Source organism: Sycon ciliatum, chromosome 9 (genome assembly GCF_964019385.1).
Source record: "Sycon ciliatum chromosome 9, ocSycCili1.1, whole genome shotgun sequence".
Classification (NCBI taxonomy): Eukaryota; Metazoa; Porifera; class Calcarea; order Leucosolenida; family Sycettidae; genus Sycon; species Sycon ciliatum.
Genome location: NC_088651.1, coordinates 26,175,485 through 26,319,663, shown reverse-complemented (window position 1 = coordinate 26,319,663; position 144,179 = coordinate 26,175,485). Strand labels below are relative to the sequence as shown.

Below are 144,179 nucleotides of genomic sequence, written 5' to 3'. Positions count from 1 at the left end.
CACTAGCCTCGGGGAGAGTGGGTGCTGTCACAAGTAGTGCTGTATCATCAGCATATAGTGATGTGTGATCCATTTCTGCCAGATCGTTTACATACATAAGGAAGAGGAGAGGCCCCAGGATTGATCGCTGAGGAACTCCAGACCGTACATGCCCTTTGGCAGACAGAGCAGAGCCGACACGCACCCTTTGCTGTCTGCCCGTCAGGTAAGTACTGAGCCACGTGAAGCAAGTACCATGGATTCCATGGCGCGACAGCTTGTATAGGAGCCCGCGTGTCCAAACGGTGTCGAAGACCTTGCTTAGATCAAAGAAACATAGCATGCTGTAATGGCCGTTCTCACGAACAGAAGATATCGATTTAACAAGTCTGAGAAGCTGCCAGGACGTAGAGTCACCTTTTCGGAATCCAGACTGGGCGGATGTAGAACAGGAGACAGGTAAGTGTATAAGTGGTTGTACATAATACGTTCACACAGCTTGGAGATTGTTGACAATAACGACCGTGCCATGATACAGACGCCGCCATATGCATGGGTGGCATCGGTAGCTGACCTGTTTTCATCTGGCGGACGATCTCGGCGAAAACAGTAATATCCAGGGACCGTGAAAGACGACTGTGGAGAGAGCCATGTTTCCGTTATGCAAACAATGAGGGGTTTAACTGTGGAACAAATGTGAGCCAGCTCGGCAGTCTTGTTCTTAATGGACCTGGCATTGATGCACATTGTAGGCTGTGATCCTGCGGTTGGCTGTGAAAGTGGGTACAAATGCTGAGCTAATGGATTAAGTGTGCTGTTAGTAGTAATGTTTGGGGAACAGTGAGGAAGTATCGGGGGGTTGAGGTTCATTATTGTGCAGACTGATCGACGGTTGTGTTGTCAGCTGTACTTATTCTGTCAGCCTTGAATCGCCATTCTCGAGCTGTCACTCCGTCAGGCCAAAAGTCAGTGTTTTGCACAGCTTCCCAGTCATCTTCTGTGACGACTACGTGCGCATACGCAAGGCAAAAGTACTTTGTCTCAGAGACGGAGCATTTCAGTACAGTCACTTGCTTGTTTTCGCACCATTTTGCGATGGAGGAAGCAGAGCAACCAGGGTGAATTCTTCCAACATGAACAGCTTTGCATTTGGTACGATGGGCACTGCGCAGTTGCTCATGTTTGCGGGGTGGGCGCTCATAGTATGAAATGACGTTTGTCTGGAGGGCTTGATCAGTATGTGTCCCCGTATTGGAGGTAGCTGACTGTGTCATGGGAGAATGCGATGGGAAATGAGCTTTGGGACGTGCAGATACTACTTTTGCACTGTACGAGTACGGGTTGACTGCAGAGTGCGTATTCCGTGCCTGTGCTGCTGCATCCAGCTCAGGAGAGACTTCTGCTACGGGTACGCTAAGTACGGGTGCGTCAGGTGCGGGTGTAACCTTTTTGAATTCCGAACTGCCAATTTCTCTCTTCAGAACTGCAATTTCGGCGTGGAGGGCTGAAATTTCGGCTTTTTGGCCAACCTTCAGTGCCACTATTTCAATGCTCAGGTTTTCAATACAGGTCGTCAAAGATAATAATGCATTCTCTAGCCTGGATACATACGTTCTGGCTCGTGCATCCACACCAAATGCCCGGAGGCTCTCCACCAGCTCAGCACGGGACAGCTTACTCACGCCCTCTGTGCTGTGTTTTGTAGCCAGTTTCCGCAGGTCGTCGAATCCCAGCAAAGCTAAGTCCTGGGTCCCCTGGGCCTCCGACGCGTCAGAGTCCATGCCTACCAACTACTACTACCCGCTACTAGGCTCCAGACCGGCCTGGTGCCGGCTGGGCTACTGGAAATCTACAAAGACTACGGAGCTCTAAAAACTCAACCTGACCTCAAATGACTTGTAGCTAAGTGTGTTGTGTAGATTCATCGGTGTTCCCTGTTCATCACACACAGAGCTGCAGCAGTCTTTAGTAGCCCGTAACGTCATGTACCTGGCATGCATTATAAATGTATGACCACCGTCAGCCCTTGTACAATATTAACAGGGAAGCCATGCAAGCATTTGGGTGCCATCTTGGCCTTGGGTCAGTCGTAGTTCAACTACTTCAGTACAATAATGCTTTAGTCTGGTTCATTTGGAACCGTGATGCAATAGCCTGTACTTGACAGCATCTGTGATTTCGTCAATAGCACATCTTTGGTAGGCCGTGTGAGGGATGTCAAGTGTAGTTGCTCTGCACGTTTCACGATGGCATGCAGGTTGTATGAAGGCATGCTGCTGACAAGTGACAGAACTCTCTTGGCTTTCCTCCTGTACATGAAGGTATGCAGCAGAGCACTAAGACGTATACAGTCATTGAAGAAACTTAGAATATCAGCTGATTCTACCCTAAACTGGTGTAGGTGGGCCTTGAGAACAGCACTTGGAGCACTTTGCGAGTATTGGTAGCAGCGGCGTGCTGCTTGTTGCATGAATACGACAGGTATATTGTGTCGTGCAATCTGGTTAGAGATAGATATGATGACCGCATGACATTTTAGATAACGAATGTGATGTTAAACCTTTCTATAGCAGGTCTCTTGCCGACCACCTGTAAGCCATTCCTCATGTATATTACACGCCCGTCTTCTTTTCACACATGATCCATTGCCGCACTTGCATTGTTACACCTGAGCACAGTAGTCTTATGTGAGTAATTTTGGCGTAGTCGAAATAGAACAAGCACGCGTACGCTGATGCAGCAGCCAGCGCGCTGAAGGGTGCTTAGGCCAGTCAGGGCCAGGCCCAGGGGGCACTGGATTACACAGTGGGTGCAAATTCAGAACCAACAGTGATTACAAGCCAGTCAGCAAGAAGTACAGCTTCAGCACCTGAAACTGGGACACCTCAAGTTTCTTCACCTAGTCAGGAGTCAGCCAAACCAGACCAGCCTAACAAGGAGCTGGGAACTGCTCACTGCCCTCCAGATGACAAGGGAGGCTTTATGGTGGCCAAAGGACGGAAAACCTTCAGAGTGCCAAAAAAACTTGTTGACTTTTCAGGAAATGAGCTAGTGACCGAATCGGACATGGAACAGGAGGACATGGGTAACAACGAGAGCAACGATTGGCATATGACAGTTGGCGAACTCACCATATCGTATTATATCATGACCAGTGTAGCTTTCTTAAATGTCTGTAGCCTTAGGAGAAAAGTAGCAGAAATTGAAGACTTTATCTCGACCCGTGGAGTACACATCCTAGGCGTTGCGGAAACTTGGCTGTCAGCCGATGTAACAGACAGAGAAGTAAACATTCCTCATTTCAATGTGTTCCGCAAAGATCGGGAAGGCAGGCAAGGAGGCGGTGTTGCCTTCTACTGTCAAACGTTCTTGCAAGTCCGTGGACGACGTGACCTCAAGTGTGAGCTGGATATTCTAGTCCCAGGTCGACCAGGCAATGAGACGGTCTTACTGGGCTGCTGCTATCGACCACCTAGTGAATCTGCGGGCTACTGGGATTGGCTGGAGTCAAACCTAGAGATTGCCTGCAGTGGACCGCAGACCACAACCGTGCTAGTAGGAGACTTCAACGTAAACTTTAATGATGCCCATGCTGTGACTCCTTTGCATCATGTACTCAACCAGTTTAACCTTCGCAACCACGTCACATCTCCTGCCCCAGTGACCAGCAGTACTGCCACACCTCTGGATCTATTCTTGTCTACCACCCCGATCCAGGGTGTTTGCGAGACTATTTTTATATTATTTTATTTTTTATATTTTTCTATTTCACTCAACTCGTGGTTCATGATCAATTGGCACGCAAAGTGCTAGAGAGGGGTGATAGGCAACCACGGCAAGAAAAGGAAAGAAAGGAATATAAAAAAGAGAGGAAAGAAGGATAGACAAGAATCCAGCAATGAGATCCTATCGTACTACATTATGCGATCGGAGTGCATTTTTAAAGCTGGAAAGACATTTTGATGTCTTAACATGCTGGGGAAGTTGCAGCCAAAGGCTGTAGGACAAAAACAGAGGAGAGTTGGTAAATGGGGCTGAATTAGCACGGGAAAGTGAGAGACTATTACGAGTGGACCGGGACAGAGAAAACCAATTGAATACGGAGAAATGAATGGGAATTTTACCCAGGCGAATTCTGTGGGTCAAAACGAAAAGCTGCTGTTTGCGATTATCTTGCAGTGGCTGAGTATTGCTGATACAATAGAGCTCAAGACTAGGAAATAAACGCTGCTTGTTGAACAATATTTTAAGAAGAGATTTATGTTGGATTTCAAGTTTGTTCACAAGATGGTGACTTAGACTACACCAAGACTGACATGCATACTGGAAAATAGGTAATAGATACGAGTGATAAAACATAGAACGGCATGTATTTGGCAAATGAGAACGATGAGGATATAGTATGCCGAGAACACTACTAGTTTTCTTGCAAATATAGTCTACATGAGGAGCCCATGTTAGAAAGTCGTCAATAAATGTACCACGGTGCTTATGTTCATGGACAATTTCTATGGTCGATGAGCTGCCAGGACATGATAAAGACACATTACAGAACTGATCACTAGCACCGCTACAGAAGAACATCACTTTGGTCTTACTCGTGTTCGGTCTCAGCTTCCAAGTCGACATCCAAGAAATGGTGGAGTTTATCTTTTTCTGGAGGTCATTGACTAGCAATTGCTTGCAACTACTTGAAGCGGAAACTGTGGTGTCATCGGCGAACAGTGAAACATTAGGGACAGACAGCGGTAGATCAGTGACGTAGACTAAAAAGAATAGTGGCCCCAGGATTGACCCCTGTGGCACACCAGAATTAATTGCCTGGGGAGACGAGAGGGTGTTGCCGACGCGTACAGCCTGTAACCTGTCAGTTAGGTAGCTTTCAAAGAAACAAAGCAGGTTGCCACCAATGCTATAGGCACCCAACTTGGCAATCAGGCCTCTATGCCAAACAGTGTCAAAAGCTTTCGCCAGGTCAAAGAAGCACATACCAGTATGTTCTTTCAAATGTCGGGACTGCATGATGTTTTGGATTAGGTGGACTAGGTGCAGAGCTGTGGAGTCCCCTCGCCGGAAACCAGACTGCATGGTATGCAAGTACGGGGACAAGGGTCAATATAGCCGATCGTACACAATGCGCTCAAACAGCTTTGAAATACAGCACAGTAGGGAGATGGGTCTGTAGTTCGTTGCATCCGACCGGCAGCCTTTGCGCTTATAAATTGGGACCACTTATGCGTATTTCCATGCGGCAGGAAAGATTCTAGACGACAGAGAGCAGCGATAACGGATATGCTAGGCTGTCTTGGAGGTGTTTCAGGATTTCGTTTGGTATACCATCGTAACCAGGAGACTTCTTATTGGGGAGACTGCGTATGTATCTGGTTACAGTACGGGATGAAATCGCCAGCGATGTAAACGTTGACTCTACAGGTATTTCGTGGATAGGAGGAACTAACCATTCAGGTCTATCCTTAACGCAGAAGCTGGTAAACTGCTCATTCAGAGCAGCCGCAATATCAAGAGGCGCAGTGGCGGAACTTTGGTCAGACCGTGTGATTGCTGTTGGACTAGAGCCCAATGACGATGCTGATTTACGAAGAGTTCTTATAAATGAGTGAAGTGATGGACGCTGGCTGTCGGTGAGAGAAGTAGTAATGGACTGGATGTATTCTTTATGGGCTACACGTGATAACGCTTTTGCTATATTCCGCTGACGTTTGTACTGCGTTGCATTGGACGGGGTACGGTAATTTTTATAGATGCTGTAGAGGTCATGCTTTATCTTAATGCCTGCCCTGAGCACTGGTATCATCCATGGTGGATCCTGGCGTGAAGGGCGGCTTCGATTTCTGGTGGTTGACTGGTGATCGCGGTGAGAAGAGCAGAGTGAGAGAGACAATTTGAGGACAGACGAGAAGTTAGAAACGGCTGTATCAATATCAAGGCCGCATAAAAGGTCACTCCAGTGAGTTGCGGCAATTTCAGCATTGACGCCTTCCCATTGCGATTGAGTGAGCAAGTGATGGCTGAAACGAGGCGGTGCAGTGTCAGATGTGGACTCTCGAGACTATGCTATGTCTTTAGCTATGGAGAGCCTGCCGAGGACTATTAAGTGATCGGAGGCACCCAGGGGGCTCAGGGATTCAATGGATGTGAACCTCTCGGGAATGTTTGTGGCGACCAGGTCCAGGCAGCCACGGGGCCCATTGGATGTAAGATGGGTGGGCAACGTAACAAGTTGAGACAGTGCTATGGAGCAAAAAAGGTTACACAAGGCAGAGCCTGTAGCAGATGTTGAGTCGGAGGCACACCGCTCTGGCAATGGGCATGAAAATCACCAGTTACAATGGTAGATGATGGAGCAGGTAGCTTAATGAGAGCAGTCCGCAGAGTGTCTACAAAATATTGTAGGTCAGCAGCGTGCTGGTTAGGGGGTCTATACAAGCAGGCAAACGACAGTGGTTGGGATGAACCTATGGGGGTAGCTTCAACAGCAATTGCTTCAAAGTTCTGTTGGCGAAATAAGTGAATCTCTCTCACTTTGCTGAAGGCGGTAGTGAGCACCAGGATGGCAACACCCCCATAGCCTCTGAATGGGTCAGGGTTAGAGGGAGTTTGCGGTCGGTCACGGCGGAATACTGCATAGTTCGGCAAGTGTAAGGTATGGTTGGTGGTGAGCCAAGTTTCGGTGATGCAGATAATGTCAGGCTTCTTGGAATTACAAAGGATGGAGAGTTCCCCGAGTTTGTTGTTTAGTGAGCGTGCATTTATCACCGCAACAGACACGTGGGAAGAAGATTGAGTAGAATGGTTAGAGGAACTGGAGATAGAATAGAATGGCTGTGCAAAAACATTAAGTGTAGAGTCCAGGCTCGATGAAACGTTTGAAGTAGTTGGAGGGTGTGGGTTGAAGGGGAGAGCGTTGGGATTTAGGATGCATGTACTGCTCATTTTCCTACACTGTCAGAGGAGAAGCGCCATTCGCGAACACGTACGGAGGCAGGTCAGAAATCATCACGTTGGACCGTGGTGAAGTGCTCTTCAGGAATCACAACATGGGCATAAGCCAGTCCAAAATAGCGTGTTTCAGCCACGGAGCATTTGATGATGTGAACATCTTTGTTTACGCACCACTTAGCTATTGCCTCAGCATGGCAGCCGCTGTCTATGTTGCTGACGTGGAGCGCTGTGCACCTTACACGGGAACCACCGCGTAGGAGACCCTGTGTTGACTTCGTTGTCTTGCGGAAGTATGATGTGACTGAACTGTGCGTGTACGGTGTGGGTGTTTGGTCAGCTGGACGTTGGAATGATGGCGGTGGAGTACTACGGTGTGGCAGGCTCATCAGTTGGGCGCTGTAGAGCGGACGAGTGTTTGTGAGCCTCTGTTCAAACTGTACGGGTGCGTTGGGATTCAAATGCTGCTGCTGTGAACGTGGGGCTGGTGCTACGGTGGAATTCAAATGCTGTGGACCGGATGGGGAACTACTCGTACATGTAGGTTCATGGTGATCGAAAGGCATACCGATAGGTTGGGTGGGCGGGATAGGTGCGTGGGTTTGTGATTTTAAACTAACGTCTGCTAGCTGGCAACGGAGAGATTCAACTTCCGCTTTCAGGTCTACAATGGCGGACATCTGGCGAACTAGTTCCTGCACTGTCTTGGCCAACTCATCAATGCCAGCACTTGCTTCACTATTACTACTAGTATGTACATATTTTGTGGACAGATGCGTTAGCCCCATGGGTGATCTCACCTATGGGGTACATGCGAGCAGTTATTAGTATTATTACAAAAAATGTATTATCTACGCATGCATCTACGCAAGAGTCACCACCAGCCAATTAGGACATGTGTCAAAGTATTGAACGTTTTCGTTTCCTTCTTGTCAAAATACTACAGGGAATGATGGAAATAAGCTAAAAGACTACAACTATAAGGAAAAGAAGTTCAGAAATATATCACTCCAATTATGTGTGGAAGTGACACGAAAAAATAGATGTGAAGAATCAAGAAAACAGCATGCAAATCCAATAAGTGACAAAAACGTAGTGACAAGAAAAAGAGAGAAATATCAAGAGATCTATTTCGCACCTTCACGACGAACAGTGCCAAACAACTGCAAAGACAACACATTCTCCTTCTGAACACAATGCTCAGGGTCTAACTTACGTATGTACAAAGCTTCCAACACGGCAAGATGTAACAAAGACCTACCACGCGACAAAACAGAGAATACATCATCGGAATACCACTCACGACAACTAGCACTGCCCGACAGGTGACACTTGATCGCCGAGGTACCGTTTCCCTGACCCGACGATTTGGCTGTTGTCATCTCCGATATTGCTGCTTGCGAATCTCTCCCATTACGCCCTACGTTCCTGCCACTCCGATTGCCTCGGTCGAGATCAGTGTGCTGCTCCACGTCCAGTCTGTCCTGCTTCCGTGGTCTACCTCGTTTCTTCACATTAACCGTTGTTGTCACTTCCAGTATTGGTTCTTTTGATTCGTCATCAATTCGTCTCCTCACTTGACTTCTGGTGACTCGTCCGGGGCTCGATTGTCCAGAGGTCAGTTTCGGTGGTTTCTGTATCGGTCTCTTCCTCTTGTTGACTGTTGTTTGGGTTGGCTCCAGCCCTCCGCCCGACGAATAGGAGGAGGCGTCGGCAAGCGTATCCACAGCGGACTTGGACAAGTCCACCTCAGACACTGACTGCACTGGACACTTCGGTGGACGAGCACGCCGAGGTCGAGAACCACGTGCAGGTACAGGGTCAAGATTCAACGGTACATGTTGACGAATCCGTGCGCCCAGGTGCTGAAAGGTTCTACCTACGTACCGATTTTCACAATTTCGGCACTGAAAGAAATAGATTAAATTACTTTTGCTTAGGGTAGGTAGAACGTCCTTCTACACGCTGAACGCACGGGTCGTCCCAAAGATGACATACAATTTGACACACGGATAAGAGGAACAAACAATATTCCGCACCTCCTTCTCGACGCGCGAAGAACCGGCACCAACCCATGGCAAACGTAGTACCACAGGGCATCTCTCTGGTCCAAAAGTAATCGTCTTTTCCAAGGTCGGTTTCTGGTTGATGAGTTTCATTAAAAGTGTCTTTGGATAGCCATTCTTTGTCATTATGGTTAAGAGTCGTTCTAGTTCCTCGTCCAGCAGCAACGGTACCCTTTCTTTCCTGGATGTTAGTATTTCTCGTAACATGGATACGCACAACATGGACACGACCATTTATAGAAAGCCCACTTTCACAGGCTTGTATATCCCACGGTCAAGTTTTACTCCAACTAAGTCCAAAACACACCTCGTCAAGGCCCTTGTCTACCGTGCACATAGGATATGTTCCCCTCATCTGTGACTGACCTGCATTACCGATTCCGTGTTGGCGTAGCAGGCGGACCATGGCAGCACGGTTCATTTTGCTGGTGACCGAGATTTCATTTTTCTTGCCCAATTCACGAAGTTCGGCATTCGGCAAGGTGGGCATTAAATAGATCCTCAGACATACTATGTCCACTACTTCAGAATTACCATACGTGGAAACTAGTGGAAAACAACAGCTTAGTCATGCTGTGAAAGTCCGATTAATGCGGAGCAACGGAATTTGCATCCATGCAGTTTGGAACTACTACTGTTTCGCGAACGGCTGTGATTGGCTGATAGAACCAGAACACGGCTGTTTTGATTGGATTTCTGACAAGAACATGCACTTCGATCTTCCTGCCGCGCTTCAAAGCACGACTCTAAACCTTCTCGAGCACGAGCCGAGTCTATAGTCTATACATTTGGATATCAGTGACCACTCTGCAATACTTGCCAGGCTGCCAAGTTCAGCAAGTCACCACTTGAAGGGACAGCATCTGCACAAGACTCGCTGTTTGCACAAAGTGGATTGGAATATGTTTGCAAGTGACCTGGAGAAGACGCTAACTACCTGTGACTCTGTCTGTGTGGATGTGCTTGCGTCGTCACTCACTGCGGGAATCCAGACCACTCTAGACAAACATGCTCCACTTCGGAAACGGCGCCGCAAATCTCGACGTCCTTGCCCCTGGATTACAGATAAGTTAGTGGCAAGTGTTAGTGAACGGAACCGGGCGCATCGTCTCTGGCTCCGAGACAAAACCGATCAGAACCTTCAAGAAGCACACCGATCAGCTCGCTCCAAAGCACGGAAGTTGGACAGGAGTCTGCGCAACTTGTACTTCACTAAGAGATGTGATACATCAGATCAACTGCAACTTTGGGCCGTCATGAACGACAGAAGACACGGAAAGAACCTGAAGCGCCGCTTGAGTCCCTCAGTAAATTGTTTGGAGACATTGTGCATGCCCCTTAAGTAGTATAAGTAGTAGTAGTATTAATTATTAGACTAGGGGAGTCTCAACAGGCATGGCCTTGTTACAGGGAACCCTAGGTGAATCTTTGTGTGGTGAGCAAAGGTACCAGCATATTGTGCCTGACAACAGTTTGGAGGAAGATTGTTCCACCGACCTGCCGCCAGAAAAGAAACTGAGCGCATTCCATATCCAATATGTACAGTAGGTAATACTAAGGCAGCTGTATCCTGGCCACGAGTACGAGCATTTGTGTGCGGGCCAACTGAACGCAGGAGAAACAGTGACTGAAGGAGGGGGCTAACAATTGATGACAAGCAGCGATAGACCAAAACGTATAGTTTCAATTTCACTCTTTGCTCAAACGAATACAGATGACACCGTTGTAAAACTAATGCAGTTGGGGTCATTTTATCTAAACCAAATGCCTTCTTTATCGCGATATGGCTGACCGTTACAAGCCTGTTATATAGGGTAGTTTTCAAACAGTGCACATACGCATTACTTGCATATTCTAGAGTAGACTGTATAATTGACAAGTAGAAAGTTCTCCGAGCTGTAGCTGATAAATTGCGACGGCCATGAGCCACACAGGTTAGTTTAGCGAAGACCGCTGAACACACCTTTTTTACTTGTGGGCGGAACGTTAGATGCTCATCGATTAGTATACCGAGGTATTTCACAGTAGAGACAGGGGAAATGACAATACCTTAATAGGTCAGGTACAGGGCTGGGCTCAGTGCAGACAGGGCCGGACGCCTTATCAACATGAACTGTGTTTCAGTGGAGTTGAGCAGAAGGCCTTTCTCATCAAGGTATTGCTCTAGCAACCGGATACTATCCTGCAAGCGTAGCATAATTGTAGCCACATCAGAGCCGAATACGTAGAACGCAATATCATCAGCGTACAGCTGCACGACACTCTGGTGAAATATATCGGGTACCCGGCGAATGTAGACGCAAAGACTACTCTGCATTGGTCACCGTTGTCAAGTGCTCTGTTCCATCTGTCTATGCAAAGTGTCAGGGCATCCTCACAGCTGTCGTGTGTGAGCGGTACGCAAATTGTTCAGCTGGTATGGCTGACAGGTCTGGATTCTGGGTGAAATACGAAGTGACTTGCTTGTGGACAACCTTCTCTAGGATCTTGGCAGCGATAGGCAACTGTGAGATTGGCCTGTAGTTGGTGGCTGAGGTCTTATCACCAGATTTGTAAACAGGGCAGACATGGGCATGTTTGTAGGCAGCAGGAAAGATGCCAGAGCGAAGGGACTGGTTGACGATAACAGTTAGCGGATACTTGTTTGTTTGTTTGTATACTTTATTTAGAGTGAGAAGTCCAAAACAGGCCCTAGCCTTATAACAATGGTCCCACTAGTGCGGGGATGCTGTATATCTGTGTACAAGGATCAGTGAGTGTAACAGCAACTAGTAGGGAAAGAAAAATAAAGACGAAAAACAACTCAAAACAGGAGTTGCGACTTGCATAGGGAGAAAATAACGTAAAGAGCAGTGCATACAGCATTTGTAAAAAGGCTTAATTATCTGGTAAGAGCCATTGACTTAAAGCGATTGCGTTTTCTTTCTTGCCTGACCGCAGCGGGGAGCCGGTTCCATAAGATGGTCCCAGCATAGGTAACACGTTTGGCAAGATATGCAGTTGGGCTGGCTGGGACAATCAGTAAATTGCTGTGCCCACCACCAGTTTGAGTGGAATTACTGCGGCTGAAAAAGTTAGCGAACAACATGCTGATGTTAGAGGAGTCATGGAGACAACGCCAGATAAAAACCAGAAGGTGCATATTGGCGTATGTGGTCAATGTTTGGATGTTCATGCGTGTAAGAATATTGCTCGTGGGCGTCCCGGGAGGTACCCGACAGACTTTGCGTACAGCACGCTTGAAGAGCCCATTAAGCCGTCTACTTTGATACGCCGTGAGAAATGGTAAGTAAGCAGAAGCGGCATACATAAAGTGTGATAAAATGAAAGAACGAAAATAGGCTATGCGACATTGAAAAGGCAGGAACGTAGCGTATCGCCTGAGCACGCCAACTTTCGACGCGACGCCCCATGCGACGTGGTCGACCATGGTGTTCCAGCTCATGTCCGCATAAAAGTGGAGACCTAAATATTTCGCGAACAGTTGGCAGAGGCAGTCCATTACATTGCACTTGCAAGTCAAATGTTTGAGATCGTACTGGCGATATCGACATGATCTGTGTCTTCGTTTCATTCAAGATGAGACCGAGGTTCCTAAGCCAATCGGCGAGGTGCTGGACAGCACTTGAGAGATTTTGGGACACCTCATCCGTGCTCATGCTGCTGGATCTAATTGAGATATCGTCCGCAAACTGCAGGGTCGCAACGTTGTAAGGGAACAGCTCTTTCGCAATGTCACGGACGTAGAGAACAAACAATAGGGGCCCGAGAACTGACCCCTGTGGTACTCCGGAGAAGCTAGCGTATGGTGAGCTCTGTACCTGACCGACTTTGACATACTGTGTCCGATCTGAGAGGTAGTCTGCAAGCCATTGCAGCACCGTTCCACCAATTCCGACCTCGAATAGGTCCTGAATAAGGGTTTGGTACTTCACCTTATCAAATGCTTTTGACATATCTACGAAAGCAATCCCCGTGAAGTACTTTTTTGTCTGGGCTTGGCATATGCCCTCAACGGCTAATACAAGGGCATCACATGTGGAATGATGTGAACGATAGCTGAACTGAGTTGTTAGACCATGTCTGCACAAACGGGTCTGTGATTCTTTGCTATGCTGGGATCACCACCTTTAAACAGAGGTGAAATGCTGGCCACCTTCATAGGAGCTGGGAAATGTCCCTCCCTCATGGATTTGGTGAACAGTAAGGCCAATGACGGCGCAAGAACATCTGCATGAGCTCGAAGAAGGGCTGCAGGAATGCCGTCACTGCCAGTTGCCTTCGTCGGATTCTGTTGCTCTAAAAGCTTCCGGACTTTTGCAATCGATACAGGAACAAAGTCCTCAAAACTAGTTGCCGTTCGTGGCCCTTGGGGTAGGTGAAGATGAACTCGGCGGCTGGGATCTTCCACGATCTTGGCGAAAGCACTTCGAATCGCCTCAGCTGAGCACTGAAGCGGTGCCGATTTTCTTTGTTTCCCCGTCAACTGGTTGATAAACTGTGGGTGAGATATCAGTCATTCCCAACAACCTGGAGAAATTCATCTCTATCACATGGAGACAGTTCCGGTTCATCGACAGCTGCCAGTTTCTCAATGCGTCACTCGATAGACTTGTGAAAACGACACCAGATGAGTCATTCACTCACACCAAGACGTTGTCAAACCATCAGCTGTTGATGAGGAAAGGGGTATACCCCTATGAATACATGAACAGTTTCTCCAGGTTCGATGAGACTCAGCTACCAGCACAGAGTAAGTTCTATTCTTCACTGTCTGATGAGGGGGTGAGTGACGATGACTACAAACATGTTGAGACAATGTGGATGAAATTCGACTGTCAGACTCTTGGTGATTATCACGACTTGTATCTCAAGACTGACGTGTTTCTCTTGGCTGACATCTTTGAGAATTTCAGAGTAGAAGCTGTCAGAACGTATCAGCTGGATCCAGCAAATTACTACACTCTGCCTGGATTTGCCTGGGATGCTCTGTTAATGTACTCAGGTGTGTCCTTGGAATTACTAACAGACTATGACCAGCACTTTTTTGTAGAATCAGGAATGAGAGGTGGTGTGCCGATGGTCTCACAACGATATGCTGCTGCTAATAATCACTATCAGGAGAAATTTGATGTTGATCAGCCATCGTCATTTATCAAGTATCTCGATGCCAACAATCTCTATGGTTGGGCAATGTCACAGCATCTCCCAGTGTCTGATTTTCAGTGGGAGAAACCATCAGAGAAACTCCTGTACAAGATCCTGAATACTCAAGATGATTCCTCATCGGGCTATATCGTCGAGTGTGATCTGGAATATCCATACGAACTTCATGAGGAGCACAACGATTATCCAGTTGCTCCGGAACGTCTTTCCGTCAATGAGGACATGCTATCTCCATATCAGCAGGAGCTTGTTGATAGACTCAATTCTTCCGGAGTAGATGCTCTCAAACTTGTACCAAACTTGAGGGACAAGACAAAGTACGTTCTCCATTACCGAAACTTGAAACTCTACACTCAGCTCGGACTACTTTGTGTCAAAATTCATCGTGCTCTGAAATTTACTCAGAAACCGTGGATGAGAAACTACATCGAGAAGAATATAGACCTCCGGAAGAAGGCAAAGGATGATTTCTCCAAAGACTTCTATAAACTGATGAACAATGCGGTGTTTGGGTAAACTATGGAGAACGTTCGGAGGAGAGTCAAAATAAAATTGCTGAGAAGTCGTGAGGAGAAAAAAATCAAACAGCTTGTTGCCAAACCAACGTACAACCGCCATGTGATCTTCAACGATGACCTGGTCGGGGTACAAAGCAACAGGACAAAGGTCGTCCTCAACAAGCCCATATATGTTGGGATGTCGATTTTGGATCTCTCAAAGACACTCATGTATGACTTTTACTACAATCACCTGAAAGAGTTGTATGGCTCTGATGTGAAACTCTTGTACACCGATACAGACAGCTTGGTTCTTCATTTCTTTACTGATGATCTGTTTGATGACATGAGTGAGTTTCTTGAAAAGTATGATACAAGCAATTATGATCAATCCCATCCGTTATATTCCGAGAAAAACAAGAAAGTTGTTGGTCTGTTCAAAGATGAACTCGGTGGAAAACTGATCACTGAGTTTGCAGGACTTCGCTCCAAGATGTACAGTTACTCTGGTGAGGAAAATGGAAAAAGAGCAAAGGGGGTGAAAACAGCAGTGCTCAAGAAAACTATCACACATGATGATTTCCGAAATTGTCTCTTGGATCAATCCGTGTTCCATCGAGAAATGACAACACTCCGGAGTCATATACACGTCATTTTCGGAGAAACAGTCAATAAGATAGCCTTATCACCATTGGACACAAAACGATACATCACAGAAGATGGATGTAGTACGTTAGCGTTCGGACACCATGAAATACCAAGATATCTGGCTGAGGAGGGGTTTGATAGCAGCATTTCATTCATGAGTTATGCTCCGGATATGACGAAGTAGTTTGTCCAGTGATCATGAGAAAAAGAGAAAAAAAGATATATTTTTTTTATTTTACTTTTCTTACACATTCGATTCTCTATAGTTCTTCCATATGACATCAAGTCTTTGTTGTGATTTTTTACACTTTGGAATGAATGGTTTGATCTTGATCACATCATCTTCATCAGCAATGAGTTTCGAAAGTAGGAATGGGTAACTCACTTTGACTTTTTTCTCTTTGTTTGCTACTTCCTTGATCCTCTGAATTTCATTAACAAGATTGTTGAATGGGGTTTTGCTAAGATATTTTTGTAAACCAACCTTGTTCAGGGTTATCTCCAATCTTGTTTCGATTCCTGTTCTGGTATTGGATTTTTCTATTTCTTCGAAGTAAATTGCGGTATCATACAGATCATTTTTCTTCATCTCATACACCTCAAGATCCTCTGGAGTTACTTCATTTTCCAAAATCATCAATTCTATATCTGTAGGAAACCATACCTGGTTTCTATAGTCAATGTAGTCCGCTATCATCTTATCTTTCCTGGTGGAGTGTTCATCATCTATCCATGTATCCATGACTTCTTCTTCTTCTTCTTCTTTGTTTATAGAGCAGTCGTCATCAAACCACACATTCATGATTTCACTTGTAAAAAAATACATTTTACTTTTTTGTTTTTGTGAATTGTTTGACTATTTTTACAAATCGTTTGCTGAGAATTTCACTTCTTCTTTCTGGAAATGCTTTATAACGACAACAACAAGTTTGAGACTCAGAGTGTCATCAGTCTTGTCTTTGTAAACCCACTTCAGGTGAACGATACCATTGATACTGTCACCTTGCTTGATCTTGTTGGTTTTTGATGGTTTGTTGCCCTCATCAAAGATAGCACAATCAGGAGAAATTTGGAGAAACAGGATTGGGTGGTCACACTTTGCTGTGTTAATCCTGCTTCTAACCGTATTTCCTTCGGATTCGATCTTCTTCTCGATACAACGGATGGATTTACAAATGTCCCTGTCAGAAGAAAATTTCAGAGAGTCCTCTTGTCCTTTCTTCACAACATTCATGATATTTGTCTCATCAGTGAATTTTATGTATGGTTCCTTACCATTGATTGTCAGTGATCCACATTTATTCCCATCCTTGATTGTAATTCGACAATCAATGGAGTCAGTGAGAACATCAGCTGTGGTAAACGGGGTTGGCTTCTTGCTTGTCATCTTGGAAAGTTTGTGTAGAATCGTTTTTTATACCTATGGCAACCGTTCCTCTAATATAGAATAATTAGGATCATCATCCAAAGCTGGACCACCCGAATTTGGCTCAGAAACCGGCCCCACATCAGTCCTCGAAGTGAGCCAAGATGGGGTAAGTGAAAAAGCTCAAGTTGGCTCACTTCCGATTTTCTCGGAGACAGCAAGTTGACTCACTTTTCTGGGGCTGGGTTGAGCCAACATGGGATCAGTGGTTGGAGTGGTAAAATTAGTACTTGGAGGTGTAAAATTAGTACTTGGAGTGTTTATCCTTTAGTACAGTAGTATAGGATGAGGGGGAGACTTTGGAGAGCGGCCCTTCGGGCCGATCGAGAAAGTCGATTTTGGCTCACCTGGAAGGTGAGCCAGAACCCCCTCGTCCTATACTACTATCAAGAATGTGTTTGGCACGTTCAACAATGTCATGCTGTTCATCTAATGACATCTTGATGACAAGCAGTGATAAGCGGGTTTGCCGTAGGTGCAATGTAAAAGTCATGTGAGGCTGAGTTCAGCCGACTAAGTTTAGCCACTACTGTCTGTGTAGCAGCCTGCCATGTTCTCTGATTGGCGTCATATCGCGTCTTTCCCATGTATAGTAAGGAAATATTCCTGTGACATGTCACGTTATCGATAAGCTTGTGTGTTTGAGCTAATGACATGTCCAACATACATGCACAGTAGTATTTATTTATTTGTTTTTTAAGCCTCTTATACGGGCAATCACAGAACATGATTTCACTGGCCTGACCGCGGCAACAACTGCAAAGCAAAACAAAACAAAAATGTAAAGAAAAAGAAAATGAAACTTTACAATCTGCACACAATGACAACTTCATTTTTAAGATCGTCTCTGTCGATCAGTCGGTATCCGTTACCCGTGTTAGCTAGTTGCCAACAAGGCGGGCTTCGGCAACAGGAACATCTGGAGAGGCGTCATCCACCCCCTCTGCAAGGGAAATGGCGAGCGAGCCCCCCGCAGACACATGATGTTAGCACGCAGCAAAGCAAAGGCCAGCCGGCTCCGGATAAGCGAGATATGGGTATGATACCCAACTGATCCACGCTCCTCCATAAGGACAGCCAGCCGCCGATAGAATGCAGGAGCAGCGCGGCCCATACCACCAGTTGTTGCCAGGACAAGTGGAGTGAAACTCCACATCTCCACCACATGTAATAAGGCAACACTGCCTGTTTGTAACTCGACGTTAAATAAACCAATCCAATCCAATCCAAAATCCACCTCTCGTACTCGTTCAGCATAATGGCGTCGCTTCTCAGCTTCGTGCTTGTTGAAGGCAGATTGGATGTGGGCCAAACCGTTCGAAGCTGCGTATGGGTTGAATGAAAATACATGTTCTTTTTTTTCAAACTTTGGAGCAGGGTGCAGGTTTTTGCGCTCTGAGGCTCCCACAGTTTCTCGCCAGGAAACCGGCATCAGGCCGGCCTGACATTAGGTATACATTAGGTATAGTAGTAGTAGTAGGAAACTAGGTAGACATCGGATAGCTTTGGCCTACCTCCGCCATGCCTCCAGCAAAAGCTGCCGTTCGCGGGCTGACGGATTCGGAGGTAAAATTGTTGTGCTCCCTCCCCGGGATCGAGTCTTCGATTTTAGACGTAGTAAAGACGCTGGCAACATTTGTGACGGAGTCCGCAGACCGCGAGACACGACTAAAGAATAGGATCGATGATTTATCGAGGCAAATTGCAGGCCTGAACGAGGAGGTTGTCGCCCTCAGGGAGTCCGCCATTGTCGCAGCAAGTGCTTCTCCCCTGACTCCTCCAGCAGTTGCCCACAACCAGCACAGCCAGCGTACGATGGAGAGTACAGCGGGAAGGACCAGCAAGCGTACCCGTACTCGCGCAGGCCAGGCTGCCACGTGTACCACTGATGCAGACGAACACCGTAGCACTTCCCGTAGCGTGGGTGACCCTGCCAGTGACCATGAAACGTCAACCGAGGATGAGGACAAGTCCCAGGCAATTGAGCGGCCCACTGTCAAGCCCAAGCCACTGAAGTTAGAGCCAATCACGGATGACACGTGGAAACTGGTATCAAACGAACCTCACAGAGTGAAGAAAGCCGTAATCTATGTGGGCAATTTGAACTCACATAGCAGTGAAGAAAGTGTCAAGGAATTCACTGAGCAACGCTCTGCAGCAGTAAACAAACCGGTGAAGGTTCACCAGTGCAGCATACACACCACAGAAGATGGGAAAGTGTCTGCCCTCTTGATGATCGATGCGACTGACCTTGAAATCGCCACTGCTCCAAACTTTTGGCCTCGCCCACTGTACGCGCGGGTTTGGCGCCACCGTGAACGTCCGAAGGGGGACACCTTGTCCGGCTCACACAGTGACACTCTCAGTGATGCTCTAAAGGGGGACACATTGTCCGGCTCACACAGTGACGCTCTCTCCGAGTCCTCCGACACTCAAGCTCAAAGCTCCAATTAGATCCTTTCGGATCCTGCTGACAAACACATTTGGACTACTGAGTAAACTTGGTGACTTTCACCATGCTGTACACGTTCACCAACCTGACATTGCCATTGTCACAGAGAGCAAGCTAACCCCTGAGAAGGCTACTGATTCCGAACTGTCCTTGCCTGGGTACTACTCCCCACTGCGGAAGGATCGAACAGCTCATGGAGGAGGAGTTGCGGTTTGGGTTAAAGCCAGTCTGGCCCTCCGAGAACTCGATGACATCCAGGTCGGTAATGAGGAGCTAATATGGCTGAGTGTCAGAACTGTGGATAAGAAGTCAGTGGCTGTGTGTGCTGCATATCGCTCTGGCTCCTGCCACGACAATGACATCAGTACCCTTGAAGCCATCAGTGCTGGCATTGACCTGGCCCGTAAATCTTGTCAATATGTGGTATTGGCTGGAGATTTTAACGTACACAACGTGGATTGGCTCGGCAGCACCAAGACAACTCATGCAGGTGTGTACACTGAAGACATGTGTGCTTTTCACTGCTTGGAGCAGCACGTGCATGAGCCCACCAGGGGCCTTAACCCACTCGACTTAATAATGACTGACCTACCGGTAGATGCGACCGTCAATACCTTAGCACCTCTGGGAAACTCTGACCATGCCTGTGTCCTAGCTGACTTTCATGTAAGCACAGCAGAGGAACCACCAGTGACCAGAACTGTCTGGCGTTACCAACGCGCAGACTGGGACAGACTCCGCCACTTCTTTAGAACAACAGATTGGCAGTCCACTGTCAGTGATGATCCTGATGCAATGTGTATGCACTTGACCCAGAATATTCTGGAAGGAATGCGCCGATACATACCGTCTAAGCAGTTGTGCATGAAACCATCTAACCCCTCTTGGTGGACACCGGAATGCACTGAGGCTGTAGCACAGAAACAAAGAGTATGGAGGAGACTCTGCGCCGACCGGTCAAGTGCCCAGCTGCAAGCCCGTTACAATGTCGCCAAGCACTCTGCTAACCATTGCCTGGCAACTGCCAAGCAGGCATTCACAGCAAGCCTGGCGCAGAAGTTAGCCTCTGGGTGTATGGCGTCTGGTGAATGGTGGCGAACCTTCAAGAAGGCCTCTGGCCACGGAAACAGCCCATCCATACCTACTCTCCGCAGCACCGATGGTACGGAGCACGACACCAACCGCAGCAAAGCAGAGTGCATGGCCGAACACTTCGCCAACAAATGCAGTCTAGGGGCAGACGACCTATCCGCTCCATTTCCTTACGTCCGACCACGTACTGACCGCAACCTCTGCACCGTCCGGTTTCGCGAAACCAAAGTCGAGCGAACTCTCCGCCAGCTCAACCCCACCAAGGCCACTGGTCCAGATGAGATACCTGCCCGCGTCTTGAAAGCTTGCTCTGCAGAATTGGCACGGCCGCTTTCAAAACTATTTACATGCTGTCTTCGCTCCGGTGTCCAGCCACAACAGTGGAAGGTTGCAAACATAGTTCCAGTCCACAAGCGCAAGTCTAAATCGTCGCCATCAAACTATCGACCAGTGTCGTTACTGAGCATCCTCTCCAAGGTCATGGAGACCATAGTCAACAGAGCAATGAGCAACTTCATGGAGACGAATCACGTCCTGTCAGAACGGCAATTTGGATTCCGTCGCGGCCACAGTGCAGCAGACCTGCTGACTGCTCTCCACCACCAGTGGGTGCACACCGCCGGAGATAAAGGAGCTTCTCGAGTGCTGGCCATCGACATTGCTGGAGCATTTGACCGGGTGTCTCACACTGGTGTGTTGCACAAGGCTAGAGTGTATGGCATCTCGGGAGACCTGCATCGGTGGCTCCAAGACTACCTCTGCAACCGCACACTTCAAGTCCTCATCTCCGGCCAGACATCAGCCAGACGCCCAGTTAAGGCTGGGGTGCCACAGGGCAGTATCCTGGGGCCCACCTTATTCTTGGTCTACGTCAACGACCTTGAAGACCACCTCCCAATCGGCTCCAACCTTGCCTCATTCGCCGATGACACAACCCTATACGCCGAAATGGCAACGCTCGCTGCTGTTCCTGACAACGCTAGAGTACTCCAGGCTGCTGTCGACCTAGTATCCAGTTGGGGCTCGGATTGGAAAGTGCAGTTCGAGCCAGCCAAATCTCAGGCCCTTACAATTTCCCACCATCGTCGGGACTGGCCAATACCCCCATTGTCTTCAATGGAACTCCTGTGGAGGAGCAGCCCTCCATCAAAGTACTCGGCGTCACGTTTGACCATCAGCTAAAATTCAGCCAGCATATCCGAACTGTTGTAGTCCGAGCAACGCAGAGACTTGGAGCCTTGCGCAAGGCATTTCACTTGCTGACTATTCCTGCCCGGCTTCGAGCCTACAAAGCCTTTGTCCGGCCGGTTATGGAGTACTGCCCAATCGTCTGGATGGGGGCAGCTCCTTCCCACTTGAATCGGCTGGACTGGGTGCAGGAGCGAGCCATCAAGGCAATACATCCGCAATGCTGGCTTCCTAGCCTCATAATTCGCCGCACCATCGCTGCCCTCTGCCTCCTGTATAAAGCACTTTGCGATAATTCTCCCGCTCTTCTCTCGAGAATGGCTCCACCCCCGACACACCAACCCAGGACCACACGCCTCACCCGCCAGGCTGTACGACTGTCCACCGCGCATCCCCATCAGTTACAGAATGTTCTTCCTGCCAATTCCCGGAACAATGTGAGCCGAGCCTTTCCCCACTCCGTCATCCCAATTTGGAACCAGCTGCCTACCTCTATCATTCCCCACCCATTTCACCCAAAGAACATCCAAAAGTTCAAGACAGCAGCTTATCACCATCTCCTCAGAACGAACTGGAACTGGGCCACTCATAGCATACGCGAGTAAGAGGGTACAGTGTCCTACCCTGCTTGGACATACATGTAATCTCTCCTCACGGACAGTCTCCTCTTGAATTTAAAAGTCTAACAGCGTTCACATCAATATTCAACTTATTCTTTTGCTCACTGAGCAATACAATCTTTCCATTTTCTTTCTTCTGTTTTCTTCTTCAATTTAATCCTCCCCACCCAATATCCCTTTGGTGCGTCCATGGAGCTATGAAGCCGAGGCCTCTGGTCGGCGGAGCTTAATGGGCCCCACCACCACACTCCATCATTCACCCCAGTGTCTGGAGATATGTGGATTTTGTAGAGAAAAAAAAAAATACCCTTACATCAAAAAAGCAGCGTTCAAACCGTCCGCCCCACACCCCGCCTGCCACAATGTCAAGCCGTGCCTGGTCAGTTGCAGTAGCACTGGCATGTGACCAATGCGTGCCACTCATAGCCCTGGTATACATTAGCCATCTAGTTACGGTTGCATGTACATGTACATGTACATGTACGTGTAGCTCATTTTCTAGCAGCGGCGGATCCAGCGATCTCTACGTATATTATATTACCTGAAGCCGAGTGAATATGGGCGAATATTCACTAGTCGACAAACCGAGGCAAAGCCGCGGTTTGTATAACTAGTGAATATTCGCCCATATTCACGAGGCTGAAGGTAATATTAGACTTATACCTCTCCATATTTACCCTCTCGTCCCTAAAACCCAACAAACGAGTCCTGTTGGTCATACATGCACATGTAGTGATGTACGCAGAACTAACGTAAGTCGTTGTTGCTTCACTGAGCCTTCAGACCGACTGGCGTGTTCTTGCCTGAATCGGAGGGCGGCGTGTCCAGAATCCTGTTCAATCAAATCGTGTACACGCACTGGTGCATGTGGCATTGGAGGTGACGACCTTGGAGAACACGCTCGTGCCAATCACAATGGGGAACACGCTCGTGCAGCTTTGTGGCGGGAGCCAATCATTAGAGAGGTTTATTTTCACGCGAAGATTTGACCAATCAGAGAGAGGTTTCATTTCACGCGAAGATTTGACCAATCACAGAGAGGTTTCGTTTCACGCGAAGATTTGACCAATCAGAGTGAGGTTTCGTTTCACGCGAAGATTTGACCAATCCGCGATCATCGCGCCAATTCGGGAGTCGGTTTATAACAGCGAGCCAAGCGGTTCTACCCTCATTTCTTTCTTTTTAGGCAGCGTGTCGGAGCTGTTGTGTGCTCTAGGAAAATTCTACCCTAACGTCCTTGAACAGGGCTGTTCTGAGTACAAACGAAATAGTTCCTGGCTTGCCGCTTGATCCGCAATCATCGGGCCATTGACATGTTGAGCGTCCAAAACCTTGTTTGCTCGCTGGAACGCTATGTCTGTGAAGATGCTCACTGGCAGCACCTGGTCACACGTAGCCACCCGTGCACGCCAACGGCTTAGGGTCCTAAACAGAGCCGCCCACCTACTCACCCTCGCCGGCCGGGCGACCGTATACAAGGCGTTCGTACGACCAGTCATGGAGTATGCGCCAACACTCAACCCATTGGCTCCACCTTTCCGTCCTGCACCGACAACCACGCACACAACTTCACACGCAAATGCTGATCTATTCCCGGGTAGATTGCTAAATCCCGAAGCGAAAACATTCCAGCCCCTGCCATTACCGGCTACCAGTCACCCATTTGTCTGCTTTAACGCTAGATTAGCCCCATCCCTCACACAAACAAGTCAACAAAGAGGCATCTTTGGATTGAGGAGTGCTGGTTTCGAAACAACTGGTTTGAGGCTCAAAGTAGAGCTGCTGTTAGCTCAAAGTAGAGCTGCGGTTAGCTCAAAGTAGAGCTGCTGTTAGCTCAAAGTAGAGCTGCTGTTAGCTCAAAGTAGAGCTGCTGTTAGCTCAAGGTAGAGCTGCTGTTAGCTCAAAGTAGAGCTGCTGTTAGCTCAAAGTAGAGCTGCGGTTAGCTCAAAGTAGAGCTGCTGTTAGCTCAAAGTAGAGCTGCTGTTAGCTCAAAGTAGAGCTGCGGTTAGCTCAAAGTAGAGCTGCTGTTAGCTCAAAGTAGAGCTGCTGTTAGCTCAAAGTAGAGCTGCTGTTAGCTCAACGTAGAGCTGCAATGCTAAATGGATGTAATATAGCGCAAGGCAGAGCCGCAGCAAATAGCTAGATAACACCAGTTGTGAGAGTGGACCCGATTAGTGGGTACGATAATTATGATGGTGTGAATAAGTTGGATAGGGAGGGATGGTGGGAAAAGAAACACTGCTGAAGCACGATCCGTTGTCTGGAAGAGCACAACAGGGCAAGCAAGATTTGTTTTTCTTTTCCGCAAAATGGGCTGGTGCCATTTGTGATTACGCAGCAAAACAAAGCGCATGACGTCAGTCTTGAATGCAGTACAAAGCAATGCAGTGCAGTGTGTGCGCTAGTTCGGATTGTTGCTAACAAGTACTAGCACAGCTAGTACACCATTAGCCCCATCCCTCACACAAACAAGTCAACAAAGAGGCATCTTTGGATTGAGGAGTGCTGGTTTCGAAACAACTGGTTTGAAGCTCAAAGTAGAGCTGCTGTTAGCTCAAAGTAGAGCTGCGGTTAGCTCAAAGTAGAGCTGCTGTTAGCTCAAAGTAGAGCTGCTGTTAGCTCAAAGTAGAGCTGCTGTTAGCTCAAGGTAGAGCTGCTGTTAGCTCAAAGTAGAGCTGCTGTTAGCTCAAAGTAGAGCTGCGGTTAGCTCAAAGTAGAGCTGCTGTTAGCTCAAAGTAGAGCTGCTGTTAGCTCAAAGTAGAGCTGCGGTTAGCTCAAAGTAGAGCTGCTGTTAGCTCAAAGTAGAGCTGCTGTTAGCTCAAAGTAGAGCTGCTGTTAGCTCAACGTAGAGCTGCAATGCTAAATGGATGTAATATAGCGCAAGGCAGAGCCGCAGCAAATAGCTAGATAACACCAGTTGTGAGAGTGGACCCATGAAACCAGCACTCCGTTAGCTAAGCACTATTGACGCACAGCAAGGGTCAATTTATGTCAGCACAGGCAAGCATTGCGCAGCTAGAGTTCAGTAGCTCATTACTCACCCGAGTTGGGGATCATGGCATCCATGGCACGGCAGCAAGCCGGGACGATAGCTGGCGTTTAGCGCTTGTTGTAGTCCGGATGTAGCATAGACACGCATCGCTCTTTCCACTGACCTGCCACTCGGAAGAAGGAGTCGGGGCACTAGCCATAGCAGCGGTGGTGGCTGCACCAATGTGGACCGAATGCCCGGAGTAGTTCGACTGGGATGGTACACCGGCCGCAGCGACAAGAGACCATACTGTTACTGTGAATGACTGCCTGGTCAGCTGCTGTCTGTTCGAGAGTACGAACAAGAGTTGCTCTGGTCCCTCGCGACGAGTGGCAAATGGGTAGCTAACAATGGCACGGACCGGGCAGTACGGCGGTACAGACGGGCCAATGTCACTAGTAACGCCTTTACCGAATGGGTCCGTCTTGGATGAAAGCAGGAAGAGTTGCATGCGTCCGTCACCAGGGGAGCTAGTACAGCCCCGTGTGATGCCATTAGTGAATTCAGCACACCGAAGAAATCCAAAGAAGCAGCATGGCGGCTTGGTAGAGCAGCTTGTCATGGCCATTCAGGATACTACTTTTCCGGCGTGCATCCGTCAGGTGTCGTTGGATTGGCATAGTTATAGGAAGGCGAGGGGTGAGTGCAGCCGTACCATGGCATCGCTGGATGCCCTTCAACACCCTCTCCAGAAGCCACGCATCTACTAAGGGGCCGGCAAACCCATTCTCAAGGTGGGCTTTATGCACCGCACTCGCATACACAGATACAGTTCAGGGCACGCTGATCATAGTTCACGCATGAATGTGTGTCCAGGAACGATGACTCGGGCAGCAAAAGTGAGCTTCCCCAGGAGGGACTCGAGTTGACGCTGGCCGATGCTGCGCTCGCTGATAGTAGCCATGAGTGGCGCACGGATCTCGGACAGCTTGTCCTCTGGTAGCCGCAGTCTAGGAAAATACCAAGGAAGGTCAATGATGATGATGGCCCTCGAGCTGGGATGGAGCAAAGAGGAGTGCCGAGATACGTGAATGCCCGGAGGGGGGTGGTGAGTTGCTGGTTGGCTGCAGCCAAACCAGTGGAGATATCGAGAAAGTCATCGAGGTAATGAAGCCGGTGATCTATAGCAAACTCGTGCTGCATGATCCAGTTGACTGCTGTTGCTACTGAGTCAAAGACGGCTGGGCTGGAGCGGAGGCCGAAAGGCAGAAAGCGCTCGTAGTAGTAGGAGCCTTCCCAGCGAAGTCCTGACGGCGGACTGGGATCTGCCGAAATGCACTGCGTACATCGAGCTTGGACAAATACACACGCTGTGGGCATGACATGATGATGTTGATCGCGTTGTCAATGCTCGCGTAGTGCAGAGAGAGCGGCTCGGCAGGAATGCTGTCGTTCGCGCCGGTGCCTTCCGGACTAGACAGATGGTGGATCATTCGCAGCTTGCCGTTCTTTTCGGGGATGGCACCAATACCAGAGCGGCGCATGAACTGAAATGAAGGTGACGGAAATGGGCCTGTGGTCTCGCTGCGGGCGCAGGAAGCAGCTAATTGCTCGGATATAAATGCCGAGTGAGTGAAAGCCAAGGGTAGATTATTAGAGAAAACCGAAATGTCGTGTTGGCCGGCAGATCCAAGAGTAAAGCCACGGCGCAGCCCATGGAGAACATACGCAACGCATTATTGATATGAGTGGTTACGTAACAGGCGGGCAAAGTGGTCAGCTACCAGTGTGGTGTCTGCAGAGTGTATAGGAAAGAAGCTACGTACCGAGTCAAGCTATTCAGTAGCCATTCTGCTAGGAGCGGCGGGGTGGCCGATTGGCTCCGCGCTGCTGCTGGTTGCACATGATGCATGGGTGGTCCTTGCCACACTGGCTGCAGGTGTGGGAGAAGCGGCACGACGACGAAGAACAGCGACCTCCATTGAAGTTGCGGCAGATTTCTTGGCTGTCGCTGGTATGGTTGCGACCACTGGAGGTAAATGCTGCTGGCTTGGGGACGAAAAGGACACAAACCGCCCCTGGATGGGCCGTCTTACATTGAGCGCATTTTGGGTGTGCATGGCCTGTGACAGCTATCTGCCATAGGTTCACGTCGATGGTGTCCAACCTCTTCGTGCCTGGTTACTGGGCCACGAGCAGCCGCAGCTGGCGGTCGTACTCTAGCCACGCGCTTGGGAAGAACTGGCGGTTAGCAGTCAGGATCAACTGCTGGTACGCAATCAGTTCAGCAGTTCAGCAGTGCGGTGTAGGGCAGCAACCGTGATAACAGACTTGTATGTGGTCCATGCCTCGAGCCGGGTAGTTACATGTATAATTATCGTGAACCTTGCGACGCACCTGCTTCGCGTACGGTCATCCGACTCAACGATATTTAGCTGGCTATCGTTATTCGGGCTGTGCACCAGCCGGAATGTTGGGCCGGAAGTGTGCAAGAATTTCAGGCAACCAACTTGAAAAATCTACGAACTCCCCTCGCAAGATACGTTCTTGCACAGCCTTGGGCACAGCTGGTGCAGGTGGCTGATCGGGTGGGTTACAAGGGCTTGGCCTGGCGTAGTGGCGGCAGCAGCCGCATTGCCTTGGCCTTGGGTGAGGAGAGGCACAATGCTCTCCGATAATAATAAAATGGCGGCCGACAAAGCCGACTACACCTCGTCACGTAGATCTACGGGAGCGCAGAGATCCGTTGAGCCCGCGTCACCTGAGCTGGCGGAGGAGGCATTGGTGCAAGTCGGGCTTCTGGGCTCGCGAGCCGTGTCCGCACTGTCATGTTGCTGGTTCTCCTGGCCGGAGCAGACTTCACTACCAAGGGCTAGTTGTGCCAGCAAACGGTCCTGTAAAATACTTTTACTAAGTTTCCTTTCGGATTCAAGCCGCGCTGAGAAGGCTCGCCGCGGGGGCTTGGCAAGGCATTGCCTTGACAGTGTCGACAGTTAGGTCAGACATACTGAAGAAATACAGTGTCGAGGTGACACTCGGGCTGGCAGCAAAGCTACGAAAGGAAAAGAAACACTGCTGAAGCACGATCCGTTGTCTGGAAGAGCACAACAGGGCAAGCAAGATTTGTTTTTCTTTTCCGCAAAATGGGCTGGTGCCATTTGTGATTACGCAGCAAAACAAAGCGCATGACGTCAGTCTTGAATGCAGTACAAAGCAATGCAGTGCAGTGTGTGCGCTAGTTCGGATTGTTGCTAACAAGTACTAGCACAGCTAGTACACCATCAATACGGAACAAGGTCGCGGAATTAACTGACTTCTGCTCGACGTGGGACCCGCTGTTCGTTTCTATTACTGAAACATGGCTGCACGGAGCTCAAATTTTCTCTATCCCAGGATACGACTCTTATCGAAGAGACAGACCTACAACCGAAAACAAAACAAACAGCTCCGAACTTTTGGCGTATGGTGGAGTTGCTCTTCTGGTGAAGTCTGGTGTATTTCCTTCTGTTGTACATCGTTCGGACCTTCACGCTCCAAATTTCGAAGCTACGTTTGTAGAGATTGAGTTTCCGCCGAAGGGTACCGGAACACAGACATTTGTATCCGGGAAGTCCTTATGCACATTGTACAGATGCACGAAGTTCTGTACTATGGCCGTAGGTGTGTACATACCCGGTTGGGTGTTCATTGTGTGCTATACATGCGCGTTTGACCCATTTAGCCTCACAATTCATGGCAAACGATCACTTTTCAAGCCTTCTTCACTTTGGGATTGATCTAACGACTAGCTAGATCTCTGCCGGAAAAAGATTTCGTATGAAATGCCTTCATGGCCCATTTCATAGTGGAAATAGCAGTACACACAATAGGGTCCTGCACATTCAACACCCAACCGGGTCTAGGGGATTCTACAAGACTATAATTATAGGATTTCGTGCATCTGTACAGTGTGCATAAGGCCTATTGGTAAACTTCCCCACTCACGAGTCTGCCTCGGGCCCTGCAGCGGCTCTGGATCTTGGAATAACGGATATTCCCCACGCCATTGACGACCTCCATGCTGAAGCAACTATGGGCCAATCTGACCACTGTATTGTTGTTGGTAAAATTAAAATGTCACAGTCCTCGCGGTCTTCTGTCTCTGAGCAGAAACAGCTTCCACATCGAAGTAACCTTGCTTCATTGAATATCTCATCCGTGCCGAATGAAACTGCAGTTGCGCTCAATGAGCGTCTATTCCATATTGACTGGGAGGCTGTGCTCCAACTACATCGGGGTGATCCATCCCTATCTGCAGATATGCTGTACGACACTTTGGAGGAGATACTGCACTCCTATCTAGAGCGACGCAAATCGACAATCCGATGCACACCCTCGAAATCTGCGCGACCACCTTGGCTAACACCTGCATAAAGAGAACAAATCAAACGGAAGCGTGACTCGTACAGTGTGTACAGGAAGTATCAAACCCCTAAACATCAAGCTGTGTATAAGGCGGAACGGATTAAGACCCGAAACCTCTCGCGGCTGGAGCACCGCAGATTTCCCCGCACTCTCAATTCATTCTCCCAAAAGGCCCAAACAACATCACCGAATCTACACAATTTTATCCGAAGTTTGCGGTCGGACTCCACCGGAAAACCCACTGTATCACGCCTCACCGTCCGAGGAGCTGACATCAAATCACCTGACGACATTGCAAATGCCCTAAATAAGCAGTTCATTGCATTTGGTACTCCGGATAACCCTCAGTGGACGTTCCCGCCTTTGCAGGACGCCTCGACTGCCGTCGCTCACCTTTATCTTCACCATGCCCTATTCCGTGCATAAATGCATCAAGCGTCTAAAGCTCCGGAAAGCTGCGGGACCTGATGGAGTTACACACGAGCTGCTGAAATTGATCGGCCCGTCGATATCGCTTCCTTTGAGTCTGCTATTCAATCTGTCTTTCTCCACCGGTATTTTTCCAACTGCCTGGAAAGCTGCTGTCGTCATCCCGCTGTACAAAAACTAAGGCGCAAGAACGGATCCGACGAACTATCGTCCCATATCCCTTCTCTCAACGATATCAAAGCTGTGTGAGCGAACAATGTATGACAAGTTATATGCATATGTAAATCCATATCTCCATCAATCACAGTCCGGAGTCCGTCGAGGTGATTCAACAGCCTGGCAGCTACTTCGAGTTGTTCAATCCCTGCATGACAATCGCCATCGTAGCGAGTACAACCTAGTCTGCTTCTTCGATTTATCTAAAGCCTTTGATACTGTGTGGCACCATGGGCTGATGGCTGAGATAGCATCATTCTCGATTCAAGGACGCATACTGCGGTGGCTGGAGAGTCACCTGTGTGGTCGCTCACAGCAAGTTAATATCTCGGGTCAATTGTCCCACCCTGAACGCGTGTGCTCTGGTGTCCCCCAGGGATCAATTCTGGGGCCCCTGCTTTTTCTAATGTATGTGAATGATATAGGTGCAATTCCCAACACCTCGCTATATGCGGACGACACCACTCTGCTGGCTAGTCACCGGTCGCTCCCCGTCGCGTGTCAAGACCTGCAGGTAGGAATAGACTGTGTGGTCAAGTGGATGCGAAAGTGGAAACTCCGGCCGAACTCCGCCCAGACCGAGATCATGTGTGTCGTCCCCAACGCGTCATCAGATGTTGCACATCTTCAAACTTTTATTTTCCATTTCCCCGATGATTCTACCCCGATAACCTCTCGTCACAAGCACCTTGGCGTTACACTTGATAGCAAATTGGACTGGTCCCACCATTTCCAGATTCTGGAAAAGCGGGCAAGCTCAGTCGTCGGTATTCTTTATGGCCATCTCCCCCACATTTCACCAGAATGCCGAAAGACCTTTTATCATAAATACTTTTTGCCTATTTTCTTGTATTGCTGTGTGGTGTGGATTCTCCGGGCAATACTTCGTTTGCCGCCCGAGACCAACATAGCCGTTCTCTATGAAAATTGCTGTACATTTCCTCTGAAATATTACATTGACCGATCCTCCTGCGTATACATTCACAAAATCAAACTAATCACTGCCCCTCAGCATGTGCAGCATTCCTTAAACTGGTTCAATGAATCCTCAACAAGCCGGAACTCGCTTCGTTTCCCGATTGCAAGAAACAATTCCATGAGCAAATCGCCTGTTTTCCTAGCATACCAATTATGGGATTCTCTTCCTCAGCAATTAAAGTCCAGCAACACCCTCAATGCGTTTTTAAGCTTGATAAATATACACGTACGTCGATCTTCATTTACTAATCATTGTTTTTCATTCTTTTTGTGTATTACTTCAAGCTCCAAAGTAAATCACACACGCTACCTGTACAATTCATTTTGGTTTTGGATTGATTTTGATAATTGATTTTGGTTTTGGATTGATTTACTTTTTATTTCTTTTTCATTTTCATTTAACTTGCCATATTTTGCGTGTGCATTTTTGCCTTTTCTTGTTCTTTTATTCCATGGCTGATAGCCCTCATTCATAATATTGGTTGACACCATGTCATCCATGAATTGAGAATAATAATAATAATAATATACAAATAATCTACGTGGAGATAAAAGTTTAATAATAGCAATGAAAAGTATGAATGCCGCAGACATCACCACGCAACATGACAATTTGTTCAAGGTTTGGTTTTGTGTGTTTCCAAAATCGATTTTCACGTTCCGATCATCAGTGGAAATACGGAACTAAAGAGATCAAGGGAAAAACAAAGGTTAAAAATCCAAAGAAGTGTGACACATGACGGGTAACTTGTGGTAAGTTTTACAAAAAGTGAGAACTAAAATAAAGAGTAAGTGTGACAAACGGGCATGAACAGTGCAGAAACAACTCATGAACACGGGGTGCAAACTCACGAAAATAACCTAAGTGCTAAAACATGTTCTTTTTGCTTACACAAATCGGGCTTATGCGTACGAATACAAACAGCTTCAAGGACCTTCAACTGCTGGACATAACGGGCACGACACAGTACAGAGAAGTGGGAATCATCATACACACTCAAACAATCGGGACGAGATAACAAATGCAAATACACAGCTGACTTCTTACGAATTTCACCCTCATCAGCTCCATCACCTTCCCTGCCACCTGACTCCTCCTCGTCCGTTTTATCACCATCACCACCAGCCGTCTCACCGTCATCCGCCTCGTCTTCATCCGCCGCCTCGTCATCACCCGCCTCGTCGTCATCTGTATCCTCGCCGTCATCCGCCTCGTCGTCATCTGTATTCTCGTCATCCGCCGCATCATCACCCAACTCATATTCACCACCAGTCAGTCGTCTGATACCATCCATGTTCTCCTTCCTACGTCTGTCCCGTGTCACTGTCTTTACCTCATCTACGTCCCGAGATTGTGTTCCGTTTTGCCCCCGGCTTCCGGTCTCCTTCGATGCTCCGCGTGGGCCTTGGCCATTCCTAGCATATATTTCGGTTGAATAATTGGCGGTCGACCTCCGTGGTCTCTGGACCCACGGATCAAGCGCCGGAGGGTGCTGCGGTGTCCGCACAGCCGGATACTGTGTCAAAGAAATGGGCTCAATGTCTGTGATTGGCGGTACTGTTGTTGTTGCCGACTCCTCCCAAACCCCAGCCACCAACGGCACTGGTGGTGGCTCCGGTGGCGGCAAGGGCAACGGTGGAGAAGGCACATTCGGTTGGCTTAGTGATCCACCACTCTTCCTCTGCACCGTGTGTTCGACTTGCTCTGGTTGTGTCGGTGGTAGAGGGAGCGGGTTCTTGCGTGGTCTTCCCCGTTTGTCACACTTACTCTTTATTTTAGTTCTCACTTTTTGTAAAACTTACCACAAGTTACCCGTCATGTGTCACACTTCTTTGGATTTTTAACCTTTGTTTTTCCCTTGATCTCTTTAGTTCCGTATTTCCACTGATGATCGGAACGTGAAAATCGATTTTGGAAACACACAAAACCAAACCTTGAACAAATTGTCATGTTGCGTGGTGATGTCTGCGGCATTCATACTTTTCATTGCTATTAATAATAATAATAATAATAATAATAATAATACAAATAATCTACGTGGAGATAAAAGTTTAATAAAAGCTATGAAAAGTATGAATGCCGCAGACATCACCACGCCACATGACAATTTGTTCAAGGTTTGGTTTTGTGTGTTTCCAAAATCGATTTTCACGCTCCGATTCCCGACACTGTTTAAGAAAAACCTTGAACAAATTTTCATGTTGCGTGGTGATGTCTGCGGCATTCATACTTTTCATAGCTATTATTAAACTTTTATCTCCACGTAGATTATTTGTATATTTTAAGCGGAGATTCTCTAGAGAACAGATAGATACTCTGAATAACGCCCTGCGGAAACGCCATGTTTGTCGTTGCATTTCATTGAATATTTCTTTTCTTAAACAGTGTCGGGAATCGGAGCGTGAAAATCGATTTTGGAAACACACAAAACCAAACCTTGAACTAATTGTCATGTTGCGTGGTGATGTCTGCGGCATTCATACTTTTCATAGCTATTAATAATAATAATAATAATAATAATAATACGAAGTAGTGGTGTCTCACCGTCCAGGAGCGACACTGACTCACGCTGCGATCTGGTGTTCACGAGGTGTTTATCGCGCTGGAAGCGGAGCGTCTCTGTAAGTTTGTATCCCTGGTGATGTTTGTGCCTGGAGAGCACTATATAAGTGGTGCTCTTCAGGCACAATCTTCCTCAGCCTACTCAAGCTCAACTGATGAGGGGTGAATTCCCCGAAACACTGTGTATTGAGCAGGGAGTGGTGCTTTCTTGCAGGTTTGCCGAGTCGAAGGTTCGATGGACTTCTCGTGTGCTCTGGATGGCAGTCGTGAGTCAGTCAAGTGTCAAGTAAAGTCGGCGGAATAGCGCGAGCTCCGGTGTGGGGAGCAAACCTTTCTTACAAATAATAATAATAATAATAATAATAATGAATTTTCCTAACGATGTGAACGTTTGCACTTTCTGAGCTCTGATGAGCAGAGCTTCCTTAGCGTGGCTCAATGGCTCGTCCGCTCAGAAAATTGAACCTTTTGTTCATTGTAATACTTCTTTCAATAATGGATGGAAATGGGGGGGCAGGGGGCCCGGAGAAAGCGCTGGTCGGAGGAAGAAGTGAGAGTGTTGGCTGAGTGCTACGCAATTGCGACGCCTGGAGGTGTCCAGCCTCGTGGGTACATGAGACGGATGCCCGATGCTTGGTGTGGCAGGGGCCTGGAGAGACAGGTAAGCGAGGTGAATTTGGCCAACCAGTTGCGAGAAATTCGGAAGAGCGGACGACTCTCCTCCGCCGATGTCGAGGTCATTCGTCAGCAGTGCACGGCAGAAGAACCGGCAAGGACGGAGACCAGTCCAGAGGCGTCTCGGGATGCGCTATGTGAGGAAGCCATGGTGACTGGAGCGCTAGGTGACCGTGGCCTGGCGGGGTGCAGTGGTGGTGCTGGTGCTTCTACTAGTAATAGTACTGTTACTACTAGTACTGGTACTACAGCTAGTACAGTTGCTGCTGCTGCTGCTGCTGACATGACACTGCGTGGCCAGGCTGTGCGCGCTTGTGCATGTGGAAGCAGTTCTACCCGCAGTACGTGTACATGTGAGTTACCTAGTACTAGTGATGACAGTGATGACAGTGATGATGTGGCGTGTGGTGTTGAACCCAATCTCCCGACTGTAGAAAACGCCACCAACACTGATGCTGAGCACTACAACCTGGAAGATGAGCTGCTGCCCAAGGATATTAGTAATGTAACGGAGGAGTTGGGGAAGAGGTATCATGCAGAGGTCGTGGTCGACATGGAACAGCGACAATGCCTCCCTAATCCAACAAAAAAGCATGTACAAAATCAATTATTATACAGTGTAACCGCCATGGTCAACTCTCAGCTCAAGCTTGTGTGTCGCCGGCTATTTCCTGATGGTGTGGCGTCGCTCCAATGGATCAATTGCCTCGTGTATGCTGGTGCTTGCGTTTGCATATCGACTATCCAAGACTGTCAGAATCATCCGACTGGCAATGCCAAGCAAAACGGAAGTGACAAGGACCTTCCGCTGCAGATCCGATTGACAAAGGAAATCGATCAACTCCGCTCGGATGTTTCCCGACTCACCAGCATGCTACGATATCCATCGGAGAAACATCGCGACTTCTGAAGGAGATATGAAGTTGAAGTCGGAAACACAGACGAGTTGGAAATGAAGCTACAGGGAAAGAAAGATCGACTTCTTGCGCTAGCAGCCAGGATGCGTCGATACCGAGAAAATGAAAAGGCCAAAAATGCCAACAAAATGTTCCAAATGAATGAGCGTGCTTTTTACCGGACGCTTCGGGAGCCTACACACTCTGTTAGTGGTGCTTCAAATCGATTGGAGACGCCGCAATTTCCAGAGGCGGGTGAAGCCACCGAATTCTGGAGTGATCTTTTGTCTACACCTGCGCCGTTCACCGCTGGTGAGTGGTATGTAAGGCAAGCAGAATATTATGAAGAACACGTCCCTGTGCAGAGTAGCGCAGTTATCACCCAGGACATCCTGGCTGACTGCCTGCGCAAACTAGCCTTGTGGAGGGCTCCAGGCCATGACGAGTTGCATGGGTACTGGTGAAAGAGGCTGACAAGCCTGCATTCTTACCTTCGGAGAGCCTTGCAGATGGTGATAGATGGCCACAGTGACATTCCGGGATGGTTGACGTCTGGCGCTACTGCTCTCCTTCCGAAGACTTCTCCACCTTCGGCAATGCCCAAAGATTATAGACCAATTACGTGTCTTCCGATACAGTACAAGCTCTTTACCGCCGCCATATCGAAGATTATGTGGCAGCACATCAATCAACATGAAATACTTGCAACGGAGCAGCGCGGTTGTGCAGCAGCTGGTCTTGGTTGCAAGGAGCACCTGATGGTGGATAAGATGATTCCCGTATGTCACATGACTGTCGCCTTGGAGTCGACCAATGACAGATCAAATTACGCGGGCTGGAAAGCGCGATCCTGCCTGATGAACGGTGATGGAACTAGTTCCACTGCCCGTCGTCAAGTGACGACGGGCAGTGGACGGAATCCACTGCCCGTCGTCACTTGACGACGGGCAGTGGACAGAATCCACTGCCCGTCGTCACTTGACGACGAGCAGTGGACAGAATCCACTCATGAGTCTACCATTTCAATGACAAGCTTCTGTGGTCTGAAAGTACATGCAAAAGTCGTGTACTGTAGTCCGTGTCCGGTTGTCGAAGTCACTCTCACTCACTGTGACTCAGCTGCAGATCAGCTCACACTGACACAGCCTCATACAGCCATACAGGACTCGAGTCAAGTCACAGAATGGTTCATGTAAACTCAAACGTCAAAGATTGTGAGTGATCTCCTTGGCTTGGGTGCATACGGGAAACACGTTCCAGTCACTCATACTCCGTCAGCACCGCTGCTCATCCAGCCCTTGCCGCTATCGCGTCGCGGGCTGGATTCCGCGGTACTGCCCTCATACTCGTGCAGGAACCTGTACTTCTGGAGGATGCCCATACGAAAGGGCGAAATTTGGTCATGGCATACCTGGACTTCAAAAAGGCGCTTGATAGTGTGTCGCATGAATGGATTCTACATGCTTTGACGATGTATCGTTTCCACCCGTCTTTGGTAACAACTATTGTTGGTAGCATGCAGAACTGGAGAACGACAATGCACATATGCGACCAGGGACGATGCAGGGTCACTACCGGCAACATTTCTATAAGAAGAGGCATATTTCAAGGTGACACATTACCCCTGTTACTGTTTTGCCTGGCGCTAAACCCAATCAGTTTTGAGCTCAACCAATTGCCTTTGGGATACAGAGTCAGCTGCAGAGACGCCAAGCTGACTATGAATCACTCTTGGTACATGGACGACATTAAACTCTACCGGAAAACTACAAAGGATGTGACTACCCTCGTGTCTACCGTGTGTGGCGTTGGTGATGACATCGGCATGAATCTCAACCCGGCCAAGTGTGCCGTGCTGCACGTCAGGAGAGGAAAACCAGATGAAGGATGCTCTATCCAGGTTGGCGATGAGACCATTGCAGAGTCGGTTCGACTCAATGAAACATACCAGTACCTTGGAGTAGTGCAAGCAGCCATGATACCTCACCCGCAGCTCAAGACGCAACTCACTGCAGAACACAAAAAGAGATTGTATTTGCTTCTTAACAGTGGATTGAATGCGCGAAACATGATCAAGGCCATCAATACGTATGTTCTGCCGGTTGTGACATATAGTTATGGAATCGTAAATTGGACGGAGGCTGAAATCAAGACCACAGATCGAGCGACAAGATCAGCTTTGACTGCGTCTGGATTTCACCACCCCAAAGCCTCAGTCAACAGGCTCTACATGAAGAGGGGAGATGGAGGCCGGGGCTTGGTCTCTTGTGAGGATATGCACAGCCTGAGCATGTGTGGCCTGGCCCGCTACATGAGTACCAGCCCAATAGACAGAATAAGCCTGCTTTATCAGTATCATCAACAAAAACCTACAACAAAAAGCCACTCAATAACTGCAAAGGCCGCTAAGTTCCTGTCGAGTTTGGATCTGCCAGCAGCTGGATCAGCTTTACCCAATAAGCATACCATTAAACAAGCGTGCGCTGAGCGAAAATCCAAAACACGTTCCACTATGCCGCTGCATGGGAGACATTGGAGCCGATTGGAGGAGAATCGCCTAGATAAGGAGCTAACCTTCATGTGGTTGAATCAAGGACACTGAAACCTTCAACTGAAGGCATGATTATGGCAGCACAAGACCAATCCCTCAAAACGAAAAATTACGAATACGCCATAATGAAGTCAATTGCTCGAACTGATGCCGATTGCAGGCTTTGCAAGGGCAGCTTAGAAACAATTGACCACATTGTCAGTGCCTGCCCAGTTCTTGCTCGGACCAGTTACATTGAACGACATAAACGGATAGTAAAGTATGTGCACTTCGAAATGTGTAGAGCACGAGATCTACCTACTGGTGCTTCACGATTCGACCTCCAGCTCAAGGCATTGGTCAAGAGTGATCGGTATCGCCTCTATAGGGAGTATTCGGTCCCAACTGACCTGAAACTATCAGCAAACAGGCCCGATCTGCTCCTTGTTGATGACAAGGAGCGCATCGCCTACATTATAGACATCAGCGTTCCTGGTGAGAACAACATCAATAAGAAAATGGCTGAAAAGCGCTCGAAATATTATGATTTGAAGCGGGAGATTTCCAGGATATGGTCCCTCGCCCAGGTTGACGTGGTCCCTGTGGTTGTCGGAGCCCTGGGAGGCTTGGTGGGGGAGACTCATCAATGCCTTCGGACTGTGCAGGGAGGAGACCTGGCTATTGTGCAACAGGAGGCTATCCAAGGTTCGATTAAAATACTAAGAACTATCATTAACATGTAGATGCACCTCTGCTGCGTTTGCATGTTCAATAGCTAAGAGACTTGAATAACGACTGATATTTCCTTTGTTACTCTCTTCATTAGTTAATGTACTTTGCCTGTCGCTGCAAATTCTTTATTATTGTTTTGATGTTGGAGTTCGGATTGAGTTTCTTTCCTTTCTTCCTCTTCCTTCAACTATTTCTTGTCCCTTTGGTTTTTATTTTTTTATTTTTTCACTTTCTTTTTGCTGTTCCACCCATGGAAATATTTCCCTGTGGGTCTGGCTTATCGCCTTCGAAAGCAGTGAATAAAGGAGACTTAATAATATCGGCCCCAGGGCACACCTACCCAGCCTGGCCATCCGCCGCACTGTTGCCTCGCTTGCCTGCCTCATCTCTACCAACCCCAGAACTCGCAGGGAGCAGGGTGCTGTCGGTGGCCATGACCACCAGCTCCAACACCAGCTGCCTGCATATGCCCCGCTGGCACTGAAGCGCTCGTTCCCACACTGCAGCATCAACGATTGGAATTCCCTCCCTGCCGCTCTCTTATCCCAGCCCCCCCCCCCCCCCACAGCAAAAGAATGCCATCACTCAAAACGAATGTTTACCGCCATCTTCGCACCACAAACTGGCTCTGGGCAGTCGATTCCCTTTTTTTCTTCTTTCCCTATGAATAGTATGATGCTAAGACAGTTTCTCCGCCACAATTGCTCGTGTTAAGCCTTGGGTTTTTGCATCTTTCTTACCTGTAAAGCTCTATCTTCTTTTTTTCATTGTTTTTGGAGCGTGTTTTTGGCCGTGACGCCGATACCTCAGGTCGGCAGAGTCATCAATGCCCCACCATCACTGCTGCGTCTCGGTGCAGCGCCTGCTCATTAGTTGTCACGTTTGTCCTAGTCTCGGTACCATTGTCTTTCCTTATTCTTTTCGAGCTGGTTATGTGAAAAAAGTAAAAAACAAAAACAAAAAAACATGCGGATCCAGCGGCAATGGCAAGCAAGGAATTTCGTTTGTACTCAGAAAAGTCCTGTCTACGGAAGTTAGCGTAGACATTTTCTAGGGCATTCGACAGCTCCGGTGCGCTGACTGAAGAGAAATCAAGCCCAGCACCGAGTACTGCTCTCTTTACAGTACAATGTAAGTATGGAAAAGTGGTGAATATAAGTGGTGAATATAAGTGGTGAATATGAGGTAAGTGGTGAATATAAGCGGTGAATATTCATCATTAGCCCCATCCCTCACACAAACAAGTCTACAAAGAGGCATCTTTGGATTGAGGAGTGCTGGTTTCGAAACAACTGGTTTGAAGCTCAAAGTAGAGCTGCTGTTAGCTCAGAGCAGAGCTGCTGTTAGCTCAAAGCAGAGCTGCTGTTAGCTCAAAGTAGAGCTGCGGTTAGCTCAAAGTAGCGCTGCTGTTAGCTCAAAGTAGAGCTGCTGTCAGCTCAATGTAGAGCTGCTGTTAGCTCAAAGTAGAGCTGCTGTTAGGTCAAAATGGAGCTGCTGTTAGCTCACCGAAGAGCTGCAATGCTATATGGATGTAATATAGCGCAAGGCAGAGCCGCAGCAAATAGCTAAATAACACCAGTTGTGAAAGTGGACCCGATTAGTGGGTACGATAATTATGATGGTGTGAATAAGTTGGATAGGGAGGGATGGTGGGAAAAGAAACACTGCTGAAGCACGATCCGTTGCCTGGAAGAGCATAACAGGGCAAGCAAGATTTGTTTTTCTTTTCCGCAAAATGAGCTGGTGCCATTTGTGATAACGCAGCAAAACAAAGCGCATGACGTCAGTCTTGAATGCAGTACAAAGCAATGCAGTGCAGTGTGTGCGCTAGTTCGGATTGTTGCTAACAAGTACTAGCACAGCTAGTACACCATTAGCCCCATCCCTCACACAAACAAGTCAACAAAGAGGCATCTTTGGATTGAGGAGTGCTGGTTTCGAAACAACTGGTTTGAAGCTCAAAGTAGAGCTGGTGTTAGCTCAGAGCAGAGCTGCTGTTAGCTCAGAGCTGAGCTGCTGTTAGCTTAAAGTAGAGCTGCGGTTAGCTCAAAGTAGAGCTGCGGTTAGCTCAAAGTAGAGCTGCTGTTAGCTCAAAGTAGAGCTGCGATTAGCTCACAGTAGAGCTGCTGTTAGCTCAAAGTAGAGCTGCTGTTAGTTCAAGGTAGAGCTGCTGTTAGCTCAAAGTAGAGCTGCTTTTAGCTCAAAGTAGAGCTGCGGTTGGCTGAAAGTAGAGCTGCTGTTAGCTCAAAGTAGTGCAGCTGTTAGCTCAAAGTAGAGCTGCTGTTAGCTCAACGTAGAGCAGCAATGCTAAATGGATGTAATATAGCGCAAGGCAGAGCCGCAGCAAATAGCTAGATAACACCAGTTGGGAGAGTGGACCCATGAAACCAGCACTCCGTTAGCTAAGCACTATTGACGCACAGCAAGGGTCAATTAATGTCAGCTCAGGCAAGCATTGCGCAGCTAGAGTTCAGTAACTCATTACTCACTCGAGTTGGGGATCATGGCATCCATGGCACGGCAGCAAACCGGGACGATAGCTGGCGCTTAGGGCTTGTTGTAGTCCGGATGTAGCGAAGACACGCATCGCTCTTTCCACTGACCTGCCACTCGGAAGAAGGAGCTGGGGGGGGGGGGCACTAGCCATAGCAGCGGTGGTAGCTGCACCAGTGTGGACCGAATGCCCTGAGTAGTTCGACTGGGATGGTTCACCGGCCGCAGCGACAAGGGACCATACTGTTACTGTGAATGACTGCCTGGTCAGCTGCTGTCTGTTCGAGAGTACGAACAAGAGTTGCTCCGGTCCCTCGCGACGAGTGACAAATGGGTAGCTAAAAATGGCACGGACCGGGCAGTACGGTGGTACAGACGGGCCAATGTCAGTAATAACGCCTTTACCGAATGGGTCCGTCTTGGATGAAAGCAGGAAGAGTTGCAGGCTTCCGTCACCAGGGGAGCTAGTCCAGCCCCGTGTGATGCCATTACTGAATTCAGCACACCGAAGAAATCTAAAGAAGCAGCATGGCGGCTTGGTAGAGCAGCTTGTCATGGCCATTCACGATACTACTTTTCCGGCGTTCATCCGTCAGGTGTCGTAGGATTGGCATACTTGTAGGAAGGCGAGGGGTGAGTACAGCCGTACCATGGCATCGCTGGATGCCCTTCAACACCCTCTTCAGAAGCCACGCATCTACTAAGGGGCCGGCAAACCCATTATCAAAGTGGGCTTTATGCACCCCACTCGCATACACAGATACAGTTCGGGGCGCGCTGATCATAGTTCACGCATGAATGTGTGTCCAGGAACGATGACTCGGGCAGCAAAATTGAGCTTGCCAGGAGGGACTCGAGTTGACGCTGGCCGATGCTGCGCTCGCTGATAGTAGCCATGAGTGGCGCACGGATCTCGGACAGCTTGTCCTCTGGTAGCCGAGCTTCGTGGCGCTCGCAGTCTAGGACAATACCAAGGAAGGTCAATAATGGTGATGGCCGTTCGAGCTGGGATGGAGCAAAGAGGAGTGCCGAGATACGTGAATGCCCGGAGGGGGATGGTGAGTTGCTGGTTGGCTGCAGCCAACCTAGTGGAGATATCGAGAAAGTCATCGAGGTAATGAAGCCCGTGATCTATACCAAACTTCTGCTGCATGATCCAGTTGACTGCTGTGGCTACTGAGTCAAAGACGGCTTGGCTGGAGCGGAGGCCGAAAGGCAGAAAGCGCTCGTAGTAGTAGGAGCCTTCCCAGCGAAGTCCTGACGGCGGACTGGGATCTGCCGAATTGCACTGCGTACATCGAGCTTGGACAAATACACAGGCTGTGGGCATGACATGATGATGTTAATCGTGTTGTCAATGCTCGCGTAGTGCAGAGAGAGAGCGGCTCAGCAGGGTTGCTGTCGTTCGCGCCGGTGCCTTCAGGACTAGACAGATGGTGGATCGTTCGCAGCTTGCCGTTCTTTTTGGGGATGGCACCAATACCAGAGCGGCACATGAACTGAAATGGAGGGGACAGAAATGGGCCTGTGGTCTCGCTGCGGGCGCAGTAAGCAGCTAATAGCTCGGACATATATGCCGAGTGAGTGAAAGCCAAGGGTAGATTATTAAAGAAAACCGTAAAAGAGTTGGTGGACAAGCCGTTGATTATTCACTCTCATTGTAATATCAAAAAGTATTCTTTCTAGACCAAAGAGTGGTATATTTGGTAACATTTAATAACGATAGAAATTTTTACGATACTTCTCCAGACGTTTCGTTGTTCTGAACAACATCGTCAGTCTTTATCCACTGACGATGTTGTTCAGAACAACGAAACGTCTGGAGAAGTATCGTAAAAATTTCTATCGTTATTAAATGTTACCAAATATACCACTCTTTGGTCTAGAAAGAATACTTTTTGATAAAGAAAACCGTGTTGGCCGGCAGATCCAAGTGTAAAGCCACGGCGCAGGCCATGGAGAACATACCCAACACATGATTGATCTGAGTGGTTACGTAACAGGCGGGCAAAGTGGTCAGCTAGCAGTGTGGTGTCTGCAGAGTGTATAGGAAAGAAGCTACGTACCGAGTCAAGCGATTCAGTAGCCATTCTGCTAGGAGTGGCGGGGTGGCCGATTGGCTCCGCGCTGCTGCTGGTTGCACATGATGCATGGGTGGTCCTTGCCACACTGGCTGCAGGTGTGGGAGAAGCGGCACGACGACGAAGAACAGCGACCTCCATTGAAGTTGCGCCAGATTTCTTGGCCGTCGCTGGTATGGTTGCGACCACTGGAGGTAAATGCTGCTGGCGTGGGGACGAAAAGGACACAAACCGCCCCTGGATGGACCGTCTTTCATTGAGCGCATTTTGGGTGTGCATGGCCTGTGACAGCTATCTTCCATAGGTTCACGTCGATGGTGTCCAACCTCTTCGTGCCTGGTTACTGGGCCAGGAGCATCCGCAGCTGGCGGTCGTACTCTAGCCACGCGCTTGGGAAGAACTGGCGGTAAGCAGTCAGGATCAACTGCTGGTACGCAATCAGTTCAGCAGGTCAGCAGTGCAAAGCTGAAAAGCTGAAGAGGAAAGGGAAGCCTGCGCTCTGTGATGATGTGCTGATAAGGGATTACCGGGAGCTTGGAGCAATTGAGCTTCAGCCATGTGAGAGCGATGCCGGGTACTATGTACCGCATCAAGGTGTATTCCGCGAGCACGCTGCAACCACGAAGTTAAGAGTGGTGTTCAATGCCTCGGCAACGGCTCCAGATGGCAAGTCGTTGCACGACATGGTTGACTCTGGACCGTCGCTATCGCCGAGTCTCGCAGGTATGCTATTACGGTTCCGTGAATACAAGAGCGCGCTGCAAGCGGACATCCGCAAGGCTTTCTTCATGGTCGCGGTTAATCCCGAAGACCGTCCGTACCTGCGTTTCTTGTGGCCCGGTCGAAGCTACAGCGATGAACTGTTAACCTGGAGGCTAACGAAACTGCCATTTGGCGTAGACTGCTCGCCATACATGCTTACTGCGGTGATTCAGCATCACTTGAAGGAGCTACGGGAGTTGTCTGCACCCAAAGAGCGAGATCGTATTGATCTCTTGCTCACGAGTTTCTACGTTGACGATTTGGTCTCTAGTGTCTCAAATGACTCGGAAACCAAGGAGATGCAAGAGTTCAGCGTGTGTGTGCTTACGGATGCTGGCATGGAGTTACGCAAGTGGCGAGGCAACGAAATCCCGTGCGATCCATAGGCCGGAGATAAAGTCCTCCTCTGAAATGGAAAACCAGTGATAATTTGCTCAGCAAAGCAGCGCTAGGCGAGTCCGATAGGCCGTCTGTTTGGACCCGGCGATCCCTCCTCAAGTGTGTTGCGTCAGTGTTTGATCCGCTAGGTCTAGCAGCACCGGCAGTAGTGCCGGGAAAGATACTGCTACAGCGAGCCTGGAAAGTCGGAGGGGACTGGGATGATAAGTTGCCTGATTGCATCGCAGCCGCATGTGCGCAATGGTGGGTAGAGTTGGCCGAAGTGGTGAGCATTGCCATACCACGTTGGATTTGCTGCAATCTTGACACACCGATTGCGCTTCATGCCTTCGCCGATGCCAGTGAGAAAGCGTTTGGATGTTGTTTGTATGCAGTCGTCAATGGACAGTCGAACTTGGTATTTGCCAAGGCCAAAGTGGCACCCGTGTCTCCACCCACGTAAGCCCGTTAGAGTTACAAGCAGTATGTCTAGCGGCTCGCTACGCTGAGTTTGTGGTGAAGGAGCTGCGTGTGACCGCCACGCAAGTCTATGGCTGGACTGACAGTCTCACCACCGTTCATTGGATCAGTAATCCATCGTACAAATGGAAAACATTTGTGGCTAACCGCGTCAGTCAAGTCCAAGAGATATCGAAGAAGGTCGGCATTGTGTGGAACCATTGCCCGGGCCTTCACAACCCAGCAGATTTACCGTTGCGTGGGAGCAGTGCACAGCAGATCCGTAGTCCGTTCTGGAGCGGCGGACCAAACTGGACCACGGAGCCCAATGACTGGCCCACCGCATCCTCAACCGCAGCTACAGATGAGTCCAGTGTAGAAGTACGAGTGTCAGCCACCACCTGTGGTCGAGAATCTGATAAGGAATGGTGGCTCCTATTCAGTAAATGGTCGAGGGCACAGGGCATGGTGACTTGGATGTTGCAGTGGAAGCACACTAAGCCTCGTGCTGAACTCTATTTTGCAGCAGACAACGTATTGCACCGCATCGTTCAAGCTGCATGTTTCGCTGAGGATCTTGAGCTGATCAAGCAAGGAGTTGGTGGACAAGCCGTTGATTATTCACTCTCATTGTAATATCAAAAAGTATTCTTTCTAGACCGAAGAGTGGTATATTTGATAACATTTAATAACGATAGAATTTTTTTACGATACTTCTCCAGACGTTTCGTTGTTCTGAACAACATCGTCAGTGGATAAAGACTTTATCCACTGACGATGTTGTTCAGAACAACGAAACGTCTGGAGAAGTATCGTAAAAATTTCTATCGTTATTAAATTTTATCAAATATACCACTCTTCGGTCTAGAAAGAATACTTTTTGATATGATCAAGCAAGGTCAACCAGTGAAGCCTGGGTCGAAGGTGTATCAGCTTGCACCGTTTCTGGATGAGCATGGAGTGCTCAGAGCCGGGAGACGACTTCAGCACAGCGAGTTGGCGTATGGAGCCAAGCACCTAGTCCTGTTAGGCAAACATCATCTGACCGAGTTGCTGTTGGAGAAAATGCATGTTGAAAGGATGCACCAAGGTGTAGAAGGAGTCTTGTCGTTCATCCGTCAGAATTTCTGGATTATCAGTGGTCGACGGGCGCTACGCAACATTACTCAGCGATGTGTTACATGCCGCCGCTACAAGGCTAAGGCTGCCTCAGAAGTCTGCCCGCCGCTGCCAGAAGACCTAGTTGTGCACGAGAGGCCGTTCGCAACTACCGGCATCGACTATGCTGGTCCGTTGTACGTGCACAGTGGCGAGTCATCTCCGAAGGTATGGATAGCATTGTTTGTGTGTGCCACCACCAGAGCAGTTCACTTGGAGGTGGTCGATGGTTTAAGTACTGAGTCATTCTTGATAGCATTTTGGAAGTTTGTCGCGAGACGTAGTTTGCCGTCTCGGATCAGGTCTGACAACGCTACAACGTTCAAGGCGGCATCTGACAAACTGAGTTTGCCATGGATGTTTAATCCTCCAGCTGCACCATGTCATGGAGGCTTCTATGAGCGAATGGTTGGTACAGTGAAGAGTGCCTTGAAAAAGGTAATGGGAACAGCGTGTCTGAAGGTCCAGGAGCTTGAGACCCTCTTGGATGAGGTTGAAGCAGTGGTGAATAGTCGTCCGCTAACTTATGTGTCTGATAGCCTGGATGAGCCACCAGTAACCCCTGCAATGATGATCGGTAACATCTGGATGTCGTCAGAGAAGCCAGCAGGTACCCTGGACGCTGCGCAGATGTCATCGAGATTGCGCTACCTCAGGCGGACACTGAAGCATGTCAAGAATCGTTGGGAGGTGGAGTACCTAAGTCAGCTGAACAAGCACCAACAGACCATGTCGCGCCCTTTAGCTGTGGGTGATGTTGTCTTTGTTCTCGATGATACCAAGCGCAAACAGTTCTGGCGTTTGGGACGGATCATCGAGTTATTCCCTGGTCGAGATGGTAAGCGTCGTGTTGCCAAGGTTAGGTTGAGTACCAGTACCCTGTTGAGGCCGATCCAAAGGTTAGTGCCATTAGAAGTATCGTCACAGGACGTGGCTCCTGGGCTTGCCGATACCGCTCAACCTGCTATCGTCCCTCAGCAGCCAGCGTACGAACCGTCAGCACCGTTACCACCACAACGGCAGCAGGAGATGACGCGTTCTGGGCGCGAAGTCAGAGCCCCGGATCGCTTTTGACTTGTGTGCATTGTTGTACGGCGGTGAGAAGCCCTTTGGTGGAGAGAATGTTGCAAACCACCAGATCTCAATTGGGAAAGGCCTTCGCGCTTATGGCATTGTATTCGTTGCAATGATGTATTTTGACTCCGCCGTACCGCTGATGTTGCTGCATGGCATACGCTTAATTGTCAGGATCGTACGACCACACGGCACGAGGACAACTCTTTTCCTTTACACAGTATATTTCACTTCATCGTATAATTAATAATGAACACTAATAACACCAGCTATTTATAGCATGCAAAAACAGCGTACATGCAAAACATACGCATATAAAACTGGACATAACAGCGTATACAGCAAAACGCACACAGCGCATATAGCGTATGCCATGCAGCAACATTACAGGTACGGCGGAGTCGAAATACAACATTGCAACGAATACAATGCCATAAGCGCGAAGGCCTTTCCCAATTGAGATCTGTTGGTTTGCAACACTAATGTTTTAGCGTTGTTCTCTTGTAATTTAGTGGAACCTGTATTGAGTAACTGAGTTTTATGTTTCGTTACATTGTCGACAGATCTCCACAATGATTATGGCCATTATATTTTGTCGTCTTCATTCTTGTGCAATCATGCATTATGTAGGTTCGTTCTCTTTATGTTATTTTGACCTATTTGAGGCTATTTCATAGATGTTGGTTGCCTCGTTGCTTTCTCTCCCCTCTCCTCTCATCCAAGCCATTCTGCATAAGCGAAGCTGTGGACGCAGCATACTGCTGCTTCACTTCAACGCGGAAATGCATATACTAATAATAACCCGTTTGTCTCTTTCCCTCAAACTAGTGAAGATTTTATGACCTGGGGCTCCCCGCGTGCTAGAGTGTACGTGAAGTGTGTGGGAACAGTGAGGGCTGCGTCCCACCCGCATATGTGGATTCACAGGAAGTGTGAGCTACGAAGTCTGAAGAAAATGTTCAACAGTCTCTGCTGGGATGACGACTACACCATAGCGCAGTGGTTAGAGCATCGCTAGCTACAAGCAAGGGTCCCTGGTTCGAGTCTAGGTGGTGACAGTCAATTTTTTCTTCAGATTTTTCCCGTTTGTCTCTTTCCCTCAAACTAGTGAAGATTTTATGACTTGGGGCTCCCCGCGTGCTAGAGTGTACGTGAAGTGGGTGGGTACAGTGAGGGCTGCGTCCCACCAGCCTGTGTGGATTCACAGGAAGTGTGAGCTACGAAGTCTGAAGAAAATGTTGAACAGTCTCTGCTGGGATGACGACTACACCATAGCTCAGTGGTTAGAGCATCGCTGGCTACAAGCGAGGGTCCCTGGTTCGAGTCCTGGTGGTGACAGTCAATTTTTTCTTCAGACTTTTCCCGTTTGTCGTTTTCCCTCAAACTAGTGAAGATTTTATGACTTGGGGCTCCCCGCGTGCTAGAGTGTACGTGAAGTGTGTGGGTACAGTGAGGGCTGCGTCCCACCCGCCTGTGTGGATTCACAAGAGGTGTGAGCTACGAAGTCTGAAGAAAATGTTGAACAGTCTCTGCTGGGATGACGACTACACCATAGCTCAGTGGTTAGAGCATCGCTAGCTACAAGCGAGGGTCCCTGGTTCGAGTCCTGGTGGTGACAGTCAATTTTTTCTTCAGATTTTTCCCGTTTGTCTCTTTCCCTCAAACTAGTGAAAATAATAATAATAATAATTTCAGGCCAAAAACGAAGCTAGGTTTAAATAAAATAAACACCTCTGTCTTGTGTTTTTGGGAATATAAACACTGTCTAAAAAAACCTCGGCCACGCCTCGGTTTTTATAGCCGGGTTTATATTCCCATAAACACTACGACATCGGTGTTTATTCTATACATATTCACCACTTATGTAGACGGCCAATTATATGTGGGTTATTATGGAGTGAGGTATAAAGGGGGGGGGGGTCCAGTATAGTCAAAACTGAATAGCTGATACATGTACATGGACACGCATCTGGTTACCAGTTGTACAGTTACGAAATTCAGGGGTCCCGTGGAACCCCTCCTGGATCCGCCACTGCGACGATGGAAATTTTTCTCACCAACACCTTGGACTATGCTAGTATAGAACGTGGTGTTATTATACACGCATCTGGTTACCAGTTGTACATTTACAACATTTAGGGGATTCCGTGGAACCCCTGGAACCCCTGCTGGATCCGCCACTGCTTAGGCTTGTGTTAGTAAGTCAGCAAAGGATATCTACGTGCAGCAGCCAACTGAGCTTCTACGGAGTACCATAGACTGATATCACGGCACTCCTCGTGCGTGTGTTTTGCATATGCCTGCAGAGAGTCAAAGCAGAAAGCGAGCAAATAGTAATTTATTTGTTTCATTGAGGGCTTTGCTCCCAGAAGCAGCGCTCATTTTCGCAAGGCAAGCGAACCTTATCGTGATCCTTGTGCTACACCCGATTGATCTTGGAATATACACCAACAGCTGGTATGTGGAAACATTTGGTTAGTTTTGTTTGGTGAATGGTGATTGATTCAAGGTAACTCGATGGTTCCTATCCTTCTGTTGTCTCCGATAGGGTTTTGTTGGCCGGATTTGAATTTACCATTGTTATTGGGAACATTTCCCAGTGCTGGTTTTCAACAGTGTTGCAACCAGTAGAGACGAGCACTATGGTGCTTCAGTTTAAGGTAAGTGACGCTGTAATGTAGGTGTGACTCAACAATGTTTCTAAGTTAGCAGGGTTACGTCCACTATGCTCCCTATCAAATGCGGGTAGTGGTGGAGGGGCCGTGCTACTCAGGCCAGCTTGATATTGTTGGCGTCTGCACACACAAAGTACGCCAGGATCAGGATTCCTTGAAAGGAAAAGAAACGACATCAACAAAACCAAAAAGTACCACAGGCCAAGTTTTCCGAATTTCATTCCCCTTACACCTCTACTGCAGAGCGAGACCGTTTCACTTACCTTCTACGTTATCTACTCTTTCTAGACACTGCCGTGATGTCCTTTCTTTTCCTTTCAAAGGACCGTTAAAATACTGAATGAAACGTAGGCAATGAAAACATACAAGTACAAGTACATGTATATCGGATGGGGGAAGTGTGGTTCACCATAAAGTTATTTGGTAACTCATAGCCAGGCACAAGGAAAACATGGATGCAGCAAATGGGATTTTCGGTCATTGACTACTTGATGGTCGGTCTGATCTGCGGCTTGATCCTGGAGAGTTTTTGACACTCGTGTGGATGCGAAAACTCTGCCTGGCTGAGTCTCATGGAAAATCTTCATTATACACGAGAGGTTCGAAGTTCAGGGCTCTAAGTTTTTTTTTTGCCTTCGTGACCTAGGCAAAAGGAGCAGAGGAATGTTTTAAAATTTTCGTTTCTCCTATAACCTGGGATTCGAACCCGCACTATCGCCCTGCGTGTATCCCCCGATACACTTCGCATACAAACTAATTCCTCCCAGTTGCTTCACGTTATGATCTTGCATTTGAAAGCCCTACTTGAATATTGTGGCTTTGATGGTATGGTACGTTACGGGACAGATACGGGATAGAGCCAGGCATGACACAAACAAACAAACAAATACCAAATTAAAGCTGTGTGGACCCTGGGGGGGGGGGGTCATGCCCCACAGGTGGGTTCCCTTCCATCCGCCACAATGACGTGCGTGACATCACCGCAACTTTGTTGAAGAAGGTGGCGTACAATGTGGCAGTGGAGTCTCACCTCCACCCAGTAACCGGAGAGCAATTTCGCATTCGCTCCGCCAATGTTCAGGAATAGGTCCGCCTGGATATAGCTTCCAGTGTCCTTTGGGGTGGCCGATTTAAGCGCACGTTTATTGATGTCAGGGTGTTTAACCCGTGTGCGACCTCAAATCGAGCCACTCCACTGGCCTCCACCTACACTCGGCAGGAGAAGGAGAAGCGCTGGGATTATGAGCAAAGTGTGCGTGATATCGAACATGCATCGGCTGTTCCAGCAGTCTTTGCCACAACGGGTTGGATGAGTCGGCATTGCAATGCACTCTGCAAGAGGATTACCTTCCTGCTTGCTGATAAAACCAGCGAGCCTTACAGCACCGTCATGGCATGGGTCCACTGTAGACTCAGCTTTGCCCTCCTCCGTGCTAGTGTGATGTGCCTCCGTGGATCCCGCACTCTGCGCGCCCCTGTTGGCTCAAACTCCCCTGCTTCGCTTGTTGCAGCTGAGGCAGTGGTCATTTTGCATTTGCTTTTGGTATTATTATCAGGCTGTTTTCGGTTTGTTATGATTTCTCGGTTTTCCATATTAGACTGTATTCGCGTTCCAAACTGTAAAAAAGAAAAGAAAAAAGTGTGGATCCTGGCTAGCGCCCGACGTTACTGAAGTAACGTCCTCTGCATAGCTACGGGAATAAAACTCACGTTCCGTGTCTTGTTCTCCTGTGTCGCGTTTTTGGGTCTCCAGCAAACACTCCTCCTGCTTAGCTCAAAATGGATGTGATTTTCTTTCCAGTCTGTGACGACTCTCACTGCAGGGCCTTTACTAGAGTCACTCTTGCATTACGCAAGCTTCCACAGATAAATGTAGCGTGTACGAATGTGAAGGTTACACCATACATTAGTCAGATATGATTAATTTGAAGCTGTTCATTTTTTTCCGGTGCATCAGGTCCCTTGGCAGTCTCCTCACCTCACAAATCTTCATGACCCGAATTGATGCTTCCCCCACTACCTCCCAGACCAGAGGCAAAACATTCAGTAGTATCTTTCTCACCCTATTCATGTCCCGGCCAGGCCTCTACAGTCTCTCATTTCTTGGTGCTGACCGCTCTTCGTGCATTACCAGCGATCATACGATCTCAGCCTTCCTTGCCTGCTTTTCGCGCTAGCTGCTCACAATTTTTCCTTGGGCACTCTGTAAGAAGGCTATAGGCCTGTTGCCAGGCTGTTGGGTATACCCAAATAAAATACTACTACTACTAGTACTTCCACTTAAACGGCAAGGTGAAGATAACTCAGAAGTTGCGACGAACTCTGCCATTTGAAAATAAATTGAAATTCGTCACCTATCCGCACTGCGCTCTTGGTTCACATTCACCAAACCATAACGAGGTATTCCGTTCTTGGATAGATGTGTGGTGATTAATTACGCGGAGATGAAGTTTGAAAATGTTACTCGTATCTCTGGAGAGGAACCCTCCCTAACTTCGTGATATCCTATTTGTACTTTCGAGCAAAAATTGATAAAAAGGTTTTATGAATGGATTGTTACTTAATCTGCGGACAGAACTGTTTCGTCCTTTGTGGACTCATCGGTGCAGCACAGAGGAAATGAGCCCGAACCTGGTGACAATGAAAAAAAATAGTTTCCAAGCCAGATTTAAACCAAGCAGGAACGTAACTTGTCAGAGTGCTCAAACTGACACGTCAGGAAAGCAAACAGCAAAGGTACTACCCCACACAAGAATGCTTAACTGCTACTAGCAGGAGCGTAATAAACGAATGGGTTGTTTTCTTCTCGTGAACTTTCGATGAAAAACGAGAGAGCTTGGAAGCTCAGGGGCCTACGCTATGCTTTTTTGCCTTGATGATCTAGACAAAAAAAGCATAGGGATGTTATAAATTCTTATAAGTTTCTATTTTTTGTTTTAGACATAACCTGGGATTCGAACTAGGCCTTGACGGATTATGCTAATATTTTCGTGAAATTATGCTTTTCGCATTGCTCAAAAAATTGCAGAATTATGCTATTTTTATGCTAAAAGTAATCATATTATGCCGCATTATGCTCACATATGCTGCTAATGTACAATGATGGTTCTGTGCAAAAGAACAGGAGAATTTTTTTGAAGAGGGCGTTTTAGTGTAGTAGCAAAAGTTCAACGGCGTCCACGCACCGTCCGACCTACATGTACATGTACATGCAGCTAAGACCGTCACTGATTGTAATGGACTGGACATGTTATCAAGGGAGTCGTAAAACTACGACTTTCTGGTGGATCTACTTGTACTTGTACTTGTAGAACATGTACAACTGTAGGGAATTTGATGGGAACAGGCGGATTTGTCCAATTATGCGATTCGTATGCAATTTGCCTCGAATTATGCAACTATTCTATTTTGGTAGGAATTATGCAAAATATTATGCTGGGATAATCCGTCAAGGCCTAATTCGAACCAGCACTATCACCCTGCATTCATCCCCGATACACTTCGCATACTTACTGGCCACAGTATTCGTCATACTGGTATTAGTTTAGTCCCACAACCTGCGATCCCACCGTTAGGCGCTGCATCTGCCGCTAGGGTTTATCGGGTGTTAGCGGCCGTCGTGAGTTCCCTTCGGGAACGGATACGATAATTTACTTTTTTCTTTTTTTTTTACAACCTGCGATAAAATGATCAGCTGTAGCACCTACTCCACTTTTATGTTATTATTATTATTAGACACAATCTCATAGCACGTGAGAAGCATAGCTAATGCAGGGACAGAATCCCCTGAGACAAGGGCGTTGAGCCAGCCACAGCAATAGTAAGCTAGGAAAACAAAGCAAATATGAATTAAAGCAGAAAATGAATGGAAAATTACAAAGAAAAACGATTAACGGAAGTGAGCACTATCAAAATTCGTGCATCACCCAGGTATTCGAGAATGTTCTTCGATGATAATTATTGCGTCTAGTTCAGTTGTGATAGTAGATCTTTAAACTGACCAATAGAAGAACAAGTTTTCAGACCGTATGGTAATGATAACCAATGAGAGTAGCCGGAAAACAAAGGGGACTTTAGATACTGGGCTGACTTAACAAGAGGCAGGGTGAGCGCGTTACGGGTTGAGCTTGTCGAAAACCAATTGTACTTCATCATGTGTGAAGGGGTTTTATGAAGAAATATCTTATGAACCAGTGTACAGAGATGGTGCTTATGACGAACGGAGAGAGGAGAAGTGTGTGCAAGTCGATAAAGGGCATCCGAAGGAAAACATCGATCCTTGTTGTAAAGAATTTTAAGTATAAATCTATGGTGGACTTCTAATTGGCTCAGAGTTGTGTCAGAAAGGCCACACCAAGCGGTATCGCAATAGTCGAATATAGGGAGAATATAGCACTGATAAAATAATAGTTTACACTGGATGGGCAAATGAGTGCAATGTGGTTGTAGTACCCCTAAGGCTGAACTGGCTCGATTGCATACACAGTTGACATGTGCAGCCCAAGAGAGTTTGCAGTCAAACATCACACCTAGATGTTTGTGCTGAGTAACAACACGGATAGGCATAGTCGAGTCAGGGAAGAATAATGGTTGATCAGTAGGGGATGAAGAAGTATACATGGCTTCTGTCTTGCCTAAATTGGGCTGGGGTTTCCACGTTTGCATCCACATGACAGTGCTGTTGATGCGATGCTGCATGGTAAGGAGTAATTGTGCAGGGGAGGAATCAGAACAGATAAGGCCAGGGTCATCCGCATACAAACTAACATCGGGGACAATTGAAGGTAGGTCATTAACGTAAAGCAAGAATAACAAAGGACCCAGAATGGAACCTTGGGGCACTCCAGACGTTACAGGGAGGGGATCAGACAAGAAATAGAACAAGCGAACACACACAGCCTGAGAACGAGCAGACAGATACGAGGATATCCAACGCAAGGCAGCATCCTCCACCCGGAAGGTGACCTTCAACTTGGCAAGTAAGCCACGATGCCAAACGGTGTCGAATGCCTTAGCCAAGTCGAAAAACACCATTCCCACGTGCTCCCCACAGTTCCTCTTTGTCGCTATGTCTTGGACAAGTCGAGTCACCTGGTATTGAGTTGAGTCACCACGGCAGAATCCCGACTGAGCTGGTGAGAGAGCCGGAGCGATGTGCAGGTAGAGGGAATCGAATACAATACGCTCACATGTTTATGTATCTATGTCATTCGGATCTTCCCAAGTTGTACAATGTACTGTTGATATACCGAATTCAAATAAATCAATACCATACCAATACCATACTAATTCTTCCAGGTTGCTTCACGTTATGATCTTGTATTTGAATGCCCTATTTGAATATGCATTGTGGCCAGCCGTCTTTGAATGTACCGAACGGTACGGGATAGGTACTGGACAGGTAAGGGCGAGGGTAATACGACACCGTCTACCGCCTTGATTTATATTCATTTATTTATTTATTATTTCACCGTTCAATGGCAAAAGCCAATGCAAAGGAGGGGGCGTCAGCCAGCCATGGCAAGAGAAGAAAAAATGAAGGAAAGAAGATGATAAACGGAAGAAAATAATGCATCGGCGGGGTGAAATGTATCACTATGTTGACCATGGTGGAAAGCGGCGATGTAAGCTAGCAAAAGAGGCGAGCGAGCCTACAACGTGGCATGTTAACATGGTCTATGAACTGTCTAATATTGGATATTGTCTTCATTTCCATGGGCAGCTTGAGCCAATACGAGTATTCAGAGAAGATAGGAGATTTGGTAAACATAGTTGACAAAGCTTTGGGAATTACTATGCCATTGCGAGTGTCCCGTGCGAAAGTAAACCAATTATACTTGGTGAGATGTTCAGGGACAATGTTCAGATTAATACGATGGACCAGAACGCATGAATGTCTCTGCGACAGTATAGAGATGGGGCTGGTGGAGGCCAAACTATATAGTTCAGTAGAGGGGAAAAGAGAGGGTTAACGAAAAATAATTTTCAACACTAGTTTATGATATATTTCTAGTGTCTGTACAGCAGATTTACTAAGCAGGGAATGCCAAGCAGTGGCGCCGTACAGAAAGATAGGAAGGAGGTAGCATTTATAAAAGAGACGAATATATTCAGGGGAAAAGTGGGAGCAGTGAGACATCAGGCAACCTACAGATTTGCTAACTTTGTTGCATACAAAATCTACGTGAGAATTCCAGGACACTTGCGAGTCAAATACAACACCCAAATGCCTGTGCGTATCAACAATATTAATGCTAATAGTCGAATCAAGTCCGGGAAGGGTAAATGTCGGAGGGTGGTCTAGTTGAGTGAGAAAGACTATTTCTGTTTTCAAGATATTGGGTTTCAGACGCCATGACAACATCCATTTATGAACAACATTGATTCCATTCTGAAGCTTCGTACACAGGTTTGCAATGTCAGCGTCAAACTGAATGAGGGCTGTGTCATCAGCAAATAGCGACAAACCATCTATACAGTCAGGTAGATCGTTTATATACAACAAGAATAGTAGAGGCCCAAGTATAGATCCCTGGGGGACTCCCAAATTCACAGGCAGTGGGTCTGAGAGTACCCCATCGACTGACACTGATTGCGTTCTATCTGTTAGGTAGTCCGTAATCCATGCCAGAGACGCACCGGAAACATTGTACATCGCAGATAATTTAGCTAGGAGTCCACGGAACCATACCGTGTCAAACGCCTTTGCTAGGTCGAAAAAACAAATACCAACATGTTGGTGGTCATGACGAAGGGCCGAAATGTCCTGCACAAGGCGTGTCAGCTGCATGGTGGTTGAGTCTCCTCGTCGAAAACCAGATTGGACTGGGGCAAGGGCCGGCGACACATGAGCATAAAGCTTATCAAAGACTAATCGCTCACATAGTTTCGATACACAGGACAACAAGGAGATAGGACGGTAATTGTTGGCTTATGACTTGGAGCCTTTGCTCTTGTAAACCGGAACAACTTTCGCGAGTTTCCATGCTGCTGGAAATTTACCCGTTGAAAAGGACACATTAAAAACACGGCAGAAGGGGTACGATATCGACGGGGCAAGTTTCTTCAGGACATTCATAATGGTGTCCAAGCCAGGACTGCGGCGAGACTTTAGTCGGCCTTTCTAAAATCCGCAGTTGTGGTGATGATCTGAACAAATGTTTCTTGAAGTTGGCTGTGGGCACGAAGAGCTGGAAGTGATAACGACGGATCATCCGGCACAGCAACGGAGGCGCTCTGCTGGTTGAGGACTGTAGCCTTGTCGAAACTGCCAGAAACTGGATGACCGCCTTCATCAATGAGGTGAGGAAGGCCACGATCCTGCTGACGATTCCGCTGAGAACGAACAAACTGGTACATGTTAAGGTTTCCTGACGGCATGCTGGCCTGTATAGATGCCACATAGTCACGGTGAAGAGATCGAGATAAGTTTCGTACTCTGTTACGCTGAACTTTGAAGGCAGACTGGTTAGCTGGGGTTGGGAACTTCCTATATCGGCTGTAGAGTTCGTACTTTAACTTAATGGCAAGTACTAAATCTCGATTAACCCACGGAGGATATTTCCTAGATACAGCTCGCTGGGTGGAGGAAGAGATTTTCCGATAAGGCGACAGGTAGTGGGAAAATGCATCATTCAAGGAAGAGGAGAATCTGGCTAATGCGTCGCCGACATCTGGTGTGTCCATGAGATCATACCAGTTGAGCGAGGAAAGATACATATTTACTGCTACCCAGACAGAAGGTGGCACTTGCGCAAAATTGTATGGAGTGGCTGGGGAACTACGGGCAGGATAGCATGGTACTTCCTTTGCAGGCGTTCGGGTTACAGTTCTGTAGAAAAGGGTGGTAACTACCTGTGAATGGTCAGACGCACCAGGCGGGGCAGCATCGTCGACAGAGAATACTGATTGAGGACGATTGGTAGCGAGCAATTCTAGGCACGACAGGGTTCCGTTAGGTGAGGTGTGAGTGGGAAAATCTACCAGCTGGGAGAGACCGAAGCTGGAGAATATATTTTGAAGTATGCGAAAGTTCCTTTCCAGCGCGTGATGTAGCGTCACCACTCCACCAGTCAGAGTTGTGAGCATTGTAGTCACCAGAGAGGAATATATCAACGGATGAGAGGTCTACAGCCCGTAGGGTATCCGTCATCATGTCACAAAATGAGGTAAGTTCAGGCAAGGATTGCGAAGGAGGGCGATATTGACAGCCAATGAGTATAGGATTAGCACCCAGGTCTGCAGGAAGTCCAAGCTCAACCGATATGTTTTCGCATTGGGGAGAGTCAAGGTCTGAGCGCTGGGCTGCATGCGAAAATGTCCCATCTCGTACAAGGATGGCAACACCACCATAACCTCGGACCTGGGCCCTTTGGTTCGCTGGTATTGGCCTATCTCGGCGGAAGCATGTATAACCGGGTACACTGAGCATATGTATCGGGCAGAGCCAGGTTTCTGTCAGACATAGGATAGTCGGTGTGTTGGATCGACACAATGCATGGAGTTCAGAGATTATGTTCGACACGGAGCGACAATTAATCGTAACAATAGTGATATTATGTTGAGTCTTAGGAAAATATGGGAAGGCCTGGGCGCTCAGCGGTGCCGAAGCCATCATTCTGACGACGTGGAGGTTTTACCTGGTTTGTTCGCATTTGAATCTGCAAACCGCCACTTTCTTACGGTGTGCTGGATAGTTGCAGGCCAGAATCCGTCACCCAGTACCTTTTCCGTAGCTGAGGCTGGGAATGTCACTCTGGCGTAAGCTCTTCCGAAGGTGCGGGATTCCAAGATGGTGCAGTTGAGCACATCCACTGCACGCTCTTGGCACCAATCCTTGATGGAGTCGGCACTGCAGCCCATGTGGACGTTTTCTACATAGAATATCGCTTTGTCCACCTTTTCGACACCTGTCAGGACTACAGGGTTTTTTTCGACCGTGGGCATAGGCTTGACGTACCGAGATGTGACCCGACGTCATACAACATCTACCCAAGAGCTCTGTCCATCTGATTTGTTGCGGGAACTGCTGTCCGTAGTGACGTGACCGTTGCTAGCAGGTCTAGGTGCTGTACGAGTAGTGTCTCTGGACTGGGAAGCGGCGCGTGGTTGCGAGTGCATACCGGTAGTACGATCATTTGAACATGAGCGTGCATGCTGCGATGTGGAGGTGTGCTGTGATTGCGGTGCAGTGGTGGTGGATGTGTCAGTTTCATACAAAGAGGGCTCTACGGTAACTTCGTTAGCACTTGTTCGACGGTTGTGGGTGTCATTGGCAGTTTGAGAAAGTGCGCCTGTAGTGAAGTTCCTCAGCTCTAGTACTTCCAATTTTAGGCTGGAAACCTCATCCCGAAGTGAAGAAACAATGGCATTATCATGCTTCGCTTGCTCAAGTTGCTCTCTTAGCTCTATCACTACACATACAAGCTCGTTTAGAGACTTCAGACTACTACTAGTGTAGTATCCCTGCCCGACCAATACGGAAGTAGTACGGAACTAATACGGAGCTTTGCCTGATGTATAGTAAGTGTATCTCCGTATGTAAGCGTACGGCGTCTGCTGCATAAAAGCAGCTGCGCATTTCTGTTTTGAGGAAGATGAGAGATTTTGATAATAACGAGCTATTCAACCTCCAGGTGTGCACCGGAGAGAAAGTCAGTTATTTTGCCGTTTCTTCTTTCACTAATAATTATATCTCAGGTGTGTACCTGAAAGAAGTAGAATAAAAGTAATTCTTGTTGATTTCACCGCGCCTACCACTCGGCTACCCATTACATTGGTGGCAGCGGTGTGTTTAAAAAATAAATAAAACAACGTGATTCGACCCCAGACCCCCATGGCTCAACCCGCTGCAGCTCCCTGCGACGAATCAAGATGAGAATCATGTTTCTTGCCTTCCTGGGCTTGGCCATGCTTATTAGCCTGCAGCACAGTCAGGGTGCTAACGTGGATCACCATTCTTTCCGCACGGCACACACTGGAGACTCCGATGGCGATTCCAAGCGACCCGCTACCTACATGTATACTACCGGTGGTGATGGCGAAGCTGATGAGGACGACAACAGGCAGGCTTCTGCCCAAGACGAGGAGTGTATTCCCCAAGACCAGCAGCGTTTGATTTTCGCTGGCACGCAGTCGAAAGCAGGAGCTCACTTGGTACTTCGCCTCCGTGGTGGGAAGCAGATTTTCGTCAACACTCTTCCTGGCTAGACCATCACTCTTTACGTCGCGCAAAGCGATGCTATCGACAATGTGAAGACCACGATTCAAGACGAGGAGGGAGGTCATTTGCCTGACGCCGAGCTAGCCGCTCTGAGTGACCGGCTCAACCAAAATGAAGATAAAACCTGGCTTGCCCTCCGCCGTAGCTCCAGCCGCTAACGCTAACGCTGATTCTAGGTATGGCATTTTCTTTCCTCTCTTCCTTCAGTCTCCCTGTTCTTTTCAGTCTTCCTTTCTGCGAGTGTGTGAATCCAGTTTAGTTTGGTAGGCGTCTGATCATGGTGAGCCACGGCTTACCCAGCTAACGTGGGACAATGTGTGTGACAACGCCCCTTATAGGTACAGTGTATTCAGTTCGGTTTTTGACCTGCGATGTTCCTGGCGGGTTGTGCCAGCGTTGTGCAGCAAGAGTGCTGTGGTTTTTCAGGTCCTATTTGGAGGAAAGTTCTTTCCCCTTTTGACCCCGTGAGATCGTGTGAACCTGGTGTGCTTCTACTTTATGATTTGTTATCAGTTCATTTCTTCTGTCTACTCTAAACGTTATCATTTCCGATATAATTTGCCATCTTTCGGTTGACGCTGTGTTCATAACTCTTCACCAATTTTTGGAAAATCACGAGGGCGTGATTATCTGTAGGAAGGGAGGGTGTAGTATCCCTGCCCGACCAATACGGAAGTAATACGGAAGCAATACTGAGTTTTGCCTGATGTATAGTTAGTGTATCTCCGTATGTAAGCGTACGGCGTCTGCTGCATAAAAGCAGCTGCGCATTTCTGTTTTGAGGAAGATGAGAGATTTTGATAATAACGAGCTATTCAACCTCCAGGTGTGCACCGGAGAGAAAGTCAGTTATTTTGCCGTTTCTTCTTTCACCAATAATTATATCTCAGGTGTGTACCTGAAAGAAGTAGAATAAAAGTAATTCTTGTTGATTGCACCGCGCCTACCACTCGGCTACCCATTACACTAGTACTGACCTCATTGCCCTTGATCGGGGTTACACACACACCAGCTTGTCTTAGGGAAACCACAAGATCAACTCGGCTCTTTGACTCAGCTCCGTCAATAGGATGTTGTTTGGCAAGATGCCGCAGCTCTTCGAAAGTCAGCAAGGCGAGGTCGATGTCCATATTCAATGCCATATTCCTAGTGTGTCCAGATCAAGTTCTCTGCCACAGGTACCTAAAGTAAGCGGAGCTTAAAAACTTGCATGCGCACCTTACCCATGTAATCAAGAAATATAACAGACCTGCGATTTGCAGATGACATTGATCTTGATGACGGCAAAAAAAGAAAAAAGGATGTTATACATTTTTCAATTCTCCTTTTTTTAGGCATTACCTGGGATTCGAACCCGCACTATCGCCTCACATGCATTCCCCCATACACTTCGCATTCATACTCATTCTTCAAAGTTGCTTCACGTTATGATCTTGCGTTTGAAAGCCCTATTTGAATATTGCGGCCAGCTGTATGTGGCCAGCTGTGTTTGATGGTACGGTACGGTACGGGACAGATACGGGATAGCGCCAGGCGTGACACAAACACACAGCCTTGAAACCTTGAACTGCCACCTAAAGGTGATGCAGTGCCTCAAAGAGGCAAGGAGGGCAGAGTTACTTCTTGCATTTGTGTTGAGCCAGGTACTGAAGACGTGTAAACTTCCGAGAGCAGGTTGGGCATGGGATGGTGCGGCGCTCGGAGCCAGAGCTGCATGTTCTGCGGTTGCAGTTGCAGTTGTGCCGGCGGTGCCCAGCTTTGCTCCGGAAACAGCGGTCATAGGTGTGGCCGAGGTAATGACATTGGCTGCAATCAGGTGGGCGAGGTGCAACAATCTCTGGAACTGGAGCGTCACCAAGACTGGGAGAGCAGCTGTGCACAGCAAATCCACCTCGGCTAGCAAACCAACGATGGCACGTTTCGCACAACAGAGCACCGGCCTGTTCATGGGTTGGCTTCAGTCGCTCTTCCCTGCATTTGTGCCGCCGAAGTCCGCTTTCACTGGCGAAGAGACGCTCACAGATCGCACAACACACTGACTTGGCTGTCGTTTCAAGGCGTAAGCGCCGTGCATCCGAGATGGACTGGATCCACTCGCCACGTTCAGCTGCGAGGTCGTACCAACCGGTGTATAGACCGAACGCCTTGAGGTCATCGCGTACCACCTCACGCCATCGATGCCTGGGGCCATGAGCAGGGCGTGGAGTATGGAGCCACAAGAACAACACTGCTTTTGGAAGCCGGTGGTCGTCCATCCTGGCAATGTGGCCAAGCCACTGCAGCCGTCGATGGGCAACCATGTCAGCAACTGGCTCTGTAGCGCACATTCTATGCAGCGAGGCAGATGACAGGTGGTCCTCCCACTTTTTGGAACGCGACATGCCGAGAATGACACGAACAGAGCGGTTGTGGAATTGTTCAAGGCGACGTATGTCGGCACGCAACATTGTCCAGTTCTCAGCCCCGTACAACAGCACTGACAACACACAGCATGTGTACGTGTGTTGTTTCGTCTTAGATGTTAGTGAAGTGTTCCGAAAAACTGACGAGTAGAGGCTGCCAAAGGCCTTAGATGCAGCAGCTATGCGGTTGGACACATCGGTGTGGCATCGTCTGTCTGGTGTTACCACTGAGCCGAGATATGTGAACTGGCTGACATGCTGGATGGCTTTGCCTTGTACGCTTAGCGGGGTACGGTCACTGTCGTTGATCTGATGCCCAACAGCCATGAACACTGTTTTTGCCATGTTGAGAGACAGCCCGAATGCTCCACTGACCGGCCATACCGCACCCGGCCCAATTTCGCACTGCTGCTGTTCCACACAGCATGAACCCTTGAGGTCAGACGGATCACTATCGCCATATTTTCATTATATGCCTGCCTGTTGGCCTGCCTGCCCGTCTCTCTCCCTGTTCTCTGACAACTTGCTTGTTAATTCGTGCGGTTGTTTTCAGACGTAAAGCCCTGCTGTAGAGGTCTCAGCCCTCATTTGTTAGTCTCTCTCTCTCTGTCTCTCTCTCGCTCTCGGATCTCTCTCTCTCTCTCTCTCTCTGTTTTTGGTGGACAAAAATATCTCTGGCGTTGATTGCTTTCTTGCTTCGACTTCTGCCGGGCCTTTGTTCTCGTACTCCTCTTTATGCACAAGTGTTGTGCAGACCCTCCCTTAATACAGTCTGTCTCATTTTGTCCTGAGATGTTTTGATGCATAGTGATTATGACGCTCATCATTCGCTCCCTTGTCACTGGACAGTTCTGTCCGTTTGGTTTTAGCGAATTCAAATAAAGAAAACAACAACAACAACCTCCGCAAATATCTCAAGCATACGCTGAGCATCCGAGTGGCTGGGTGCAAACAAGGCTGCATCATCAGCTAACCCACCATCTGTGATGACCATAATATTATCATTACCACGCTTAGATCTCTTGATAAGCGGACCATCGGCACAGGTACGGAGTGGAAAACCAGACACTCCACGCTCTTGGACGCGTGCGCACCAACGTTCCACCACTGCACCAGCAAACAAGTTGAAAATGACTGGTGCCATTGTACACCCTTGGCGCAATCCGTTGCACACTGGGAAGCCTTCAGTGGGGAAACCATTATGGATGATCGTGGGAACACACAAACACACAAACAAACACCAAATTAAAGCTGTGTGGACCCTGGCTAGCGCCAGACGTTACTGAAGTAACGTCTTCTGCATAGCTACGGGAATTAAAACAGTCTCCTTTTAATATTCGACGTGGAGACAACAATTTTTAATATTGCAATCAGGAGGACGAGCTTAAGTGATATTTGAACTACGTTATTAAACAATGTTAAGTTCTGGAGACGGTGCGAAAAACGATCTAAAAGGTAAGGAGAAAAAGCGATGGAAAAAAGATGATTCGAACATGTTTTCGTCCAACACTTTTCAGGAATCACCGTTGTACTAAAGAAAAAATAAGAACAAAGGAAATAATGAAGATGAAGACACCACTGCAGCTGTACTTATGGTTGATAAATATGGTGGTAAAGACACACCTGGCAATATGGCGGTAAACACACGCCTGCCCACACACGCTCTCTAGGCTGCAAAGTTCTGGCACAGAGCTCTCCTTCTCACCACCACCCCCATCAGTTCGTGCCTGGCGCCTGGTCGATGCATGGCTGGCGGTATCCGGCATAGCAGGCTGGTACATCAAGTAGCGCACGGCACATAGATGATGACACAGCAACGACATAGCTCGATTGCGACGTACGTTTCGTCCCCGCTGGACTCATCAGGCAATCTTCTTCAATGTTCTTCTTGGAGCTATGTCGTTGCTGTGTCATCATCTATGTGCCATGCGCTACTTGATGTACCAGCCTGCTATGCAGGATACCGCCAGCCATGCATCGACCAGGCGCCAGGCGCGAACTGATGGTGGTGGTGGTGAGAAGGAGAGCTCTGTGCCAGAACTTTGCAGCCTAGAGAGCGTGTGTGGGCAGGCGTGTATTAACCGCCATATTGCCAGGTGTGTCTTTACCACCATATTTAGCAATAAAGGAAATAATAAAGCAATCATGTTAAAGTAGCAAGGCACAGTGACAGCACTAAAATATCAAAGTGTGATACTTCTCATAAAAGTGTGCACAAAACAAGGGTATGAGAATTATATGCGTTGCATGTGTGTATCACCAACAAAAGAAAACGAGAATGAATAATAAAAGCAAATATTGTGAAAAGAAGAAGGACAGAATGTTACGAGTTATGACAAACTGTCCACCAACGCAACCAGATATTATACAGTCTTTTCACAATGATTTAACCCTTTATTGGCTGGCCTATACATTGATCGAACACCGATGTTCGATGGGGTAGGCATTTTGAAATTATCGTAACTTGGTCCAATCTCGGTCTTTCGTAGAGATCGAAATATGTAGGTCGAAGAGAAAACTCTCAGCTGTCGCCTCAAACAATTTTCAAAGCGATACAAAGAGCGGTTCTTGAGTTATAGCACTCGTAATGTTGGTCCCGGGAAATTTGCGCTCAGAGCGCGATGCGTGGGTCAACGGCCGGGATTTTCCCTGCTTACGTCACCTGTTGACAAGACTACGCCGATTCAACTTCAAAAGTAGGTTCCCGGGAGTCTCACGAAAAATTTTGAGTTTGATACAAGCAACAGGAGTGAAATGGTGGATAGAGATAGATCTGGAGCGTGGGCCCAGCGTTGGTGGGCCTTCCCTGGCTTGCAGCGCTGGGCCAGTGCATCCCGTGGAGTCGAGTGTACGCTCATTGCGCTCCTCTCGCCAAGGCCTTTCCAGGATGCCCAAGATCGTGGAATTTGTCCAATGCAAACTAAAGTTACGTCCAATTTAGGTACAGGTTTGGCGATTGCGTGGGCTTGTTTGTATTTTAATCGGCCAATAAAGGGTTAATTGGCTTCCCATCCGAGTTAAAATAGCAAATATAAACGTCATAAAGTTTTAAGGAAGAGGACATATGAATAGGAGTTAAGAGAGCATGTCTGAGAATACCAAAGTATGTGTGCAAGTGGATCTCTCCGATTTCGCTCAAAATTTGCAGGTAGGTTCCCTTTGGGGTGTGGATCGATTGTGCAAAGCCCTTGAAAAAGGTTCTGAAGGGAACCTTTAAATTTGCATACCCCTCAGAAATGGCCGAAATATCACATTATTTATGGGTCTAGAAACGAGTCACGCCACAGCGTATACGAACAAGCTACGAACAAAACTTCATCAAGCCAACATTGCCTCACCTTAGACGAGTTCTTTGAGCAGTACCGCTTAGCCACGCCAGGATCCCAGAAGACGAGGTCCATCACCCCCTGACGCCACAAATGATCGTCTTGAAAATAGCCAATTTACAAGCGCTGGCAAAACAGCCAGCTACGTCCTCAATTGGCCTGAACTATACACCGGCAGATAGTAGAACACCTTTTCTAGCGCTGAGGAAATGTCCCCCTATTCCTTTTGGAGGTTTCTTGAAATAAACCTTTTCGAATTTTTCCACTCGACCATGCTGAAATACGGCCAAAGTCATACCTGCGCAGGAAAGCTCGCCCCTCCGCGACGTCTCCTCAGCAATTTCTACTCTAACACTACTCCCAAGGCCGCAGAAAAAAGTGTATTGTCAGTTTTGACAAGGAAAAGCAGCGGTGATCACTTGTCACTCCAACGGACAAGCTTCTCCTTGCGCCACCAATAATTTTTTGTGCGACTGTTGATGCAAAAGTGACTGAAGTCCTGAGCGCAGTTTTTGAATTTTATTGCAAGATGCACGATGAGATCGCGTGCTGTGACGTAGGATGACGCTTCCTGGATCACGACACGCGGCCATTGATCGCAAACGTGACTGGAACGCTACTCGGAACAGACCGTGATGGCAGAGGTAAGATGAGCTGTATTTCCTGCTTGATCTACTGAAAACCCTCACAAACTGTCGATGTCTAAGGTGTGTTGCAATGGCAGCAAGCCGTTGAAATATGCCCCCGTATAGCATGGATAGTTATTCATCTTTCACACTTACCTCCTGCAATCCGAATATAGTCCAACGGTAAAAGTCCATTGTTTTCATGTCGATGCTCGACAAAGCTGCTAGCTCGGTAGCTTTGTGTTGACTGGCACGCGAGCAGCACTGGCTGCACGAACTTGTCGCGTGAACTGCATGAGAGATTTCTTACGTCATAAAGAATGTGATTTCATCATCATTTCACTGGTCTTCGACATACATGGTCAGGGAAAGTCCCGGCTCGCAGGCCTACAACACGGTCAGCGTGCTCAGTCCGTGCGCCAAATTCAAAAAAGTCGTCTAGAAGTTGCACTTTTGATTGCAACCGCGGGAAATTTGAGGGGTCTGAAAAAGAAAATTCTCAATATGACTCAAAATTGACAAACAAGACGACGACCAGCGCTCGAGCATAGTAATTTTTCGCCATTCCTTCGTGCAGGATACCTATTCTAATTGATAAACACTACCCTCATGTTTCGTTCCATGCGCAACGGACGAAGCGAAGTGTCTTTTTTCGTCCACGAAAGAAAGGTAAGACAATTGTCGTCTTATTTAGTTGGGCATTGTGGGCCAAGGGTATTTTTTCTTTTTCTTTACAACTGTCCCCAGGTACTGAGACGGGGCTGATATCCTAGGAGTTCTGTTGGTGCAAAATGCCAGGTTACTGACTTATGGCGAGGTTTGTCCACCCAAAAATATGGGAAATTTCTTGGATAGCATACACACATAATACAGTGAATGGTATTGCAGTGGGCATCCAAAACGGTTGAACCAAACAAATATAGTATGATACCTAGAGGCTAGGCACACAAAAATCACTCAGGAATTGAACGCAAGTCTCGGGGCCTTGGTGCGTCATTACACCCAAACATTGAATGTTTGCCGGCGCACGGCTTTTGCTTCACCACATCATACAAGTTTACGCACTCACTCAATTCGAAAGACTGGAACCAGACCAAACCGAATGTGACAACTAAGAGCGAGTTGTGCATTTGTTGGAACAACGTTCGGGCATTGCGAGAAGGATATCAGCAGGGTCCAACAATGGCAGCAACAGCACCAGGGGATGATGGAGTACCAAGGAGCTTGTATCATGCACATTACAGTGAGCAACAAGAGAAACCGTACTGTGGTACGTGAAATCAGAGCCTGGGCAGGGTGATCGAGACTGTGCTACAACGCCTCAATTGGGCGAGAGAAAACAAACAGACCAGCAAGCACAGATCATGAACTGGTACACAACATTGACAGAGCACAAACCGCACAGCAAAGTTGCAGGGCCGCTATGATAGTCCAGCGTTTTGTTGCCAATGAATTGATTGAGAAGGGAGCAGTATTCCTTGTAACATTGCATGGAGTATACGAGAACGCAGAGTCAGAACCAGGCGTAGCAAGGCAAGACGGCTACTGTACAGGGGACCGGCTTGACGATCACTTGCATACTCGCAATTTGGTACCACCAGGAAACTAGGCATCACGTCATACCGAAGTGGCTTCGACACGCTGCATTGCATTCATAGCTGTACGGTGAACCTGTTACACGAGCTTCTGTGAAACAGACAGCATGCCAATGACCTGCAAGAACCAAGAAACGCGGCCGGCAAAACAAACGCTACATAACTGCCCAACATAAACTTGTACATGCTGATGAGAAGCAAGAATGTGCTTGATGTTGGAAGTATTATGCTCGCATATTCAAAAACATGCATGGAAAAACATCAATGACATTGTTCACGAATACAACAGATACATCATACAGGGAGAGTAAGTAATCCTTCCTCCGTTGTGTATACGCGCACGCGCACGCGTGGTAGATAAATCCGTTTGGCATGACTTTCGATCGAGGTTGCGTTTACCATAGAGATAGGTGAACTCGAAGCCAACACCTCTCATTTTCCCTCTACTGCCCCTTTCGGGCCGATGCGATCCTTGTGCCAAGTTGTGGTAGTGGCTCAACAGAACAGGTCAGGTGTGTGTGTGCGCGCATGTGTGTGTGTGTGTGTGTGTGTGTGTGTGTGTGTGTGTGTGTGTGTGCGTGTGTGTATGTGTAAGTATGGTTTCTGAACTATTCTCACAATCGTATAAGTTAAATGCTAGTGATAAATACAGGTACTTCGAAGTACTGTCTTTTTGATCTGTTAACACAAGATGGCTTTGTAGCTTCAGTCGTCCCGAATATTCATTTTTACTTCGCGATTGCCGCATAATTGACACGCAACTGTACTTGTGCAAGTCTCCAAGCGCTACGTAATTGGCCGACATTTACTTGTCCACGGTGATGAGAAGCACCGCTCTTAATTTTTAAATCATGAACGGATTACATACGCAGGTACATCCACACAATGTGCACTATCCTGAAGTCGTGCGCAAATATTCAAAATCATTCACCGAACACAGAGAGGCGCACATACCGTAAAGTACCGCGAGAGCGCCCCACCTTGATTTTGCCGCGATAGATTTTACCAAGAGTACATAACCCCCCAAGAGTGTGCAACTCCCACATACCCTGCTGTCCCGACAGAATTTCAAGTTGACGTCATTATTTATGACGCAATGCTCCTTGCACCAGTGATTTACAACATGTGTACGGGTGTCAACGCATCACACGTTTTTCTTTGCAATAATTTGTACAGGATCGATCGGCTTCGGTCAACCACAGGTTCCGGATTCGTCTGATAATCCGTGTACAGAGCGCATTGCATCATCCAAATGACGTCAACTTGAAATTCTGTCGGGACAGCACCCATAGTGGAGTTGCACACTCTGGGGGGTTATGTACTCTTGATTTTACAGCCAGGGAAAGGAAAATCGTATGGCAGAGTGCAATGAAGTTCGTACGGCGTGAGCAACTTAGTGTACTAAGGTCACACTAAGCAGATTTTTGTGTGAAGCTCGTGTCCGCTCCAAGGTACGGATTGTCTGCAGAATGTGCAATATGTGTACAAAGTTCGTGTCGTATATCCTACAGACAGGACACCAACTCCACAATACGACCCCGAAAGGACGAGATGGAGGGGCGCTCTGGCGGTACTTTATGGTACATGTAAATACGAAGGAACCACACGCGCAGCAAGGAGATTGGTCATTACTTTACTTAGGCCAAAACAAATAATGACCTTGTTTCCGGTCGCCCGGCAGGGCCACGTTTTCCCAAATTCTGAAACTTTTTTTGGTCCCAAATGTATACAAACGGTGGCAATGCCATGTGTGCAAATGCACTCAACGAGTCATAACTCAGTGAAATCTCAACCGAATTCCACAATCGAAACACCTACAAGGTAGCAGAGATTCTCAGCTGTTGGCTCGAAAACCTCCGGGGTCGATACGAGCTAGAATAACGGAGCTGGAAGGACTCGAACTGTTTGCTTGATTTATCAGGATGTACGAAAACAGTAATACACCACATGCTGTACAAGAACAGTGAGTCAGTCAACTTTGACATTGATCCTTGCCATGATATATGTACAATGTATATGTGTAGGTGCTCTTGTCCATCAATACCACAACGATTGAGGAACCAAAAAAAGTATCCAAAAAAAGTTTCATTCCGGCCGACCGAGTCTCCTTTTTGAGGAGTTGCCGACCGGAAACAAGCCTATTTTTTGTTTTGGCCTTATGAGTTGATGGATAGAAGTTTCCTTTCAGCTGACCATTACCACTCATGAAAGCAATTAGTCAGGGAGCCGACCTCCAAAAAAGTGGCGCTCCAGGTCGGGCGAGATGGAGTACAAGATCTCTTCAGCAATGGGTTATGGGTCTATCAGAGAAAGGCTTTCGAGTTCTTGGCCATCCCAAAGCTGTGCACGGACATCGCGAGGACGCATTTTGTTCGACGAGCAAATTCACAATTGTGAAGCATTTATGCGCAAATGTTTTTCGTTCTCAGCCGACTTCTCGGTTTGAGAAGTAGGTGCGCACGCTCAAAATTCTAAATCAGTGACTATGCGCCTGTCCAGAAGATGACGACGCTGCAAGCTTACTTTCTCAAAGCGTGACATACATTTTCATTACGATTTTGGCTTTGAAAGTGAGAATAGTATTGCCATCGTCAGGTCCACTAGTCACGAAGCATGGCGCTTCTGGACAAAAGCGCAACATAGAGTGTGTACCAGCAATAGTGCACAATAATACTCGTGCCTACTCCGGCAATTCTGCAACGCGTGCAAGCAAAGTTTCAAAAGTATATTTCCAGGTCTGACTGAGGTCGAGTCGAGCGAAGATTCCGGCAGAGTAGGCGAGATGTTGCTTGCTGACAAGTCGGCCTCCGCGTCCCTGAGTCCCGACTGCCAGTGCCACAGCCGTATGCACCAGTGACCAGTCACCGGACGTGCAAGATCATCATCACCCATGTCTGTACTCTGCCTGGCCTATTTATCTGCTGGTGATGTCAACTCCGTTGCAGTTTGCCAGCTTGTTTGTTCAGGTACTCGTTCTTCACTGGTTCAGGTGAGCCTAGCTGCTTTTGCACAAAACACTTTGTGGATCCTGTGAGAGATCATGTAACCAAAACGAGAGGTTGTTTGAAACAAAGGTTGAATGACAATCACTGCCAGTTCCACATGCACTTCTGACAGGAACTACGACAGACGTCTACGTGGCAGCACCAAAGGAGAGCATGGGATAGGCAACATAACAAGATAGAACATACATGCGCGCACGTGCATGTGTGCGAGCTTGTGTACACGCGCGCACGCCCACACACGCTTGCAAGCGTGTACACGCGCGCACGCCCACACATGCTTGCAAGCGTGTACTCACATGTGTGCATGAGTGCACACACACACACACACACACACACACACACACATGTGACTCTCTGTTCGCACACACACACACACACATACATGTGTGCGAACATGCGCGCATTTATCACACACGCGCGCACATACACACAGGTGGATGCGCACATGCCAATGCTCACACACACACACACACACGCATACACGTGTACATGTGCACACACACACGCGTGCGCGCTTGCACGCACATACACACAGGTGGATGCGCACATGCAAATGCTCACACACACACACACGCATACACATGTACATGTGCACGACACACGCGCACGCGCGCACACACACAGGTGGATGCGCACATGCAAATGCTCACACACACGTGCATACACGTGTACATGTGCACGACACACGCGCGCGCGCACACACACACACGTGGATGCGCACATGCAGATGCTCACACGCACACATACATATAAACACACACACTCCAGTGTCTGCTCTAGGATTGTAGGACAGCCGGGTACACTTGTACCTGGCGCAACCATTTCAACCGGGTCGGAGCTGGGTACACATGTACCTGGCGCTGTCTCACCAGCCGAGTCACATGCTTTAACTGGTTGGTTGGTTTATTTTAATTCGGACAATAAACGGGAACTAGGCCCAATGATATAAAGGAGGATGGATAAGCCGAATTTCGAAAAGAGAGGACAGGAATTAGAAAATTACGAAAGAAGAAGAAGTATCTGACACATACAAGCCATGTAGTCAGTCCTTTCAAAGTTCGAAAGTGTAAAGTACCAACCGGGTCACAGGTGACCCGGTACTATATTTTCAACCGGGTCCAAGCGCCGCCCAACCGGGTGGATTACCCGGCTCACCCGGCGCTGGAGCAGACACTGACTCATGCACGCGCGCGTCATTATCTACGAATCTCAGAAACATTCAACAAGCGGCCAGAAGTTAATCATCACCAGTGAACTTGCTGTGTTTGTGGTACCAACAACATGCTGTGCAAGAACGTCACCATCATCGGCTGCTCTGAGGTAGCATTCCAGAATGGCCATTTACAAAGCCGCTGTCTAGTGCCCTACTATCATCTCGGAGCAGCAGTCGGAACCCAGGAGATAACTGCTCGGCATAGCTGCAAACATAGCAAAGGTTACAGCACTGGATGCTTCTAGTGCAACGGGTCACCCCAACCCTGTACTATACTTGCTGGTGCATGTCCGAATGTGACATAGCAATCATTAGCGCCCCATGGACCGTCACTAACGCTTCCGCCCAGGGCCTTATTGCGGGCTTTTACGGTACTCGCCGATGCATGTCCGAATGTGGCAACCCGCTCAGCAGCACTACACATGTGAGGAACAAGTGGACGTCGTTGGCAGCACAGAGCAGAGGATCGCAAACCGGATGAAGAATGGGTGCTGTTCTCCATGATGAAGGGATCAAAAACCGTTCAACACAGATATTGCGCTACATCGTCTTGCCTGGATGTATGCGGTGGTGCCGATGCATATCGCGTCCATGACACTGTTTACATATCTGCATTCAGCCTTTGTTCACATAAATATGATGCACCGTAGCTAGCTGTAGTTTTAAAATGATGTTACCTCCACATTTACTGATTGCGTTTGCGGAAATTCCTACTTGTAAAATATACTACGTCTACTACTACTCAATTTACCACACAAAGGACTGAATGAAGTAGGGAAATAATCATCCCATGATCTTCTACAATGTGAATGCTTCCACGTACGCGCATGTCATTGTGCAGCATCCGAAACTTCAACAAAACAATGATTCAAAGAGACGTTATTCAAGATAAGTCATGCATTTCTACGTTCACTGGTATAATCAAAGATTCCGTTCAAGGCAGCTGCCATGGTGTGTACCTTACCACCTTTAACACACGTTGTCAGTCCGCTCATTGACTAGCATGAAATCGTTTGTAGCAGGAGTACTCTTGTTTGTAGTGAGGATCAATCTACAAAACACTATTGGTAAAAACAATCCAGAGTCACCTCGATGGAGACGGACAGTTCCTACGAGACCTGCCTGTCGACATCAGGGTCAAGTGGCAAGTCATTTAGCCGTTACGCACGACAATCTCAGGAACACCAGTCATGTCCTCCTCCGACGAACCAGCTACTGTATGTTACTTCAGAACTCAGAACGACACAATTATACAAACAGAATGAAAAATGCTTCATCGACGGTGTGACTTTGCGTTTCGCTTCGTGTTTCTTTGTGTTTCTCTTGAAAATCTAGCAAAATTGAGTCATTCGCATGAAAATGTCTGGTTACGTCAGCGAAACCCGCTGATTTTCCCCATTTTTCAAGCGCTGAATGGCGCAACTACTGTGAAATCACGGCAACGAAATAGTGTTCGACGAGCGAACAAACCTCCTTGCACCGGCATTGGGGCACAGCTTCGGGACGGCCAAGTTCTCAAATCGTCCTCTAGAGACCCTTACCTACCTCTGTGCGAAGTTTCAAGTCCTCCCTCTGAAGTGGCATACCCCGAAAATAACAAGCATCCTACAGATTTCAGCTCCCGGACTAAATAGTGAGTGCTGTTGTTCTGATTCACAGGTATATATTCGGCCCTAAGCGCAATGTGTTTTCGAAGCTAGGCACAAGATTTGCATGAAGAAACCATGCAAAGATGTGGCCTAAGGCCCTACAAACATGACCTAGGTAAAGGGATGCCATTATTTGCATTTGCAGTACTTTGGCATAGGATAATTTGTGGATGATTGTGTTGATCAATTTCACATAATTTCACGACAGGTCATAGTTTATTTAGTGGGGTGTTGTGGGCCAAGGATCTACGACCATGTTTTTTGCATTTCGAACAAGTAGACACTTTCAACAATTCATACAAAAAACGCCTTCAGTGCAAAACATACCGTTCGGACACACCAGGCAGTCCTTTCCAGCCTTGATTTTCAAGTGCAGCCGTATCAACGATGATCTTCGTATGAACTGCGGCTTGGAACACTTTGAATACGAACCACACCTTCAAACTAACTAGACCACCGCATAGCTAGTGTATTCACGGAGCCAAAGAAGTCTCCTTCTGCCCCCACAGGGTCTTGGTTAGTTCTCTAGAAGGGACGAGAGCCATACCTAAATTCAATAAATTCTCCAATTCTAAAACCCTCAAAGGAAGGCGTCTTGGTGACTTCGTTTCCCGCGGTTGCAAATAAAATCAGCCCTTGAGTACCCCTTGAGTACCCCTTGGCGCACGGACTGTGTTCTTGAGCGCAGTAACAACACAAGTGTGACCACTTCCAAACCAACGGGCGTTCAAGGTGAGTAACAAGCGCACTTGACGAAGGTGACTCTGAGTCTGAAATCTCAAGAGCCATGATCCACGCGACTTGGCATTCTTGCGTCACAAGGCACGTGATTTCACCGTGCCTCGTGTAGTAAAATTCAAGAATTGCGCTCATGCCTTCAGTCACTTTTGCATCAACAATCGCACAAAAATTATTGCTGGCGCAAGGAGAAGCTTGTCGTTTGGAGTGACAAGTCATCACCGCTGCTTTTCCTTGTCAGAGCCGACAATACACTTTGTTCTGCGGCCTTGTGAGTAGTGTTGGAGTAGAAATTGCTGAGGAGACATCGCGGAGGGGCGAGCTTTCCTGCGCAGGTATGACTTTGGCCGTATTTCAGCATGGTCGAGTGGAAAAATTCAAAAAAGTTTATTTCAAGAAAACCTCAAAAGGAAGATGGGGGACATGTCCTCAGAGCTAGAAGAGGTGTTCTACTATCTGCCGGTGTATAGTTCTGGCCAATTGAGGACGTAGCTGGCTGTTTTGCCAGCGCTTGTAAATTGGCTATTTTCAAGACGATCATTTGTGGCGTCAGGGGGTGATGGACCTCGTAATCTGGGATCCTGGCGTGGCTAAGCGGTACCGCTCCAGGAACTCTTCTAAGGTGAGGCAATGTTGGCTTGATGGAGTTTTGTTCATAGCTTGTTTGTATACGCTGTGGCGTGACTCGTTTCTAGACCCATAAATAATGTGATATTTCGGCCATTTCTGAGGGGTATCCAAATTTCAAGGTTCCCTTCAGAAACCTTTTCAAGGGCTTTGTACAATCGATCCACACCCCAAAGGGAACCTAGTTGCAAATTTTGAGCGACATTGGAGAGATCCACGTGCCCACATACTTTGGTATTCTCAGACATGCTCTCTTAAGAGTAACTCTCCATCACTGTAACCAGATACTCTACAGCCAGAAAATGTAACAACTAGGCACAAAGCTGACAAAGTACTGAGACATTCGACGTCCTTCCACCTAGCTTCAACACATCTCCGTAGCGCTAACTGACAGCCTTCCAATTGTGCCAAGTTGTTGCACTTTCTGACTGTATATAGTATCTGGTTACAGTGATGGAGAGTTTTAACTCGTATCCATATGTCCACCTCCTTTCTACATATATTATTGGCTCAACATCCGAGTTTCAATAAGTTTTGGAAGCTATTTGTCCTAAAGTAGTCCAAATGTCACAGTCTCCTTTGTTAGATCTAAAACTAATACACTAAACACTAATATCCTAAAGCTAGCACTATTAGAGGCGTGATTACCTGAGCAGCAAGCAGTGTGAAAGCAAATGTAGATTGGAGAAATGCAGGCGAGAAGAAAGGTACATGCATGTGAGTGTGGGTATGTGAGTGTGGATATGTGAGTGTGGGTATGTGAGTGTGGGTATGTGAGTGTGGGTATGTTATGTGAAGAGTGTGAACTAATATTATTTAGTATTTTTTCTTATGTTGTTAGGGGAATGCTGTAACGAATTCTTTCTGTTTGTATAAATCTGGATCACGAGTACGAATAAACATGGCGTCTAATACGGAGAGTAGACGAAAACTACTAGCTCAGCACACCACACTGAAGCAGAAAATCATCCTACAATTGCAAACACTGGGGGTTGGACACAAAATGCTTGAGTACAGCAAATCTACGAGTACTTACAAACATTGCACACTGCCGCTGGTTGCTGCTCATGTAATCACGCCTCCAATAGTGCTATCTTTAGAACATCAGTGTTTCTTGTATGAGCTTTAGATTCTTAAAATCTACACCTCATGATACCTGATGATACCATAAATATAATAGTCCAACATTTCAATCGATCGTAACTCAGTCAGTCCTGTTATTTATATTTAGCCCCATCCCTCACACAAACAAGTCAACAAAGAGGCATCTTTGGATTGAGGAGTGCTGGTTTCGAAACAACTGGTTTGAAGCTCAAAGTAGAGCTGGTGTTAGCTCAGAGCAGAGCTGCTGTTAGCTCAGAGCAGAGCTGCTGTTAGCTCAAAGTAGAGCTGCTGTTAGCTCAAAGTAGAGCTGCGGTTAGCTCAAAGTAGAGCTGCGGTTAGCTCAAAGTAGAGCTGCGGTTAGCTCAAAGTAGAGCTGCGGTTAGCTCAAAGTAGAGCTGCTGTTAGCTCAAAGTAGAGCTGCGATTAGCTCAAAGTAGAGCTGCTGTTAGCTCAAAGTAGAGCTGCTGTTAGCTCGAAGTAGAGCTGCTGTTAGCTCAAGGTAGAGCTGCTGTTAGCTCAAAGTAGAGCTGCTGTTAGCTCAAAGTAGAGCTGCGGTTAGCTCAAAGTAGAGCTGCTGTTAGCTCAAAGTAGAGCTGCTGTTAGCTCAAAGTAGAGCTGCGGTTAGCTCAAAGTAGAGCTGCTGTTAGCTCAAAGTAGAGCTGCTGTTAGCTCAAAGTAGAGCTGCTGTTAGCTCAACGTAGAGCTGCAATGCTAAATGGATGTAATATAGCGCAAGGCAGAGCCGCAGCAAATAGCTAGATAACACCAGTTGTGAGCGTGGACCCGGTTAGTGGGTACGATAATATTATGATGGTGTGAATAAGTTGGATAGGGAGGGATGGTGGGAAAAGAAACACTGCTGAAGCACGATCCGTTGTCTGGAAGAGCACAACAGGGCAAGCAAGATTTGTTTTTCTTTTCCGCAAAAACGGGCTGGTGCCATTTGTGATTACGCAGCAAAACAAAGCGCATGACGTCAGTCTTGAATGCAGTACAAAGCAATGCAGTGCAGTGTGTGCGCTAGTTCGGATTGTTGCTAACAAGTACTAGCACAGCTAGTACACCAATTTATTACAGCATCTCATAGCACAATGAGAACACCGGCCAATACAAAGAGAGACGGATTTAGCCAACCACGGCAAGGAAGTGAGAAGGGGAGGAGAAGAAAAAGGAACCGGCATGGATAAGCAGTGATTGCAACAAAATAAGAAACACAAAATCAAAGTCAAGGCGCCACGACGCTCTTAAAAAGGCGAAGGAAAGAAAGGTCCTTAGCTTCTTGGGGAAGTGCCAGCCACGCAGAGTACGCGGTGAAAAAGGGAGAGTGAAGTAGAAAGGAGGACTTAGGTTTCGGAAGTGAAAGGGAGTTTCTCGTGCTACGGGAAGAGAACCAGTTGAAACAATGGAGGTGAGGTGGACACAGATTGAGTTTGAGAGAATGGATAAGGGTGACAAGATGTGAATTACGTCTCTTAGACAAAAGGGTTGTGTCAGCAAGGGCATAAAGATTGGAAGATGGAAGCATGCGGGGTTTTGGAGGAGGATTTTGAGAACTTTTTTGTGTTGAATTTCGAGCTTGGCAGCACGGGTTGTGGAAATTCCAGCCCAAGCAGTATCTGCATAATCAAAAATGGGGCGTAGGTTAGCCGAGTAAAAGAGGAGTTTACAAGAGATTGGGATGGGTAACAGTGAGAAGAGAGGATTCCTAAAGCTGAACTTGATCGTTTACATATGTAAATAATGTGGGGTTCCCATAAAAGATTAGAGTCAATGAAAATGCCAAGATGCTTATGGCTGGAGACTATGTCTATAGGCTGGGGGAAAGTGGGATGGAGGAGGGGTGGAACATCGGGCTGAGAATGAAAGAGCATGATTTTAGTTTTAGACAGACTGGGCGATAACCGCCAAGACGACATCCAGGAAATTACTCTTTGAATCTCGATAGCTAGGTTACTCATCAGGCCAGTGATGTTAGGAGATGCCCGTAGGAGCGTTGTGTCGTCTGCGAACAGTGATGTGCTCGGGGCAGCTGCGGGCAGATCATTGACGTATAAAATATAAAGAAGGGGGCCGAGGATGGAACCCAGGGGAACTCCGGATAGTACTGTTGTGTCGGCCGAGGACGTCCCATGTACCGTGACGCACTGCGATCGCCCAGTTAGGTACGATGTCAGTCATAGCAGGGGATTGCCGTCTACAGTAAATGATCCACGAAGCTTGGCCAAAAGCCCCCGATGCCAGACGGTATCGAAGGCCTGTGCAAGGTCGAAAAAACAGATCCCGACTAGATCTCCAGCATCCCGATGTCGACACACTAATTGCACCAGGCGCGTCAGCTGAAGGGTGGTAGAATCGCCTCTGCGAAATCCGGACCGAGCTGAACTCAAACGTGACGAGACATGACAGTACAATTGGTCGTAGAAAACGCGCTCACAGAGTTTGGAAACACAGGACAGTAGAGATATCGGACGGTAGTTTGATACTACGTGGCGAGACCCTTTCTTGTAGATCGGAATAACATGTGCTGTTTTCCATGCAGAGGGAAAACGATCAGTGCGGAATCATAGGTTGAAAATCAGACATAAGGGGTATGCTATTGAGGGCGCAAGGGACTTTAATACCAGATTAGTGATGCCATCTGGGCCCGGCGTCTTGTGAGACGGGAGCTGTCGAATGTAACGTCCAATGGCAGCAGTCGTAGTAAAGACAGATGTGAGGCGGTCAACCTCACCCGACTCCTCGGCAATGGGGGGAATGGGTAGAGAAGGGTCATCAGGCACGGTCACTGAGGAGAACTGAGAGTTCAATGCAGTGGCTTTAGCTGAAGAGGTAGTAGCCTGCTGCGTAGAACTAATGGTGAGTGTCGGGATGTCACGAGATACTTCATGATTTTTTATATTTTTATATTTCCAAGAACTTAAATTCGTAAATGTGTAGTATCCCTGCCCGACCAATACGGAAGCAGTACGGAACTAATACGGAGCTTTGCCTGATGTATATTTAGTGTATCTCCGTATATAAGCGTACGGCGTCTGCTGCATAAAAGCAGCTGCGCATTTCTGTTTAATTAATTTAGATAAGTTTAGATAGCAATGAAAGCTAACTCGAAGAAGAAGGAGTCAACCTCTAGGTGAGCACCGGAGAGAAAGTTATTTATTTTGCCGCTTCTTCTTTCACTAATAATTATATCTCAGGTGTGTACCTGAAAGTAGAATAAAAGTAATTCTTGTTGATTTCACCGCGCCTACCACTCGGCTACCCATTACATTGGTGGCAGCGGTGTAGTTTTAAATAAAACAACGTGATTCGACCCCAGACCCCCATGGCTCAACCCGCTGCAGCTCCGTGTGACGAATTAGGATGAGGATCATGTTTCTTGCCTTCCTAGGCTTGCCCTGCTTATTAGCCTGCAGTACAGTCAGGGTGCTAGCGTGGATCACCCTTCTCTCCGCACGGCACTCACTGGAGACTCCGATGGCGATTCCAAGCGACCCGCTACGTACATGTATACTACCGGTGGTGATGGCGAAGCTGATGAGGACGACAACAGGCAGGCTGCTGCCCAAGACAAGGAGGGTATTTCCCAAGACCAGCAGCGTTTGATTTTCGCCGGAACGCAGTCGGAAGCAGGAGCCCACTCTTCACTTGGTACTTCGCCTCCGTGGTGGGATGCAGATTTTTGTCAACACTATTCCTGGCTAGACCATCACTCTTTACGTCGCGCAAAGCGATGCTATCCACAATGTGAAGACCTCGATTCAAGACGAGGGGGGAGGTTATTTATCTGACGCCGAGCTAGCCGCTCTGAGTGCCCGGCTCAACCAAGACGAAGATAAAACCTGGCTCGCCCTCCACCATAGCTCCAGCCGCCGCCGTGGTTACTAACGCTGATTCCAGGTATGGCATTTTCTTCCTTCAGTCTCCCTGTTCTCTTCAGTCTTCCTTTATGCGAGTGTGTGAATCCAGTTTAGTTTGGTGGGCGTCTGATCATGGTGAGCCACGGCTTACCCAGCTAACGTGGGACAATGTGTGTGACAACGCCCCTTATAGGTATAGTGTATTCAGTTCGGTTTTTGACCTGCGATGTTCCTGGCGGGTTGTGCCAGCTTTGTGCCGCAAGAGTGCTGTGGATTTTCAGTTCCTATTTGGAGAACAGTTCTTTCCCCTTTTGACCCCGTGAGATCGTGTGAACCTGGTGTGCTTCTACTTTATGATTTGTTTATCAGTTCATTTCTTCTGTCTACTCTAAACGTTATGATTTCCGATATAATTTGCCATCTTCCGGTTGACCCTGTTGTTAATAACTCTTCACTAATTTTAGAAAATCACGAGGGCGTGATTATCTGTAGAAAGGGAGGGTGTAGTATCCCTGCCCGACCAATACGGAAGCAGTACGGAATTAATACGGAGCTTTGCCTGATGTATATTAAATTTTTTGTTTTAGTGCATCTCCGTATATAAGCGTACGGCGTCTGCTGCATAAAAGCAGCTGCACGTTTCTGTTTAATTAATTTAGATTAGATTAGATAGCACTGAAAGCTAACTCGAAGAAGAAGGAGTCAACCTCTAGGTGAGCACCGGAGAGAAAGTTATTTATTTTGCCGCTTCTTCTTTCACTAATAACTATATCTCAGGTGTGTACCTGAAAGTAGAATAAAAGTATTTCTTGTTGATTTCACCGCGCCTACCACTCGGCTACCCATTACAAATGTAGGTCGAAAAGAATATTCACAGCTGTCCATTGAAACAATCGTGGAAGCGCCCCGATGTGTGGTTCCAGAGTTACAAAGCCTGGAAGTCGAATCGCGGCGAATGTCGCGCAATAGCAGCGTGCGCAGATTTAAATGAGGGACTTCCCCATCATTCTGGGCATGTAATGACGGTGAAACACGTTCAAAATGCCATACAGACTAGTCGCAGTTTGTGAACTTTCAGAATTAATAATTAGTTGTTACGAGCAAGGCTGAGAGCGAAATGGCAAGACGACTTTGTTTGAAGTTTTATTTTACATCGCAAACCAAACGGGCATTGATGCCCAATATTATGATGGCGATAGAATAAAAAGTGTGGCTCGATAAAGCTTCACTTGCGAAAATGAGAAAACAGTCAAAAGGAAGTATTTGTACCGGTAATTACAAGTCAAGTTCGAACGAAGTAACAATCAGGGAGAAATAGGAAGATGAGGCCCTATGCCAGAGGGAGGTGCTATTCGGCCATATTATCCGTAGAAAAACACTTTCAGCAATCTTTTAAACGGGGTTGGACGACAAGCGGACGTGAGTTCATGTGGCAGGGTGTTCCAAAGCTTCACGGCGGAAACCAATGGTCGGCCGTCGCCAGATGTTCGCCGAGTTAGCGGAACAACGTATTTGCAATTGTCATTGCCACGGGTGTTACTGGGAGGTTGGAGGGCTACTCTATCTTTCAGAAAAGGGCTGATGCTGCTGGTGTGGACACGGTGCATAAGGAAACGGAGTTTGCAATTGGCACGTTCAATTACAGGGGTCAGGGAAAGGCGAGTGTATTTCGGAGTGGTATGGGACGGGAAGGGCAGATTGGCTACGCAGCTAACACATCGCTTGTCGAGGACAGTGAGCTGGTGCCGCTGCTGAGCCGTGAGGGCAGAGAAGAACGCGTTTGATGCATAAAGCATGTCAGGAAGTATAAGGGCAGAATAGAAGAGGAGCGACTGGCGTTCAGATAGCGACGGGCGGATGGTTCTCAGGGTGGTTAGCTTCTGGGAAGTTTTACGTACTATGCTGGAGACCTGCGCGTCCCACCGAAGACAGGAATCGATCTGTAGGCCCAGAAAGCGAGCAGTGGATTTTGGATTGGATTTTGGATTTTTTTTATTTATAGTGGTGACTATAACAGACAATTGCCTACTAACAATAGACCCACTCGAGGGAAAGATGCAAAAAGATATGAATAATTAATATAATAGACTACCGGTATTGGATAGGTGATCATGTTCGCATTTTGCATAGCTGAAAGTCATAATTACTAGCGTGAAAAAGCAAGGCATTGGGGTAACAGTTTCTTAAAACGGGCGGAGTTATCCACACAGCGAGCTAGAGGGTGCAAATCATTCCACAGCTTAGCACATTGGAAGGAAGCGCCATGACGGGCAAAGGCAGTTCTGAGCATGGACAACTTAAGAGTGCGTGATACAAGGCTGCGCGTTGCAAGACCATTATTTTAACGCTCGAACATTTGACTTAATGTGACACTACAGCGGCCTTCCAAACAGCGCCACGTCAGATACAGTAATTTCTTGCAATACATGGTTGCCAAACGATCTAGACCAAGTCTCGCAAATAAAGGGCTTGATGGGCTACAAAAACCAGTATCGTACACAGAACGCAAAGATCGCTTTAGCATTCGTTCAAGCCTACCTAACTGGGTTAAGGAAAGGCCAGCAGAAAAACAATTTGATGCATATAGAAAATCTGGCAACACTAGGCACTTTACGAAGGTTTCTCGGCAAGTCAGCGGAATATTGTGTTGATTTCGGAACAGAATACCAATTTTACTGGCTAGTTTGGAGACCATAGAATCAACTTGAGTGCTCCAAGAAAGATCCTGGTCCAAATGTATTCCAAGGTACTTTGCACATGTCACTTGCTTTAGCTGCACTCCATGGCAGTAGACTGCAACTTGGTTGTCAGTAATATGTGGCGTAGACAGGAAGAGCACTTGTGTCTTCCGAGCATTTAGAATTAAATTGCGGTTTGACAGCCAGGTACTAATGGCTGAGACAGACGCAGACAGGGAGTTGCTAAGCGCATTCTTCTGCGTACCGCAAACATACAATAGAATATCGTCAGCAAATTGAATAACTTTCACACAAAACTCGGAGACAATGGACTGGATCGAACGAACATAGAGTATCAACAACTTTGGACATATCCACGAGCACAGCACCAGTAATTTGTCCGGCATCGCGAGCGCGAACAAACGTGTCCGTGACGAAAACTAGAGCGTCTTCCGTTGAATGTTGACGTCTAAAGCCAAAGTGACAGGGAGGGTACAAATTCTCCTTGTCCAGAAATGAGGATAGTTGTCTATGGACAATTCGTTCTAACAGCTTCGACACAATTGGCAGGAGAGACACATGGCGATAATTTCCCGGATCTTGAGGATTTCCAGCCCTGAATACCGGCGTGACATGTGCCAACTTCATGCCGTCCGGCACAGAACCAACAGCAAGAGATGCATTAAATATCAATGTTAACCCTTCACTGTCCGTACATACAAGCATCGATCCAATGGGATCGATGGGGTAGGCATTTTGAAATTATCGTAACTTGCTCAAATCTTTTGGAGAGATCGAAATATGTAGGTCGAAGAGAAAAGTCTCAGCTATCGCCTCGAACAATTCCCGAAGCGATACGAAGAGCGGTTGCTGAGTTATCGCACTCGTAATTCTGGTCCCGGGAAATGTGCGTTCAGAGCGCGACGCGCATATCGACGGCTGGGATTTTCCCTTTTTACGTCACCTGTTGGCAAGGCTACACCGATTCAAATTCAAAAGTAGGTTCCCGGGAGTCTCTACGAAAATATTTGAGCTCGATACGAGCAACAGGGATGACATGGTGGATTGAGATCGATCTCGAGCGTGAGCTCAGCGCTTTTGCGCGTTCCCTGGCTTGCAGCGCTGGATTAGTGCATCCTGTGGCGTCGAGTGTGGGCTCATTGCGTTCGTCTCGTCAAGACCTTTCCAGGATGCCCAAGATCGTGGAAATCGTCAAATTCAAACCAAAGTTACGTCTAATTTTAGTTTCAGATTTTGTGGTTGCGTGGGCTTGTATACATTTTAATCGGACAGTAAAGGGTTAAGGAGGGAGCTAGCAAATCAGCGCAGGACTTCAGAAGAAATGCGGGTATTCCATCACTGCCTGTCGCTTTGCTGGTGTCCAAGGAACCCAACAGTTTACGCACACAACCTATTGACACCGAACTGAAGGATGTAAAACCCTTAGGTCCCACTGGGCCCTGTGGAAGACAAAGTTCAGGTGCTCGTTGTTGATCACTGACAACATCAGCAAATACACACCCAATGTTGCTTGCAGAGCATTGTGGAACGGATTGAACACGTTGTCTTCCGGATAACTCGTTCAAAACCTTCCACGTTTTCCTGGGATTACCTTGAACACTGCTGAACTTAGACTGAAAAAAATTCGTCTTCAATTCACGGTTCATACGAGTCACGATACGCCTGGCTTCTTTAAACGCATCGTAATCAGTCCGGCACTTAGATTGCAGCCATTTCCGATGAGCGTGGTTACGTCGTTGTATCAACAGGAACAAATGTTCATTGACCCATGGTGAATGCTGTCTTGGTCGGGAAGACGCGTGGCGCAATGGAGCATGAGCATCAAGAATGGGCACAACCTTAGTCAGCCACTGTTGCCACATGTCATCGCAGGACCCACGAAGTTCACAGAGGTTGGCGCAAGAAATATCCATACGAAGTGATGCCAAGTCCATTCTCTTGAAGTTTCGATAAAGTCGCTGAGAAGGCGATGCTGTCGGCACTGGTTTAACACAAATCTTGGTTGCAATAGCACAGTGGTCGCTGAACGGAACTGGACACACATCAGTCGGAGATATGATTTGAGCTGTACTATAGACATGATCTAATAGAGTGCAGCTCCCTTGCAGCGTTATGCGTGTTGGAGATTTTACAAGTTGATGCAGGCCTAAGCTGGTTGTGATGTCATGCAAGGAGGCATGCTGGGATGTAGGAGATTGACTGACCAGATCAACATTAAAGTCACCACAAAGCAGAATATTCTTGGCTTCTCCCGATGCCTTGTGTAACATGGCCTCGGAAGTCTGCCAGTAAGCTAGTGACTGACTCGGTGGGCGGTAAATACACCCGACAAGAAGAGGTTGTGGGTGAGCTTTGATCTCTACCCAAATGCATTCAACGCCATCGGCTGTTAAGTCGGGACGTAGGTGACTAAACAGTGAGTTATTAACATACAAACATACACCACCTCCGGGTTTATCGCGCCTGTCAAGCCGAAATAAAGTATAGTTTGCGATTGACATCTCCATCGACGGAACGGAGTTGTTAAGCCACGTTTCACATACAGCAGCAATGTCAGTTTTTGTGTCCGATATCAATTGGGACAAGTCAGTAAGTTTATTACGTAGGCTGACAATATTCAGGGACAGTGTCCGTATACATCCAGGGTAGAACGGGGTTGCGCCTGGGTTCATTTTACTACTACTAGCCATGGTCAATCTTCAGTACTTTGTTCCTTCGTCGGCATGGACGCCTCGTCATGGAAGCGCCACTTTCTGACTGTGTGGCCGATGGTGGCAGGCCAAAACGCAGGCGTGAGTACGGTGTTGATGACATCAGCCGGAATGGTAACTTTTGCGTATGCTGTGCCGAAATAACGATTTGTGGCAATTGAACAGCGGATGATGTCAATGTTACGATCTGCACAGTACCTGACAATAGATTGCGCCTCACAGCAAACTTCAACATTTCCTACATGCAGCACTGCAAGGCGTTTGCGTTCTACTCCACTTAGAACACCTGGGGCTGCTGTTACAGTCACCTCCTTCACATACTTCGATGTGACAGATGAACGTACATGTAGTTCAGTACTGCCAGTCGCACTCGTGCCGGGATGTGAAGATGACCCACCTGATGCACGTGGGCGGTTTGGGCGTCGTGGACCTTGGGCTTGCCAGGACGAGTTCGAATCTTCAGTGCTGCCAGTACTCATTCGAGCGGGTTTGTCGGTTTGCTTGGTCTGCTGGGTGTCGGTGGCAGTTTGCATAGACTGATGCTGTACATGTTTGTGGGAGTACGGTTTGGGTTCACAGGCTTGGGCTGGAGCAGACTGCGCTACGGTAGCGTACTGACGGTTCCTAACGTTAGCTGTGCTTTGCGTCTTCGCGCCCTCCTGCTGCCCTTCGTTTTTCATCGTTGCAATTTCCTGCTGTATGTGCTCGATGGTGGACTTCATCTCCATGAAACCAGCTATCTTCATAACCATGCCTTCAAGGGCCTTTGTAAAGTTTGCTAGGGAGTCATGCAGTGAAATACAGCTAGCACAACTTACTGGGGCAGAGCTTGCGTTGGTCCCGATTCCTTTAGTCCGTAGGATCGCCACAAGTTCTTGTCGGCTCAGCTTCGATTGACCTTCTTGGAGCACCTTCTTGGATCTTGCAAGGTCACGGATATTGTCATATGACATTGTAGCAAGGTCTACTTCTTCATTCTCACTCATGGTCTCACTCATGGTATGCAAAACGACTGAAGATGATCTTGGAAAGCACCGGAAAGGCGGAGCTCAAAAACTTGCATCCGCACAGTTTTCAAAAAAAAGTGACATTCTCGCAGTGGTAGTCTGGGTGAGAGGCGTCCCGTTGCAGTTAACGTTGAGTTCCAGGGTACTACGGCGTGATGGCTCAATGCCATTGAGGCATTGAGACCTTCTGTTGGATTATTGGCGTGGCAACTAAGACACTGGGATATAGCGCCAGAGTTTTGACATTCGTGATGGCAAGTGTAGGCTCCTCTTGCAACGAGCTTTCCAGGAAGCCCAAGATTGAAAAAATCGTCAAAAGGAGACCAAAGTCATAGCCCGGAGAATTATGGAATTTGAGGTGAGTCGATATCAAATTCAGTCGGCGTACATTTTCCGTACATAAAGGGCTTCAGAGAGCATGATATCTTGCGCGACTGTTGACGTCATTGTTGATATGTTGCCGAGGATCAGTGCATGACTCGTATTTCTCGTCCCCTGGTGCTATCGCCAGCGTGTTGCGGATCCTGGCGATTTCACTACAAGAGAGGGCGAGGGCATGGATGTTTCAGTGCTGGTAGATTAGTGGAAAAGCATGTAGTCTGGATCTTTGTGTGACACATGACGCTGAATTATTTAACTTAGGACTAATACCCTCGCAGTCAGCATTATTGGCCTCATTGGTTTCCAGATGTTGTTAAAGATGATGTGACTAATCCAGCGGTGCTAAACATATTTGTTGTTTGTTTGTTGCCAAGAACCCAGTAACATGAGAGCGAATCTGATGATGACTACGGCAAACATCTTCGTGTCCTGTGTCTAACAGATGTCAATCCACACTGTACTGTCCTTGGTCATCTGCTACTATGTACTCACCGGTACTACAGTGATGAGTTGTCCAGCATCATGTACGTGTGTTGGTGTACCTAGTTACCTTGTAGATTGCTCCGCTCGCGGATTAACAATGGTGCCTGGTGGAATACCGAATACAACAACAACACTGTAAGTCACCCATCTTGGAACATGCCATGCAGCCATTCACACTTTCCATATCCGTTACACTGAATTGTCGGCATTTGCAATGTGATGAGATCATCTGCTCAAAGCTCCGTATGTGATGGATATTCATGATCCATTGTTCATTGGAAGGATCAGGACAAGAAGAAGCCATTGTAGCAAGTCGCATCCCAATTTTAACACTCTCACCACCAGTGTAACAGTCCAACTAACTTCAGTAGTCATTCTTGGAATAAGCAATGATCCTTGCCATAATGCATTCTTATATACATGAACAAGCAATGATGGACATAACACCTAACAGCAGCAGCGTGATAATAGCAGGTGATAAGTGTATCCTATTCCTAGTGTTAGTAGTAACAGTGAATCTGTTACACCATTCCCCCCTCTCAACTGTCAGAACAGTACCAATTCGAAGGAACAGTTATGGTAACTAATGATCATGCATGGATATGTGGAATGCATGGTAGCCGAAAACAACACTGATGAACTCAAGATCCAGTGCATGTCCTCTGAAAATAACGCCTGGCTGGCAGGGAAGCACTATCCTAATCATGCAGAATGCTACATTTCTATTGCAACACGTAGAAACTAGCAATACAACTGTGGCTGCCAATTAAATAGCAATTTTATGAAAAACGGTCCAGGTAGGTTTTCAGCGGAATAATAGCGTTTCCTGCTTCATCCATCAAGTATTCCTCCGGCTCCCAGGTGGCATCTCGGTAGCCCTTCCATTTCACTAGGTACTGCGTGCGCCGTCCTCTCTTCTTGTGCGACAACACCTTTTCGACAATGTACCGCGTATGGCCATCCGCATCGGTTAGGGGTGGAGGTGCCCGCTGAGTACGGCCCGGTATCTCATTGCCATGGTACAGCTTGAGGGCAGCAATATTGAACACTGGATGGGCCCGAATGATTCTTGGAAGAGCTAATCTGTACGCATTCGGGGCCACTTTCTTCTGCACCTTGAACGGCCCATACCACTTGAGCCTTAATTTGTGTGAAGGCCTGTCTCGTTCCTCGGGCGTCAGCAGGAAGTCCCTGAAGACCAACACCTCATCCCCCTCCTTCAGGGCGTCCTCCACCCGTCCTCGATCCGCATACAATGATTTCCGGGCCTGCGCCGTCACGATGGCATCCTGTGCCTCACGTAGTGCCTCTACGCGGCCATCCAGCCATGACAGCGGACCATTCGTGTCCATGCCAGCTCCAGCTTTCTGCTTCGTCAATAAGCTCGAGGGAGTAACTGGATGGCATCCATGGTTGAGGAAAAATGGCGTGTTACCTGTTGACGCTTGATCGGCATTGTTGATCGCAAACTCACATAGCGATAGGAGTTCATCCCAATTGTTTTGCCTATGGTTGACAAAAGCTCTTAGCGTATTCTCAATGACACGGTTCACACGCTCAGTCATGCCATCGGTCTGCGGGTGGTTGGCCGTGCTCATTTTTAGCTCCACGCCAAGAATACTGAAAACCTCCTTGAAGAACGCCGACGTGAATCGCGGATCTCGATCACAAACTATCGTTTTGCTCAAGCCATGGGCAGCAAACACATGATCCACGTACAATCGGGCTGCCTCCTTAGAGTCAACATGAACAGTCGTCGGGATCAGGTGCACATACTTCGTCAGACGGTCCACAAAGGTTAGAATGGCGCTATGTCCTCGGCAGGTCAGCGGCAGTGCCATGATGAAATCCACGCTGATGTCTGTTCAGGGCTGTTCGGGGACTGGAAGGGACTGCAACAGTCCTGCCTTGGTCTGGCTACCCTTTACGCGTTGGCACCGGTCGCAAGATTTAACGAAGTCCTTCACAGTACTTATCATGCCTGGCCAATAGAAGTATCTGCTCAGCTTCAGGTAGGTCCTGTCTCTCCCCGGATGGCCGGCCGTCAGCCAATCATGATTCTGTTTGAGCAGTTGCAGCCGTACCGGACCGCGAGGAATGCAGAGGCGAGCATCGCCCGATGTTACTAGGTACAGCCGCCGGTCCACACTGTTCCAGACGTATCGCTCATGCATGGCGTCTTCGCTGCAAGCCATCAAGCGCTTGATTACTGGCGAAAGCTCTGGGTCACTATCATACCCTGCTGAGATCTGATTCGCAATTCCTTGATTCACATCCAGAGAGAACTCGATTCCATTCAGTTCCAAGTCTGGTCGACGTGACAACGGGTCTGCTATGTTACACTTCCCTGGCTTGTGATGTACCGTGTAGTCATAGTCGGCCAGGAATTCAATCCATCGAGCCTCTCTCTTGGTTAAGTTTGGTTTGGTCCTGAGGTAGACAACTCCCATGTTGTCGGTGTAGAGTTTGAAAGTGGCAAAATAGGTAGACTCGCCAGCACTGCAAGGCGTACACTACAGCCAAAGTTTCTCGCTCGGCGGCCGTGTAATTCCGTTCGGCAGAAGACAGCTTTCGGCTCACGTAAGCCACAGGATGCCAGGACTGGTCCTCTGCTTGCTGCGTTAAGACTCCTGCCACAGCAAAGTCACTTGCGTCAGTCTCAACGCGGAAATCCTGACTGACGTTTGCTAGTCGCAACACTGGTGCATCCAGCAGAGCAGACTTCAATCGCTCAAATGCCTCCTGTCGAGTCTGATTCCACTCGAAGCGCACATGTTTCCCTGTCAGTTCCTCCAGGGGTTTGGAGATGGCCGAGAAATGGTTAATGAACCTTCGAAAGTAATTAGCGAATCCCAGAAACTGTCTTACGTGCGTGACCGTCGTCGGGACAGGCCAGTTATGCACGGCCTTGATCTTCTCTGGATCTGGAGAAATGCATTGGCCGTCTATCCGGTGCCCAAGAAACAGAACGTCTGTCCGGCCGAATTCACATTTAGACGGTTTGCAATATAGCTCATTCCTCCTGAGGGCGTTTAAGATGGTTCTGACATGATCGAGGTGCTCCTCCCATGATTTGCTGAATATGAGGATATCGTCTAGAAACACCACAACGAATTTACGCAGGTATGGCTGGAGGACACTGTTCATCAAGGTTTGGAATGTTGCCGGGGCATTTGTTAGGCCGAAACCCATCACTGTGAACTGAAAGTGACCGAATGGGGTATTTATTGCTGTCTTCGGAATATCTGTTTCTTCTATTCGAATCTGATTGTAACCGGACTTCAGATCTAGCTTGGTGAAATACGCACTGCCTTGGACGGTATCAAAGAGGTCGTCAATATTCGGTAGGCATGCCTTGTTCTTAATGGTTATGCGGTTTAGCTCACGCCAGTCGCATACCATTCGAAGTGTTCCATCCGCTTTCTTTACGAAGAACACAGGGGCTCCGTATGGGGATTTGCTGGGCTGGATGAATCCTCTACGGAGCAGCTCGGTGAGCTGAGCTTGAAGCTCATCCATCTCTGGTTTTGGTAAACGATATGCTGCACGAGATGGCGGTTTAGCTCCTTCTTCCGTTTTTATCTCGTGATCTGCGCCTCTTCTGGGTGGCAGCTTGTTTGGAAGCTCATCGGGAAAGACGTCCCCGAACTCCTTCAGCAGGTCCTTGAAATCCTTCTGATCCTCCCCACCCGGACTATCCACCGTCTGTGGCTCGTCCGGATCTGCTGTCACATACGCTAGGATTCCTTCTGCGCCACCTCTCATTGCATGCCTAGCCTGCTTCCCTGAGATGAGGAACGTCTCCATCGGTGGGTTGGATTTGTCCGTGCCATCACTTTCACTCGGTTGACAGATGATGGATCCACCCTCCAGCTTGATTTCATTGGTACGAAAATTGATCTGTGGGTTCGTCCGGGTCAGCCATGGTTTGCCGAGGATCACGTCATACCGCGTCATAGGGAATACTAGGAACTGTTGGTGCGCGCTAAAGTCGCCGACTACGGTCTTCAAGCTGTCCGTTTTCGTAATAGGCTGTGAGCGGACCGATCCATCAGCAAGTGTGACGTTCAGGACGTCGCTACCGGTTGTTGTGGAGATGTTGTGCTTCTTGACAAGGTCAGTTGAAATGAAGTCGTGGGTTGACCCAGAATCCAGTAGCATGGTAACGCGACGTCCATTTATCTTGCCCTGGACGCGCATTAGGTCGTGTTCGTTGAAATGCTCCCTGTGCTGGCGGTTACTTCATTAGGCCGGCCAACAGTATCAGGTGACGAATGCTTGACAGGCGAGGCTTGAATTTCGGTCTTGTCGAGGCGTGGTTCCTCATTTGCTAAGGGGCTGAATTTGTTCTGAACTTTGATTCGTGGCCTATTCCTGGGTGCTCTCGTGTTCGCCAGTAGTCGCACTCCCTTCCTTACTGGCGTCCATCGTTTAAAGAAGGCTTGCTTGTGGCGTTCCTCCCACCTTCGGGACAGAATCTGGCAATATGGCCGGGTTTCCTGCAGGTGAAACACAGCCTTGAACGACCCTCTGGCTCCCTGGTTTCTCTCCCACCGGATGGTGTTGGTTGGCTTGACCAGGGTCCAGGCTGGCGCCTCTGATGCCCTGGTGCGCGCACTGCCTTGGCGTAGGTTGCTTGGGCTAGCCGCATCGACTGGTCTGCTGAGACCGCAGCTCGTATGGCTTGGGCCAAATGTTGCGGATGCTCCCTAAGTACCTCACCGCTTAGGCCCTGAGCCAGCCCACGCGTGAACAAGATAGCTCTGGAGTGGTCATCAAGCTCGGGAACTTGTAAGCTAAGCCGCGAAAATTTGTTGATGTATTCGTCAAGAGTCTCATATTGGTGAAGAGCGAATAAGTCGATGCGCGCCTGTTCCCTGTCATAAACCGGGCCGTACACTTCTCCCAGCTTGCTCTTCAGGTCTGGCCAGTCGGAAAACAGCGTGTTTGCCTCCTGAGAGGCGATAAACCAAAGACGAGCGTTGCCCTCCAGAAAACTCGCCGCGTAGTTCAAGCGCTCCTCCGCGTTGTCCAGCTGCAGGGACTTCATGGCGAGTTCGATGGCGAAGGCCCACTCCTTGAACTCTCTTGTATCTCCACGAAACACAGGCGGAGACTTAACATGGCGCATGCGTGGCCTCTCTCCGCTGGGAGCTTGAGCACGTCTTGGCGTTTGATCTGATCCATCGCACTGACCGAGTGCGATAAGGTGATTCAGACGCTTCTGAATCTCGAATATACCGTAGGCGACTAATGCGGCCACTGCGCATAGCCCGAACATGAGGAAAAGAAAAACCATCCTCTTGCTACCAGTGTAACAGTCCAACTAACTTCAGTAGTCATTCTTGGAATAAGCAATGATCCTTGCCATAATGCATTCTTATATACATGAACAAGCAATGATGGACATAACACCTAACAGCAGCAGCGTGATAATAGCAGGTGATAAGTGTATCCTATTCCTAGTGTTAGTAGTAACAGTGAATCTGTTACAACCAGCATTACAGAAATCGACCCACGGCGGTCGTTATCATAAATAATTTGAACACAGTAAAATGTTTTCAGTTCATTACAAATTGTGGATCAACGTCGTTTGAAGACCTGGGTTTTCGAGCAAAAGCATCGCATTTTTTATTATTATTATTCCACAATCACGATGACATAGTGCCAATAAACATGTGATGCGGGCGATTTTAACCAGCCATGGTGGGGAAAACTTAGAAAAAGAAGGAGGAAAAAGAACAATGAAACCAAAACAAAAGGAGAACCAACTAACGTCATCAATCCAACTTAGGTAGGCGGGTGCAGAATGGAACAAAATGCAGCATAGGTGTCACGGGATTTTGCCTCCTGCGAAAGCCGAGACCAATGAGAATTATAGCAATAAAAACTGCTTTATGGCAGTTTTCTAAAAAAAGTTATTGTGTTCTAGTCCATGGACCCCGTCTAAAAAGTAAGAAATTAACGAAATGTGATAGCCGAAAATTAAAATTTCACACAAAACCTCACAATAATCACAACACTTGAAATGCTGCTTTCAACACTAAACTTGTACTGCACCAACAATTGGCAACATGCATGCATAGGAAAGAGGATCACGAGGGGAAAAGGTCTTCTACGAGTACATGTAGCTTTTCATTCTGTGTGTGATTATTGTACGTTTTGTGTGAAATTATAATTTTCGGCTATCACATTTCGTTAATTTCTTACTTTTTAGACGGGGTCCATGGACTAGAACACAATAACTTTTTTTAGAAAACTGCCATAAAGCAGTTTTTATTGCTATAATTTCTTTTGTTTTTTCTGTCACCATGTACCAATCAATGGAATGCCCTATATCAGTATGTAAATGATGGCCTTCACATCATATCAATACCGTATTATACGCATTGATGTGCAAGCCTTTTCTTGCAGAAAATGGCACTAGCATAATGCAATTGCACGTTCTTCTGCGGGGAAACATGACATGCGAGTAGTGGTCTGGTGGTGGTGATACTTTTTTTATACGGAGGTCATTCTGTGCATGTTGCAGCTTGCTGTTGCAGAATTTCATGACTGCCATAAAATTGTCTTGCTTTCAGATATTTCAGATTTCCCCACCCTCGATCAGATTTATTTGAGAAATGTAGCCAGGTGCGTGTCGCAGATGTTTTTGTTGATTCTGTGTTTATAATGGTTTATAATCATGGGTTATCGTGATAAGGTCATCCTGCATCATATTGCACTGAAATGATAATCCTGTTGATGTCGACACAACTTTTGGAAGTAGTTCAATGACTTTAAACTGTTAGTCCACGATTTTCTAGAACAACACAGCAAAGGAGGAACAATAAACATGTATTAAAATGTAAACAAATACATTGCTGAGTCCGACACCTCGTTCCAACAACTACACCGATCCTGAGAATAAAAGGGGCAAGGCTATGGTTGGAGGTACTGAGAGATAAACAAGGCACTCCACAATAATAAAATCTTACACATCTTTTGGTGAGTATGAATGATATCCAGTCGAACCTCTTTAGGACGAACACCAAGGGACCGGTGGTATTTATTCTGTGAGTTTGTTTTAACCTATTTTGTAACCAGTGAATACAATTATTTCTCCAATAGACATACAAAAAGATTTATTCTACAGCGAAAGATTCTAAGCCACACCGACTCATTGACTCATTTCGTATGAAATAAATGAGTCACTAGAGAGGTTCTGCAAAACGAAAATGCGTACAAACTTTCGCCTACGTCATGAAGTGCGAAACTTCGCACGAACTTTCGCAACTTTGGACGCGAAACTTGCAGGGAACGCGAAATGAACTGTCGTAGGAAATTTCGTGAGATCAGGTCATGGCGTACGTGCACTTGGCCCGCGCAAACTACGAAAATGTGCAGAACGCAAAGTTCGTGCAAAAATTCATACACACTTTCGCAAGGACTGTCGCGAAGCTTCGTTCGAATTTTCGTTTCGCAAGGACTGTCGCGAAGCTTCGTGCGAATTTTCGTTTCGCAGAACCTCTCTACTGAACCTTTCTTTAGCAACATGACGGCAACTGAAACAGCAACAGAGAAAGTACGGTACATGTACTCCACATTCTTGCAGGTACTACAAACAGATTGCAGATCGTAATTCTTGCTTTGGCGGCACGAAACTGTATTTGGGGCAGTGCAATCTCGGTGGTACTCACAAATCAAAACGCCCAGACTCTGGAGATTCTCCCCGACATGCGAATTTATTTTGCAAACTCGGTCAATGGGTCCTTGAACCTTTCCCTCCAGATTGGGAACTGCCAACGATAGTATGCCACTGACCAGCGCATTACTAGTACTTGTAACGTACTAATGTACAATGAATATGAGTATTTCGACAACACATCTAACATAAGCCTTACCGTCAAGAAGGTGAACTCGCGTTCTTCGCACACTGTAGACAAGGGCAAAGAGATAAAATGAATCTAAATCCGAATAAGATCAGTACACGTTTCCGTAAAATTTAGTGAAAGGGCTCACTGAGCATAATAAGCAAATGAATCGAAGGAAACTGGTCAACTCAGAGATCACCTGTCATCGAGTATTCCGTAAAAGGAGGCCTCGGCAGCGGAAAAGCTAAATTTAGAAAAGAGATCCTGTCAGCTTTTCAATTATTTTTTTGCATTCCGCCCAAAATCAGCACACTTTTCGTAAATGAAAGAGTAAACACAAGCAAATGAATCAAAGGGAACTGGTCAACTCACCTGTCATTGAGTAATATTCCGCGAAAGGAGGTCGCAGCAGCGCCGAAACGAAATAAGCCAGGCCAGGAGACGAAATATCCGAAACAGCTCATGCAAGAAGCAGTTCCAAAGAAGGAAGTTCCTCGTGCATGCACATCCGAAAAGGCACCAACAAAAAGTCTGCAATACACACGCATGCGGTCTGCCGGCGCGATGGTAGGAGCCATGGAGTAGCTCCCTAGTCCAGGGCCAGGTACCGAGCATCTTACGTAGAAACTTACGTAGCTACGTAGACAACGTGTCTGAATAGCGGTGTCGTTAGGTAGCGCCATGTGAACACAATAATAGAAAAGCTGACAGGATCGCTTTTCTAAATAATACTTAAATAGAGGGGATTTTAAACGGATCGATGATCTGGCCAGTGGGAACTGGAGAGAACATCTAGTAGGCGAGCTATTATTGAACCAGCTTTACCCCTTTAGCGCGAGCGTCGTACTAGTACGACGCACATGAGTTGCATGCCCCACGGCCGTCGTACTAGTACGACGCGCGCTGTACACTGTACAGTGAACCTGCATCTCATAGTCGTGGGGTCCGTGTTGAGTCCAAAGTGACTTGTTCAAACTATCGTAACTCACTGAATACTTGGTCGATTCTCACAATCGAAAAATGTATCTGCAAGAGAACACTCTCAGCGGGCGTGACAATCGCCGAAGCGATGGGACTACCGGTTGTTGAGATATGCGACTCGACACGGCAAATTTCAACTCGATTTTTTGCGCAGTCTGCAGAACGCGTGTTTTCCATCATACATCATTTTTGCGCTACATGCTACCATGGAAACAATGTTCAAATGATGCTAGTGGATCCCATGAGTCCTCACAAAACTTTGAGCTCGATACGAGGAAGGAGACCGAAATGGCAGCTGAATAATTGAGCTCGGTTAGTCTTGGCCGTGCTCAAGTCTGTCGAGCACGTGGATGAAGTTTACCAGACTGTAGCACGGGGTTTTGGTTTTGCTCCGAGCTGGGTTTGACACCAGTTTGTCCCTCGTCTCAAGACCTTTCCAGGAAGCTCAAGATCGTGGAATTCGTCCAGGGGAAGGTAAAGTTATCGATCCTTGAGCAGCTAGTACTTTCATGGGAAAATGCGACTCTTACAGGTGTTGACGTGGGGCGCACTCAGGTAGCGTCGTGATAAAGAGTGTTGTGAAACCACAAGTTCTCGAGAGTGTAATGCCTTCTCGCTTGTGACATTGTGTTCGTTCCAATGCAGCTGTATCCCGACTCCGCCGTACCGCTGAAGTTTACGTATATAATATAACCTAACCAGTTGATTATATTATTATTTATTACTTGCATGTACGCGTTGGAGTCAACCATGCAAGCATGATCCACAACTTCGCTTATGCTGAACATGATAAACAGGACTATGACAGGGAAAAAATGCTAGAACGATGATAATAATAATTATGATACTTATATCATATATATTATATACAATGTAGCTCATGGGTATTGAAGATATGTCATTTATGAATATGTCCATAATATGAATATTGCAGCCTGAGTGATAATGATAGTGCTATTTCCTGAGTTTGACTGTTTCAGGATCTGTCGGAATATCACAATGCACACACCCTCATGCATAGATCTCGCCATGCTGGTCTGTCATGGGCAATGGCTCCCAGGCTCTGCAGAGCGTCTACTATTGAACAATCCAGCATTGGCTTGGCGCAGATCTCCCACCATAAAAACTACAGCCGCGAACCACGTAGTGGAAAGCTACAAAAGATGGCCAACCCATTTTCACATGTACAGACAATTTGCAAAAACGTTCCGAACATTCAGGGAGAAGACATTACTTGCATGACACATTGGCAGAACGAACAAGGCAGACTCGAACATTCCAAGATTCTGCAGCCGTTGCGTTTCAGGTGTTGGGTGGCAGCTCCGTTACTGAGGCCGTATACAAGTCGTCGAGCTCGGCTAGCCGCCGCCAACCAGTCAGCGCAACCTCGGCCACGCGCTCGCATTAGCTCCATGCCCGCGTTGACGGAGCTCCGGGTGACTAACAAGCCGAACAGCTGCAAGTCGCGACTCCACAATGACACTGGCCGTCCGCGTGCTCTAACACTCCGCTCCACTCGTACTCCCTCTTTAGCCGTTTCGCTGCTCGTCAACATTAGTGACGGGACGATGCGACGGGAATCAATGGTACGAGCTGATGAACGAACGCTTTACGGAGGAAAAGAAAAATTTGCTGTCGGAATTCTCAATGTGCGGGGCCTCATGTCGGCCGTCAAGAGGAACTGGCTTGTGTCGGTACCTCTCTTTCTACGGCATAGACGTCTGTACCCTTCAAGAAATCAAGTTGATTATATGGGAAATATAAACCTGTATATTGGTTTATATTTCCCATATAATCAACTGAGTAGGTTATATTTTGCTTATACTGAGCTGATATACAAACTTCCCTCTCCCCCACAAAGGTAGAGATTGGAATTCCAACCCACAATCATGGCTCGACGAGTCTTCCTTTCACCAACCTGTGCTGAGCAAGTACATACAGGACTACCACTGACTCTGTGCAGTGCATGCAGTGCAGTACATGTACCATCATCCATCACACACTCTTTGTGACTTCAGTTTAGTACTAGTTACACCGGAAGTAACAGCTATGCGCCAAGTAAGTTAGTTTGAACCAGGGAGTAGTAAAATACACTACTCCCTGGTTTGAACCTCACAGTACTAGGTATCTAATATTGACTGAGTACGAGGTCAATATAGGAAATAAAAGCCGAGTAAAAGACCGAGGCGAAGCCGAGGTCTTTTACAAGGTTTTTATTTCCTATACTGACCAAGTACGAAGTCAATATTAGATTTATCACGACAAACAGTCCGTATTTCAAATTCCAGAACGATAACCTCATGAATTATGATTGCACAACCGTTGCACCACGGCCTACTCATGCAGTGAAACTGCTGCACTAGGCACCGTTCAACTGCGCAACCCCTAAGGAGTCAAATATAAGCGGTCAATATAGCCTTAAGGAGTGAAATATGCAGGAATATTTGACTGCTTAGGTATGGCAAAAATCTATGTGAGTCAATACTAAGGGAGTGGTAATGACCGTTACCGCGCGCAGATCTCACCGCGGGCTCTGTAAAAGAACCGTTTGCTCATTAGAGACATAGAGCTCGTCTCCTTTCCAAAGTAAGAGTAAAATGAATCAGCACGAGCCTGTTGAATCGACTCCCAAACGTTTCTTTGGTTCTTCTGAGGACGACCACGAATCACGATGCCATTATTCAAGCAGCAGTTTCCAAGAACACTGGCAGTGCCACGGATTATGGCTGCGCATGTTCCGTCCGCTTTGCGAGGGACGCGGAAAGGAGAACATCGATTGGAAAACCGTCTGTAGCGAAGTTCCGTCGCCCCTGCTATCTGCATTCTATGTCGATGCAAAAACGCAGGAGGGCTCGCCTTTCTCCAAGAATTGTCTCAAAGTAGCGGCACGCGGGGCTCTTCAGCCGCACATGTCGAGTGCTGCCCTTGACAGACGGAGTGCTGAAATAGCGAAAGAAGGACAGCCTCGAACCGTCAGGTGCAGCACAAGGCACCTGTTACACGATTATTTCAGCGACATCGACGACACCAATGGCAACGACGCAGTCAAACTTACCTATTACGAATGGTTCTATCTGATGTTGCGCTTTGTCCTCGTGGAGGCAAAATGTAAGCCTCCATCAAAAAGGACGACGTTGTATTCTTCATCGTTGACAGGAAAGAGATCCTGAAGTTGGGACCGTCGTGCACGTCGAAAAACCAACAAGGCGGACTGCGGGTCACTAGTGTGATCCTAAAAAAAGGAGTTTATATACCAGTTTATACACCAGTTTATACACCAGTTTATATACTAGTTTATATACCAGTTTATATTCTCGTCATCCAAGTACCTGTTATATGCAAAATACAAGTCTAGAGTGTTGTGTGGGGAGAGATGGGAGTTTGTATACATGCGCGATGTGCGGTTTGCTGTGTGCGCTGTAGATATATGTTGTATGTGTATGCTTTTCTCATATACGCTGTGATTTTCACGCTATAACTACCTGGTGGTTTTAGTGTTCATTCATTCATTCATTCATTGTTCATTGTTATTAGTCGATGGAAGTGAAATATACTGTCGAGAATAAATAGTTGTCCTCGTGCCGTGTGGGGTCGTTCGTTCCTGACACTTTAGAGAACCAGAGGGTTCACAACATTTGGCGACCACGCCAGGATACGAAGCGAGCATGGCACAGGAACTATGGATCATTGAAGCCAGCTTTATCGCCAACGGAATTCGGTATGGATTTGAAGGCGATAGGTTGATAGAATACGTGGAGAAGAGGCTGCGACAGAGCGAGGAGTTTGAAGAGTGCAATGCTAGACGGCAAGAGGGTGCGCTCCGCACATAGTTTAACGAAAAGCTCAAGAAGATGGACGAGCGCATCGTCGTCAGTACATATCATGAGGAAGCAAAGCGAGATTTGCTTGCCTCGCCCGGAAGGACGCCGGACAAGGCGTGTAAGACTTTCCTTACAGACAAGCAGCGGTCAGAAGAGTATTTGAAGCCAGTGGAGGATCGGATCCAAGGCCCACTGCGTCGGTACAGAGCATGGCGACATCGGTCGGAGACGCTCAGAAGCAGCTGGAGTCTCGGTCGAACGACGTAGAAGCGCAAGACGTGGAAGCGCAAGACGTAGCGGCGCAAGACCTGGAGGCGCAAGTGTTAAAGGCGCAAGACGTAGAGGCGCAAGAGTTAGAGGCGCGAGAGTTAGAGGCGCAAGAGTTAGAGGCGCAAGAGTTAGAGGCGCAAGACTTAGAGGCGCAAGAGTTAGAGGCGCAAGAGTTAGAGGCGCAAGAGTTAGAGGCGCAAGACGTAGAGGCGCAAGACGTAGAAGCGCAAGACGTACAGGAGCAAGACGTAGAAGCGCAAGACGTAGAAGCGCAAGGCGTAGAAGCTAAGGAAATGAGAAGGGCGATACTGGTTAGCACAGAAGAGGTCAACGGCGAAACTGTGTGCAACACAGAGATCGGATGTGTGTTCTCGGGTTCCGCGCCTCCCCGGGTCGAAGCAGTGTATCAGTGACCATGTCGTTTGTGACAGCCCACATCGTCGATCTTTATGACATTATCGGTTGTGTCTTGTCTGGTCCAGCGTGTGCCCCATGTGGAAGTGGATCGGTGACAGTGTGGTGTGCGACAGCCCACAGCGGCAAGCTTCACGAAATCGAGTTGGCCGAAGTGGTGGGCATTAGTGATATTCTACCATGCCACCACCGCAGCAGCAGATGACGCGTAGTAAGGCCCACATCGTTTGACTTGTGAGTTGTTGTACGGCGGTGAGAAGCCCTTTGGTGGGGAGAATGTTGTGAAACCACAAGTTCTCGAGAGTGAAAGGCCTTCTCGCTTGTGACATTGTGTTCGTTCCAATGCAGCTGTATCTCGACTCCGCCGTTACGCTGATGTTTACAACGTGGTATACACTACATGCGCTATTTGCGGTTTGCTGTGTGCGCTGTAGTTATATGTTGTATGTGTATGCTTTTCTCATATACGCTGTCATTTTCCCGCTATAACTACCTGGTGGTTTTAGTCTTCATTCATTCATTCATTGTTATTAGTCGATGGAAGTGAAATATACTGTTGAGAATTAATAGGTGTCCTCGTGCCGTGTGGGGTCGTTCGTTCCTGACACTTTAGAGAACCAGAGGGTTCACAACAAAGAGGTTAAATGCGCAAGTGCATGCGGAGGAGCAAGTTTAAGCTTAATACGGGGAATGAATTTACATGCCGAGTGGGGAAAGCGTTCTGAAAGACGGGAAGAGGAAGCCAAAATGTATAGCGTCTGAGAGGAGGTTAGAGGGGGCATGCGAAATATGAATCGAAGTAATTTACGGTGGGTGACTTCTAACCGATGCATAAGAGTAGAGGATAGACCAGAGGACCAAACGAGAGAGCAGTAATCAAACAAAGGAAGAATATAGGAGTTATAAATTTGTAATCGAAAACCATGGTGCAGATGGGAAATGTGAGAAGAAATGCAGCCTATAGCGGAGCAAACTCGCTTTTCAATATATGCGAGTCCCAGGACAAGTGTTCATCAAGAAATATACCAAGGTTTTTGTGATTTTTAACTATGTTGATACCAATGGGATCGTCAGGGAAAGTTAAAAGTCGAGTCGTGAGGAGGGTGAGGTCACTGGAGGGTCGTGGAGGATATAAAGGAGTGCCGTTTTCGACACGTGGGGGCGGAGTTTCCACTCCGACATCCAGCGCACAACTTGGTTAATGTGATACTGTAGCAAGTCACAGGCTTCTAATATGCCTGGCTCGATTATATGGAGCGCCGTGTCGTCCGCGTAGAGAGATGTATGGTCCAAAGTTGCCAAATCATTTACGTATAGATTGAACAACAGAGGCCCCAAGATAGAGCCCTGGGGCACTCTAGAGTGGACTGTTAGAGGGGCGGACAGGGCATGTCCAATTCGCACACTCTGTCAACGTTCAGTTAGATAGCTGGTGAGCCACTGCAGACTTACCCCGGTTACGCCAAACGTTGCTAGCTTATGGAGGAGACCCCTTTGTCCAGACAGTGTCGAATGCTTTGCTCAGGTCGAAAACACATAGGAGGCTAAATTGTTTTTGAACCTTTGCATTCAGATAGCTTCTGCACAAGCCTCAGCAACTGCCAGGCGGTCGAATCGCCTCGCCGATATACATACTATGAAGGGTCAAGGACCGGGTTCACATGTTGGTGTAAGTGACCGAATGCCACCCGCTCACAGAGCTTTGAAATGGTGGAAAGGAGTGAATTCGGCCGGTAATTGGACGCAGACAATTTACTGCCTTTGTTCTTGTAAAAAGGCACAACCACGGGCGCCTTCCAGACATCATGAAAGATTCCGATTGCGAAGGACTGATTGAAGACTAGGCTGAGGGGGATAGCTATACTAGGAGACAGGGCCTTTAGGAGTTCACGTGAGATGCCATCTGCACCTGCGGCTTTCTTTGGCTTTAGGCGACGGTTGTGTTGGGCAATGGCGGTAGGAGTAGTGTGAAAAGAGGGTAGTGCTGGGAGTTTGTGAGATGCGATACCAGAAAGAGACCATGCAGGATTATCCGGTTGTTGTTGTTGAAATTTTATTTTGTATCGCAGACCAAACGGGCCAAACGGGAAGTGGTGCCCAATATTATGATGGCGATAAAGTAACGGCCGAGAGCCAAGGATACAACAAGGTGGCAGGGACAACATACGCATTTGGATCGTTGATCCGAGTGACGCCTTCAGTCTGGCGACGTAGGCGCTTGGACAGGAGATTACTAGTACTGGCGGTGTGGATGCGAAGCATGAGGAGGCGGAGTTTACAGTGGGCGTTTTAGATAAAGGGGATGAGGCCTAGACGGGTGTAGATGGGATCTGTGTGGTAGAGGAATGGCTGGGTGGCAACGCAGCGGATACATCGCTTGTCAAGGACCGAAAGCTGATGCCGTTGGTGCGCAGAGAGAACCGAGAAGAAGGCATTAGATCCATATAACATGTCCGGTAGTATTAACGATCTGTAAAATAGCAGGGTTGCTCAGTTAAGCACGAGCAAATAGTTTGCAGCGCCGTTGTTGTTACTTTATTTTACTTCACCAGAATTACAGGCAGTTGAATGCCTTCTCACTAGACCAGGTCTAGTTCTCACAAATGATGAAGAATGTGAATGAACATGCTAAAGCTAATGAAAAACAAGAAATAGAAAAAGATGAGAAAATCTTGTGTTTTATATTTTATGACGGTATTTGTATGTGAGTGACAGTGATTAAATGACAAGGGAAAGAAAAGAAAAAGATAGAAAGAAAAGAGTAAGGAATAAACGAAGCAGATGTATGAAATAGAAATAGAGAAGTTGAGGTATTTGAGGGGAAAAGTCAGTTTGTCGATTACAGACCAAACCAAAAGATCAAAATGCACATGTCTGACGAATGAGCCAAGACAGAGAAAGCGTGTCAAGAACATCTGGGCACAGCAGGGCTTTGAAACCCAGAATATCTTCATGGCTACGAATATTTGCCGGAAGCCTGTTCCAATACACGCTGCCCACGAATTGCATGGACGCTCGAGATGCTGGTCCACGAACGAATGGAATTTGGAGAAGACGTGAGACCTGGCCACGTGTAACACAGCGTGTGCTTTGCTCAAGACCAGGTTCAGCGATCAACAGAAAGAAAGGCGAAAATAGCATGCTTGCATTGGAAGCAAGACATCTATGGACAAAAACAACAATCTTGAGCTTAAAATGGTGGATCAGTGGGGAAATATTTAATCTAGAAATAAGAGGTGCGGTCGGTGTTTGACGAGGGAGCTGAAACACAGCTCTGACTCCAGCCTTGCTGATCTTCCCCAAACGGTCGAGAAGCTGAGCTGTGAGGCTTGGGTAGAATGCTGCTGAAGCATAACACAGCTGGCTGTTTACCATACTGGTGTACCACGACCGTCGAGCTCTAAGCGTTAGTGAACGCCCGTGTCTCCACAATTGCCCTATGGTTTGTGCAGTTCTACGTGACACATAGTCGACATGTGGCCTCCATGACAATTGGTCGTCGACGATCACACCAAGGTATTTTGCGGTGGCCGTCACCTCCAGTTGCTCGTTGTTGCAGAAAACATCGGGTGTGGCAATGGCTGCGCCACGAGGCTGAACGAACATGACCTGAGTCTTGCTGGCATTCATTACGAGGCCGATGTCTTCAAGCCATCGGGAGATATCAGTTACTGCTCTCGTCAGAGTTCTGCCAACAAAATCTAAGTCAGGATGGGAGAAATCAAGGATTATATCGTCAGCAAATTCTTGGTGATTGACAGTTGCAGGAAGTGCTGTGTGCAGATTACGGGTGTACAACACAAAGAGAATGGGTCCAAGAACGATTCCTTGCGGAACACCACGCGTACAGCCAACAGAGCAAGACAAGCTGTCCAGCACCCTCACTTGCTGTGATCTGCCACTGAGGTAGTCACAGAACCAGTGTAGGGGTGCTCCTCCAATGCCTAGGGTGTACAGTTCATTAACCAGCCTCTCATGTTGTACACGATCAAACGCCTTCGACATATCAATCATAACCAAACCGGTGTACTTGCGCTCGGATTTCGCTAATAGCCAGCGATTCACTGCTAGTACCAATGCATCTTCTGTTGAATGGCGGGGTCGATATGCAAATTGAGTCATCGGGTATAAATCATTGCTGTACAGATATTCTGTCAGCTGTCTCTTCACAAACTGCTCTAGGATACGCGAAACGATAGGGAGTAAGGATACAGGTCTGTAGTTGCGGGCTGATGAGCGGTCTCCGGCTTTATGCAGGGGACTGATGTGGGAGTGCTTGAACGTGGTGGGCACAACACCACTCTGTAGTGAACTATTAATGATACAGGAAAGTGGTGGAGCAAGAACATTTGCACATTGCCGCAGGACAATTCCAGGTACAGAGTAACTGCCGGCAGCTTTGAACGGATCCACAGCTTTAAGACACTTTTCAACATCTGCAACACTTACAGGTTTGAAGACGTGAAGACTGTTGGCTGGCATTGGCCCAAGTGGCGGGTGCAGATTCTGTGGTCTGCTTGGGTCATTGACAATTTCACCGAAGACCTGGCCGAGATCCTCAACAGAAACCTGAGGTATTTGACGTTCCTTCCGTCGCCCTGTGACTGTGTTCATTGCTGACCAAAGTTTCCGCTGATCAGGTGTGTTGCACTGGTTTACGAAGTACAGGTTACGAAGCTTTCGGTCAAGCTTCCTGGCAAAGGTTCTGGCGAGCCGATGTTGCTCACGAAGCACCTCATTGGCTTGATCCTTCATGAGTCGATGGTGTAGCCTGTTGCGGTGCCGTACTGCAGATACCAACTCCTCAGTTAACCAAGGACAGATACGGCGACCACGCTTGCGCCTCGCCACCAAGGGGGCGTGCTCATCTAGTGTTTCCATAAAAGCAGACGTGAATGCACCTGTCATGTCATTTATCGTGCCGTTCCGAGGGAACTGCTGAAAGTGGACACACAGATCAGCCGTCAGTTTCTGGGAGGTCTTCCGTGTAATAATTGCAACTTGAGTCTCCCACCGGTGTTCCAAAGCTGATGAATTGGCGATTCAGAGCAATTGTAATCTGTGTAGGATCGTTGTGAACTTGGCTATTTTTATGGAGTTCAGTGATGACAGGGTTTCCGACAGAAGATAGCGCACGAAGCTGCTTAGAGGGGAACTGTCACCAAATATTTCTTTGCGTTAACTTGTAGTTCTTTGGCTCCTGATCACGATGGTGTTATTCGTTTTTCTCCGCGATGATTGGAAGTGGGTGAAAACTGGAAAAGAAGGTCCCCAAAATTGTCCCGAAGTACATTCATCGTCAAAAACGAAGTCCAGCCCGTGTGCTGTTCGATCGAGCCAACTGTTCGATGTACGGTGCACGCTTGCCTTCTGAACTCAGACACTGATGTGTACGTTGTACACAATGAGAACGCCAAAAAGGGACAAAACAAACAAAAGTCGACAGCAGTTTATCGCACTGGTACTTCCTCCACGAAGCTCCAGCTCTTTGTTTATTTGTGATTACGAAGGAGTGGAAGGATTTTTGTTTGCTGTTAGTGTGACACACATACCTCGTACTTGAAAATTATGTCGTTGTATCGAAGGTGGCGGTGTTGCCCACGCGGCTCTGAAATGAAAGACGTCGGAGTTTGTCATCTGCATCTTCAGCAACATCGCCAGATGAATCGCCTTCACGTAACTACATTGCGTTCCTTTGGGGCTCGGGTTGGTGGTGTTATCGCCGGCCGGAGGAGTACTGTTTTCTGCATACGCGCTCATCATCGTGTTGTTCCTCACACGAAAAGTAAGTTCAAAACAAAGACGTACTTCAGTGCTCACGAAATAAAACTAAGATCCTCGCGGAAGAAGTCAAAAAGGTGAAAGCTCAGCTGCTTTTTATTTTGATTTGGCTGTGTAACTGCACGTGGGTCTCTGCCTCTTTGGCATTCTCCTTCTATAAGACGTACCCATATGTGTTAGAGTTCAAAAGGCACACGTGCGCCGTACATCGGAACAGCTAGCTCGATCGACCAGCACACGGGCTGAATTTCGTTTTTGACAACGAATGTACGCGTGGAGGTCAAGTCCGGCGTGACGTCACTCCGTACTTCGGGACAACTTTGGGCACCTTCTTTTCAAGTTTTCACCCACTTCAAGCCATCGCAGAGAAAAACGGATAACACCATCATGATCAGGAGCCAAGGAACTACAAGATAGGTCAAAGAAAATTTTTGGTGACAGTTCCCCTTTAAGAGAGCATGTCTGAGAAAACCAGAACATATGTGCAAGTCGATCTATCAGATTTCGATCAAATTTTGCAGGTAGGTTTGCTTTAGGGTGTAGATGGACATTCCAAAGCCCGCACAAAATCTTTTGAAGGGAACCATGAAATTGGTATACCTCTCAATATCGGCCCAATATAGGCACGATTTATGGGTCTACAAACGAGCCACGGCACAGCGTACAAGAACAAGCTACGAACAAAACTCCATCAAGGCAACATTACCTCGCCTTAGAAGAGTTCTTGGGGCAGCACCACTTAGCCATATCAGCATCCCAGAAGACGAGGGCAATCATCCCTTGACGCCACAAATGATCGTCTTGAAAATAGCCAAATTACAAGCGCTGATAAAACAGCGAGCTACGTCCTCAATTAGCAAACACTATACACTGGCAGATAGTAGAACACCTCTTCTAGCACTGAGGACATGTCCCCCATCATCTTTTTTGGGTTTTCTTGAAATAAACAATTTTGAATTTTTCCACTCGACCATTCTGAAATACGTCCAAACTCATACCTGGGCAGGAAAGCTCGCCCCTCCGCGACGTCTCGTCAGCAATTTCTACTCCAACAGCACTCCGAACGCTGCAGAACAAAGTGTATTGTTGACTCTGACAAGGAAAAGCAGCGGTGATCACTTGTCACTCCAAACGACAAGCTTCTCCTTGCGCCACCAACATTTTTCGGTGCAGCAGTTGATGCAAGGTGACTGAATTTTTGCCTGTAGTTTTTGGATTTTACTGCAAGAGGAATGATGAAATCACGTGCATCGTGACGTAGAATAATGCTTTCTGGTCCACGACACAATGCACACGATCACGATCGTTCCTGAGGCGATATTCGAAACGGACCATGAGGGAGGAGGTAAGATGCAATGTTTCTGCATGCTCTGCTCAGAACATGCAGAAACTATCGTTATAGCGCTAGCAGTATTGCATTGGCAAGAATTCTTGGAGATATTTACTCTTGCAGTAAGAACAGTGATGCATGTTTTCACACTTACCTCGCTCATCCCGACCATGGTTCAACAGGAACTACGGCCAGTTTACATGATGATGATCCGCGTAGATCTGCAACAGCAAGGAATGAGCGTGGTCAATGGTGGTCCATACCATCAATGTCGCTTGGAGTTGACCAGCGTGCGGCCTACGCTGGTTGCATGGGGTATGTGGCGCGCCCACATGTCAGATTTCGTACGTCATGAACAACGTTTTTGACCCTACTCGTGTGCTGTCTCTGTGCTTCATGTCGAGGGAAAGTCCCGGCTGGAAGGCCTACAACACAACATGCGTGCTCTTGAGCTGGACATCGAGATGCACTTGATCCGATGTAAGTCCATGTGCGCTTGATCAAGGTGACTCGGAACAACTGCTGAACCGTGAACTACGAGACCTGGCATTCTTGTGTCACGAGGCACGTGATTTCATCATTCCTCTTGCAGTAAAATCCAAAATTAACACGCAAAAATTCAGTCACCTTTGCATCAACTGTTACACCGAAAAATGTTGGTGGCGCAAGGACAAGCTTGCCGTTTGGAGTGACAAGTGATCACCGCTGCTTTTCCTTGTCAGAGTGAACAATACACTTTGTTCCGCAGCGTTGGGAGTGCTGTTGGAGTAGAAATTGCTGACTAGACGTCGCGGAGGGACGAGCTTTCCTGCGCAGGTATGAGTTTGGACGTATTTCAGAATGGACGGTGTATAGTGTTTGCTAATAGACCGATCCCCTTATTATACTGGGTTCGAGCACGGGGGCAACCTCATTCGCGATCGAGCTAGTTTTTGAACGTGACAGCATCTTTGACAGTGTGTTTCAGGTTTGTTTTGGAATGTCTTCTGCTTAGTTCAAGTGGTTTGCGATGGCTTCGAGCGGTGCTGAACCTCCTGCTGGTAGGAGCAGAGTCTCCGAGAGAGACATGGACTGTGATGCAGCTGCAGGATTTTTTCAAGGCGCGGGAAGGAACGATCTCGGGCCACAAACAGGAGTTACTCCAGAGGTAAGTTTTTTTGTTGTTGAAATATTCGAATCGCGAATCGTGTTGTGAGATTTATTTTGTGCCTAAGCTTCAGCAGACCGTATTTCTTTCTCCTTGAGATCGGTGCTGAAGATAATAGTAAACTTTTTCTGGTCTGCCTTTTCCTCTCCAGAGCCATCTTCTATGAAGGTAACCGTGGTGCTGCGAAGTCACCAAGTCGCGATCGCGATCAGCAGCCCTGAAGTGGAAAAATCGATTTTCCAATGATCTGGTTGGACATCAGCCACTATGTAGTGACAACAGCAGCCATCCTTGGACACCTTGCAAAGACAAGAAAATCCACTGGTGGAAACGACTGCTATGAGGTGGCGATAGCAGTGGTGATCGCTGTTTTGTCAAGTCGAAGGGCTAGCCAACCCAGAGGAAGCATAAAAAAAAACGATGAGCAGTGCGTGGTATTTGTTGAGCGTGAAGAGCTAGAGGAGGACAGTGCAAACACATGGACGGAGTGGATGGTGTTTGAAGTGCTGTGTGCCGGCTGGTGGTGATGGTGGTCTTTGTCAGCATGTATTCGTGCTGCTTCTTGTGCTGGAACACTTCTCGCCCATGAAGGCAGATTGCGTGCTCCCTGGCCCTCAGTCGGCAATGGGGCATTTGTTCCAGGAACATTACCCCAGAGCCAGTGATGAGTCGTACCTTTGAAAGATCGAAGCTTGCTGTTAATCGCAAGCGTAGCGCAGTGGATTGCTCCCTCTTCGAAGTACGAGGGCTAAAGCTTGCCGCTGTCTGCAACAAAGTGCGTGTGCGGTTCTTTCGAACCTATGAGTATGAATATACCCCCCCCCCCCTCTCTCTCTCTCTCTCTCTCTCTCTCTCTCTCTCTCTCTCTCTCTCTCTCTCTCTCTTAGGAAGACTGCATGTTCAGAGTGAACTATTTTCTAGTATTTTTAATGTGAGACATTGTGACAGAGCTTTCGGTCATACTCCGCTGTACTACATCCTCAACCCGCAACCACCATGCGCTCTTGGCCGAACTAATGCACGAAGCATAAACACACCAGCACAGCAAGGACACTTCCGTTGACAAATATTGTTTACGCCTCTAGACAGCTGTTTCGTTTCTTCGAGCTCATCGTTAGAGGAGGATAGCAGCAGGATATTAATGATGATATAATATTAGATGATAGACAGTTTATGGTCCGATATTGATGATTGGAGATCTAAGAAAGCAATGACAGTGATTGCGAAATGGATAATATTATTATGATTATATGCCAGTCTGGTAATGCGTTGTACTGGTGGACAGTATTGAAATCATCACTGCATTCGATGCAAATATTGGTATACCTTGGTTTCAGTATTGGAAAAAAGAGCAAGAGAACCTGGTTGATTTGGTTGCATCTGCGACTGGCTACTGGGTGTTGTGATCAGCAATGTTACCATGGGAGAAAATACGAGCGCAAGGATCTGTTGGGTCGTGTTGTGCCGTGGGGGTGCGAGAACCCTAAGTGCATGGCAAAATAGAACTGTTTCATCCACAATGCAGAATGTCTTGCGGTACATGGCATTGATGATTGAACATCTCGCCTAAATGGGGATCATGCCCAAACGGAGGAACAAGACATCTTTCCAGCTCAGCTAGCTATATACCGTGAAACGGATGATTAACTTGTGCCACGCATGCCAGCTTCTGTTCCATTCGGCCCAGGCTTAGACACATCAATGCCAATAGCAGCTGATCCTCCATTACATGCTCATTGGCAATTTACGGCCACCTCCAACTGTATCCGCCATCCCTCAGCTTCGGTCTTCGCAGATCCGGCGCGGCGCAGTACATTTTCTCGGCTAGGCTCAAAGAAGTCCCACAGAGCGGTCCAAAGACCTGAAGGCAAACCAGTCAGAAACTGGAGGGGCTCAGAGTCTTTCTTTATGTTACTGTACGTAAGCTGTTTTTCGGCTTTCTTCACCCCAGTCCTCACATCGTCCAACTGCTCCACAGTAGTTAGTGCGGGGCGGGTTCTGGGCCACTTTTTGACCTTTGACCTTTGGGCCAAATAAGGCACACTGTGTCGGTCGTGCTTGGTCTGGCCCCGGGACTCCCCCAGGGTTTGACCTTTGACCTTTGGGTTAAATAAGGCACACTGTATCGGTCGTGCTTGGTCTGGCCCCGGGACCCCCAGAGTTTGACCTTTGACCCCTGGCATGCCATAAATGTGCCATAAAGGTTCTTTTCCGTGGCGAACGTGCACTTGTACATTTGTGCACGTTCGGTGCATTCGCACCGGGGAGTAGTAAAATACGTACTATTCCCTGATTTGCACATCGTAGATGTGCATTGCATGCAGTGACATATTGCGCATGCGTGCATACGCAGGCGGAGCGTGTGACCTTCAGTGGTCCTATGCGTGTGGAAAAGACGCAGTGCAACACAAGGTGTACTAGTACACGTGTCATTATACTACTCCCTGATTCGCACTTCGTAGATGTGCAGCAGACAAGTGAGTTCACGTGCCATGCACTCGTTGAGCTCCAAGATCAGAATTCGGCTCAACATAGTACTTGAAGTCACCGCTCCCATTACGTCATGTACATTAACATACACCCTGTTGAAGCACTGAAGCATCGGTTTTCGGGGAATTCAACATGCGAATTTTTGAAAATTCGGCGAAAAGATGGGTAATTTCTTCAAAACCACTGTTTTCGGCGAATTTTTCGCCCGGCCGATTAGGGAAATGCCTACTGTCCATGCAGGTCCATTAGATGCAAATTTCTATTTTGATCAGGATACAGTTAGAATCAACCGGCTACGCCCGGAGTATCATGCATTAAAACAATTATTGAAGGGGTGTCACAGTGAAGCAGTGTTGCTACGCACCGCAAATCCCCTCTGCACTGCACCGAATCTATACTGGAGAATCCAGAGTGACCAGCAAAGAGTCACAACCCGCGCGTATCCAGCCACACTAAGGCATATCCACCATTCCCCACATATTCACTGTAACAAAACACAATACTGTTTACTATAATGCACTTTTATTTAAATGGACTTGGATGAGTCTGTAGAAGAGAACACAATGCACGCACACGCACGCATGCGCGGGCACACACACACACACACACATCTAGGTTATAGTGCTATACACATATCTAGGGTTTAGGAAGCACGAGAATGTGTCGAAGCACCCACACATACCCCTTCATGCAGTGTACTTCAGTAGCCCAACACATTACGACTGCACAGGACCATCACAAAACACATTACGACTGCTATAGCACGGGACCATCACAAAACACTACACACTGTTACTACACTACACATACAGTTACTACACTACGCCTGTTACAAGTACTTACAAATAATTTTGAAACAAATGGCACATCCCGAAGACGGCAGCTAGCTCCAGACCTTCATACATACATCATCATCATCTGTAAAACCAAGCATGAGCGCACACAAACACTATTAGTGTCACGAATACGGAAGCAGGGTAAGACAAGAGGATACGAAACAAGTAAGTATCGCTATAACGAGGGGGATAAGTATACATGTAGACAGAGCAGTGCTTACTTACAGGGTCCTGATACGCTCCATGGCGTCCCGGTAGTCGGACTGCAACAGCAGCCCGACTTGCCGGCCCTCCCAGTAACGGGCTCGATGGGCCGCACCCGCCAGGTGTGCGGCCACGGCTTGGCCTCCCACCAGCCTTTCTCCACTGTAAAAACGAAAGAAACCGCGGAAAGCACAGTGTCATAGAGCTCTTTTGTTGGGGGAGAGAGCTAGGAGCACTGCACACTTACCATTTGTCACAATATATTATGAGAAAGAGGCGGCGCTTGACGCACCGCCTCAGATGCTGGAATAGGGGTATTACCCCTGACATTCGAACGCTACAGTGACAAGTGAAAGCCATTTGGACTGTAATGATACTGAAGTGAAGGTGTGAACCGCAAAGCAAGGCCTTTACCTTCTTCCTGTCGAATTCGCTCCCCAGCTGCATACCGACATCATCCGCTAAAACCCAATCATACCAAGTAACGCAAAGGTCATCAGTTGACCTTTTGGACTTTTCAACTCTTATCCAAAACCACCAAGAGGAAAAAACCAGGATGAAGAAGACGTCAGTTGTAGAAGCGTTTGTGGAGGAGTTGTTACATTATTCTCAGTAAATAGATATGGCTGATACATTCGGTGTAGACTTGGACGACCGGTCGTGGTCTCTCACCACGGGTCCTTTACTAATAGAAAGACGGACGCCAATAAGAACTGTTGTGGACTTGGCAGATCAAAACGCGCAGCAAGAAATTTGGCACGTCGATGGTAGACTCCATCGGGAGGACGGACCAGCTCTTGTTGATAGTAGGGGAGTGTCCGCCTGGTGCTATGGAGGTCGCCTTCATCGCGTTAATGAACCTGCTTGGATAGGACGGGGTAGCATCGAGTACTTCCTCAACGGTGTCCGTCATAGAGCCGGCGGTCCTGCAGTCAGTTATTGTGACGCCACATGCTGTATTCTACGGTGGTATCACCACGGAAGGCTCCACAGGGAGAATGCGCCAGCGGTGATACGCAGGGAAGGTAACAATCGTGTACGGGAGTGGTACCGATACAACCTTCGGCATAGGGAAGATGGACCTGCTTTCATCTCTCAGGAGGAGGAGGGTATCTATCAGTGGTACCTCAACGGGGTGTATTACGGTAGCCACCATCAAGACCAGGCAATACACCCCATGGAGCTGCAGTACATCAATGTAGTGCCTACTAAGGTAGACTCGTCAGCAATAAGTCATGAGCCCATCTGTGTGATTTGTCAGGATACCCTGGACCGTCCTCTATCCAAGTTGGAGCGCGGTCATGAATTTCACTTCCACTGTATCACGGAGTGGATCAGTTCTGCCCCTAAGCCCTACTTGCCCAACCTGCCGCTACTCCATGACTGCTGAGAACTTGGTTGAGTTCTTGTAGTAATACATGACACAGTTGCATGTAGGCGACTACGAATGACCAGTCATGTGCTACTGATGGACACGGACACGCCACCCTAAGTAGCCATGAGCGGCTATTTGGGCAAGGGCAACAAAGCACCTCGTGGGCGGCCAAGGTTGACACTAGCCACAAGTCTGGTCGCTCAGTTGAATAAGCTGGGTGTGCCCATGAAGACCATGGAAGCCCTTTCCAGGTGCCGGCAACAAGCAGAGGACAAGACAGACTGGAAGAAACTGTGCAGCTCGACACTCGAGGACAAATCAGTATCAACAGCTTCTACACCTTGCTGATGATGCTCACAAGACAGAAGTGGGAAAAACCACTGAATTTCTTTATTTAGTGCTCAACTACGCGAAATGTGTTATTATTATGATACATGTTCAATTGTACACAGTCTGGCTGACTGCCATTCTCTACCACACATTACCGGACACTGTTGTGGTTGTCGTCGCTATCGTCGTCGTTGTTGATGTTGTTGTTGGTTGTTGTCGTCGTTATCGTCGTCGTTGTTGATGTTGTTGTTGGCTGTTGCTGTCGGTTGTTGTCGTTTGCTGTTGGTTGTTGTTGGTTATTGTCGGTTGTTGTCGGTTGTTGTTGGTTGTTGTTGGTTGTTGTTGGTTGTTGTTGGTTGTTGTTGGTTGTTGTTGAGTGTTGTTGTTGGTTGTTGTTGATTGTTGTCGGTTGTTGGGTGTTGTTGTCGGTTGTTGGGTGTTGTTGTTGGCTGTTGGGTGTTGTTGTTGTCGGTTGTTGGGTGCTGTTGTTGGTTGTTGTTGGTTGTTGTTGGTTGTTGCCGGATGTTGTCGGTTGTTGTTGGTTGTTGTTGGTTGTTGTTGTCGGTTGTTGTCGGTTGTTGTTGGTTGTTGTTGGTTGTTGTTGGTTGTTGTTGGTTGTTGTTGAGTGTTGTTGTTGGTTGTTGTTGATTGTTGTCGGTTGTTGGGTGTTTTTTGTCGGTTGTTGGGTGTTGTTGTTGGTTGTTGGGTGTTGTTGTTGTCGGTTGTTGGGTGTTGTTGTTGGTTGTTGTTGGTTGTTGTTGGTTGTTGCCGGATGTTGTCGGTTGTTGTTGGTTGTTGTTGTCGGTTGTTGTCGGTTGTTGTCGGTTGTTGTTGGTTGTTGTTGGTTGTTGTTGGTTGTTGTTGGTTGTTGTTGGCTGTTGTTGGTTGTTGTTGTCGGTTGTTGTTGGTTGTTGTTGGTAGTTGTTGTCGGTTGCTGTCGGTTGTTGTCGGTTGTTGTCGGTTGTTGTTGGTTGTTGTTGGTTGTTGTTGGTTGTTGTTGGCTGTTGTTGTTTGTTGTTGGTTGTTGTTGTCGGTTGTTGTCGGTTGTTGTGTTTTGTTGTTGGTTATTGTCGGTTGTTGTCGGTTGTTGTCGGTTGTTGTGTTTTAACCCTTTGCGGTGCATCAGTCATTCACGACTGATATTGTGTACATACCGTAAAACTGTCGTAACTCCATCGATTTTGGTCCTGTTGCAAATATCGAAATATGTAGATTAATCGTTATTTTGTTCATTATCCAGGAGGATGTTGCTATGATTCAGTACCATTTTTTCGCATAATGAGACAAGTTTGTGTAACGTTAGTGTGACGTGGGTATGCTGATTGGATGCGAGGTGGTGAGAGTATGCTGATTGGCCGATAACAATTAGTGGAAGGGATAAAGTAATGCGCTGCTTGTGCAGCGTAACCAAACACATGGTCTGTGGGAAACACCCTAGTAAAATAAATAAAATAATAATAGCATGAATTGCCACCGGCACTTGAGAGACTCGAGCCCCGCCACCTTGTTCAAATCGGACTTGGTAGCTTCGTATTGGAACTTAATCTTCTTCTTTTTGAGGTATGACCGTACAAAACGCGCTTGGGGTTTTCATTTATTTTATTTTTTTTATTTTATTTTTTCATTGCAACTTTTTTAGCAGATGTCCACTCGTGAAACAACGGTGAATCTGGAACGAATAAATGGTCATGCCAAAGGCATGACGAGTGTCGAAGTCTTCACATTCATGATGGAACCTTGTCATGATTGACGCATTCCTTGATGGTGCGCACATGAAATCAACCTGGCTCATCTTTTCCAATTCCATTCTTTTCACATCCTGCAACCCATACCCTACTAGTATCAGTGGGGATGCTAGAATCAGAAGAGGCAAGGCAGCACTCTTCCGTGGATGTATTACTCGACACAACACCACCCATACTTGTTTTCTAGAAGTTTTGAATATAATGATATATTGCAGTAGGAAGTAGTATACAGTCAAATAGGATAGGATAAGAATGAATGATCAGCTGTCTGATAAAGAATGCAGTTCATTAAAGACTTATTGGAAGCTCTCTACCAGCTGATCGTCTTGTTGAACGGCGACACTGCATAATGATATGAAGCTCTCAGTTAGCTGTTTCAGTTCCGTGGTAGAAAGTGTCATGTGCGCGTCCAGAGCACGATGAAAACATCTGGGCTCCACGTGGATGCAGACGATTGGAGCAACAGTAAGACGTACCTTCAACGCCTGCTCGTCAATGTCGAGGGAGACTGCCCCGGGGTAGATGAAAACATCTTGTTCCACATCCAGTTCGAACGAGCTGGTCGGGACTAGCTTGCTTTCACCGTTGATGTACACCCGACATTGACCGTCGGACGAACGTGATGGGTAGAAGTTGGTCTTGATCTTCTCCACACGTCCTCTTCGGAGAGTGTCACGGAGCGATGGACAAGTCTTGATCAAGTTCGTAATGATGAACTCAGTGGACTCATTCAGTTCGATGTAAACCTGTCCTTGAGCATCTTTGCGAGCTGTTGCCGTACTACCACAGGCTGGTAGAGCTCCTGAAGGGAAGTACATCTTATAACCAGGCTTGTAGAAGGATCTACCTGATGACTTGTAGGACAGTTGCATGTCCTCCTGAAACCCATCCACCACAATCTCTTTGTGGAGCTTGGTAGGAGCAGGTGGCACATAGCGACGCTTAGCCGGTACTGCGTTCGAAGAGAGCACAACTTGAGGAGGGTCAGCAGGAAGAGCGGAATTCTTCCTCACCCGTCGCTCGTATAGGGAATCCATCTTCCAGGAAGCGAAGGCAGAACAACTCATCAGCACTGTATTCGATGAACGAATGACTCAACTACAGGACAACCATCTGTATTTATACAAGTCAGAGACGGGGGGCGGATTGAAATGTTAAAAATATGTGTCAGCTAGATCAACCAATCACCATCAAGCCCGACACAAACATTTGCCCAATTAGCATTGAGCCCGCCAAAAACATTTGACCAACCAGCATCAAACTCGCCAAAAACATTTTGTCCAGTCAGCGGCATGCCCACCAAATAATTATCTCATCTTAAAGATTCCTTACATGATACAGCCACTTTAGTGAACTGATACAGTATGGAAATAAGATCAAAGTCAAACGTGTGCAAGTTCTGAATCACGTGATCAAGTGAATAGGTTTCCCAACAATAGGCATCAATCAATGATGTCATAAGAGATGTATCAGATGGAGATAAAATCAGCAAATTCGTACGCAACGTGGACAGTTGAGATGATGACACCATCCTGGTCGACTCCATGAGATGCAGTACATATAGGAGTGGAAAATGCTGAGGAAGAGGTTTCATGATTCGACTGAACCTCAACCATGATACATTGCTACGAGGTAAGTAGGAACGCAGTTTACGTAGTACATCCACATTCGTATCGTATACTATGCAGGATAATGCTATAGCATAGTTTAAACTCTTGTACAAACAGGATTTTTTCATCGCAAGTAACTGCTCCCGAAGAGGGTGTACGCAAAGCTGATCGGATAAGAGTTCAGTTTTCGAAAGAAAATGCAAAAGATGACGATCCACACCGCATAACCGCTCATGTACAGCGTAACGCTTCTTCATCAAACTACATCTCCTATGCACATCATCTTCAGGGAAGTAAATCACCGCCATGACAAGTCCACACGAAGAACACACGTATCTTCCTTCATGTAAAACATGATCAAGATGTTGACACTGTTTTTCCTCCCCGTATTGCTCTTTTTCTTCTTCTTTCTTCTTAAATTCAGAATCCATCTTCACTCCTCACCAACATTCTCATTATGACACTATATCCAGCATGATATCTACTTTATATAACCAATCCTATCCGGGGCAATTATCAGGTACAACCATTGGGGTAGATGACCTCATACCCTCGCCAACACGTCGACGTGTTGGCGAGGGTATGAGGTCATCTACCCCAATGGTTGTACCTGATAATTGCCCCGGATAGGATTGGTTATATAAAGTAGATATCATGCTGGATATAGTGTCATAATGAGGATGTTGGTGAGGAGTGAAGATGGATTCTGAATTTAAGAAGAAAGAAGAAGAAAAAGAGCAATACGGGGAGGAAAAACAGTGTCAACATCTTGATCATGTTTTACATGAAGGAAGATACGTGTGTTCTTCGTGTGGACTTGTCATGGCGGTGATTTACTTCCCTGAAGATGATGTGCATAGGAGATGTAGTTTGATGAAGAAGCGTTACGCTGTACATGAGCGGTTATGCGGTGTGGATCGTCATCTTTTGCATTTTCTTTCGAAAACTGAACTCTTATCCGATCAGCTTTGCGTACACCCTCTTCGGGAGCAGTTACTTGCGATGAAAAAATCCTGTTTGTACAAGAGTTTAAACTATGCTATAGCATTATCCTGCATAGTATACGATACGAATGTGGATGTACTACGTAAACTGCGTTCCTACTTACCTCGTAGCAATGTATCATGGTTGAGGTTCAGTCGAATCATGAAACCTCTTCCTCAGCATTTTCCACTCCTATATGTACTGCATCTCATGGAGTCGACCAGGATGGTGTCATCATCTCAACTGTCCACGTTGCGTACGAATTTGCTGATTTTATCTCCATCTGATACATCTCTTATGACATCATTGATTGATGCCTATTGTTGGGAAACCTATTCACTTGATCACGTGATTCAGAACTTGCACACGTTTGACTTTGATCTTATTTCCATACTGTATCAGTTCACTAAAGTGGCTGTATCATGTAAGGAATCTTTAAGATGAGATAATTATTTGGTGGGCATGCCGCTGACTGGACAAAATGTTTTTGGCGAGTTTGATGCTGGTTGGTCAAATGTTTTTGGCGGGCTCAATGCTGATTGGGCAAATGTTTGTGTCGGGCTTGATGGTGATTGGTTGATCTAGCTGACACATATTTTTAACATTTCAATCCGCCCCCCGTCTCTGACTTGTATAAATACAGATGGTTGTCCTGTAGTTGAGTCATTCGTTCATCGAATACAGTGCTGATGAGTTGTTCTGCCTTCGCTTCCTGGAAGATGGATTCCCTATACGAGCGACGGGTGAGGAAGAATTCCGCTCTTCCTGCTGACCCTCCTCAAGTTGTGCTCTCTTCGAACGCAGTACCGGCTAAGCGTCGCTATGTGCCACCTGCTCCTACCAAGCTCCACAAAGAGATTGTGGTGGATGGGTTTCAGGAGGACATGCAACTGTCCTACAAGTCATCAGGTAGATCCTTCTACAAGCCTGGTTATAAGATGTACTTCCCTTCAGGAGCTCTACCAGCCTGTGGTAGTACGGCAACAGCTCGCAAAGATGCTCAAGGACAGGTTTACATCGAACTGAATGAGTCCACTGAGTTCATCATTACGAACTTGATCAAGACTTGTCCATCGCTCCGTGACACTCTCCGAAGAGGACGTGTGGAGAAGATCAAGACCAACTTCTACCCATCACGTTCGTCCGACGGTCAATGTCGGGTGTACATCAACGGTGAAAGCAAGCTAGTCCCGACCAGCTCGTTCGAACTGGATGTGGAACAAGATGTTTTCATCTACCCCGGGGCAGTCTCCCTCGACATTGACGAGCAGGCGTTGAAGGTACGTCTTACTGTTGCTCCAATCGTCTGCATCCACGTGGAGCCCAGATGTTTTCATCGTGCTCTGGACGCGCACATGACACTTTCTACCACGGAACTGAAACAGCTAACTGAGAGCTTCATATCATTATGCAGTGTCGCCGTTCAACAAGACGATCAGCTGGTATAGAGCTTCCAATAAGTCTTTAATGAACTGCATTCTTTATCAGACAGCTGATCATTCATTCTTATCCTATCCTATTTGACTGTATACTACTTCCTACTGCAATATATCATTATATTCAAAACTTCTAGAACACAAGTATGGGTGGTGTTGTGTCGAGTAATACATCCACGGAAGAGTGCTGCCTTGCCTCTTCTGATTCTAGCATCCCCACTGATACTAGTAGGGTATGGGTTGCAGGATGTGAAAAGAATGGAATTGGAAAAGACGAGCCAGGTTGATTTCTTGTGCGCACCATCAAGGAATGCGTCAATCATGACAAGGTTCCATCATGAATGTGAAGACTTCGAGACTCGTCATGCCTTTGGCATGGACCATTTATTCGTTCCAGATTCACCGTTGTTTCACGAGTGGACATCTGCTAAAAAAGTTGCAATGAAAAAATAAAATAAAAAAAATAAAATAAATGAAAACTCCAAGCGCGTTTTGTACGGTCATACCTCAAAAAGAAGAAGATTAAGTTCCAATACGAAGCTACCAAGTCCGATTTGAACAAGGTGGCGGGGCTCGAGTCTCTCAAGTGCCGGTGGCAATTCATGTTATTATTATTTTATTTATTTTACTAGGGTGTTTCCCACAGACCATGTGTTTGGTTACGCTGCACAAGCAGCGCATTACTTTATCCCTTCCACTAATTGTTATCGGCCAATCAGCATACTCTCACCACCTCGCATCCAATCAGCATACCCACGTCACACTAACGTTACACAAACTTGTCTCATTATGCGAAAAAATGGTACTGAATCATAGCAACATCCTCCTGGATAATGAACAAAATAACGATTAATCTACATATTTCGATATTTGCAACAGGACTAAAATCGATGGAGTTACGACAGTTTTACGGTATGTACACAATATCAGTCGTTAATGACTGATGCACCGCAAAGGGTTAAAACACAACAACCGACAACAACCGACAACAACCGACAATAACCAACAACAACACCCAACAACCGACAACAACCGACAACAACAACCAACAACAAACAACAACAGCCAACAACAACCAACAACAACCAACAACAACAAACAACAACCGACAATAACCGACAACAACCGACAGCAACCGACAACAACTACCAACAACAACCAACAACAACCGACAACAACAACCAACAACAGCCAACAACAACCAACAACAACCAACAACAACCAACAACAACCAACAACAACCGACAACAACCGACAACAACCGACAACAACAACCAACAACAACCGACAACATCCGGCAACAACCAACAACAACCAACAACAACCAACAACAACACCCAACAACCGACAACAACAACACCCAACAACCAACAACAACACCCAACAACCGACAAAAAACACCCAACAACCGACAACAATCAACAACAACAAACAACAACACTCAACAACAACCAACAACAACCAACAACAACCAACAACAACCAACAACAACCGACAACAACCGACAACAACAACTAACAACAACCAACAACAACCGACAGCATCCGGCAACAACCAACAACAACCAACAACAACCAAGAACAGCACCCAACAACCGACAACAACAACACCCAACAGCCAACAACAACACCCAACAACCGACAACAACACCCAACAACCGACAACAATCAACAACAACCAACAACAACACTCAACAACAACCAACAACAACCAACAACAACCAACAACAACCAACAACAACCAACAACAACCGACAACAACCGACAATAACCAACAACAACCAACAGCAAACGACAACAACCGACAGCAACAGCCAACAACAACATCAACAACGACGACGATAACGACGACAACAACCAACAACAACATCAACAACGACGACGATAGCGACGACAACCACAACAGTGTCCGGTAATGTGTGGTAGAGAATGGCAGTCAGCCAGACTGTGTACAATTGAACATGTATAATAATAATAACACATTTCGCGTAGTTGAGCACTAAATAAAGAAATTCAGTGGTTTTTCCCACTTCTGTCTTGTGAGCATCATCAGCAAGGTGTAGAAGCTGTTGATACTGATTTGTCCTCGAGTGTCGAGCTGCACAGTTTCTTCCAGTCTGTCTTGTCCTCTGCTTGTTGCCGGCACCTGGAAAGGGCTTCCATGGTCTTCATGGGCACACCCAGCTTATTCAACTGAGCGACCAGACTTGTGGCTAGTGTCAACCTTGGCCGCCCACGAGGTGCTTTGTTGCCCTTGCCCAAATAGCCGCTCATGGCTACTTAGGGTGGCGTGTCCGTGTCCATCAGTAGCACATGACTGGTCATTCGTAGTCGCCTACATGCAACTGTGTCATGTATTACTACAAGAACTCAACCAAGTTCTCAGCAGTCATGGAGTAGCGGCAGGTTGGGCAAGTAGGGCTTAGGGGCAGAACTGATCCACTCCTTGATACAGTGGAAGTGAAATTCATGACCGCGCTCCAACTTGGATAGAGGACGGTCCAGGGTATCCTGACAAATCACACAGATGGGCTCATGACTTATTGCTGACGAGTCTACCTTAGTAGGCACTACATTGATGTACTGCAGCTCCATGGGGTGTATTGCCTGGTCTTGATGGTGGCTACCGTAATACACCCCGTTTAGGTACCACTGATAGATACCCTCCTCCTCCTGAGAGATGAAAGCAGGTCCATCTTCCCTATGCCGAAGGTTGTATCGGTACCACTCCCGTACACGATTGTTACCTTCCCTGCGTATCACCGCTGGCGCATTCTCCCTGTGGAGCCTTCCGTGGTGATACCACCGTAGAATACAGCATGTGGCGTCACAATAACTGACTGCAGGACCGCCGGCTCTATGACGGACACCGTTGAGGAAGTACTCGATGCTACCCCGTCCTATCCAAGCAGGTTCATTAACGCGATGAAGGCGACCTCCATAGCACCAGGCGGACACTCCCCTACTATCAACAAGAGCTGGTCCGTCCTCCCGATGGAGTCTACCATCGACGTGCCAAATTTCTTGCTGCGCGTTTTGATCTGCCAAGTCCACAACAGTTCTTATTGGCGTCCGTCTTTCTATTAGTAAAGGACCCGTGGTGAGAGACCACGACGGGTCGTCCAAGTCTACACCGAATGTATCAGCCATATCTATTTACTGAGAATAATGTAACAACTCCTCCACAAACGCTTCTACAACTGACGTCTTCTTCATCCTGGTTTTTTCCTCTTGGTGGTTTTGGATAAGAGTTGAAAAGTCCAAAAGGTCAACTGATGACCTTTGCGTTACTTGGTATGATTGGGTTTTAGCGGATGATGTCGGTATGCAGCTGGGGAGCGAATTCGACAGGAAGAAGGTAAAGGCCTTGCTTTGCGGTTCACACCTTCACTTCAGTATCATTACAGTCCAAATGGCTTTCACTTGTCACTGTAGCGTTCGAATGTCAGGGGTAATACCCCTATTCCAGCATCTGAGGCGGTGCGTCAAGCGCCGCCTCTTTCTCATAATATATTGTGACAAATGGTAAGTGTGCAGTGCTCCTAGCTCTCTCCCCCAACAAAAGAGCTCTATGACACTGTGCTTTCTGCGGTTTCTTTCGTTTTTACAGTGGAGAAAGGCTGGTGGGAGGCCAAGCCGTGGCCGCACACCTGGCGGGTGCGGCCCATCGAGCCCGTTACTGGGAGGGCCGGCAAGTCGGGCTGCTGTTGCAGTCCGACTACCGGGACGCCATGGAGCGTATCAGGACCCTGTAAGTAAGCACTGCTCTGTCTACATGTATACTTATCCCCCTCGTTATAGCGATACTTACTTGTTTCGTATCCTCTTGTCTTACCCTGCTTCCGTATTCGTGACACTAATAGTGTTTGTGTGCGCTCATGCTTGGTTTTACAGATGATGATGATGTATGTATGAAGGTCTGGAGCTAGCTGCCGTCTTCGGGATGTGCCATTTGTTTCAAAATTATTTGTAAGTACTTGTAACAGGCGTAGTGTAGTAACTGTATGTGTAGTGTAGTAACAGTGTGTAGTGTTTTGTGATGATCCCGTGCTATAGCAGTCGTAATGTGTTTTGTGATGGTCCTGTGCAGTCGTAATGTGTTGGGCTACTGAAGTACACTGCATGAAGGGGTATGTGTGGGTGCTTCGACACATTCTCGTGCTTCCTAAACCCTAGATATGTGTATAGCACTATAACCTAGATGTGTGTGTGTGTGTGTGTGTGCCCGCGCATGCGTGCGTGTGCGTGCATTGTGTTCTCTTCTACAGACTCATCCAAGTCCATTTAAATAAAAGTGCATTATAGTAAACAGTATTGTGTTTTGTTACAGTGAATATGTGGGGAATGGTGGATATGCCTTAGTGTGGCTGGATACGCGCGGGTTGTGACTCTTTGCTGGTCACTCTGGATTCTCCAGTATAGATTCGGTGCAGTGCAGAGGGGATTTGCGGTGCGTAGCAACACTGCTTCACTGTGACACCCCTTCAATAATTGTTTTAATGCATGATACTCCGGGCGTAGCCGGTTGATTCTAACTGTATCCTGATCAAAATAGAAATTTGCATCTAATGGACCTGCATGGACAGTAGGCATTTCCCTAATCGGCCGGGCGAAAAATTCGCCGAAAACAGTGGTTTTGAAGAAATTACCCATCTTTTCGCCGAATTTTCAAAAATTCGCATGTTGAATTCCCCGAAAACCGATGCTTCAGTGCTTCAACAGGGTGTATGTTAATGTACATGACGTAATGGGAGCGGTGACTTCAAGTACTATGTTGAGCCGAATTCTGATCTTGGAGCTCAACGAGTGCATGGCACGTGAACTCACTTGTTTGCTGCACATCTACGAAGTGCGAATCAGGGAGTAGTATAATGACACGTGTACTAGTACACCTTGTGTTGCACTGCGTCTTTTCCACACGCATAGGACCACTGAAGGTCACACGCTCCGCCTGCGTATGCACGCATGCGCAATATGTCACTGCATGCAATGCACATCTACGATGTGCAAATCAGGGAATAGTACGTATTTTACTACTCCCCGGTGCGAATGCACCGAACGTGCACAAATGTACAAGTGCACGTTCGCCACGGAAAAGAACCTTTATGGCACATTTATGGCATGCCAGGGGTCAAAGGTCAAACTCTGGGGGTCCCGGGGCCAGACCAAGCACGACCGATACAGTGTGCCTTATTTAACCCAAAGGTCAAAGGTCAAACCCTGGGGGAGTCCCGGGGCCAGACCAAGCACGACCGACACAGTGTGCCTTATTTGGCCCAAAGGTCAAAGGTCAAAAAGTGGCCCAGAACCCGCCCCGCACTAACTACTCTCCACGAGACTCTGTACACGAGCTCTACTTGCTGCCAGCTCCTGATGCAGATGCTGCACTTCCATTACAGGACCAAACTGCACTAAGCCAGGTTCCTTTCCAACTCAAAGTACCGTTGCCTCTCAGCAAAATACTGGTTTGGGAGCATGGGGAGCTCCTGATGCAGACGCTGCACTTCCATGGCCGAACTGCACTAGGCTCAGCATATACTGTTTTGCGAGCATGGGGAGCAGGGCGTCCAGACTCCACTCTCTTGCGAAAAGCAAACCTGGTACCGTAGGACAGCTGTTCGGGTTCCTGGACTCATCCTGCTATTGTAGAGCTGGGCAAAACGATTTCGATTTCGGGATCGAAATGATCGCTGCAACTATTCCGAGTGACCCTAAAACTACGTCCTTCCTCACGGGGCATAGCCTGGATCCGCTTGCTCCAGGCCGCTGTGGCTCCACACGAGGAAAGGAGTGAAATGACTTGTTTGCGTCGTCCTCCTGTTCTGACAGTGAGGAACGCAGCAATGATCCTGAGAAGGCATCCTGAAGTCGTAAAAAGGAAGACGTCTAAACAAAAACAAAACAGCTCAAATCAAAAGTCCTTGTGACATTTTTTGTAGACAGGCTTGCACTGCATGTAGATTTCGCGTGCTCTGCACTTCGCATGCGAGAAGTCGCGCACAGCCGAGGTGAGGTTGGTCGCGTGTGTGCAGCAGGATCCCACGCGACTGCGGAGTTGCCCCCTTGCTCGAACCCAGACAATAATAAGGGGATCGGTCTTTTGAGGACGTAGCTCGCTGTTTTATCAGCGCTTGTAATTTGGCTATTTTCAAGACGATCATTTGTGGCGTCAAGGGATGATTGCCCTCGTCTTCTGGGTTGCTGGCGTGGCTAAGTGGTGCTGCCCCAAGAACTCTTCTAAGGTGAAGTAATGTTGGCTTCATGGAGTTTTGTTTGTAGCTTGTTCTTGTACGCTGTGTCGTGGCTCGTTTTTAGACCCATAAATCGTGCTAATATTGGGCCAATATTGAGGGGTATGCCAATTTCATGGTTCCCTTCAAAAGATTTTGCGCGGGCTTTGGAATGTCGATCTACACCCCAAAGCAAACCTACCTGCAAAATTTGAACGAAATCTGAGAGATCGACTTGCACTTATGTTCTGGTTTTCTGCAGACATGCTGTCTTAACGAACTTGAACAGACTAGGGGTTGATGCAATAATGGATGAGGGGTTAGTGCTAATGGAGGACACATACTGGCGGTGAGCCTCTCTAGATCGGATTCGTGCACTGTTACGTTCGGACTTGTAATAATAAAAAAAGTTTCTGGCAGTTTTGACAAGGCTACAGTCCTCAACCAGCAATTCGCCACTTGGACACTATTACGAATGATGTCCTGAAGAAACTTGCCCCGTCGATATCGTACCCCCTCGGCCGTATTTTTAATGTGCCCTTCTCGACGGGTAAATTTCCAGCAGCATGGAAACTTGCGAAGGTTGTTCCGGTTCACAAGAGCAAAGGCTCCAAGTCACAAGCCCGCAATTACCGTCTTATCTCCTTGTTGTCCTGTGTATCGAAACTATGCGAGCGATTATTCTTTGATAACTTGTATGCTCATGTGGCGCCGGACATTGCCCCAGTCCAATCTGGTTTTCAAAGAGGAGACTCAACCACCATGCAGCTGACACGCCTTGTACAGGACATTGTGGCCCTTCGTCATGGCCACCAACATGTTGGTATGTGTTTCTTCGACCTTGCAAAGGCGTTTGACACGGTATGGTTCCGTGGACTCCTAGCTAAATTATCTGCGATGTACAAGGTTTCCGGTGCGTCTCTGGCGTGGATTACAGACTACCTAACAAATAGTTTGTCACTATTGTCACTTTTGTCACTATGGTCACTATTGTCACGATGGTTTGTCGCTATTTTACTGATGACACAGCCCTCATTCAGTGTGACACTGACATTGCAAACCTGTGTATGAAGCTTCAGAATGGAATCAATGGTGTTTATAAATGGATGTTGTCATGGCGTCTGAAACCCAATATCTTGAAGACGGAAATAGTCTTTCTCCTTCACCTAGAACACCCTCCCACATTTACCCTTCCCGGACTTTATTAGGCTATTAATATTGTAGATACGCACAGGCATTTGGGTGTTGTATTTGACTCGCAATTGTCCTGGAATTCTCACGTAGATTTTGTTTGCAACAAAGTTAGCAGATCTGTAGATTGCCTGGTATTCCACTGCTCCCACTTGTCCCCCGAATGTATCCGTCTCTTTTATAAATGCTACCTTCTTCCTATCTTTCTGTACGGCGCCACTGCTTGGCATTCCCTGCTTAGTAAATCTGCTGTACCGGCGCTAGAAATACATCATAAACGTGGGTTGAAAATTATTTTACGTAAATCCTCTCTATTCCCCTCTAAACTATGTTTACCAAATCTCCTGTCTTTTCTGCATATTCGTATTGGCTCAAGCTACCCGTGGAAATGAAGATAATATCCAATATTATACAGTTCATAGACCATGGTAAATGTCATGCCACGTTGTAGGCTCGCTCACCTCTTTTGCTAGCTTATCTCGCCGCTCTCCACCATGGTCAACATAGTGATACATTTCACGCGGCCGATGCATTATTTTCTTCCGTTTATCATCTTCTTTCCTTCATTTTTTTCTTCTCTTGCCATGGCTGGCTAACGCCCCCTCCTTTGCATTGGCTTCTGCCATTGGACGCTGACATAAAATTAATATATAAAATAAAAATAATGCTCGTGATTGCTAGGAGTAGGACACTTTCTATACAAGCTGTAGACGTCTCGCTTCCTTTTTAACTGAGCTTTAACAGCATATGTCAGACATAGAGGACTTGGTGTATGCCGTCTTGGGGCTGAAGAGCGCGACTGGGTGGGTAGGAAAGCGGAGCATAGACCGTGAAGGATATCATAAAATGCTGGAGCAGTACGGTTTGGATCTCCAAGCTTCCACTGGAGAGCAGCATGCCAGTTGACATTTACAATGGATTCATTTAGAGCAACAAGGTGAGTGGGAAGAATGGAGGAGATGTCAAACTCACTGAAGTCATGTATCTGGAAAGAATGGGAGGGCAGTGTAGTGTTGGGTGCATGTGGTGATGCGATACATCTCGGGATGCACAAATGGCCGAGAACAATTGAGTGGTCCGACTGACCGAGAGGGGCTAAGGGGCGCGGATTGCAGATGCTAGCTGCGGTGTCAGTGATCAGCAGGTCCAGGGCAGTTTCACTGCCTTTGTGGGAGCGGTGGGTCGAGAATGTGAGGTGTTGCTGCAAGGAAAACATGTCAAGAAGACATAAAAGGTGGTGTCCTGCAGTGTCTGTTGCTGTTCCATACCAGGTGGGACATTTAGCATTGAAATCTCCCAAGATGAGGACTGGCAAGCCAGGGGTCCGGATTTTAGTCAAACAGCTTTGAAATGAGGCGTAAAAGGTATCTATCACGGACGGGTCGGTGGATGGTGGGCGGTAGACAGCCGAAGTTTGGATGGGCTGCTGGCGCGTGGGGCAAGCAGAGGTTGCAGTGGATGGCGATATCTCTACCCAGGTAGCTTCGAAATGCGGAAAATGTAGGTCTGTACGGTGGGTAATAGGACCAAATGCACTTGATTTTACTTCGGAAGTACTAAGATAGCAGCACCGCCATAGGCCAGGAAGTCGTTGGTGTTTATTTTATTCTCGGAGGTGAGTGGATCCCTTCGATAACCTTCATAGCCTGAGAAGAAGAGGGAAATTTTTGGACACAACCAGGTTTCAGTTATGCAAAGAATAAGGGGACATTTGGCCTCTGCGTGTACATGGGATACCTTGAGAAGACGAGTACTACAAGCACCACTGTGATCGGTCCAAGAGCATCATGCACCCGCGGGTAACGTGCCTGAAACAAGAGATACTTTGGACGCCAACATCTCTCCCCAGGACCATCAAGATCAAGATTCTGTGGGATTTCACCATCTGGTGCGATCGCTTCATTGAGCACCGGAGGCTTGATATTGTTCTGATTGATTTGAAACAAACTCCCAATAAATTTTGTCTGATACAGAATGTTCCTGAACGCTCCATGGATTCACCTCGAATGTCCCGTTCTTTCTTCTTCAAAAAATTACGGCGCACACTTACACTTCGAACTGCGCACGGCACTTTCAAGACCTGACCAGCCTAGCCTGCAGGATCTCTAGTGGCAGGCGCGGTTGCCGACTGTTCGAACTGCTGTACGCAGACCTGCAGTCTATGCCGTCGAAGGTTTTTTTTGCGGGAAAACGTCTTTTTGTCTTGTTTTCGAGCTATTCAGGGATTTTGAGAGAAATCCATGGATTCTGCATGTCTTGACAAGGTATAGAAATTTTGGTTGTTGGCCAGTATGGATTTGTTTTATCTTTATTACTGCTTGTTCTTTGTGGTTTCTTTGTGTCTTTCCTGTTGCCTTTTCGTTTGACCTTTGTTTTCGATCTCCTCCTGCGTCTTCGTCATCCCAATTAGCAAAGGGACGTCCGCCTACAGCCGACAATCACAGGTGATACGCAAAAAAAAGAGAGCACGAAGAACGAGCGGATTCAGATCCTACACAGAGACGTTGCATCTAGCTGAGCCATAACTAGCGAGAGATTGAAAGAAAGGTAGACGATGTCAAGATGTCCAGAGTAGTAACTGGGCACCGTCAAGAGGTGAAACCCTAGTCCTTGTGTGGTAGATTTGTGTCACGTGTTTGTTTCGTCTTGGTCGCTGTGCACACGCGTCATTGGTTGGTGGTGTTGTGCGCATGCGCGAGACTATGTGAGCTGGTCTTTTGTCTGTCGTCTTGTCAAGATGTAGTCGTTTTCCGTGGTCCTGCTTGTCGCAATAAATCGAGTGTATAAAGGCAGTCCAGTGTTGGCGGTTGAGCTGATGGAGGAGTAATGTTACACTTACAACATGGTGTTAAAGTTACAACACTGTGTTACAATTACAAAACTTGGATGAAAAGGGTTTCGGGCATGGGATACACAGACGGCAGCGCACAGAAAACGGAGCAACAAATTCATCCCACATGTTCAGAACTGCATTACAGTGGCTAATGTAAAAACATGTATCCCTCTATAACTATATTTTATTTTTATTTATTTATTTCTGCTCCTCGTGGCAGGTCAAGCTAGCCAATTGAATTTGGGAGAGGGTGAGACCAACCACGGAAGAAGAGAAAAAAGAAAATGAAGAGCACTTTCACAAAGTGGGAAGGGATTAGCAACTTACAAAGCAATGGGATGCTCAGCGAGCTATGCAGCGAAAGTGGTGACTGTGATTTTGTTTACTGGGAGATACTGAAGTGCTGTCTGACGAGGGTACGGAATTCGGGCATGTCTGGAGCTTGTCTAACACTGGGAGGCAGTTGGAGCCACGTGGTGCAGAAGGAAAAGAAAGGGGAACTTACGAATAGGGCAGACCTAGCTAGGGGGAGACGAACGCAGCTTCGGGTGGTGCCACCTAACTTAAACCAATTAAGGGACTGTGAATGAGCAGGGTGCTGGTCAAGAAAAAAAATAATTTGCCAGGGTGCGCTTGGAAGCATCAAGGTAGTGTTGCAGAGTGGTAGCGGATGCAGCAGCATACAAGTCTAGATTTGAGATTTAACGATCAGTACGAAATATGATGCGCAGTATACGGCGATGGAGAACTTCTAATTTACCTATGTGGGTTTTGTTAATGGTGGACCAGGCGGGGAAGCCGTACGTGAAGAGGGGAAGAATGTATGATTTATAAAATTTAATCCTGCAATTTTGGGGCAAATGGGACAAGTGACTTGGCATTATGGCGAAAGATCGACATACTTTGGACAACGCATGATCAGCATGGTGAGACCAGGAGAGGGCGGAATATATGACAATGCCTAGGTGTTTATGGTGGGGCGCTACAGAGATAGGGTGACCGGGATCATCCGGAAAGTGGAAGATGGGCACTGGATCTGTGGGAGGGAGAAAAAGGAGGAGCTGGTTTGGTCACATTTAGCTTAGGGTACCAAGTGCTCATCGGGATGGTAGTGCTGAGTTACACATACTGTAGCGGAATCAGTGCTCTTGACTTTGAATGGAATTTTCTTTCGTTGGAGATCCAGGATTTTGACAACGGACTATTACTGAACGGTGCTTAGTGGATGTGGCGGATTCTCGTTCTTTTTGGGGAGATTTCCTTGGGTTATAGCTTCTATTCGGCAACCAGGTGCGCTCTGCGTACTCCTGCTAGCAGGTTGTCCATTCATGTTGCTTTGGCTTCGGGTTGGTGGTGACTGTGGTTTGTCAGTGCGTTGCTTGCTGACTCGCTACCGTGGTGACTCGCTGCCGTGGGATACAGACTAAACTCAGTACATGCTGGCACGTGACGTGCGTAGCTGACAGTGCAGTTCACAGTGCAGGGCTGTGCGTGGGATGAGCGTGCAGCGTCTCCTCGTCGGGTGGTGTGGCGGGTCTGCTCGTTCTGGTGTACTGGCGTTTCGGGCCGACGTTCGCATGCGGGCATTGACTGGCGTCGTCCTCCGGTGGTGGGGCTGGTGATATGGAGTCTCCCGGGCGGCATGCGGACTCATGCTGCTTCTGTGCTGGTGAAGCTGGAGTTTGTAGTGAGCCTGAGTGTATGTGTGCATCTTCAGGAAGATGTTGCCATAATTGTCATCCTGGAAGGGAAGGCGCCTGTCGGAATTACGGGAAGACTGAGCTTCATCACGCAGCTGTCCTGGTGACCCCTGGCGGTACGGTGGACTCTTTGCCTGAGGCTCCGCCGTACGCACCTCCCGCATATATACGGCGAGTTGCTCCTGGCGCGGATGATGGTGGGGGGTACTCATCCGCTCGTAGGAGTCACCATGGATCCTTGCTACCGCAAAAAGGACCTGCCCCTGTGGCAATGGATGCTGTGAACAAGGACGGCCTAATAGTGCTTCCGGTGCATCAACCGATGAGCACAACTGGTGAAGATCCTGCGAGTTTGTGTCTCCAGCCGTTGTCCGTTGGTGAGCAGAATGAGTACGAAGAGCCAGAAGATCTAGGGCGGAGCCGGGCCTCGACTGAAAATGCACCACGGGCGTGTTGCCGGTGTACTCAGACAGGTGATCAGTGCCGGCAATGCAAATGTAAGCGTGATGGTCGGGCTTGTTTGGATTGCAAACCTGGCGTGAGTGAGAAATGTCGGAATCCTCACAACATCTCGTTAATCTTGCGGAACGGCGATGTGGGTCCTTTGTTTCCAGTGAACAACATGGTATCGTCCAATGCTGGCGGTGGAGGTAACTCGAACCATGCCCATAATGCTGTTCTTCGGATGGCGGCTGCTGATGAGAGTGCACATGTGGGTGATGACCTTTCAACAGTGCCAGTGGCTGTTGTTTCTCGTTGCAGTTCCGTGGCTGGACCTTTGCGTGCCAGTGTCCCTGTGGCATTGGTTCCTGACAGTAACGACCTTGATGCTGTCCATGGCGTTTGTGCTGCCTCGTCATGTGCATCGATTGCGTTTGATGGTGGTGCGGTTCATTGTGCTCAACCATTGGCGGAGTCTTCTCCAGAGGAACATGTTCAGGATCGACCCTTGTCGACCACAGTAGTACCTGGTGTGGATGACTGCGGCCATGTGACAGCCCCTCGTGAAACGTTTTGTCTGGGGAATTTGACGGCAGCTGAGACTATGACGGCTCTTTCCACAGCATATGACAAGTGTGTGCACCTTGCTCCTAATTCATTTCAAGTGCCTCGCGGAAATGTTGGCCGGAGATTTATAACAACTCTATGTACTTATTTTAACTGTTTTGGTGATGCAGGATCATACGCTGACAGCGCGTTGATGGTGGCAGCAGTATTTCAGATGCTGATGCTGCAGGTTCCGCGCATTGATCCTCCTGCTCATGCCAAGCTCCTAGACAGGCGGTTGGACCAGTGGTTTCATGGTCAGATTAATGAATTATTGTTGGAAACAGAGACTACAGTCAACTTCGCTAATAACGACTGCGGATATAACGACAATTCGCGAATAACGACCGAATTTCCATGCCCAGAGCAAAGTCCCATCTAACTGTATACATTTAACTTCGGATATAACGACTATCTGAATAACGACAATTCGCGTATAGCGACATGCTTTTAGTGCCCCGTGGTCATATTCACTGCTTGAATAACGACTTTCTGGGCTTTTGACAGCTATTTCAAGTACCTGTCAGTCAAGTACATGTACCTGTCATGCAGAAGTACCAGAACCTACATTGTATAATGGTGCACTGGTGATGGATATTATTGCACACATGCAAGAAAATGCAGCCAAGGGGGCGGGGGGCGGGGAGGGGCTTTTTCTTCCTTTTTTATGTTGGCTTCAAAATTGTTGGATTTACCAGCACACCTATAATTATGTATACAATGTACATGTAGTTGTACATGATTGTACAGTAATCATCATACATATCTCTGGCCCTGTAGATGGCTCAAAAAGGCATATTTTTCAATTGATTTCCCTTGCATATTGAATTTTTAGTTCCTTTCAACTGCAATATGAAAATAAAGTACACATTGACATAGAGCAAGAAAAGAGCTTGATTTTGATATGCATATCACACTATACAAAAATATGGGTTCACATACATTCAAATGGGACTTCGGTTATAAGGACACTTCGCGAATAAGGACACTTTTCTGATGCCCCGCCGAATGTCGTTATTGGCGAAGTTGACTGTATCCACAATCTCCGAGAGAAGTCCAGTACAAGGGGTCGAGGTCGTCCTGATGATCCTGCACGAGAGTTTGCGGATTGTGTCGCATCTGGGAGGCTGTCGGCTGCTCTGCGCTGCCTTGGTGCTGATCGTGGTGGTGGAGTGCACAGCATCAGTGATGAAATTGACGGTGTTCCAGTAATCGATATATTGAAGCAGAAGCATCCTGAGGCTGAGCCCGTGTGCGACGAGGCTCTAATACAAGGACAGCCGCCCCCTCCTCCGCATCCAATCTATTTTGCTTCGCTGGGGCGCCGTGCTATCCGACAGGCAGCGCTAGGCACACAGGGCGCAGCGGGACCCTGCGGTGTGGATGCTGAGGCCTGGCGTCATATGTGCTCCAGTTTCACGGACGCTTCGGATGGGTTGTGTGATGCGCTTGCTTCTTGTGCCAGGAGAGTGGCCACTGAGCATATTGATGCTGGTGCATTGATGGCATTCACTGCATGTCGCTTGCTGCTCTTGGACAAGCGGCCCGGTGTCAGACCAATTGGCATCGGCGAGGTTGTTCGCCGCATTGTGGGGAAAGCAATTGTGTCCATTGTTGGCCCTGCGGTTCTGCAGGTTGTTGGCTGCTCCCAGCTGTGTGCCGGTCAGGACTGCGGGGTGGAGGCGGGCATACATGCTATGCAGGAGGCGTTTGCTCGTGAAGAGACTGATGGAGTTCTGATGGCAGACGCAACAAATGCTTTCAATCGCCTGAATCGCAGCGTCTGCCTTCGGAATGTTCAACATCTTTGCCCGCCTCTGGCCACTGTTTTAATTAACACCTACAGCACGCCTGCATGCCTATATGTCGACGGTGATTGCATCTTGTTGGAGGAGGGGACAACCCAGGGAGACCCTCTGGCAATGTACATGTATGCCATTGGCATGATGCCTCTCGTGCACAAGGCAGAACAAGCCGGGACTATCCTGTCTTGGTTTGCAGATGACTCCGCAGCGGCGAGTGTGTTGTGTAGGCTCCGTCGTTGGTGGGACATCTTGGCAAGTGATGGCCCAGCTTATGGATATTTTCCAAATGCATAAAAATCGATTCTGGTGGTGAAGGAGCGTTGCCATCGTGAGGCACTTGAGCTGTTCAGCGACACCAGTGTCGTCGTTACGTGTAATGGAGCCCGGTACCTGGGGGCAGCCATCGGCTCAGCTGATTTCAAGGAGAACTTTGTATCGACTAAGGTCCGGGAGTGGGCTGATGAGCTAACTCGGTTGGCTGATTTCGCTCGCTCGCAGCCCCAGGCTGCATACTATGCATATGTCTCGGGCTTGAGAAGTCGCTGGGCTTTCCTATGCCGCGTTCAGTCTATTTCTCCGTCCCAGTTCCAGCCACTGGAGGACGTGATAACCACGAAGCTTATACCAGCAATGACGGGTCGGCCACCGCCTGGCACAGGGTTGAGGGTAGTACTAGCAATGCCCTGTCGTTTGGGTGGCCTGGGCCTGGTCAGCCCGATGACTTTGTGCGCCCAGTATGAGTCGTCTGTCCCCATCACAGCATCTCTCTCCCGGCGTATCGTGGATCGTGTTTCTGATATTGGGAATTCTCTGATTGGCATCCAGCGGGAGAAGGCGAAGAGGAAGAAGGAAGTGCGTTATAGCCAGGCGGAGTCGGCACGGCGTATCAGCAATGATGCGTCGGACGCCTTGCGACACGCCATTGTCCTCGCCCGTGAACCTGGCGCCTCGAGTTGGCTGACTTGCCGTCCTTTGAAAAAGTATGGTTTTTCACTGAGCAAAGCTGAGTTCATGGACGGCTTGTGCCTCCGTTATGGTTGGATGCCGCCGAGGTTACCAACTCATTGCTCTTGTGGACGGGACAATGGTATTGACCATGCCTTGTCATGTCCCCTTGGTGGGTTTACCATTGTCCGCCATAATGAGATCCGGGATGTGACAGCCTCTCTCCTTCAAGAGACCTGTCACAATGTCTCCATTGAGCCACAGCTGCAGCCACTCACTGGAGAGAGAATGAGATACAGGTCTGCTATTGTGGAGGAGCATGCGCGGCTTGATGTAGCGGTCAGCGGTTTGTGGGGCAGTCGTTTTGAGCGTACTTTACTTGATATACGGGTTTTTAATCCTCATGCACGCTCAAATCGATCTGCACCACACACCACTGTCTATCGGCGCCATGAAAAAGAAAAGCGACGATGTTATGAAGAGAGAGTGAGAGAGGTGGAGCATGCGACGTTCATGCCTGTTGTGCTGTCGGCAAGTGGTGGCATGGGAAGAGCGGCGACATCACTCAATCGCCGAATCGCGTTATTGAGAGCGGAAAGGAGGAAGGAGCAGTACTCCCACGTAATATCTTACATCAGATGCCGTCTCTCATTTGCCCTGTTGCGATCATGCATCATGTGTTTGCGGGGTTCACGGGGTCTTTTCCGTGAGCGATCGGTTCGGCATCCGGAGTCTGCTGAGCTGGTTGTTGCTGAGGCCCAGGTTGCTCGCATGTGAGAATCTATAAATTGCAGCAGATTATTTTTATTATAAATACTGGACATGGATATTGAATTAAACTGTACTCAGTGACTTTTTACATTCTACAGGCTACGGTTTATTGTTGTTATTATTGCAAAGCTTTCCTTTTGATCTTGAAAATTTGAGTAATAAATTTAAAAAAAAAATTAGTGGAAGGCAAAAAAAAAACAAAAAAAACAAGTGCTCATCCAGTGAACAAAGGTCAGGTCTGAACTTTGGGGTACAGGGTGGCGTAAGATGGGGAAGAAGCAAGGACAGTGGTATCATCTGCAGACAAAGAAATATTGGGAATTGCATAGGGGAGGTCATTAACGTATGTGAGGAAGAGCAGGGGACCTAAAATTGGGCCCTGGGGCACACCGGATGTCACAGACTCGGGGTGAGATAAGGTTCCATTCAATATGAAGCACTGATTTTGGTCCAAGAGGAAGCTAGTTATCCAGGCGAGTAGGGAGCCGGAGCCACCATGGGCACGAAGTTTGGCGATCAGGCCCTTGTGCTACACGGCGTCGAAGGCCTTGGAGAGGTCGAAGAAACAGATGCAGGAGACCTGCCGCTGGTCTTTTAGGGAGCAGAGGTCTTGGATTATGCGGGACAATTGCAGTGATGTGTTGTCCTTACGACGGAAGCCAGATTGTGCTGGGTGAAGAAAAGGGGAGATATGGCCATACAAGCGGTCGTACACTATTCCCCCTAGCAGTTTGGAGACACAGGACAGGAGGAAGATTGGTCGGTAATTAGACGGGTCGTTCTTGTCGCCTTTATTTTTGTACACTGGAATGACAGTGGCTGACTTCCATCGTGAAGGTAATGTGCCGGAGGAGAGGGAAAGGTTAAAAGGAATGGAGAATGGGCGGGCAATTGAGTAGCTCAGTTTCGTGAGAATCTCATTGGTGATCCTATCAGCTCCGGGGGATTTGTTCAGAGGCAGTCTTGCAATAAAACTTGTGAACATTCGATGAGGTGATGATCAGGGAGTGCAATGTAGTTGCTGGTGGAGGTAGGGAGGAAATAGGGGGAACAGGAGCATCGGGGTCAACCTGTAAGCCAGCACTGGCGACGTGGCGGTTCAATAAGTTACCAATGGATGACGAGGAGGTGCTTGTTCAACCATTGGGGCCCACCATCTTCGAAGGTATGACCCGGGCGCTGGTAGGATTTCGCAGTTGACGAATGAGCACAGGGAGGGATGGGAGGCGAGGGTTTGTGGGAGACATCATGGCACGGAGGTTGCGGATGTAGCAGCGATGGCAGGATCTGGACAGGCATTATACATAGGTACGTTGGTGTTTGTTTTTGTTCAAATTTGTGGGGATGGGTATTTTCTGTAGATGCTGTAGAGATAACTCTTGACTTTAATAGCTGCTTTCAGACTTTCAAATATTCTGAAGTTCTAGGAAGCGCAGAACGAAGATGATAATTATGTCCTTTAAATTACTAATTGAAGCCATGAGTAGGCACCGGCGGATTATGCCGGCATAATTATTGGAATAATTTGATGGTTGAAAATTTGGAGCATAATTTGGCATCCTTTCGGAGGTAGGAGCATATCTACATTGTATAATATGGTTGTACCACAGTTCTAGTAGGTAGGCTACACTTGTACAAAGAATGCACCTGCTCAGTGCTGGCGGTCTGCATGGTAAAGGGTTTGGAGGTCATGCAGATAGTGTTTTCAATGAAAAGCAGGGTAGGAATCCTGGCAATACATTATCGTATGCTCGAACTCGTCTTCTTCAAAGTTCTTTCTCACACTGATACAGTACACTGATGTTGCAGACGATGCGAGTGAATCAGCCTTTATCGGCCTGGGGCGGACGAGATAGTGACGGGTAGCCCGCAAAACTCCGCGCACATGTACATTATGCAGTCATGACCCGTCAGTCAGTATTTTAGCAACCATGACTGTGCAGGCTATGGATATTGCTCGGTATGTTATTTTATTTATTTATTTATTTATTCAACATCTCCTGGCCCGTCCGAAGACTGCCAATAAACATGAGAGGTCAGGTGATAGCCAACCACGGCAAGCTAAAAAGGGAAAAAAAAGAAAGATGCTGTCAGAGAGGGAAAGGAGATAGGGAGAGAAAAAGAAAGGGAGGCACATTAATAATACATGGGATCACTTCGGATGAGACAGTGTGGAAAGCTGGACTGTGAATTTCGTGAAATCCTGGCATGTCTTAATGCTAGTAGGCAGGTTAGACCAAAGGGAGTATGCTGAGAAGAAAGGGGATTTCAAAAACAGAGAGGAACTAGCTCGGGGCAGTGATAAGGCATTGCGTGTTGGTCTAGTGGTAACAAACCAGTTGTACTTGGCAATATGTTTCGGGACTTGGGCTAGGAAGATTTTTTGCACAAGGATACAAAGATGCTGCTGATGTCGGGCAAGAAGAGGGTGCGTGGAAGCAAGTTTATAAAGACAAAGGGAGGCAAATGTTTGGTCTTTTCGAAACAGAATTTTCAGAAGCAAGCGTTGATGTACCTCCAGTCTGTGGAGTAAAGTCTGAGACAACCCGCACCAAGCTATATCGCAATAGTCAAATATAGGCAAAATGTACGACTTAAAGAACAATTCTCTGCAGTTATCATTCAAGTGTTGGCAGTGGGGTTGTAGCATACCTAAGGACGCACTCGCACGCTTGCACACAGACTGGACTTGTGGAGACCAGGAGAGTTGGCGGTCGAGAATAACGCCCAGGTGCTTGTGCTCGTTAACAACTTTAATAGGTGTACTATTTAGACCAGGAAAATACAGAAGCTGAGTGGGGGGCGAGGGAGAGAAGAACATGGCCTCGGTTTTGGCGAGGTTAGGCTTCAGTTTCCAGGTTTCCATCCATGTTACTGTAGCGTTGACCCCGGACTGCATGGAGGCCGTGAGGTTGTCTGCCGAGCTGTCGGAGCACATCAGAGCAGTGTCGTCAGCAAAAAGACTTACATTTGGTACAAGGGCTGGCAAGTCATTAACGTACAGTAGAAATAGGAGCGGCCCAAGTATGGACCCCTGGGGTACCCCAGACACGACTAACACGAGTAATGGGTCTGATAGGGAGGTAGATACTCTGACAGTCTGGTGGCGGCAGGAAAGATAGGATGAGAGCCATTGCAGGGCTGGACCATGTACCAAGAAGACGGACTCTAGCTTTGCAAGCAGACCACGATGCCAGACGGTGTCGAAAGCTTTCGCTAGGTCAAAGAACACGATGCCAACATGCCGCCTGAGGTTCCGCTGGGTGTAGATGTCTTGTACTAGACGCGTTAGTTGGAAAGTTGTGGAGTCTCCACGGCAGAAACCGGATTGAGATGGTGAAAGCGCTGGGGTGACGTGGCAGTACAGAGACTCAAAGAAAATACGTTCACAGACCTTGGACACAGCGGGAAGGAGAGAGATTGGTCTGTAGTTGCCAGCCTGAGAGCGTTGGCCTTTCTTATAGATCGGGACGATAACAGCAGATTTCCAGACGGACGGAAATATGTTGGTGCTCGGTCTTGATGGAAGGAGAGATGGAGGGAGCTACGGGAGAGATGAGCTGGCTTTTCGCAGGGTGAGGGTGACATTGGCTGGACGAGTATGACGATTACGAAGACAGTTGAACATGATAATTTTCAAAGGTAACTTAAACTAGGTTGGCAATGAAAAAATCTTTTTATCAAAGAAGTCAACAATGAATAGAAGAGTATTGACTGTTTTCTCTTTTCCATGTTGTAAATTACTAGTACTAGTATGCCAGGACACCTTGGTATGGAGATACAGTACTCGTGTAGCATTTTGATGGACTTACATGACATGTATGCCCACTTGCAAGTACGAAAAACGCACAGTTTTCCGAACTTTGAGGCTCCATAAGTGCAACAAAGTGAATATGTATCCCCACGTGCCAAAGCATAATATGAGGATTTTCCGAGCATAATGCGAGAATCGAAGAAAGCATAATTCCATGATTTCGCGAGCATAATCCGCCGGAGCCTAGCCATGAGGCATTCGCCCATCGCGGATAATTCTCTTAGAAAACAATGACAGATTCTGTTCGAAAAGCATTGCCATTTCCAGAACCTTCAAACCTTATGGCAGGCACTTCCTTTATTTATGCTCCATTTTTCATGAATTTAACAAAAGGGGGGTGTTGTCAACATAACGACACGTTAATTTTAAAACGTACCATAAAGAAAACGGAGGATTTTTGTACCTTTTCTATTGCAATGACCCACCAAAGGCTATGAATCCCTGGGAAAGTCCCAGTTTAGGTATACTGTCATATTCAGTTCTCATGCAATTTGTAACAATTCAAGCCAGTATATTGTTCATTCCTCGGCGGCCAGTTATTTGTCTGCATTGTCAAACAATGCATCGTTAGAAATTGTGTTTTCTTAGCTTTGCAACAAACCTCTTGCTTTACAGCAGAAGAAAAATTACGGTTGCATACGAATCATTTTGTGGTTAGGAGTCTAGGTTATTTCTGAAAACAAGGTCATGATTAGGCGTTTTAGAGTAGAACTTCATTATCCTATACTCCGTGTTTTGTGCACTACCCTGAACATAGCAAGAACAACATTGTCTTTGTGCTTTGTCAACTGTAGATATTTGTCCAATAATCAGATCCAGAATTTAAGTGATGGTGTGTTCTCCGGTCTACCAAACCTCTAAGCACTGTAAGTATTCTCAACTGCACCACTGAACGCAGAGAATAGTAATTATACCTGTGTGTATATAGAGTACTGCTGAATGCGTGATGAACAAAACTCTAACATCTGTGAGTATTATTATCTGCTGTAGTGATTGAAGGAAACAGTTGTAGACGCTGTGTGCGAAATGCTTTGTTACGACGCCTCTGATTTTCGTAAGTGTCAGGAATGAACGAGCACACGGCACGAGGACAACTGCTTTTTCTTAACGGTATATTTCACTTGATCGAACTTAATAACTCAGTCTAAGAATACCAGATATGTAAAGCAAATGACAGCGTATACAGTAAATCACACACAGCGCATATAGCGTATACCATGCATGATGCATCAGCGATACGGCGGAGTCGAAATACTTGGAGGAGTGTTGGAGCTAGGTGTCAGGTCTCCGAATGTCCCAGTACTCCTTGTCAGTTTTGTGCAATTTTGTCGCAATCGCTGACCTTATAAGATCTGGTTACGTTGATGGACAGTTAGTCAAAAATTCGTAACATTTTTTTCCTTCTCCTTTTTCACCATAATTTAAAAGGCTCACCATCCGAGTTGAATTTTTCCTTACTCTTTTCTTTTCTTGCCAAAGTTGGCTATCACCCATCTCTCGCACTTTGCCTGCCAATTAGTCATGGACCACGAGTTAAGTGTAATAATTTAATAAAACGTTCCTCTTTTATTATTTTTTTATTTTATTTATTCAACATCTCCTGGCCCGTCCGAATACTGCCAATAAACATGAGAGGTCAGGTGATAGCCAACCACGGCAAGCTAAAAAGGGAGAAAAAGAAAGATGCTGTCAGAGAGGGAAAGGAGATAGGGAGAGAAAAAGAAAGGGAGGCACATTAGTAATACATGGGATCACTTCGGATGAGACAGTGTGGAAAGCTGGACTTTGAATTTCCTGATATCCTGGCATGTCTTAATGCTAGTAGGCAGGTTAGACCAAAGGGAGTATGCTGAGAAGAAAGGGGATTTCAAAAACAGAGAGGAACTAGCTCGGGGCAGTGATAAGGCATTGCGTGTTGGTCTAGTGGTAACAAACCAGTTGTACTTGGCAATATGTTTCGGGACTTGGGCTAGGAAGATTTTTTGCACAAGGATACAAAGATGCTGCTGATGTCGGGCAAGAAGAGGGTGCGTGGAAGCAAGTTTATAAAGACAAAGGGAGGCAAATGTTTGGTCTTTTCGAAACAGAATTTTCAGAAGCAAGCGTTGATGTACTTCCAGTCTGTGGAGTAAAGTCTGAGACAACCCGCACCAAGCTATATCGCAATAGTCAAATATAGGCAAAGTGTTGGCAGTGGGGTTGTAGCATACCTAAGGACGCACTCGCACGCTTGCACACAGACTGGACTTGTGGAGACCAGGAGAGTTGGCGGTCGAGAATAACGCCCAGGTGCTTGTGCTCGTTAACAACTTTAATAGGTGTACTATTTAGACCAGGAAAATACAGAAGCTGAGTGGGGGGCGAGGGAGAGAAGAACATGGCCTCGGTTTTGGCGAGGTTAGGCTTCAGTTTCCAGGTTTCCATCCATGTTACTGTAGCGTTGACCCCGGACTGCATGGAGGCCGTGAGGTTGTCTGCCGAGCTGTCGGAGCACATCAGAGCAGTGTCGTCAGCAAAAAGACTTACATTTGGTACAAGGGCTGGCAAGTCATTAACGTACAGTAGAAATAGGAGCGGCCCAAGTATGGACCCCTGGGGTACCCCAGACACGACTAACACGAGTAATGGGTCTGATAGGGAGGTAGATACTCTGACAGTCTGGTGGCGGCAGGAAAGATAGGATGAGAGCCATTGCAGGGCTGGACCATGTACCAAGAAGACGGACTCTAGCTTTGCAAGCAGACCACGATGCCAGACGGTGTCGAAAGCTTTCGCTAGGTCAAAGAACACGATGCCAACATGCCGCCTGAGGTTCCGCTGGGTGTAGATGTCTTGTACTAGACGCGTTAGTTGGAAAGTTGTGGAGTCTCCACGGCAGAAACCGGATTGAGATGGTGAAAGCGCTGGGGTGACGTGGCAGTACAGAGACTCAAAGAAAATACGTTCACAGACCTTGGACACAGCGGGAAGGAGAGAGATTGGTCTGTAGTTGCCAGCCTGAGAGCGTTGGCCTTTCTTATAGATCGGGACGATAACAGCAGATTTCCAGACGGACGGAAATACTCCTGTACGATATGACATGTTAAAGAGCAGGCACAAGGGATAGGACAGAGATGGCGCAAGCCATTTGAGAACCTCATTGGGTATGCCATCTTCGCCAGGGGACTTACAATTCTTCAGGAGTTTGAGGTGCTTATAGACGGTAGCAGTCGTGGTAACGACGCGTGTGAGTGGTGCGCTAAGTTCAGGGGCTGGGGACAGCGATGGAATGTCCCAATTCGGATCCTCCGGAATGCCGGATGAAACAAACTGCTTGTTCAGTGTGTCTGCAATCGCCTTCACATCGTGCTGGCGGTTGCCATTGGAGTCCGTCAGGTACTGGATTGGCGCGCGGGAGGTCCCGCGGCACTGGTTGCGAATGAATTGGTGGAGTGATGGGCGATCGGGGGAGGAGAGTGTTGCAGAAAGAGAGTTTAGAAAGGAGCGGTGTGAGGTACGAGAAAGGTGCTTGACGAAGTTGCGTTGAACTCGGTAAGCCTCCCGGTTAACCGGCGTTGGGAATTTCTTGTAGATGCTGAAAAGATCACGCTTGCGCTTCACTTCAGATACGAGGGACCGTGTCACCCATGGGGGACTAGATGTCGAGGATGTTGGGTTGGAATGTTTCCGGTTGTTGTAGCCGATAGCAAAGTTAGAGAGGTGCTGTTGGAACCCTCGTTCAAGGACGGCTGCAAAGTGATCTACCGCGGCGTCAACAGTTGGAGAGCCTTCTGGTTGCAGAAACGACCAGTCGTGGCAGGAGAAATCAGCGTTCATAGAGTCCCAGCACTGAGAGGGAACTCGACGGAAGCGATATGGGAACGGTTTGCGAGAAGGAAGTGGCAGGTCTGGGTCCGAGGGCAATGAGACGGCGAACTGGCATGAAACCATGAGATGGTCCGAGGAGCCAAGAGCGCAAGCTGTGTGAACGTCCGTCGCCAGCAGGGGTTGGTTTGTGAAGACAAGGTCTAGACATGACTGTGTT

At 47.5% G+C, this 144,179-nt stretch overlaps 1 long non-coding RNA gene across 1 annotated transcript; it reads left to right on the top strand.

The window, feature by feature from the left end:
- The first annotated feature begins 49,262 nt into the window (after positions 1 to 49,262).
- On the top strand, positions 49,263 to 141,024 carry LOC135825329 (uncharacterized). The gene is made up of 4 exons (XR_010555059.1): positions 49,263 to 49,350; positions 49,442 to 49,553; positions 87,173 to 87,348; positions 140,950 to 141,024. It is a non-coding gene; the product is annotated as an uncharacterized LOC135825329 (long non-coding RNA).
- The last annotated feature ends 3,155 nt before the right edge of the window (positions 141,025 to 144,179 follow it).